This window comes from Chenopodium album, chromosome 13, assembly GCF_948465745.1.
Source record: "Chenopodium album chromosome 13, dcCheAlbu1.1, whole genome shotgun sequence".
Taxonomy (NCBI): Eukaryota; Viridiplantae; Streptophyta; class Magnoliopsida; order Caryophyllales; family Amaranthaceae; genus Chenopodium; species Chenopodium album.
Genome location: NC_137846.1, coordinates 8,621,582 through 8,743,477, shown reverse-complemented (window position 1 = coordinate 8,743,477; position 121,896 = coordinate 8,621,582). Strand labels below are relative to the sequence as shown.

General features: G+C 34.7%; 5 protein-coding genes and 1 long non-coding RNA gene across 8 annotated transcripts; 4 read left to right on the top strand and 2 right to left on the bottom strand.

The window, feature by feature from the left end:
- Window positions 1-8,583: 8,583 nt before the first annotated feature.
- On the top strand, window positions 8,584-15,626 carry LOC145576220 (putative linoleate 9S-lipoxygenase 5). Its single transcript, XM_081634001.1, has 10 exons — window positions 8,584-8,910; window positions 11,909-12,198; window positions 12,283-12,523; window positions 12,899-13,240; window positions 13,326-13,411; window positions 13,575-13,682; window positions 13,770-14,074; window positions 14,197-14,460; window positions 14,588-15,107; window positions 15,195-15,626. The coding sequence occupies exons 1-10, from the start codon at window positions 8,706-8,708 to the stop codon at window positions 15,426-15,428; spliced, it is 2,595 nt and encodes an 864-aa protein (XP_081490127.1). The 5' UTR covers window positions 8,584-8,705; the 3' UTR covers window positions 15,429-15,626.
- A 6,742-nt stretch (window positions 15,627-22,368) lies between these two features.
- LOC145575160 (uncharacterized) lies at window positions 22,369-23,413 on the bottom strand. Its single transcript, XM_081633066.1, has 2 exons — window positions 22,569-23,413; window positions 22,369-22,507 (listed from the first exon to the last, which is right to left on the bottom strand). The coding sequence occupies exons 1-2, from the start codon at window positions 23,411-23,413 to the stop codon at window positions 22,369-22,371; spliced, it is 984 nt and encodes a 327-aa protein (XP_081489192.1).
- A 1,651-nt stretch (window positions 23,414-25,064) lies between these two features.
- Window positions 25,065-43,035, top strand: LOC145574520 (DNA polymerase zeta catalytic subunit-like). Of its 2 annotated transcripts, XM_081632331.1 has the most exons (23): window positions 25,065-25,294; window positions 25,448-25,530; window positions 26,114-26,175; window positions 27,024-27,069; window positions 27,170-27,282; window positions 27,951-27,993; window positions 28,493-28,561; window positions 29,586-29,726; window positions 30,118-30,289; window positions 30,367-30,458; window positions 30,552-30,926; window positions 31,270-32,476; window positions 32,824-33,042; window positions 33,245-33,555; window positions 34,664-34,806; window positions 35,031-35,622; window positions 35,996-36,142; window positions 36,313-36,588; window positions 38,089-38,196; window positions 38,687-38,892; window positions 40,588-40,891; window positions 41,307-41,924; window positions 42,436-43,035. In XM_081632331.1, exons 1-23 carry the CDS (start codon window positions 25,177-25,179, stop codon window positions 42,607-42,609), a joined length of 5,619 nt encoding a protein of 1,872 aa, XP_081488457.1. In that variant the 5' UTR covers window positions 25,065-25,176; the 3' UTR covers window positions 42,610-43,035. The 2 variants fall into 2 exon arrangements, with proteins under 2 accessions (XP_081488457.1, XP_081488456.1); XM_081632330.1 differs by lacking the exons at window positions 25,065-25,294; window positions 25,448-25,530; window positions 26,114-26,175; ... (2 more) ...; window positions 27,951-27,993; window positions 28,493-28,561 and having other exon boundaries at window positions 29,118-29,726; window positions 30,122-30,289.
- A 906-nt stretch (window positions 43,036-43,941) lies between these two features.
- Window positions 43,942-50,604, top strand: LOC145574521 (uncharacterized). Its single transcript, XM_081632332.1, has 5 exons — window positions 43,942-44,684; window positions 45,657-45,774; window positions 46,261-46,613; window positions 47,642-47,740; window positions 48,385-50,604. The coding sequence occupies exons 1-5, from the start codon at window positions 44,020-44,022 to the stop codon at window positions 49,913-49,915; spliced, it is 2,766 nt and encodes a 921-aa protein (XP_081488458.1). The 5' UTR covers window positions 43,942-44,019; the 3' UTR covers window positions 49,916-50,604.
- Window positions 50,605-74,611: 24,007 nt separating this feature from the next.
- Window positions 74,612-91,859, bottom strand: LOC145574517 (protein ALWAYS EARLY 2-like). Of its 2 annotated transcripts, none has more exons than XM_081632328.1 (19): window positions 91,721-91,859; window positions 91,069-91,167; window positions 89,882-89,980; window positions 89,468-89,530; window positions 87,348-87,425; window positions 86,719-86,887; window positions 86,349-86,590; window positions 85,893-86,238; window positions 84,613-84,690; window positions 83,022-83,152; window positions 82,887-82,940; window positions 81,175-81,477; window positions 80,894-81,072; window positions 80,526-80,808; window positions 79,224-79,424; window positions 78,140-78,301; window positions 77,095-77,286; window positions 75,719-75,988; window positions 74,612-75,091 (listed from the first exon to the last, which is right to left on the bottom strand). In XM_081632328.1, the coding sequence occupies exons 2-19, from the start codon at window positions 91,159-91,161 to the stop codon at window positions 74,927-74,929; spliced, it is 3,108 nt and encodes a 1,035-aa protein (XP_081488454.1). In that variant the 5' UTR covers window positions 91,162-91,167; window positions 91,721-91,859; the 3' UTR covers window positions 74,612-74,926. The 2 variants fall into 2 exon arrangements, with proteins under 2 accessions (XP_081488454.1, XP_081488455.1); XM_081632329.1 differs by having other exon boundaries at window positions 86,352-86,590.
- A 14,402-nt stretch (window positions 91,860-106,261) lies between these two features.
- LOC145576218 (uncharacterized) lies at window positions 106,262-109,182 on the top strand. The gene is made up of 3 exons (XR_014098340.1): window positions 106,262-106,386; window positions 108,210-108,359; window positions 108,988-109,182. It is a non-coding gene; the product is annotated as an uncharacterized LOC145576218 (long non-coding RNA).
- The last annotated feature ends 12,714 nt before the right edge of the window (window positions 109,183-121,896 follow it).

Below are 121,896 nucleotides of genomic sequence, written 5' to 3'. Positions count from 1 at the left end.
TTATGTGAAGTGGCCACACCATGTGGCTAGCCACATAAGACTTTGTGTACCGGCATTTGTCACTGTTCCTTCCGTATGACTTGGCACCACTTGAGCACTATGTGCATTTGTACTTAATTCTCCCATAGAATGTAAATCCTAAATAGTTGCACATTAAGACTTTAATCACACACTAATTGTTGTTGATTTCTTGGATGCTAATTTTCTAGATTCAATACCAATAAAACAATTATACATAGTACTCCAAAATATTTACATAGTTATTATTTTATTTTATTTTTGACATGTAAAGTAAAATGAATAATAAAAACTAGCCCCCATTAATCTTAAATTTATTACTCCGTATTATATTTTTATTCACTTATAAATATTGTTAAACACAAACCTTTTAAATTTAGTTTTTATCAAACTTACAAAGTGATCTGAGCATCGTCCGGGCCAATAACTAGTTTGTCTTTAAAAAAAATAAAATAAAATAAAATAAAAGCCACAATACATAAAGAGAAACAATCAATTTTATCAAAGAAAAATTTCACCATGATAACACCTTCAAATATTCAAGTTAACCTCAATCAAATCAATTTATAATGTGACATTGGATTCAAAGTTTATGATCGATGCATTAAAGAATTTAAAATTCATAATGATTGTATTTTTAGAAACTATACATTGTACAATTTTAACCTTCTAAACAAATTAGCCTTTTGTAATTTTGCATAAATTCAAATGGAATAAATTTTCATCATGATAACACCTTCAAATATTTAACACGTTGATGAAGATTTCATCTAAATCATTTTTTTTTTTTTAATTTAATTCTCTTTGAAGTTGCATATACGAAGTAGCTTGCATTGAAATCCTTACTCTAATATAATTAATTCTACTTTTCCTAGCTTAACTTGTTACATTTGGATACGGAGTGAGTATGGTTCATATTTTACTTGGTCGAAAAACCCAAGTCTTGATGCCAATGTTGGCCCGTAAACCCTTTCTCAAGTCCTAACATTTTTTATCTACGAAAGGAGTCTAACCCTACTACTCCTGTAACTTGTGATACGTATTCAAACCATATTGATAATAATCGATCCATACTACTCAATCTATTCTAGCATCACATCACATAGTTGGACTTGGGAAAGTTGCCATCAATCAAATTATGGTTGTCATCAATAAATGCAGAAATTCGTCAATGCTCGACAACCTACCAAATCAAGGAAAGTAGAAATTGCTTCAAATTCTAAACTCTAAATTATAATGTTATCTTACAAGCCATGTTATAATGAAATTGGTATGATAGTGTTATATATAGTGGTGAACATGACATAATAATATGTATCCTTTCAAATCTTACCAATTAATTCAATGGACCTTTAATTTGGTGAAAGACCATATCTTAATTGTTAGCTGACTTAAGTCTAGTGAAAAAGCTTCGTGGTTTTTTCTAAACCTTTCATTTGACAAATTATATGGAGATAAACGTTTTTCAGTGGTAGCCATCGTAGGCCCGTCCCGTGACTAGCATCACATTTTGTTGCTTCTTTTGTGTAGCGTAAGATTGAATGATTTGATAGGCTAATTAATTATGGTATGGTTTTGATTGAATGAATGTTACAAGTACCCTTGTCCTTTTATGAGATAAACTATAATTTGTCTATACAATATCAAGTACTGTATTGTTTTCTACGTCTTATATTCATTTATTTTATCATCAATTTAGATACCATAAGTAAGATTTCATAAATTCATATAAAATAAAAATTTATATATTCAAATATGATTAGATAAGGATTTATATTTTGTTTTATATAATAGCAAAAAAAAAAAAAAAAAAAAAAAAAGCTCAAAGTTATGATAAGATCGAGTTTATCATGTCAAAATTATAGAACAAAGGAAGTAACTTGTATCCATGTGGTATGAGTAAAGACTATAAGACTTACTGTCTGTTTGGTAGCCATCTATAAACTGTGGCAATGAAAATGAATTTTTAAGTGTGAATTAATTAGGAAGAAAATTAACATTGGAAACCTAGGTAATGCAATATCAACCTCACGCATGTGTTATCTTCAGTTTTTATATTATCAGTCATTACCACTTGGAAAAGGTTTTATTTGGGAATGAAACTTTAGAGTACATTAGCATTGTCATTGAGGCCCTGTTTGGCTGGGTTGAAAACCTTTTCCAAGAAATAATTTTCCTTATTTTACATTGTTTGGTTTGGGCCAAATATGAAAAGAAAATTTTGGGCTGAAAATTATTTTCCTTTATACAAGAAATAGTTTTCCCCCAAATTAGAAAGAAAGCCATGTTTTCCACTCTCCTTCTATCTTTCCCCTTCTTCTTAAGCTGCAAACTCAAGTAGATCTTCTCACTCGATCTCTTACTGTAAATTGGTAATGTTCTCTCTCTTCTTGACTTAATTATTACTCTAAGGTTTAATTTGGTTTAAAATCTGATTATGTTAGGGTATTTTTTGCCCATATTTTGATTATTTTAGGGTGTTTTTGCACAAAAATTATTAAATACATCAATTTGAAATTACTTTCTTTCTTTTTTTTTTTTTATGTGATTAATTTTTTAAAGATGATTATAGATCGGGAATTTGTTGTTAGATGCAATCTACTTGCTGCAAATTTTATTTTTATTCGTATATTTACATGTTTCTATCATGCCCACAAAGTGTTTGATAAATTGCTTCTTTTAATATTAGTTTTATTTTGTTTAAATTGGAAAATTGTTTTACATATAACCAAACAAGAGAAAGTGCGTAGGAAATTACAGTTTCTAATGGAAAAGGTTTTTCATGGAAAATCATTTTCCATTAAAAACATTTCATACCCAACCAAATAGGGCCTGAAATGAACCTTGATTATCCTTATAAATTTACATACAAATTCATTCTCATTATCATCATTTATAGTCATTTAAGAAATAAAACATTATGATTCATTTCAAGATGGTGGTGTTTTGTTGGAGGGCTACGAGATAATAATGGTGAGAAGCGAATCAAAAGAAAGAGATAGTGAGCAAAATCTGAACGATAAACTAGATTAGATAATTAAAGCCACTCTAATTTATGTACGTCTTTATAACGAAAATTAACAAATGAACCATATTAGATTATTAGGATTCATTTCAAGATGGTGGCTGGTGTTTTGTTGGAGCCTTGGAGGGCTACGAGATAATAATAGTGGGAAGGTAATCAAAATAAAGAGAAAGTGAGCAAAATGTAAACTAGATTAGATAATTAAAGTCATCTAATTTATGTACGTCTTTATAACGGAAATTAACAAGTGTTACGTCAAATATCGCAAATCAAAATTGAAAGGGCAAAAAAGGTAAGGGATCCTTATCTTAAAAGAGTGACTTAAACATAATAAAACCATACCTTAAAAGGCAGATGATTCAACCCTCTACGGGAAGAAATAATCCCTCCATGAAAGGAAGTTACTATAAACACGCCATGCATAGTATTGCATTTGCATACGTTAGTTGCACTTTCTTTTTCGAATATTCAATTCCCACAACTTTTGTCGGCAACTCCATGATCCTTTCTCATCATTTCTCTATGATGAGGTGGGAAATCTGCTTTTTGTACTTTTTATTTTTTTTTATTTACTTACTTATTTGAGGTGTATTTTAATTAGTACTACATACATGTTTTATTAACGATTTTTAAATTCTAATCGTGTACAATAATAATGCTAAAAGATGACCAAATTTAATGATTGTAATTTTGTTTATGTTAAGCATTTTTGTAATATGGTGCTCATATGACCTAGTGGCAAGGTAGGACACTAGTGGAAATTCTGATTCTCTAGCTGAATTGGTTCGCTGAGATTCGATCTCAAAAGTATCCTTGAATTGGTGTAATTGGACTTGATTTAATAGTATAACTAATTTTTAGTCCGAGCAATGCCACGGGCCATTACGTGGGGTTGTTTACTAATATATGTTTTAATTTATGACTCAATTTCCTTGTAATTAAATTTGCTAGTTATATTGTTACTCGCTACATATTAACATTTTGTATTCAAATAATGACATAAATTATTGCATAGCTTAGTGGTAAGAGACACGCAATTCTACTTCAAAATATATTAGAAATCCCAACATATCATCTACTTCAAAATATTTTTGCAATTTTTAATCATATTCACCATAATAAAGATATCAAAAAGCTAATTCTATTACGTTTTTTGATTTAAAAAAAAAAGCTACTCTGTAGTAGCTAATTTACTATAATAAACCACTAATTTATTTAACGGGAATTAATTGTATAAGCAATTTATTGAGTGATGAGCCGCTAATTGAGTTAGTAATTTACTATTGTTAGCTCGTGAGAAAAAAATCCAACTTACATGTCTATGTGGACCGTAAATAGAAAAATACAAGATAAAGCAACATATTTATGAATTTAGGACTTGTTCTCTTCAGCTTAATTTCAATTCTTCAGTTCAGCTCAGCTCAATTCAGTAAATCAAAACAGACCCTTAGTTGAGGAAGTTTGTGCCAAAAATTACCCTAATCATGAATGACCATGACAATTTTCCATTGATGCTCAATATATAATTGAAAATTTATGACAAAAACTACACAAATTGATCGATTGGTGTAATTAATGCGTAATTTTTCTCATCTCTTTTTACTTTTCTCAGTACGTATGTACTCTCTATAGCATTTTAAATGCAATTCTTTTTTTTTTTTTTTGGGAACATTTTTAAGTGCAATTCTTAATCAAGGCATCACTTTTCCAATAAGCTAAGGCATCATTTATAATTTTTCAGTTAAATTTATTCATTCAATTTCCCAAAAATAAAAAGATCTAGAAAGCAACGATTCTCACAATGATAATGCAACATCGCTTTCTAGGCAAAATGTAGAGGAAACTCCAATCTTCAACTACAATGATCAATCATGTTAAAAGCAAAATATGTTTTGACTGTTTGTAGTCTCTTTCTTTACTCGGCTTTTCCTTTACTAGATATTAGCGACGTGGAAAGGTAATAAACAAAACTACAAATTTACGATTTCTTCTGTTGGTAAGTAAGGTACTATTTCCTCTGTCCATAAACAAATTTCCTGTTTATTTTTAGGGCATAAAAACCTTCTTCAAAGCAATATAAAAACCTTTTTATTACTTAAAATTTTCTTTAAAGAAATAAAAACTATTCAAACCATATGATGTAGATGTTTTCAAATAACTCGTTCTCTTTCATACTTTTTATATCTATTTTTCTACTAAAATTTTTCAATATGGACGTCTAAATCTAGTGGAAAAATTATTTGAATAGTGAGAAATAAACACTAACAATTTCTTCATAGAAGAGCAGATTTTTTTTCTTCACAAATTTAGATGTGGATAAAATTATTTTTATTAATTAAGTGTAATATTGTATGTATCACTTTGACTTAGACTGTGTTTTGTATCATTTCTACCAATTTTTTTAATAGCTTGGATAACCATACCGAATGTTTTGTATGTTCTGATACAAATATATTAGACGGATATTGACTATTGAATACAAACTATGTTCATTATAATTATGTAATGGATGAAAATAAAAACATGGAGGAAGTAAAAAAAAAGTTAAAGGAAATAAGCTTTTTTAAATTAGATGTTGAAAACTAAGTCAAATGGATGGCGACAATTATGTACCTTCTTTCAGCATTTATTTCATATGCATAAGTAATAATTAATTAAACGAACAACTACTGTATGTAGTTTGTTTATTACTTATACATGTGATATACACTAATTTTACCCGACTCAGAGCAATATATTACTATCTATAACTATAACTAAAGAAAAAACTGCTTACATCACCTGTGTACACATGTCATTTATCATTAAAAAAATTCCCTCCAATTTACTTATGACATCATCATTTTTTTTTCTTCCTATTTTTATCTTTCGAAATTCAAAATTGGAAAAAATAATTCTTAAAAATAAATAAAAGTGAACATCAATTAATCAAAAACATATTAATGATTTTTCTCTTTTCAAAATCCCTCATTTTGTGATTAATTATTTTACACTCTCTTATTGATTTTTTTTTTATTCTAATTAAATTGTGCATCGCACGAGTACTAATCTAGTATAATATATAACTAGTTAATCAAAAATTTAAAACAACCATTTAGTCAAAACAGTTTGAATATGATCTTAGCGAACAATTAACAATCAATTCAATTACCTACCCAGTAATAAACAAACAAGGTCAATATAACAATATTATAATTACATAGATAGATTATCTTGAAAGTTTGAATCACTAATTCCTCCCTTTGTTCTTCTTTCTCTCTTTAATTTTTTTTTTTCTTACATTCGTAGGTTTATGATATGATATTTGACTGTTTAATCTCAACTCTATCATGAGCCCCATAGTAATTTTTTATTTATTTTGCACTTAGCTTTATTTATGTCTTTAATTGTTTGTTTTGTAGTAGAATGTTTTACACCCTTCTTAGAAAGATTCTTTTTCTTTATCTTTATCTCAAAAATGGATTTGGCCTTGGGTAATTCAACAAGTTTTTAAAACAAAAAGAACTTACAAAAATCACTTAAAGGTCGAAAGTTGCACTTAAAATGAAAAATTTCATATATTATAATTAATTATTACGTTCTCCTCTAATCTGTGGCCACGTTGATAGGAGCACTTTATATACTCGTACACCTTCAATTGGCCATCAAGCAAAGCACATGACATAATAATTTATCATAAACAAAGTAATGCATGCAATATTGCAATGTGTCCCTCCAAATAAATAAATAATTATTATAATACGGAGTATATAATAATAGTGCAACTAGATTAATTCCGTGCGATGCACGGTTTTATAATAAGAATTGAATTATACACTTTTAACACATATTTTAAATATGAATATACAATTTTTAAAAGTGCATAATTTTAAAATTTAAATAACTACTTCTTCTGTTTTCCTAATAAATTTTTGATTAAATATGAATATACAATTTTTAAAAGTGCATAATTTTCATATTTAATTAGGAAATTTGAATTAAATTATATTATTTTATATTATTAACTATTGTTAACAAATCATAAATAACTAAATAACATAATATCTAGAAAACCCAAAATTTAAAAATTAATGGAATTTAGTTTTCAAAGCAAAATAGGGTAGCTTGTAAAGGAAAAATATGACATCATCCATGTATTTTGGAGGGAAAAAATAAAATAAGAAAGTGACACGTAGGCAGTGATGACATCAACGGTTGTTATTTTAGAATATAATCAATAACATAATACTAAATAAGACACCAAGAATAACACGTGTCACTTCTTGGTGCTGTTTTTTCCCTCCAAAAATATTTTCTTTATTTATTTATTTTTTTTTTATTCAATTCCTCAAAAAAAAAAAAATTAAAAAAAACACTTTTTTATATAATTGTGATTGACTTCCTTAATACTAAATCATATAATTGTAATATTTACTTCCTAAAAAAAATTCACATATTTTCCATATCTATTATTTTATTAAATATTATTTTGTATTTTTACTTTTTGACTCGGAACGTAATTCTAGATATAAATTAAGATTCAAACCCTTCAAAAATTTCATTTAAAGATACGAAGATTATTTTTTGGTAGATTTTGAATAAACATTATAATTCGTTATAAAATTTTGTAAAAACCGTGCGTGGCACGGGATTTAATCTAGTATAGAGATATAGATGTGCCTAGCATCTAAAATATGTCACATGAATTCACTATTTAAATAAAAGTTTGATTACTTAAAAAAATTTATATTAGGTTCAATTCTAAATATAATTGGTACATCCTCCATATCATAATACAGAAAAGAAGTTGACGATGATACAAGAAAGAGGCCGGAGAACAAGACATTAGTGAAGACAAAGAGGTCCTAAAGGGATCGGAGAGAAGCATTATTGAAAGGGAAGAGTATGGTAGGCTTGTCACAAGAAAGTAAATATGAAGTATGAAAAAAAAAACCTATTGAAACTAAAATGAATATATAAATAAAAAAAAATGTCAAATGGTTTAGGTCCAAGTATGTATATATATATATATATATATATATATATATATATATTTATAATTTGTCCCAAGTGTATTCAAGTGTAGTTATATCATATACAATCATGTCCAAATGTCTAATTAATACGGAATTATGAATACAACAATTAGGTCCTGTTCTTTTCGGCTTGTGAGCAAAGTAGAGCTGAATAGATGTCAATATACGGAACAGATTTCAACAGAACATATTAGACCACAACAGTCAACAACTCAAAAGAATAGGGCCTTAAATGATGGCCTATCAATCCTCGTGAAAACCAACACCAAATAAAACTATCTCAAAAAGACAATAAATTGCATAATTATTACTCGTACATAGGAAGTATGTAACAAATTAAAAAAAAAAAAAAAAAAATGGGCATACGTAACAATCTACATCATCTTAAACTGCATGCACTGCCGTGGTAAGGTCATTCATATTAATCACATTTTCTCCATATCAATAAATCTAGGCACCTACTTTTTCCCTTATAAATACCCCTTCATTATATGTATAGTTTTTATTTCTTTCGTTTGAAAAACCCACCACCTTTCCAAAGTCATTCAAACAACCATATATTTATAAATTTACCATTCATATATGCATATTAACCAGAAAATAAATTAAAACCCATATTCCAAAATAACAAATATTAAAGCCAAAAAATGTTTCATAATATTATAGATGCTATTTCAGGAGATAGTAGTAGTAGTAGCAAGAACAAGAAGCACATAAATGGAAGAGTAATTTTGATGAAGAAGAATGTGTTGGATTTCAATGATTTTAATGCATCAATTCTTGATAGATTTGATGAATTGCTTGGTAAAAAGGTGTCATTTCAACTTGTTAGCTCTGTTAATGCCGACCCTGGTAATTTTTACTGTTACTCACACTTTTTTTTTTCTTTAAATTTATGCAATATTATTGTTTATACAAATTTTTTTTATTATAAGTGTTTATATACTTTATTATAATTATTATGATTATTTATTCAATGATTTTCAATCATTAAGGTGGTGTTTTTAACGTAGTTGTTTTTAAATGAGATTTAATAAAAATGTGAATTTCATTTTATATTTTAATTCTATAGCATTTGGGAGTTTCAAAATTCAAATAGGTCACATTTCCCAGTAAAAAATAGCTGCCACTATGTATATACGTATACAGCTACAGATTTATCAAGTATTACTAAAATCGATTAACAATGAGTCAAAATATGTGTTCACCTTTAGGATATTCATCTACAGTAGTACTATCGACTAGCTTAGTTGGATAAATGTTTAAAACTTAAAAATGAATAAGGTCGGACAGTATTGAATTTCAATTCATAGATCGAATCCCGTCTTTTATACTCATTCCTTCCTTAGTTCCTTATATACCAATATAGCATGTTTGCGAGCTTTAACTTTTTTTTTTTTTTTTTTTGTGCCTTTTTAAAGTTTAATGATACTTTTTCCATTTTTAAATATATGATCTACTTTTCTGTTTTGGCCGTTTTTAAATACTTGCTCCATTTTCTTATTTGCAATGATTTTACAATATTTAATTCATTTCTGTACCTAGTGAACCCAACTTAAATCATAATATTAATTTCATACTCTCTCCTCCAATTCTCTCAATTACCTTTGCTTTTTACAATTTTTTATTGTTCCACCTATTCCACTACCTCTATATTTTATTACTTTCTCCAATTTTTCCTAAAACTCCGCACATGGAAAAATGAAGCAAGTATTTAAAAATGGAGGGAGTAATTTAGATTTATAACTTCGTAAACCAAGTGTACGTTGGGTTTTGCTTTAAAAGATATAAAATTGCAAGAGTACTTTATAAGAAGGAAAATGCTATACATAGCCCTTAGACTATATATAAGCATTAAATTTACACTTAAAAATCGTAAAAAACTAAGAAATCATAAAAATATAAACACTAATTACACTAATTTATAGGTGTTTTTTGTCATAAATTCCTAATTTTATACAAAACTTACAAAAACGAATGAAGGATTTCATACTTCCTCCGCTATTAATATTGTAGTAATGGACTTTTTGCATTATTTATCGCTTTTGTTTGACCATATAATATGAATTATGCGTTAACCAAAATATAGTCATGTGAAATCTTGTTAGATTCGTCTTATAAAGTACTTTTACAATATTAACTTTTTATAATTTTTACTCTTACACAATTATAGATATTTAGCATATAAAATGTGTTTTGGGATGTATAATTTGATCCTTGTTGTAATAATAATAGAACGGAGAAAGTATATGTTAAGCTTATTAATATTTGGTCTTTTTGTTTAAATTTGTCCGTCATTTATTTGAATTTTACTTTATTTTTTTCATATATATGTCAAGTTTTCAATTTCGCGAAGTAGTAAACCAACTACTTCGTATTTCGTATACCTTAGTCCGTCACTAGTGGTCTAGAGGATTTATTTTTGCGATTATTATTTGCAATAAATCAAGATAGGAAGAGAGGAAGTCAAAAATAGGGTAGTATGTAGGAAACAATTGAGAACTATTAAAGCTAGGAAAGTGAAAATCAAACCCAAAAGTCAAAAAAATGTAAAAGTTTAAATTACGTACGAAGTATAACAATAATCGACTAATGTGGAAAGTGTAAAGAACAAGTATGAATGTAGGTGTAATATTCTAATCATATTGCATGTACATGATCTTAATTTCTTTGTAAAAAAAAAATGATCTTAATTTAAAAATGAAGAAAACATCTAGTACAAACTTTCACACATCATATGATTAAGTGATTAACAACTCATCCATACTTTGTCCTTGCTTAATCAATCTATCCTATCCATTTGAAAATAAGAAGTGTTTTCTAATTAAAGTTAAGTAAAAAAAATTACAAGTAATTTGTTTTTAATTTGACAAGTAATATTGCTTTAAACTATTATACAATGGTTAAACAATTGATTCTACAACCCCTTCACAGAGAAGGGGAAATTGAGAATTAATTTTGAAAATAAATACTCCGTAATAGTTTTATTTATTTTTTTTATTAGTTTAGATGTGTATTGTACCACATGACATATACAACAGTTATATATGTATTTTTTTTTTTTTGGTACATAATGTGCATATATACATCACATTGTTTATCAACATACTATATGGAATTGAGGAATAACTATTGGAGTCTTAACTTAATTAACTGTATTTCTTATATGCAATTATAAGTAAAATACCAACAAAGTGATGGTGAGTTGGTGATAGCAACAACAATAGCAAAAAGTTATAACAATAGCGACAGGAATTAGCAATAGCAACAGGCATTGCATTAGAACTAGCACTAGCACTTGCACTTCTGCACTAGCACTAGCGGTCTAGCACTAGCACTAGAAATAGCAACAAACAATAATAGGGGTACGTTGTACGTAGTGCAATATCAAATCAGCAATTGGTGATGTAAAATCACATTATCAAGTGAACTCAACATAGCCTTAATTTGGTTACGAACTTACAATTTCCTCCCTCGAGAAGGAGAGGGCAGGGGGTAAGGAGACTAAAACCCGAATCCACTTAGATGTAAGGGAAATGCCTTGCCAGTTACAGTCCCAGTAAAATATAAGAGTTAACCTTATAAAAAAAATAAAGGGAATCACTTTGTAAACCTTATATCTAATTACACAATTATAGTTTAGAGACTTGTAAGTTCCTCTTACTGACTCTTTTTTTTCTCCGTTGTATAAAGAGCCAATAAGGACAATGATGTAAATGAGATAAGGTCCTGAGAGTTTTGGGTCAATCTCTTAAGACTTAAACCAAATATGCTAGTTGACACTTAGTAATGACAATCATGCTTTGAATCATTAATATATTTATCTTAGCGAGTTATGGTGTAATTGCAGGCAATGAATCGAAAGGGAAACTTGGAAAGCCTTCATATCTAGGAGATTGGCTCAAAAATTTCACTGGTTTAACACCCGGGGATTCAGCATTTAATATTACTTTCGATTGGGATGAGGACATTGGCGTTCCTGGTGCAGTAATCATAAAGAATGAACATCACAGTCAATTTTACCTTAAGTCTGTCACCTTAGAAGACATTCCTGATTGTGGTAAAATCAACTTCGTGTGTAACTCGTGGATCTACCCAACTAATCGTTACAAGAAGGACCGTATTATTTTCAGCAATAAGGTGGTAGTATATTCTTTATATTCATCCAAAGTATTGATATATCTGATGTATGTACAATGTGATGTTACAAATGTGGTATGACAGACGTACCTACCTGATGAAACACCTGCACCTTTAAGCAAGTATCGAGAAGAAGAGCTGGAGTTATTGAGAGGAACCGGGGAAGGAAAGCTAGAGGAATGGGATCGCGTTTATGACTATGCATACTACAATGATCTAGGAGATCCGGATAAAGGTCCCAAGTATGCTCGTCCTGTACTTGGAGGATCTGCTGAATATCCTTATCCTCGGAGGGGAAGAACAGGCCGTCCCCCAACAAAGACAGGTAAGATTTTAAGGACTTTAGATAGAAAATTCCGAGTTTTACTTCAACCTCAGAAAAATAGTTCATCTACTGCACTCACCCTCAGTTTTAAATTAATCAGAACAATCTTACCCCTTATATTATACTAATGTACTTGCAAAACACGGTGCAAGAAGAGTAATCTTGTCGTCTCTTAAGAGTCATATCTTATTGATTATACCTACACAGTAGATTATTGCAGACTGATCACATGAACATGTGAAATAAGAACTAGATTTGTGTAACTGACATAAACAAGAGGTGTAGTGGTTTCAGATGAACTTGATTATTTTCTTATCTAATGCAACTTGAGATATGTGGCTTCCGAAGCTAAATAATATCTGTATGACTCGGCAGATCCTAGAACTGAGAGTAGACTTCCACTTCTGAAGGGTTTAGATGTATATGTTCCAAGAGATGAGAAATTCGGACACATAAAGATGTCTGATTTCCTGGGTTACGCGCTTAAGTCCTTGTCCCAGGACTTTGCTGTTGGTCTCGAGTCTATATTTGACAAGGATCGAAATGAGTTTAATAGTTTCCAAGATGAATTGGATCTGTATGAAGGAGGAATTAAGCTACCACAGGGTGAACTAGTTGAGAAGTTAAAGGATAGCATCCCATTTGAATTACTAAAAGCTTTCCTTCAAACTGATGGTGCTCCACTTCTAAAATTTCCAATGCCTGATGTAATCAAAGGTATGTATCCGAATGCAATACTCATATATTTCTGATGTTAAACATGGAATGATCATTTGTTTAATGGACTCTGCCCTGATCACAGAGGATAAGTCATCTTGGAGGACTGACGAAGAATTTGCAAGAGAAATGTTAGCTGGCGTAAATCCTCTAGCCATTCGACGTCTTGAGGTGAGAAATAATTTGGTTCTTCCAAAAACAGTTCACATGTCTTAAGATAATTTGGTTAATGTATCAATCTTGTTACGTATCATATGGAGAGGTAAATCTAATTATGGATCAAAAGTTCGGTTTTATGCTAAATCAAACATGCTGTCAATGTCCTATTCTGCAGGTCTTTCCTCCTGTTAGTAAGCTTGATCCCAAAATATATGGAAACCAAAACAGTTCAATCACTGAAGAAAACATTCAGAAGAACCTTGGTGGATTATGTGTAGATGAGGTAAAAAATTTCAGCACAACTTTTTCGTTGTTGTAAAGTCTCACAATGATTTCAATGTATAACCAAAGTTGTGTTTGATTGACATAGGCAATTAAGAAAAACAAGCTATTTATTCTAGATCACCACGACACTATGATGCCATTTGTAAGGCGAATAAACTCCACATCTTCAAAGATCTATGCCACCAGAACAGTTCTGTTCTTACAAAATGACGGTACTCTGAAGCCTTTAGCTATCGAGTTGAGTCTACCACATCCTGAAGGTGATAAATTGGGTGCCATTAGTAAGGTGTTTACACCTGCTCATGACGGTGTTGAAGGTTCTCTTTGGCAGCTTGCCAAAGCTTATGTTTCTGTTAATGATTCTGGCCACCATCAACTCGTCAGCCACTGGTACTAGTTCTGTGACTTCTGTCACAAAGAATCTAAAATTTTCACTTTGGCATGCATATGTAACTATGTGTTCACTAGTCATCAAGGAATGTATTGACAATTAATTTTTTGGCCTACTGCAGGATGCTAACTCATGCAGTGATCGAACCCTTTGTGATCGCATCAAATAGACAACTGAGTGTGCTTCATCCAATCCACAGACTTCTACACCCTCATTTCCGTTATACTATGGACATAAACGCAATAGCAAGACAAATACTTCTTAATGCTGAAGGACTCCTTGAGAAAACCGTATTCCCTAGACAGTATTCCATGGAGCTGTCATCAGCCGTGTATAAGAGCTGGGTTTTTACTGAGCAAGCCGTTCCTAATGATCTTGTTAAAAGGTTAAATTATGTGCTTACAAAAAAATCTTTTAACCAAACTTTTGTACATGCTTTGTTTAATATTGTACTAAATTTTGAGTAAACAATATGTTTTACTGACATTGTATTCAATACTTTTATTGATCAGGGGGGTTGCTGTGAAAGACTCACATAGCCCTCACGGCTACAAACTACTAATAGAGGACTACCCATACGCCGTTGATGCGCTAGACATCTGGTCAGCAATTGAGACATGGGTGAAAGAATATTGCTCATTCTACTACAACTCCGATGACATGATCTGCAAAGACAGAGAACTACAGTCATGGTGGAAAGAAATTCGAGAAAAAGGCCATGGTGATAAGAAGGATGAGAAATGGTGGCCAGCTATGAAGACACTTAATGAACTTACACAAACTTGCACCACCATTATATGGATTGCTTCAGCCCTCCATGCAGCAGTCAATTTCGGGCAGTACCCTTATGCCGGGTACCACCCAAATCGCCCAACTGTCAGTCGGAGGCTCATGCCAGAGCCAAACACTCCAGAGTATGAAGAGCTTGAGAAAAAACCTGACAGTGTATTTCTAAAGACAATTTCAAACAAGTTCCAAAGTGTATTGGGGATTTCGCTTATAGAGCTTTTATCTCGACATCCTACTGATGAGGTATTGTTGGAAACTCGTTTATGTCAATCATGTAGTTTTTGTTCTTTGATACATTTACAAGTATTTTCTTCTGTTTTTTTCAAACAGATCTATCTTGGGCAAAGAGAGACTAAAGAATGGACTGCAGATACCAAACCATTAGAAGCATTTGAGAAATTCGGGAAAACTTTGGAGGAAATCGAAGACAAGATTGTAGAAAGGAACAAAGATGAGAAACAGAAGAATCGAGTTGGTCCAGTGAAGATGCCATACACATTGCTTTATCCTACGAGCGATGCAGGACTCACTGGCAGGGGAATTCCTAACAGTACATCAGTCTGAAGTATGTGAACTGGATTTATTTGATCTCAAGCATGTAGCTTGACATTTGTGTACAGCTGAATTACTATCTTATTACTAAGAAGCATGCAAAGATTCATTATTGTAAAATTATGTCACACCATTTAGTACAACTGTACAAGAGTTTAAGGAAACTAAACTACTATACTATTGTGGGTTTTTATGTGTATTTTTTTGTGTTTTTATGGAACGTTATTATTAGTCTAGTAGATTGAAATGTTTTAAGCTTCTCATTTCAACATATGTTGCAAGAGTATTGAAGAGTATGAAGCTCAATAGCCACAATTTGATTCCATATCAACCTTTTATCTATACTGCTGTATAAAGAGAAAGGGCCTTTTGGATGATAAATTTGTCTTTTCCCAAAATGCCCTTCTCAATTTACAAAATTACTTATTCATTAATTAATACTTTTTTTAAAAAAAAAAATCATTCATAAATACTCAAAAAAAAAAAAATATCTATTCTTTCAAATAAAAAAAAAACTAAACTAAAAACTAAGGGTTTGTTTGACATTATTTTTGGTTTTCAGTTTCCTGTTTTTTTGAAAACCAAAAACAGGAAACAAGAAAAAAGTGTTTCCACTTTTCTGTTGTCAGTTTTCAAAATTATCATAATTTTAATAAAGTTTAAATAATTTTTTATTTATTATGGGGCATATATCATATACTTTTAAAAAACAAAAAACCAAAAAACAGAAAAACCACAACAATGCCAAACGAACCCTAACTACCCACAACCTAGAATTATTATCACTAAAAACAAACCAAAATTATCTACTTTTCATAAATAAAAAAAAAAAATGTAACTAACCACAAACCACATTTACTTTTTTTTTTATTGAAAAAAATCACTTTAAATTTTGTTGGAAAATAACTATATCATGATTTTATTAAAAAAAAAAAAAGGAAAATTAATACCAATATACTTCCCTCAAAAAAATCTACATTACAAAGAAAAAAAAAAAAACCTTAAAATTTATTAAAAAATATAAAAGGAAAAATTATACATCTATCTAATCTATATACGTACTATTACCGTAGATGTTTAATCTATAGTTTTCAATTTTTTATATAAAAACTCAACGATCAACAATATTTTTTAAGGTTAATTGAGGTACACAAAGTGGAGTAGATGTCCTATTGACAAATTTTTTTTTCGTTCTTAAATTTAAAGTTTATATAAGTATTGATTTTCGAAAAAATCCACAATAACAATATTATGAGTAAATTAATAAATTTCCTATATATAAAGTAAAAGGGGGTTTTGGGTAGAGCTGTCAATTTGGGTATTCAAGTTGGGTTCGGGTCGGGTCAAATCAGGTTTCGGGTTGAATTAGGATCAAGTTATGTCGAGTCAATCTAGCCTCAGATCATTTTCAGGTTCAGGTCGAATCAATTTCGATTTAGATTATTCCGGGTCGTTAACATTTTCGGGTATAGGTCGGGTTCGATTCAAGTCAAATTCAAATCGGGTTCAATTTCAGGTTCGGGTTGTGTTGAGTCGGGTTTGGGTGGGTTAATAGATGGTACATTCGGGTTCCGGTAGGGTTGGGTTAGATAATTATTTTTTTTCCCTCGGTGTTAAATCTACAGCTCCATGTTCGCGCTTCATCGGTGGAAAAAGTCAGTGAGGTTTGGTCGAGTGAATTCAGTGAAGAGCCTTCAACCGAGGGAGATACCTGTCTATTTTGGACACAAGTTGTTCCTGATACTCCAGATCGGGAAGTTTGTGACAGCCCTGAACCTGATTTCTTTGAATTGAAGCACCGTCAAACCCCTAGATTAGGGACTGTGACCGAGTCTCCTAAGGCACCGGAGATTAGTGATCCTCCCTTGGTGGGACTGGTAAGTGAGGCTGGCTCTAGTAAGGTCATTGAAGAACCTAAGGCAACGACAATTGGTAAGAAAAGGATGAGGTCTTATCTTACAAATGATGATTATTTTGACATTCTGCATGCTTATTTTCCTGTAATTGAGCGTTGGATGCTACCTACGGATGACTATGATGACTGAGTACTCAGGTAATCACCATGTAATGACTAATTGTTGTGTTGTTGATGTTTATGTAGTTAAAAATATTAGCGGTATGTGGTAATGTTATATTTTTGCTTAAGGTGGCTCATTGGGATTTATTTTTTGGGCAGTATGGGTTTGGCTAGGTGTGAACTTTTTGGGGGGTATGTAAATTGGTGGGTAGTAACATTGACTTGTGTTATATTCTGCTACTGTATTTTGTGTAATCTTTGCCAGATGAAATGGTTTGATGAGCAGAACTAATATTATTATGACATTATTAACATTTGATGTGTGTTGTGTTTTTTTTTTTTTTTTTTTTTTTTTTTTATGGATTATCATTTGATTAACAATAAATAATCAAATTTGTAATTGAAGAGTTAACAACAATATTAAATCATGTAGTAAATTGAAGTTGCTAAATTAGTAACATTAGGCTGAAGAAGTTATAAAATTGATCAAGATAAGCATATTCATACATAAAGGTGACAAATTTCCAACTGTTCTAATAGCAAAAGATATGCTTATACATACACTAAGCTCACAACTTCTTACCCTTCTAATTACAAAAGATTGACACCAAGGTCACACTTCATAGTTGGCTAACACATCTGCCAAAAACTTATACATGTGTTAGCTATGATTACCATTTACATAGTTAATGTACTAATTACAAAAAACATCTTGGAATGTTGATCTAGAAAAACATCAGTTCAAAATATTGATTCACTTACTTACAAAAGTCAAATAGCGTAATCTTCTGTGTATGTCATGTTAAGCTTCCAAAAGTGGTGAAATTCTGTAATTTCAACCTTCTGCTGTAAATGTGGGCATGGGCCGTGCCGGCACGACGTCGGCACGGCACGGCACGGCGGCCCACCAGTGGGCCGTGGGCCGTGCCGTGAACACAAATTTCGGAAAATGGCACGGGCACGGCAGGCGGCACGGTACCCGGCACGGCACGGCCCGTGCCTAGCCGTTGGAAGTAGCCGTTTTCCAACAGCTCTAAAACGGCTATAAAACGGCCATTTTTCCCACCCAAAATCCCTATAAATACCTCATTTCTTCCTCCAAAATTTTCACAATTCATCAACTCATCTCTTCTCTCTTATTCTCTAATTCCTACAATCTTACTCTCTTTCTCTTTTGTGCAAAGAAAAAAAAAAATTCCTACTCTCTTATAAATTTTACATTTTTACTTTTATTAGTCTACTACCAAAATTATAAAAAAAAAATAAATAAATAAATTAAAAAAAATCTTATATTTACACTCAGGAAATTATAAATTTGGGAAAGCAATTGAAGCGTCATTGTAAGATCTAACTCAACTTTATTTTAATTTGTTATTGTTATTATTATTATTATTATTATTATTATTATTATTATTATTATTATTATTATTATTATTATTATTATTATTATTGTTGTTGTTGTTGTTGTTATTGTTGTTATTGTTTTCTTGGAAGTTGGAACAACTTAATTATATAAAAACTACTTTCTATTTTTATTGTGGATAATTTAGATTGTTAGTGAAATCTGTCTAAGGCGGGACTTGGGCTCTGAACAACGTCGTTCCTAACCTCTTCTACTTGGGATCTCATTAACCTAAGTAATCTACTATTATTATAATTATTTTTGAAAACTTAATTTATATAAAAACTACTTACTAATTCTTATTGCTATCGTTATTATTATTGTTGTCAATTGTTATTATTATTGTTATTGTTAATTTGTTATTTGTATTATTATTGTTGTTGTTATTATTATTAAATATCATGGCATCAAACCCGAACACTTCCTCCTCCTCTAGAAAAGCCAAGTCAAAACGTAGGGAATCACCAAACCCAAACACTTCAATGCCCCCCTTAACACCTTTCCCTCCCCTAACATGCCCTTTCACTCCCCTAACATGTCCTTTCCAAACACTTCCACCCCTTTCTTTCATCCCCAAACCACGGGAGGGCACGAACAAATGGATGATATGGCTCCTTGGACTATGCCTAGTTCGGGATTTCAACAAACCCATTTCTCACCTCATTTATACGGATCACAACATGAATTTTCTATTCCTAGTAACCAAGGTAGCCAAACACAAGCCTCCGGGTCGAGTGAACAATCCACCCAAATGCCTAACACCCAAAATCCTAACATATTAGAGTGGTGTACCGAAGAGGAATTTGCTCAAACCAACCGAAAGAGTGAAGTTTGGGCACATTATCAATTGAGTAAAAATGGAACCAAAGCCCGGTGTCGGACTTGTAGTAAAATTTTCTCGGCCGATACCAAGGGAGGGACGGGACACCTTAGTAGACATTCAAAAAGATGTGGTGGACCATCTAATGATCCAACCCAACCCAAAATTTCTCATTTCCATCCACAAGGCTTCATTTATAGTTATGAAAGAGATAGGGATGAATTTGGGAGAATGATTGTACATGCCGAACAACCTTTTCTTTTCACCGAAAATGATGCCTTTAACAACTAAATTAACCGAGCACTACAACCCAAATACAAAAAAATCTCCCGAAAAACCGTTCGATCTGCTGCCATGAAGAATTATCAAGAGTATAAATTGAAATTAGTAAATGAATTGGCTAACCTTCCTAGTAGAGTTTCTTTAACTGCCGATACATGGGATAGTGGATACGGACTTCACTATTTATGTGTTACTTGTCATTAGTTGGATAATGATTGGTTGTTACAAAAACGCATCATTCATTTTAAAATGCTTGAATACAATCATACCGGTCTTAACATTTCTCATCATTTAATGGAAGTCATTGATGCATATAGTCTTAGGGATAAAATCATGTCTATGACTTTCGATAATGCAACTTCTATGACATATAGTGCGAATTTGGTTAAACCCCAATTGACCGATTTAGTATTAGATGGAGAAGCACTTCATATTAGATGTATTTGTCATGTTCTTAACTTGTGTGTGAAGGATGGAACACAAGCAATTGGTCCATTTTATCACAAAATAAGGAATGCTATTATGTCTATTAATAGCTCCAACTTGAGATATCAAAAATGGAAAGGTTTTTGCAGGCACCAAAGGAGAAAGATTATAAAAATAGCACCGAATTGTCCAACTAGGTGGAACTCCACCTATGAAATGTTGAGTCGGACAATTGAGTACAAGGTTGATTTAACACTTTTTTATAATATGAAATTTCCACAATGTGCTTTACTAGAAGATGATTGGGCTAATTGTGAAAAATATATGCTGTTTTTACAATTACTATATAGTATGACACATTGTTTTTCTTCTGTATATAATCCTTGTTCCCATTCTTTTCTTAGCAATGCATGTTTACTTGCACAACTTTTTGCCGAACATCGATCACAATATGAATATCATGGATATCTTCCATCTATGGAGGAAAAATGGCGTAAATATTACACTGATATTCCTATGATTTATATTTTTGCTTCTATTTTAGATCCTAGGCAAAAATATGATGGCACTTTTTTATTAATTGATATTTATTATAGTAACATGAATTTGGAAGATGATGTTGAAACTTTTAAAAATAAGGTGACTAATGAGTTTTTCTCATTATATAGAGTTTATGAAACTAAATATGGAACCGAGTCTTGATTTTCCCCTTCTCAAACATCCAAAAACGTAAGTAAACGGGCCAAAGGTTTATTTGCACAAGCTACTAACATGATGTCCAAGTTTTCAGGTACGGAATCATCATCAACTAGGAGACACACAAAGCGATGTTTCGGAGTTGCAAATGTACCTAAGTTACGACTTCATGAAAGGCATGGACGATGAAGAGAAGTTTGGCCTCGACATCCTTGATTGGTGGAAATCACAAACCATGAAACATCCAATTTTGTCGGTAATGGCTCGTGATATTTTTGCTATCCAAGTCTCCTCCGTTGCCTCCGAAAGAGCTTTTAGTGCGTCGGGACGGGTTTTAGACGATAGAAGAACAAGACTAAAACCCGAAACACTTGAAATGTGTGTTTGCTTCAAGGATTGGTTGGATGCCGAAACTCGTTCTCAAGATCGTACTTATGCACAAAACGACGACGACGATGAAGGAACGTCGACTTCTTTTAGTTCTCATACTTCTCAATCAACTCAATTGGCCGATGACCTTGAACCACAAGAAGATGAAGACGAAGACGAAGACGAAGACGAAGACGAAGACGAACAATAATAATTACATTATGACATATTTACATTATATACTATTGTACAATTTTTGTATTATCGAACTTCGTATTCTGTATAATAAATGAAGTTACTCACCAAATATTGTACGATTTTTAATTATCATTAATTATTTGTATTATCGATTTATCGTACCGGCTACCGGCATATAATAAACTAAGTTATTCTTCAATTTTTTGTGTTTTCGAATTATCGCACTCGTAATTTTTTTTTTTATTATATGCATTGTTGTTTTTTGCTAAATTAATAAAATTGTTTTTATTTGTTTATATAAACTTAAACATAATTAGATAAATAATTTATATAACCTTAATTAAAATAAAGTTGTTCAAAACAAAATATATTAACATTAACATAAACATAAATTAATCACATTATTTATATAAAATTAAGTTGTACTAAAAAATATATATATATATCGCTTTTTATTTACATTTATTATTAATAAAAAAAAAAGTGGCACAGTTTGGCCCGCGGCCCGGCACGGCACGTGGGCTGTGCCGTGGGCTGGGGTGTGCCAAAATACGGCACGGCCCGCCGCGGCACGACATGGCCCGTTGCCCATGTTTATTCTGCTGCCTGTAAAGCTTCTAAGCAATCTTGCACTATTTCAGGGGGTGGGGAAATGACTTTAGGAAGGATGCCCATTCGATCAAGTGCTGCTTTGCCAATATGCTTCAGTTGATAATTATTGTTTCCCATGACTTTCATGGTTTCAGTCATAGCTAATTGCAAACTCAAAAACACTATGTTCCCTTTTTATCGGACAAAATGCATTAAATGCTTCTTTTACACTTCGAACAAGAGCACCATAAGTCTTAGGGGATGTCTGGTCTTTTAAGGACTGAATTGCACTAAAAAAAGCCTAAATCAAGAACATTGAAGTCAGGGCTGTTTGGTGGTTGAAAAACTAACCTTATGTCTCGATTTGTTGCTTGTGTTGCTGCACAAAACTCTGGGTCATCATTGCTGATGTGTGGTTTTGCATTGTCTTGTTGAATATATATTGGCCCCTGATCATTTGCTGGCCACTTCTCCATGATGGCTGGCAACAACTTTGATATAAGCATATTCCTGTAAGCATCCTTAGTGACTGATTGCACTGGTTTCAGTTCTGGGGTTCCTGGTCTATTTTTACTTCGTCGCATGGCTGGAACCCACCTAACAAAGGGGAAAATACCTAGCAACCCATCAAATATGCACTCCCTTGATTCATTAAAACGTGGTCTTGCAACCGAGGCTAAAAACACGACCTTCGCAATGAATCTTTTATTTTTGCACGTTCTGTGTGGTCGTCGTTCTGTGGGAAGCAAGTACACCTTTTGATTTCCTTTTGTCATGTAAAACCATTTTTCATCAATATGGATAGTGTTGTACATGTCTTGGAATTCGGGGCTTTCATCAAATGTGTTTTCTTTGATGGCTTGTAAGGCAAATTTCATGCGTGCCTTTTTGTTTTCCTCTGTTAATAGAGGCTTCAGTACACTGCTGTGAGGTACAATGATTTTTGCCTTGATGAGCTTCCAAACTGTTGATGGTGCTATATTGAGTGCCAAAGTTAGTGCTCTTATGTTCCTCCTTTTGTGGTAAGGAATATCTTTAATCTTGCTTAGATCAATGCTTACCTTTTTCCTCCCACGGTTGGATTTTTGGCACTTCACATCGATGGGTTGCCCATTATCAAATTGGTGCTTTGCAACTGCCCATATTCTTTGTATTGTGGACCTGTAGCATTGCAATGTTGCTGCTGCTTGTTTCATTGCACCTTTTCGAACGTTGCCCTTTTCCGTTCATTGGGTAAGTAACCACTCTGCCACCCATACTCTCTGTTCCAAAGTGAGTATTTTCCTTGAAATAATACACATCTTGCATGCACTTAGAAGAAGCCACAAAACATAGAGGATCGAAGCGACTAATTTTGTCACTCTCCCTTGTGTGTTATGAGGCTCAAAAGATGGCAAGGTTGATTGTGTTAATTGGATAATAAATCCACACAACTCCCACACAAGAATTGAGGAGGCAACAATAAGCTGCTCTTCTTGCTGGGTGTGTTATGTGGATAATTATCCACCAACCTCTGTGATGATATTGATATGAGAGGTTGCTTAAAAAAAAAAATTAAACAAAGAAATATTTCCCCACTCCCACCCCCCCCCCCCCCCCCTAATTAATTTCTGTTTTTGCTGTGTTTTTTTTTTTTTGGTTTTGTTTTGTTTTCAGGAATGGCAAATAAGGTTGGTGGATCACATTAAAGAGCCTTAAATAGGAGAAACAAATGAAGAAGTAGGAGGCAAATTTTTGGGCACATTTAAAATTTTAGGCTGAAAATTTTGGCTGAAATTTTGGTGCTGTAATTAAATTGTTGAGTTAAATTTTGGATGAAATTTTGTTCAATTGTAATCTGAATTTTGGTTTTGCCGCCAACAATTTGGTAGGAAAGTAAAAGGATGCCTTTTTTGCTTAACTGTACATCACTCACTCCCCACCCCCCCGCAAAAGAGCTGATCCCCAGCATATTAAATAACATTTCTTTTTTCTTTCTCTTTCCATTGTTTATAATAAAATATTCTCAATCTTTATTAAACTAATACCAGAAATTGAGTTGCCTAAAACTCCGTGCATCTTCAACTGATGCATATAAAAAAAACGGAGGGAGTACGTATTTCAAAAAAAATAAAGTTCAAATAAACCGATAAAAGGTTAATAAGTGCAACTCAAGTTTATTTTTAACCTAACATAAGTTTTGATAAGTTAGTGTTATGTTAATGAAATGCACCATAAAAATTTCCATGACATTTGAAAAGGACTCTTAATATGGAGGATGCGAAACAACAAAATTTTATTACCGATAAGAAGAAAATGATGTTTAAATTTTTATAGCTAAATTTGTCCATTGACGTAGTCTAATGACGTCTTCAAATAGTGTGTCAAAAAGATTTGTTGCAAATATAAAACGTTATTTTTTCAGTGTGGTTGGCCATACCGCGTAGCTGAGGTTACTTATTCAGGGGTTATTCAGTTGGTCAAGGGTTACTTATTTTGGAGTTACTTAATTGGTTAGTGCGCTTTTTGTGTGAGAGTAACCCTTCAGCTGATCGAGTAACCCTTGAATAAGTAACCCTGATCGACCGAGTAATTCCGAATAAGTAACCCGTGACTGATCAAGTAACCCTTGACCGACCAAGTAATCCCTGGGTAAGTAACCCCGACCACACGATATGACAAGCTACATATGAAAATTTGTGATACTACCTCCGGTTCTTATTACTCGTAACAAATAAATATTTTATGTCTCACAAATAATACCCCTATATTGCGATTAATATGAAACGGAGGTTCTATAAAAACGGAGGTTCTATTAAATCGTAACTACCCTCCTCTTGAAACTTCTCAAGCACGACGTATAAAAACCCTAAACCCCGCGCCAAATGAACCCAATCCTCCTAATTTCCCCGAAATTCAAAATCAGTTAATCAGTTACCATTAATAGAAAGAGGAGAGAGAAAGTGAGTGAAGAACCGCCATGGAAGAACCTTCATCGCAGGGAGATTCCAAGGTTTTCAGCGTTCGAATCGTTTCGATTGATCATTACATGGCTCCTCCAATTCCAGATTTCGACATTTCTTACAGCAGCTTCCAAGGTTCTCTACTATTTCATCTTTTCGGAATTCAATGATTTTTATCTTCCCAAAACCCTAAATCGATTATAATTTAGGAGTGTTGAATTAGTCGACGAATTTCTAGGGTTTCAGCTGAGAATTCTGTGTTTATTTTTACTTCTATTGTATTTTCAGGTGGAGGTGTGAAGGAAGTGCCTGTTATAAGAATCTTTGGCTCCACTCCTGCTGGTCAGAAAGCTTGTGTGCATGTTCATCGAGTAAGATTTTGTAAATTTTTATTAATATTAATTCTATTTGTATGTAATTCTCTTGAATTAGCTCAATTTGGGGGTTATTCAGTTTTTTGGTGTTCTTGATTTTCAGTTCAATGTGGTTAAATTTTCCAACAACTAATGTTTATACAACACTTTTTAAACTTAGTTTCTGTTTGTAATTTATAAAATATTAACTGTATGTAGGTTTTATGCTAACTATTCTTGTAAGTTACTATCTTTGGATATAAAAAGTCCTTATTTGATATTTAATTAATCACAAAATGATTTAGGGTTTATAACAGGTTATATTTTCATCTTTATGGTGTTATTAACAAGAAAACAGTGTGAGAGAAGTTAATTAAGTATTTAAAATTATTTATGGATAAAAAAAGGTATTGGATTTTATTTTGTTTTTCTAAATGAGTTTATTTTTAAGTGAATTTTGGTGGAATAGGATAAATTGGTAAGCTTCCATTCTGTGCTGGATAATTTTATTGACTTTTAAACTGTATTCTATACTATTTTTATTGCTAACTTTCAAAGGTCCATCTAATTATGGTATGCTGGCACTTGATTTATCTTGTAGGCTTTACCATATTTATACGTGCCCTGCTCAGATATACCACTTCATCTAAATCCAGAAGGCTTGCCTTTTTTTTTTTCTTTTTTTTTTGTTGATTTTAACTTTTGGATATTTATTGTACTTCGTTGGAAATGTCATGTTTTCCTTTCTCCAAAAAAAAAAAAAAAAAAAAAGAAAAATGTCATGTTTCATAAGTTAACTGGATGTGATTTTTTGTCACTTATCCTCCTTCCACTTTCATATGAAGGATGCTATAATTGCTATTATATACTTGAAGCACCTTAGTCTATATTGCTCTTTTAGGCACGTGCTTATACTTTCCACCGTCGTATTTTTTGTTGGATAGTGGGTAATGTACTTTGTCAATAAATTTTTCACATGTTTTCATTGGAAAATTATCAGTTTCCCTTGGAGTAATCTTTATATTGTTGGGTAACTAGTTGAGGAAATTTGTTCAATAAGTCAAGCTGGAAAATTGTCAATTTATATGGCTCTCCAAACGAAAATGATTGTTGATTTCTGTTGTATCTTATGTTTAATGAGAAGGGAAACGATCAAATATGTGATATGGTTTTGGGTCATTGGAAGACAACGTGTCCCCGAAGTTTTAATTCAGTCTTAATTTACGAAAATAAAATTTTCAGGGTACCTAAGCAAAACTATCCTAACCTTGAAAGAATTAGAGCAAGCTTTGCCAAACTTTTATGTTTCACTTGTTTTTACTTTAAATTGGTTTTTGTACCAAAATTGATTGTTTTAGTTGCTTTTACTTTAAATTTGATTGAAGCGGTGAGTTGCTGCTAAAGTTTGTTGTTTTGTATAGTCTCTAGTAAAATCCTGTCTGAAAGAATTGTTTAGAATCTAGGCATGTCTATGTCAAAGGTGTGATTGGGTTGTTTGTAAATACAGGTAGTGTTTATGAGAATGCCATATCTTTTGCTGTTGAGAAGGCTTTGAAGGTATGTTAAGTTTTAAGCATTGTTTGAAAATTTATTATCTTTGCACATTATTGTGTTTCGTCAGCTGCTGATAAAATTTGAATACTTTGGATTCGTGAAGCTCAAGGGCAATGCTGGTACAAAAAGGCAGCATGTGCATAGTTGCAATGTAGTCCGTGCAAAGAAATTTTATGGTTACCATTCATCAGAGGAGCTATTTGTAAAGCTAAATCTGTATCCTTTTTAACATTGCATCTTTTTAAATCTAGGAATGAGCACCTTTTAATATTTTGACCCTTGCATGACATGGAAAGCTAAATTTCAGAATTATTTTTCCTCCATTCTTTGTTAATTGCTACATTTCCCAATTTTAGAAGTTAATATTAACTGCTACATACCCATTTTTGGCTATTTGTTCTCTCTATCTCTCTCCTCATCCATGTTCCCTCTTTTTATCACTCTATCTTTCTCCTATATTTTGCTTTTAATGCGTGTGACACCTATACATGTAGGCATGTAGCAATTTTTAGAGAGCGAAGGAAGCATCTTTTTATTTTAATGTCTTAGGGTTTACCTGTTTACTTAAAGTTTGACATAAAATTGATTGATTAACATACTGTTTGCTCACCCTTGCATTTAAGATAAGTCAGTGATTAATTGCTGTATATTCAAAGTTTAAGAAGTAAGAAGGCTAAACATATGTGATATAACACTTTATGTCATCTTTTGCCTTGACAAGTTGGCTTCATTGTTAGTTTTCTGAGTTGTAATTGGACTAAAACTTCGCGATGTGATGAGTCTCATGACTTCAATCATTAACAGGTTGCTGAAAGTTATGCTCTTGTGCTTTGCATACATATATTTTTTTTCTTCCTTTCTTTGTTGTCCTTGATTGGTGAAAGATATCATCCCCATGATGTCTCTCGCGCTGCTAATCTTCTGCTGGTATGTGTTTTTTTTTTGGCCACTATTGGTTGAAAACATAAATTTAATAACCAAAGTCTTGCTGAAATCTTCATCTTTCTGTAGACTGCTTTTTGGCCTGGCCATTTTACCCTAAAGGGAAACTTTTAGCTATCATCTTCATTCAGTACTTGTAAAAAGATTAAGTTGTATTGCACAAACTGTTATTTTAATCTTTTGGTTTTGTCTGAAAAAGTTTAACTTCAGGATTTTGCAATCTTCAGTGGAATTCCAATGTAGTCGGTTCTGTTCCTTTGAATTATAGATTAGACTATACTAAAGTTCTTGGATTATTTGTGTGTTTCAAGAAATTATCGTTAATATTATGGTGAGCTTACTTTAGCATTAACTGCTTCACTATCAAAGTATCAAGTTGACCAAATTGTTAGCCTTTAACAGCTTTTGTTCTTGGTGGTTGAGTATTGTGTGTGTTTACTCGAAATGACTGTATTCTTACTGTTACAGAAAATATGTTTTGCAGAGCGGTGTTGTCTTTGAGAAGTGTCTACAGCCCTATGAATCACATATTCCCTTCCTTCTGCAATTTCTGGTACTAATAGCAACTTGAAGTGAAGTTCAAATTTCTAGAATTAAGAAAAATTCCATGTCTTAATGCTATATCTGTGGCTACTCTTCTCAATACATTGCTATCCATATACATGCTGCAATTATGTAGAGTAGTCTTGCTTGACCTCTTTTGCTCATTCCTATGTTATACGATTTGATTTGATTGGCTCAGTCGGTTAGTCCTCTTTATATGTTGTGAGCTGATGGTAGGTCTCAACTCTCAAGAATTGGGAGTTTTAAATTGGATAGGTGGGTATAGTTGGTCTCATCTTACTTTAAAGTAGACATTTTCTTTTTCTCAGAAAGAGTGAGCAGCAATTGTTCATTTTAGTTGTGACTGTTACGAACTTAGGACAGTGAAACACTGATCTGATATGTAGGAAAAAGCTGTTTGGTTTTGGAAAAATGTTTATGATGCTTTTTTAAAAATGAGAAACTCTAGTCCTCTATTTGCGATGGAAGCTTATTTCACAAGAAAGAAAGAGTTCAGTGATAGGTCAGATATGTTTGACTAGCTTTTTGACATTTCAGATTTTCAGATGTACCATAAGGACGTTTGTGGCAGATGCCAACCAATTTTTATGGTTAATGATTGGGGTATATGACTAGCAGGGCATTAGTTATTTATTTAATTTTTGTTTGAGAAAATTTCGCTTTTGAGAAAAGAGTTGTTAGTAGAGTATATCTGGTCTTCTGTAGAGGCTTTGAAATTGAGATCAAGTTTGTATTGAATTATTGGATTTGCTAGGCAGTACCTTTTAGATTTGATTTTGAATAGAATGGAAGACATTTCTGGTGTTTAAATGAATGTAATGTTACACTTTTTTTTATTTTTATTTATTTTTTATTTTTTTTTATTACAGGACAGCTTTTTTGAATGGGTGTTTAAACTATAAACACTTATCAAATTCTAATCTTTTTTTGGGCTTATTTTTGGGTGTTTATGCCCTCGTACTTTTCTGATTTTGCTGTCTTCACTTATATTATTTGTTATTAAAATGCATTAGGTTGACTACAACTTATATGGCATGGGCCATATGCATGTTTCAAAAATGAAGTTTCGTCATCCAGTGCCTGGTGATCTCCGTGTTGAGAATGCTGATCATTCTAATCCAGAAACTTTTGTTGGCAAGTCTTCTTGTTCTCAGGTCATGTGACTGCCTTACCGAGTTACTGATCTATGATTATTACTCCCTCCGTCCCCAAAAGTTCGACCCTTTTATCCTAATTTTAGTCCCAAAATGATCGACCCATTTGCATTAAAATACCCACCAATTTACAACAATATTTGTGTAAAATTAGCTTCCCCATATAAAATTTTGTTTTTTTAATGTATTTTTAATACTTTCTCTCTCTACTTTTTTACAAACTCCATGTAAATTTATTTTTCCAATATACCTTTACTTCTTTTTATTTAACTTTCTTAATACCCGCGAAATCAACCCAAAAGGGTCGTTCTTTCGGGGACGGAGGGAGTATTACATATTCATATATTGTTTCTCGTATCTGAAACACTAAAATGGGAATCCTTTTCACTAGGCAGATGTGGCTTCTAGTTCACATTCATTGCCACTAGTTTGGAGGTCTTTAACAATTCCAGATGAATGGATGTGGCAATATCCTTCCATACGTGGTGCTTCATCAACTCCTGTCAACAATTTTGTAAGTCGTCAAAGCATTTGTGAACTTGAGGGGGATTCCACTGTAGAAGGTATGCTGTTATTTATACCCTGCCTTCAGGTTTCTTCCCCCTGTTTCAGTTTGAATTCTCACCATATATTTTTACAGACATTTTGAATCAGCAGTTGAAAATGTATACATCCCTCTCACAAACTCGTTCAGATGTGAGAATGGTTCAGTCGCTTGTTCCTATATGGGAGGTTTGGTTTTATCCCAGCAATATATTACTCACTGTTAATGACATGTAGTATGGACTGTTCTGTTATTTACTGTTTTTTTCACATAACTCATAGGAAGAGTTTGAAAGGAGTGGAGTTCATGATGCAGAAATACTGGCTGATCCTGGTCGGCCACCTCCTCAAGATGTTTTGAAAACCTTGTCAAAAGGTGTCGAGTACATGGACAACCTTAAGGGTTTGTATAGCAAATTAGAAAGCAATTTGTTAGATAGATCTGAAGATGTGAATTCTATGGTGCCAACACAGTGTCCAATAGAAGAGGAGAGTATAATGGGAACAAGAAACCAAAACTCAAATGAGCTAGTATTGAGGTCCTCTGAAGATGTAAATATCAAGCATTGTGTGACACCAAAGCAATCAGTGCCTGCTGACGCTATAGGTGCATTATTGGGAAAATCAGTTGAAATTGATAAATTGGATATTCTTCAGGTGATGGAAAGAGTTGATACAAAAGTACTGAAATTCTCTGCCTTTTTTCTCCTCCTTGCTGTCTTGCAGTAATTGGATTCTTTGAAAGTTTAAAACTGCCCTAGTTTGAATATCAACTTTCAAGAAAGTACCATTTTATTTTGTTTTTTACCTGTTCCCATGCCTTTTTGGTTTCATTGTTGGTGTAGAATGACCTGAAATATTTCTTAATCTAATCCCTTGATGATGATGCGTAAAAGTTGTAATTATGGAAATTGTATTTAACTTAAAGTGCTTCTTCGCCTTTGTTGTTTCCTTGCTCGGATTACCCCTTCTCTTAACATGTTCAATTTGTATGATTCAGGGTACAGATTCAGAGGATGTAGCATTATTGAAGTGGCTAGCTTCCTCACAGGCTGCAGTAGATATGAACTCAGATGACGAACTTCACCAGGAGACCATTCTAAATCCCCTGTTGCCAGCAGCAACCATTGATAAAGTGTTGGAGATAGCTAATACAGATTATGAGAATGAATCTCAGCAAGAGTGTCAGGATATACTTGATTCAATTGTAGATGTGTTAAATTCTGATGATAAAAAAGGAAAAAGAACTTCTATTGGTCAAGATTTATCTGGCTCAAAAATTCCACAGTTCGATGGTGCTGGAAATGATCATCAATTTACTCCTGCTGCTAGTTTACCTGAACAAATAGACACTGAATCAGCGTCTTCCAAGCATCATACATTTCCCCATTGCAGCTCTAGCTTTGATGACAAACAAAAAAAACCCAAATTACAGTTTGGTCACGAATTAACTCCTGCTGCTAATTTACCTGAGAAAATGGACACTGAATCAGTGTCTTCCAAGTGCCACACTTTTCCCCATAGCAGTTCTAGCTTTGATGACAAGCAAAAAAAGTCCAAATTACAATTTGGTCCTCTACCTTTCTCTGAAGGCCAACAATTTACTACCAATATACATTCTGATCCTTTAACTAAGAATGCAGATGGCAGTGGCTGCTATGTAGTTGACTCAAGAACACAACACAGCGGTTCTGTACGAGACTTGATGAGGAAAAAGCGAAGCTTCCGAGTTGGATCATCCAGTTCAGAAAAAAGTGTGGAAGAAGGTTTTGTAAAGGAAAATAATGTATTCTATCCGAGGAAATTGGAATTTCATACAGAGCCATCAGAAGAACAAAATTTGATGGCTGCTGAATTTTCTCCTTCTAGTCATATGCAGATAGGCAAACAAACAAAAGTGTGTGAAGTTATACAATCTGCTACTGATTGTCTTGTTGGAAAAGAGAAGCGAGGTATTGCAAACTCATCTGTAGCTGATCCAGAAGTTGTCAAAATTGACTCTGTAGAACAACATGCGTCTGTGAGTCCACCATTTGCATTTGGCCACATGGATGAGACAGAGTCCGTAGGATATATCAGCATGACTTTCCACAAGAAACCTCCGTTAGCTAGCTGGAAAATTGGCACATCTGAAAATTCAGCATCAATACCTGTTTCCTCTCGTTGGTGTTCTGTCAAAGATGACAGTGACGATGAAGGAACATCAGGTTCATTTTTTATTTTATGTGTTCTTAATTATTGTATAATTGTCCATTTGGAAACTAAACCAATTGTTAGAAAGTTTTGTCATTGTTCTCAAGTTAATGCAAAGGTTAGGGATTTTTTCTCTTAGATTATGGTCTTCTCTTCTGCTCATCACCTCCTTTTTTATAATCTTTCTTTTTTTTTTTTTTTTTTTTTTTTTTTTTTTTTTTTTTTTTTGCTTCTGCTATCTCATCAAGATGTTCATTGTTACATTGAATACACTCCATTATCAGGATGCTAATTTAGATTTAATTTGCTTATGTTATTGACTATTGTTGTCTTATCTTACATGCTTTTCTCTCTCTTGCAGTGCAGGGTGGAGTTCCAGAAGATGTTCACCCATTTTTTACTGACTCCACTAAAAGTGTCTCCCAGGAATCACATGGTTTTGGTGACTTCTGTCAGGATTCTCTCATAGGAGTTCCTACTCATTATTATAATGATGGCTCTTATGCTTATTTATTGACCCCAGCAGTTTCACCTCCATCAGTTGATTCTGTTTTTAAATGGCTAGCGCTTGAAGAAAAAGGTACAGCTAGCAAATGTCTTATTTCCTTATTCTATCTGGAAAGAGTTTTATAAATGATTTTTTTTTGTAATTCATAATGATTAGATTTGCCCTTTTGAGGGATGTGAGCTGTTTTAGCAGCTAAGTTACAGTTTGATGTTGATGCTTAGGTCTCTAGCATCTTTTGCTCATCACTGATTTGTGCTTAAAAATTATCTTCCAGAACGTACACTTGCAAATCCCTTACCTGATGGTTCCTCTGAATTAACACTTTTGGAGCCCATGAATAATCAGCTAGATGGTGAAAATCATAGAAATTTAGGTATGGAAGGAGTTCCAATGAAAGATGAGCTTGCCTCATGCCTTGATAAAGGGAGTTCTTTGAAAGAAAAAAATTTGACAAAGCAATCACAAGACATCTCTCAGATCTCAGGACCCAGTGGGCAGTCAAAGCCTACTCCTCTCAGTCAAATCGGCTTTAGAGACCCTGCCAGTGTTGGCGCTGGCCAACAACTGACACTGTTGAGTATAGAGGTGAGGTATACTAGATATCCACTTACATATGTTTCTTGAGGGGATGTGCCCTCAAAATTGTCAGATGAGATGTTATTTATTCGTCACCCCCCCCCCCCCCCCCCCCCCCCAAAAAAAAAAAAAGTTTCTATCCAACATATTTTTTATTGTCAAGGTGTGGTAGAATTACAATTACATTTGTATTCTTGGTTTATTGAATTCAATCAATCCTTCAAAATATCTGCCTGCCTTGTGTTTTGCTTGTTGACTGACATGCAAGGAATGCATGGGATCCGTAATACTTGACTGACTGAGTGACTTGGCATTGGTACCCATTATCCCTGCAAAATAACTTCTTTTTAGAAAAAACTATAATGGGAATATTTCCCATATTGCTTGAAGACTGGCAGATGCAAGATAAAATTGTCACCCATTGTACCTAATTTGTTGAACTTTTGCACCTCCTATGTATTGCTTGTATGCGTCTGCTTTTTTATGGGAAACATATGGTCAAATAAAAGTACTCCCTCTGTCCCGAATTAGTATCTGTTTAGGCCAATGGCATACAACCTGAGCTAATATTTGCTCATGAAATTAGAATGTAATGCTTGTGCTTTTGGACGTATGTAAAATAAGTTTTCATGTGGCTGTGTTTCTTGTGTGGTTGTTCTTTTTTTTTTTTTTTTTTTTTTTAAAAAAAATATTCACGGCTGGTGTTATAATGGTGCTTAAAAACTGTGCTTTGTTGTATTAAAGTTAAGTGTATAAGTGCTATCAGCTATTCAGCTGTCATGGTATAGCACATACTCAGGCTAATGTTTGTGATTATGTGCTTATCATCAGGCTGGTGTTTTGTGATTATACTAGCATTACTTTAAGAGTTGCATTTGCAGATGCATTTTTGATATCGTAATGTCATTGCAAAGTATATAAGTACCAATATTGTCAGCCTCCTAGTTTCTTGAGTCTGTCATTACCTTCTTGGTTAGTAATGCTGTGGGTTTTTGTTGTTTTTTTTTATTATTCTTTTTGTCAGGCAAATTTAAATTTTTTTCTGGCATGGATATGTGGTCTTAGTTATAAATATATTTTGTGAGATGGTTTTGATTGAATGTAGATATTGATACAGGTCCAAGCAGAATCCAGGGGAGATCTTCGTCCTGATCCACGGCATGATAGTATAAATATTATTGTTATAGCAGTCCAAAATGATAGAAGTCCATCTGTCGACATCTATGCACTTCTGCGTGGTTCAACTGAAGGCTGTGGAAGGTATCAATGCTAAAAGTTTTAAGTTCCTTCATGTTGTGCCCTTTGTTAAATTTTTATTTTGCCTTTATTTTTTAAAAATATTTTTATGTGACCGCTAAACATTAAAGTATGAAGTATAAAGTTTCTGGAACTTGTTAAGAAATGCCTTTTCTTCTTTTTCTCATTTGTTTTAGTTGTGGCAATTACATAGGATTCTGAATAAGTGCTACTTTTATGTGCTGCAGAAACTTGGATGGAATATCAGGATGCAGGATGCTTGTTTATCCTGAAGAGAGGGATTTGCTTGACAAATTTATAAGTATAACATGCTCAATTGATCCAGATATCTTAATTGGATGGGACGTCCAAGGCAACTCACTTGGATTTTTAGCTGAAAGGGCTTCTCACTTAGGTCTTAGCTTGATTAACAAGATCTCTCGTACACCAGCAGAAAGAAAGGCAGTCAACAGAGACCTGGATACTTCTGACAAGGGAACTGCTGCAGCTGTATCTTCTGATTCTCTGATGTCTGATACTGTTCTTGATGATAATACTATAATTGAGGATGAATGGGGTAGGACCCATGCAAGCGGTGTCCATGTAACTGGAAGAATAGTCCTCAATGTTTGGAGACTCGTGCGTAGTGAAGTTAAATTAAATATGTATTCCCTAGAGGCTGTGACAGAAGCTGTTTTGAGACGAAAAGTTCCGTCGATTCATTGGAAGATATTGAACAAATGGTTCTCAAGTGGTCCTGGGAAAGCAAGATTCCGTTGCATTGAGTATTTTGTGGAGAGGGTAAAGTTGAACTTTGATATTGTAAACCAGCTTGATATGGTAAGTGCTGCTTTTAGTAGCTCTATTCATAAAGGTCTCATTTTGTTTTCCATGCATCATCTGCCTCTTAGTGTTATTGGATTTGTCTTGCTTGTTTACTGTGATTTGATTCCCCTTAATTTGCAATTTAAGTATTCCCTTTGGTTTTGGGCTTTCGGCATTCTTATAACATTGTAATTTATTTTTTTATTCTAATTATAATTTTATGACCATTCTTGGAGACATCATGCTTCTAATAAGGAAACCAATTATATTCTTCTTTGAAGGCAATACATTTTTATATAAGGCTGATCTCTGCCAAGAATTATACCTTTTCCCTTCAATTGCTATCTTTGTTTTCTTTACTATCAATTGAGACTTGCTTCTTCTGTAGATAAACCGCACATCAGAGCTAGCTCGTGTTTTTGGAATCGACTTTTTCTCTGTTTTGTCTCGTGGCTCTCAGTATCGTGTTGAATCCATGCTTGTAAGATCGGCTCATACACAGAACTATGTCCTTATTTCTCCAGGGTATCAACAGGTTTGGCTTTCTTTCTTCTGTTTTTTTTTTTTTTTTTCCTTCCTCTTATGTCACAGTAATATTTATGACTATATGTCTTACTGTACTCAAACAATTCGCGCTTTTATCTTCCGGTGCTCATGCTGCTTGTCTGTGTTGCATTGACCTATATTTTAACCTTGTATTATTAGGTAGCCTCTCAACCTGCAATGGAGTGCATACCTCTTGTAATGGAGCCAGAGTCTGGTTTCTACTCAGATCCAGTTGTTGTTTTGGATTTTCAGTCACTCTATCCATCCATGATTATTGCATACAACCTTTGCTTTTCTACCTGCCTTGGCAATGTTGTCCCATCAAAAGCCGATTGCCTTGGGGTCAGCTCATACTCCCCAGATTTGCAAATTTTGAAGGATTTAAATCAACAGATACTGGTTACCCCTAATGGTGTAATGTATGTGCCCTCTGAGGTAAATTTTAATCTTCTACTGACTTGTGAGCTGTGCTTTTAGATCTGCAGTTTGCATAAAAGGATATGATATATAAAGGAATAGAGGATTGCTTCTGAAGTTTGAATTGCTGCTGCACTTTGCACATGAACATTCTTTTTGTTCTTTTACACAAGCTTGCTCTGAATTGCTTTTTTTTTTTTCCTTAATTTTTTTTTTAAAAATAAAATAAATTATTTTTTGATCTAATATGCCATGCCTCTCTATACCTTAGTAGTTTCCATGTATCTCCTTATTTGAATATTATGTTACCTGCTTGGCTGCTTGTTCTCTTGAACTTCCTTACATACTCCCTCCATTTTATATTAATTGCAACAGTTGGAATTACATAAAGTTTTAGGAAAATTATATGGTGGGGAACAAAGTGTGAGTTTTATAATATATATAGTTGGGCCTTGTTCTTCAAACTTTATTTTTGCTGAAATGAGATTATTTTTTTTAGAGAATTTACATAATTTTTGCCAAAATTACGTAGTAAATAATTTTACTAAACTTAAATTATTGTTATCGATCAAAACTTACTTTTACTGGTTCAGAATTAGATTTTAATAAAGTACACATTGTGACGAATCTAACAAGATCCTATGTGATTGTTCTTCTTTAAGTATAAATCACGAAATGTAATTGAAGTTGAGTATGTTAATAGTTTACACTATTGAAATGTTGCAAGTAGAAAAAGAGAGGAAGTATTATAGTATAGTTTAAGAAGTACAGATATACCCTTTTATGTTTTGAATTGATCTCTAATAATCATATTGCCTTTCTTTCTTATGCTTCACTTCTTTCTTATGCATCACTTCTTTGAGACATTATTACCTATCCTTTTAGAGAAGGCTTTTTCCATAGTTTGGTGCTGGTTTATAATCAGTCACTCTAACTTTTTGCATCGTCGATGTCTCCATCGCTTCTTCACTGTTCACTAATCAGTCATAATTACTCCCCTATTCTACCAGAGTAATGATGTTTAACTTTCATCAATTTGTTGATGCATGTGTTCTTGTCCTAATCTCCAATGAGATGATGTTTTTTCTATTAGATGTTGGTAGGGAATTCTATGTATCACTTATTATCTGATCATCCTATGAGTTTTTCATAAATTTTGTACTTAATTCTAGTTATGTATAAGAGTTTATTTTATGTCCAGTTCAGTTAACACTGTTTAGGATTTTTGTAGTTGTTAATGGCATTCTTAGTCCTGTATTTGCCTTAACATATTATAGCTTATGAAATCTGGTTATCTGGTAAACAATGTATTCTTAAAAGACATTATGAGTAATCCACCAAAGATGACAATTTAAATTGTAGCCTCTAATTCTGATCTAGTATCTATATATAGCTTTATTATGCTTTCGTTTATCTTGAAAGAAGAGGGAAGGTTCTGTGCATGCACTTTTCCCTGCATCCGCTATTTATCTTCTTACTTTGTTTACTATTGTGACTCCATTGTACCACTCTAAGTAGGTGCGTAAAGGAATTCTACCTCGGCTGTTGGAAGAAATTTTATCAACTAGGGTTATGGTGAAGCAAGCAATGAAGTCATTGGCACCTTCACAGCAAGTTCTTCAGAGGGTATTACTTCCAAGACTTAAAACCTTTTGCATGTATTTTAAAATGTGAGAAAAGATTTCTTGTGGCTCTGAGAAGTGTTTAATCAAAATTGAGTGGTATTTGCTTTTATTTAATTAATTATACCAATTACCAACATCCTCTTAGATTAGTTTCCTTTTTCAATTAAAAATCAGGCCAAATCCCATATCCTATCCATTGGCTATTCTCAAACTGATTGACAGCTTTATTTGACTTTGAGCAACCCTTTGCAACTCTACTATCAAGCATGGAAATTGTGGCTGCCTGATATTGAATTCAATGAATGAATGTAGCTTTGTACAGAAGCTATCTATATACTTCTTAGCTACAAAGCTTACTGGAACTGCTAATATGTATGTTTGGGTTGGGCTAGGATGTTGTAATTGTTGTGTTTGGATTATTTTTCTTTTAATGAACATGTTTGTAAGAAAGAAGAATTATGCTGATTTTTTTTTTTCATCCTTTATTACAGATATTTAATGCCAGACAGCTTGCATTAAAGCTAATAGCTAATGTAACTTACGGATACACAGCTGCTGGATTTAGTGGTCGCATGCCTTGTGCAGAGCTGGCAGACAGCATTGTTCAGTGTGGTCGTAAAACACTTGAACATGCTATCTTATTTGTCAACAAACATGATCAATGGAATGCTAGGGTTCTGTATGGTGATACTGACAGGTAAGTGAAAATATCTACATTATTTGTTCTTACTGTCCTGAAGGCTGAAACTATGTTTTCTATGAGAAGTGAGAGCTCAAAAGTGGAGTGATCTTTGTTTTAACCACACCATAGTTTTCAGATGTTCTGCAGACAATGCACCATATGAATGAGTTGGCTTGAAATTCTTTTTTTAAGCCTCTTGAAATTCTTTTTTTAAGTCTCTTGAAATTACATTCAGAGTCTATGCCCTCTTAACAATCATTTCTTACTACTACTGTACTACACATAATATTTCTTCAAAAACATTCTTGACATGGCAATGTTTAATATCCCAACTTGAGTGTTTGTCTGTGCTTACCTTTTCTCTCACTATTTTAATTGGATCTTCCCAGAGCAAAAGAAGGTGGTTGGTAGTTGACTGACGCTTTGGGTTTCTTAAGTTGTCATTTTTTTCGTAGACATGGGTATGAGTTTTGGGTGCAGGTCAAGTATGTAACACATCAAATTAGATTTAAACGCAGAAATTATGTCCTAAAATAGGACAGTGGTGTGGGGACACTGTATAAATGAAATGTTTTAATGTGTGTAGAAAACTTTCTGCGTGATTTCAATGTACAGATACATATACATACATTTTAGCCTGACTTGATAGTTAAATCTTATTGAAATGCTTATCTGAATTCTGAAGCCTCTTTTATTTTTATTTTTTATTTTTTTATTTATTTATTTTTTTTGGTGCAAATGAGGGGCTAGGCCCCATTGTGAAGCCTATTTTTGAGCATATATCACGCACATTCTTCTTTTCCTTCTATTTATACAGTTTCTATTGTGAATATGTGGTTCAATATGATTGAAGTGTCTGAGTGACCATTGGAGTATCGGGTAAGACTTCCATACCCTTGTCAAGAGTGTTCAGTGTCCAACAAGGGTATGGAAGTCCAAATGAAGAGTTTAAGACAGACAAAATCTTGAATTGAAACCCCTCAACTCTACTCCAAAATAGCAGACAGCCCATAAAACATACAACATCAATAACACTCACTGCAAAGTATCTAACCTACTACTCTTCAATACTTTAACTATCTTCCCTATAACGTCTCGAATTCTGAGCTTGACAGTATTACTGACATCCTTGAAAGCTGCAGCAACCATTGCAAACTTGAACTCCTACAGTATTACTCACATTCTGCATTTAATACAGAGCAGCTGCTAATCTGTTATAGCAGCCAAAGCAACCTTCTTCTTGAACACTGACAATCTACTCCAAACGTATGCAAAATTAACTGGAGGAGTGGTGATCAGCCAAACCTTCACATCCTGATGACACTGCCTTCCAAAACTAAATTTAAATTTATTAAAAAAAATAAAAATAAAATAAAAAAAGTCACACTGGAAATTAAAATATCTCACGAGGCAGTATCACATGCCTTCTTTACACAAAATTTCCTTGACTTGCTATCTGTTTTGCATGACCGACGAGGCAACCAATCTATTTCTGGATAAATGCCTTCTTTTATTTCCATGTTGTGTGAAAGAATTTTCCTTATTTGGGAAATTTTCTCTAACACGTCAAATTGTACTGTCTTTTGGCAGTTCAGTTATGTTGTTACTATTTTAGCTTTTGCATTCCTCACTGTTATTAGTTGAGGGTAATTGCTGATTCCTTTCTACTTTTGTTTATATATCCTGCAAACACTGCTTTGTTTTTTGCAGTATGTTTGTTCTTCTTAAAGGGCGCACTTTAAAAGAGGCTTTTCGAATTGGAAATGAGATAGCTTCCACAATTACAGCAATGAATCCAAATCCTGTCAAATTGAAGATGGAGAAGGTCTACCAGACCTGCTTTCTTCTTACTAAAAAGCGATATGTAGGATACAGTTATGAGAGCCTCAGTCAACCAGCACCTATGTTTGATGCTAAAGGCATTGAGACAGTTCGTAGAGACACTTGTCCTGCTGTTGCAAAGACCTTGGAGAAGTCGTTGAGAATGTTTTTTGAATGCCAGGACATTTCCAAGGTAAAATACTGGGTAGTTGGAGTCACATTTTTTTAATTGGAAATTGGTTCTGAACTTCTGATCATGTTTTCGTGTTCTATATTTTTAATAAGAAGCAAAGGTTGGGATCACTCTTTCTACAAATATGGTCATATCAGTCATGTATAGTCAATGCTTGTTATTTTCCGTAAATTCAATTGAGGAGATTGCTAAACATATCGTCTGCCACTTTGAAGCTGGCTTACCCTGAAGAAAGGATTTAAAGAACATTTTTTTTACTGAGAAGTTTTCTGTCTGATTTTTCAAGGATAGGAATTTCCTCTTGATGATTGAGTGTTCTGTCTGACCTACTCCCACATGATACCAGCATTGCATTCATGACTTGTACCTTTTAAAATTAATGTCACCGTGCTGCGCTCTATCTGGTTGTTTGCAGGTTAAAGCTTATCTTCAGCGCCAATGGTCCAGAATCCTTTCAGGAAGGATTTCAATTCAAGATTTTGTCTTTGCAAAAGAGGTCCGATTGGGGACTTACAGCACAAGGGCTTCATCATCACTGCCTCCAGCAGCAATTGTTGCTTCTAAAGCAATGAGAGTTGATCCAAGAGCTGAACCTCGATATGCTGAGCGTATCCTTTATGTTGTTGTCCATGGAGAACCAGGTGCTCGATTGGTTGACATGGTTGTTGACCCACAGGAACTATTGTCTATGGAGTCTCCCTATAGACTGAATGATTTGTATTACATCACAAAGCAGATAATACCAGCTTTACAGCGGGTATTTGGGCTTATAGGTGCTGATTTAAGGCAGTGGTTTCAGGATATGCCACGGCCTGTTAGGGATGCTCCTGCAAAGCAACACTTCAGTGCTGTAAATTCTCTCCGAGCTAGAATTGATTATTACTATTCCTCAAAACATTGTGTACTCTGCGGAGAACTTGTCCAAACAGCTAATTATTTTTGTGAAAAATGTTCCAATAAGGGCCCTGTTACCGTTGCAGCTATGACTGGAAGAACTTTAAAATTGGAGAGAGATATCCAACACCTTGTTGCTGTGAGTATCATACCCCCCCCCCCCCCCCCCCTCTCTCTCTCTCTCTCTCTCTCTCTCACACTTGCAATTTCTTATACCTAACGTGTTCCCTTATGTTAAAGCCATATACTGTCATCATTCACCTAAGAATGACAACATTTTTTTCAAGTAAAGATGAGAGAAAGTTTCATCCACTCTGTATTACCCATCTACCCTTATCTGCACCACTCGTATCCGCTCCATAAAGTAAAGGAGTTATGGTGTTTAGGTTAGTAAAACTGTACAAAAGTGGAAATGTCGCAGAATTTTTAAAGTAAAAATTTTAGGCAAGTGCAATTTTAGGGAAACAGAGGAAGTAAATCATAGTAAAGTAGTTGAGTGGTGATCTATTGGTTCCTTTGTTCCTTCACCTATATTGAAGAATTTCTTGTCAAAACCTGCCTTTGCCTGCTGTTGTGCTCTTTAATTTTGGGCTCAAAGTTGTGATATTCTCTGCTATGAAATGACTAATTATGTGATTTTCCTTCTATAGATTTGTCGGCATTGTGGTGGTGGAGATTGGCTGGTGGAAAGTGGCGTCAAGTGTACTTCTCTAGCATGCTCGGTATATTATGAGAGGCGGAAAGTTCAGAAAGAACTGCGGGCTTTCTCTGGTATTGCTACTGAAGCAGGTTTTTATCCTAAGTGTATGGTGGAGTGGTTCTGAAAGTTTTCATCATTTTCCTATAAAGAAATCGCAAGGTGATTATAGGATAGGTGAGGTTTTGGTAGGAATTCTTTTTTTGTTTTTTTCTCCTGCCCTCTTCAACTAAATGTGAATATGTATTTTTTTTCTACTCGTATAATGCAGTGTACGGATGCAGATGTATACGGATATTATGGCCATATATTTTGTACAGATTAATCTGTAGTGTGTAGGAACATCTCTTCGTTTGTATATACAGAATTAGAAGCCAGGCAAATTTACTGCTGTTTGTTGTATCTCTTGTTCAATGTAAATTTGTAACAGTGGAAGTGTTTATATTTTGTTCAATCTATTGCTCTTCTATGTTGATTTACTTCGAATTCGTTTTTGAATTAGACTGCTTGCATGTCCCATGATTTGGCTAGCTGAGAAAAATGGAAGAATGGAATATTTGACTAGGTAAGTCGGGTAAGTGTGAGTTTACATATGGTTAAACCCCCATGTACCGACCTCTCCTAAGCAGAATGTATATGACCTAATAATATACATGTAGTTTATTTTTTGTTTTTTTAGTTGACATATTTTTCTTTTCATGGTTGCCAATTCTTAATTTCAAATTTTCAACCATCTGCATATCTCTAATTGTCATTTTGTCAACCATTTGCATATTGAACTTGTATAAATTAAGATAAATTTTAACAAGATTTCTAGTGAAATATTGGGAAATTCTTTTGAATTACATGTTAATAATTTTTTTATTACCTCTTAAAACCACATTGCATATCCTTATCCTAAATTGATATATTAACGAGAAAACTAGACATGTACTGATTTGGTAGCCTGGGCTAGCACGAAAGCCGGTTAGGCACAACATGAAAATGATTTGACTCGACACCAACCTGTCACAAGCCTAGCACGACATGAAAAGCACGTCGGTAGGTCATGTGCCGTGCTTGGACATCATTCACAAAATGTGGCAAAAACTCGACACGAAGAGAACAAGTCACCCTAATGTTGACCGGTTTATTTTTGACTAATTTAGCAATAATATAAAATTTATGTAGGAGGCATGTTGGTACGACACGACACAACACAATACATGTACAGAATCGTGCATGGACTCCGGGTTAAAAGATCAGCACCAAAATGACTATTTCCTGATCAGTCTAAGCACGATTCTTATGCGGATACTGATTTATAAATCGCTAATACAGAGGATGGAAAAGAGTCAAAGACCCTCCACCCTCTAACACTAAGGCCCAACATAACTAACCAAGACACCGATATCTCCCTTAACCTCTTCTTCTTCAAAAGTCTACTACCAATAATAATCATTCAATATTCACACTTCTACAGCTTAGAAAGTTAGGGGTTTATGGAGGGTTTTACAGCTTTAACTCACCTCTAACAACAACACTTCTTCCTCCATTAATGGCGCCTTCTTCTTTCTCTCTCCTCCTCCGCCACCACCACCATTATCACCGCCGTCATTTTCTCTCTCCTCTCATCCGACACTTCTCTTACTCCCCACCATCTCACTCCAACACTAGTACCACTTCCTCGGACCCACCAAAACCCTCCTCTCTTACTTCCCGGTTAAGCTTCATCTTCGACAAAATCGACGAAATCGAGAAGGAGCGCGGTGAGAAAGATGATGCTCTTCAACGAATTCGAGCTTGGCGGGAATCCAAGAAGAAGCTCAAGCAATCTGATGATGATGGTGGTGGTGTGAATAATGTCGGAAATGAGAAATTAGGGTTAGGGTTTAGTGATTCCGGTGCTAATGGGGGTGAAGAAATGAGGGGTTTTGATGTTGCGGAGAGTGGAGGGGTGGAGGAGGTGAAGAAGGTGGGATTGATGAAGAAAGAGATTGAATTGGCGCACCCGTGGCCGGAATGGGTTGCGTTGATGGAGAGATTGGTGCAGCAGAATTACTTTGATCATAGGAGGAAAGATGAGGATCAAATGATTGAGTGTTTGGGTTCGGTTGATGTTTCTGGGTTTGCTGAAGAAGAGGGGTTTGATTTTACTAGGGATTGGAGGACTGTTCATGCTGCAATTGTTAATTTCGGAAAAGATCGGTTCGATATTTTGAGGTAGTTGTTCATTGCTCTACTTGTTCTTGATCATCTTATTAACCTCCCTTGCCCACCCAATAACTTATAGAGAGGAAATGTTTTAATCTAATTGCTTGTTTGATTTTTCCTATGATTATTTTGGTTATAATAGAAAATTAGAGATGAAGAGAGTGATTTAGAAAAGAAAGTTGCATTTTGGTCCTTTGTTTTGCTGAGTAGGAACTTAGAGGATTAGTCTTTGTAGTTAGTTGATTGCTAGAAATGGTTTTGATGCTATCAATGGATTATTTAAGAATGGAGAATGGAAACTTGAACAAAATCGAATTGTTTAATTATAGTGGGAAACTAGGAATTTGGAGTGGAAGGAATAGCACAATGTGGTGGAGGGGTGAAATGGTTTTGCTGTTGTGAATTGACTGTCTAAAGAGGGTTTACCTTGGTGGACATGTAGAATAGTTTCATCGATAATGATAACAATGTGGATTTATATGACCTCACTGAGAAATTGTAAGGGAGGATTGAACTTTAGTTTGTTCAGACTGCAGAGGATTGAGCGTTAATGAGTTTCATTTGTTTTAGAGAGTTGGTTGATTACTTGATTAGATTAGGCATCAGTTTTCACATAGTTAATGTACTAGTTATTTTTGGTGAGTATAAGGTGACAATGTGACAACATTGTATTCCCTTGGAACTTTACATTTTTGGGAGGTGAATAAAGTTTTATTGCTCCATGCTGGCGTCAGTTTTATTTTTAGAACTCAGACCCTATTTCTTTCATGTCAGACTGATATTCCTTCTCACTTTCTCAGTATTAGTCTTCTTGTGTAGATTTTGGTCACAGATTTTCTTGTATTGTTCTTTTGGTCATTTTTTAAAATCATCCATTACTATCTTGCAATGGGTCTTAGCTGGCAGTTTGTTTTATATAGTAATATTATGGACTTCTCCCTTGAGTCATTTTATTCTTTTTAAACTGGGAATTAATTTCAGGTCATTGTCGAGACAGGATATTCAATCATTTGTCGGGTTTGGATGTCCCAGTGCAGACAAAAAGGTGGTTTTTTCTGCAAAACTGTTGAGGAAACATGCTCATCTTGATGAAGGAGATGTAAGTGTTGCTTCACTTGTAGCTAAGTCATAGCCTCTCCATACTTCAATGAATTGACTGCTTTGGGAGGTTTGCAGTTACCTCTCTGATTCTCATATAAACCTTTGGGAGGTTTACAGTTGAAGTTTGTATCCAGGGTTGATGTCTTTTTCTTTCATTCAACTTGTGATTGCCTGATTGGATACAGGTTTTAAGTTATATTGCTTGATACTTAAAACTGTGTAAATGTTAGTATTTTAACCTCCCCAAACCCTACTGTTGCAAGTTCTAACAGGGCTCTTAATGTATTTCTTTGATCCCTTGACAATATTGATTTTGTTTGTCTTATAAGCTGAGAGGCTTGCAAAATGCCATTTTTTGGAGTTTACTATGTGCTTTCACCATCAAACTCAAGCTTGATGAGAAGAAGAATATATATATTTCACTAATTTTTGTACTTTTTGTCTCTATAGTGTGTTTATATCAATGGTTTTTGTGTGCATTCAGGTTTGCAGTTCCTGCAATTTGAGAACCAAATGTGAAAGGGCGTATTTGGTTACAAATAAGGAAGATGAGGCAAGGACGATTGATGTGATGCGTGTCTTATTAACTTATGGCTTTGATCCTATAAATGGATCAGTTGAAAACAAATCTTTGTTGAAGCACAAATCTGTGAAAGCAGTAGTCCGTAAATTGCTTCATGAGGTTGTCAGGTTAAGTGCAGTGCCAATAGATCCCAATCTCCCTCCTCCAGTGATCAAGAAGCGTCCACCGAAGGTGAAGCAGCCACCACCTCCACCCAAGAGACGAGTGGGACGTGATGACATTGAGATGAAAAAGGGGGACTGGTTATGTCCAAAGTATGTCTCTCTTCACATATAGATTGAATTCTTTATTGCTTGATTATGTTCTGTGTGTTAAAGGGGTTTTGTTTACTCGATTGTATGTTTGTATCAGTTTATATATCATTATCTATCCTTGTGTCTTGGACTTGTGAAGATTACTGTCACTTTGATGATTCTACATCCTAGATCCTACCATGATTTATTTCTAGGAATGTGGTCTTCAAAAAGTAGACCCTTGCTCTTATATCAATTTCCCTTTGATATTTGGGAATTGCTCTATATACTCCCTTTCCGGTTTGGGTGTTTCAAAAAGTTCGACTCGCCTTCACTTTATTTTATTTTGGCAAGCCACTATTACTACCTTACCCCTTCTTACTCCACACTATATACTCCCTCTGTTTTTGTTTTTAAATGCATCACTTGAGATTTTACACTATTCATGCATCAGTTCTCAGTACACCTTTTCCCCACTAGCCCACTGTGTTACTTTATCCACTTTTTTCTTAAACCCACCCACCATCTATTTATCTCTCTTAGTTTGTCCACCTTTTTATTACACCCACTCATTATTCCTGACTTTCCTAGAAAAAAGTGTATGATGAATGCGTTGAATTTTCTTGAATGGAGGTGTAGGTCAGTAGGTGTATATAAGTTGTTCTTACAACAAGAGGAGTAGAATTTCTTAGATAATGATTTGTTTGTTGGTTGGTTTGGTCAAAGTGTGAGAAAAAAGGTATGGCTCAAAAATGATGAGGCTTGGGGTAAAAAATGGGTATAGGACTTTTCTGAGGTAAATGATGAATAATTTGGCTATTTGTCTGCTATGTTTTTGGCTGCATGACGCAGTAATTTACAGATAGTTTTTAGAATTGCTTGAATTTCCAATCTTGTAAAGGGGATTCTGAGATTTTGTTGAGATAGACTTAGCATCCTCCACAGTGTATATTGTTTTTTACCATTTTCTTTTCTTTCTTTCTTCTTTTTTTTTTTTTTTTTTTTTTTTTTTTTTTTGATCTGTTAATTGTGGTAGTTGCTGACTGCAGGTGCAATTTCATGAATTTTGCAAAGAATAATGTTTGCCTGCAATGTGATGCGAAGCGTCCCAAGAGGCAGCTGCTGCCAGGAGAATGGGAATGCCCCCAGTGAGTTCCTTCCCTATATTGGCTTTTTGGGTCCTATATTTGATGACTTCTAGTAATAGTGACATGGATTTATTGCTATTGATTTTAATTCTTTTTCTCCTCCTTTACTCCCATGAAGTAATCTGCCTCAAGCTAATGAGACAAGTAATTACTTTATCATGTTCTGAATCCATCCTCCAGGTTGTCCTCAGCTTAGTCTTCTCCTCCCCTCCAATGTTAGAGGCCCTGTAGTTCTTTAGAGATTTATAAAATAAAATCAAATTTATTGTGTTAGAGACCCAGGCCAAGAATTCTCTATAATACCCCCCCCCCCCTTTCCCCTCAAAAAGAAGAAAAAAAAAAAAAAAACACTCAATGTTATTGAAAATTAGACAAAGAATAATGGAATATCCTGTAATTAGATGTCTACAAACTCTACATCAATTCTTGGTTAACAACTCTCAATTTTACTTGTTAAGGGACACCAACTACAGCATCTACAATCTGTATATTTGTTGATTGAAAATTTGTGATCCGATTCTCAGAAGAGTAGTCAATCTTCTGCTCGGCAATTGTACCTTTGTCTTCTTATTCCTTGATCCCTTTGAATGTATGTTAATTAGTTCTCTGACACTGTTGTGTAAACTACAACTATCTGTTGGCAGATGCAACTTTCTGAACTACAGAAGAAATATGACTTGTTTCAACTGCGAACATAAGCGGCCACCTGATGAATACATGGAGAATCAGATGCAAAGCAGGCCGCAGAGACCAGTTACAAGAATGGAAAGAGCTCCGGATAGGGAACAACTTTCCAATGCCTGGAACTTTGACTTTGATGATGATGAATCAGATGGGGCAGATGTTGCAGCTTTTGAGTATGCAGATGCTCGTGCAATGAATGAAGATCATCATCTGGATAATCCACCGGAAAATGGTAACTTCAATAGGCCTCAGGACAACCAATATGGGTTCAGCAGAACCCCAAGGTTTCAGGAGAAAGAGCCTCCAATGCCTGTGCAAGCAAAACATAGTACTGGCTTTGATGATTTTGACGATGAGGACGATGACATTGATAGCTATGAAGTAGATAATCAAAACAGAAATCAGAACCGGGAAGCTTCACCTCTTCGCTTTTCTGATGTGGAAAATGAAGGCTATTCCGATGCTGAAGAAGATGACATTCCAGGATTTAGCAGACCAAGATCTAGTTCCTATTCCAAGTCATCCAAGTCTTTCAATCAACAAGGATCTGTATCTGATTCAGGGGATGATATAGATTTTGATTCAGATAAGGACCTTCCAGTTCACCCTAAGTGGAAATCAAGTCACGTTGCTGATTCTGGTCGTAGAAATAAAGCTTCGCATAACTCATCAAAAAGAATGAGTTTTGACTCTGATGAAGATGATGATAAGCTTGCTTTTGGGAGCGATGATGATATTGAAGAAAGATTCCCATCTAGACAGCGTAGGGAGAGCCATTATGACTCTGATGAGAGCGGCCTCGAACACGGTGAGAATTATAACCAAACCAGAAACCGTAGTGGGTTTAATGGAAGTTTTGAAAAGGGCAATGACTTTGATCATGACTATGGTAGATCTTCTCGAGGCTCTCGTGGTAGTCACAGGGACTCATTTGAAAATGTACGTGGGAATTCGAGTATGAGGGGAGGATTCCGTGGTAGACAAAGGGATTCGTTTGAGAGTTCAAGTATGAGGGGAGGCTCTCGTAGACAGAGGGATTCAGTTGATGATGAATGTGGAGGTTCGAGTATGAGGGGAGGCTCTCGTGGTAGACAGAGAGATTCGTTTGACAGTGAACATGGGGGTTCAAGTATGAGGGGAGGCTCTCGTGGTAGACAGAGGGATTCGTTTGACAGTGGACGTGGGGGTTCGAGTATGAGGGGAAGCTCTCGTGGTGGACGGAGGGGTTCGTTTGACAGTGAACGTGGGGGTTCGAGTATGAGGGGAGGCCCTGGTGGTAGTCGGAGGGATTCATTTGATAATGAACGTGGGGGTTCAAGAATGAGGGGAGGCTATCGTGATAGTCAGAGGGGCTCATTTGACAATGGACGTGGAAGCGGGAGACAGAGGTCTAAAACATCTGCAGGACATGGAAGACAGAGGTCTAATGAGTCAGATAACGATTGGTCAGATCATGATAGACCCTCCAGGCCGCGGAGAAATGCTAGATGATAACCCTGAGTGTACATGGATCATCTCTGTTGTTGGTTCTCTCAGTATCTTGAATTTGATACTAGAATCCATGGTTTTTTGATATATCAGGTTGATAATCTTCAGTTCTGACAGAAAATTCAATGCTTTCATATATTCATTGTGTCTGAATATGAGCTAGTTATATCATAGAGTTGTGAAAATTATAAGCGTGGCTGGAACTGCTCTCTGTTCGACAAAAAGGAAGAAAAACAGAAGTGAGGGATTCCTCATCTATTGCAGCATTCTTGTGGGCGCATGTGAGCTAATGTGATAGCATAGCTTAGGATAAAAATTAAGGAGTGCACGGTGCATAGGATCCTTGTGTTCATATGTCACACTTTGGGTTGATAAATTACTCTGCGGTTTCAAGCTCCAACATACACCTGATAATCTGTGTATCTGTTGCATTTTTTGTGCTGCCTGCAGAGTGTAAATGAATGATGGATGGACCTTGGGCTACAGTCACTACACCCAAAAAAAAAAAGTACTCAGCTTCATTAGTTATGTTTGATATTCTTCATTGTTACAAGTTTTGCGAAACATTTTCCTATGTTATAGAGCATTGTTAGAATGACAAGCCAAGCAGATTATGTGAGAAACATTAAAGTTTTAGTACTTCATTGGTCAAACCAAGTACATTATGTTACAATGACCATCCAAGCTGATTACGTGAGAATCAAAATTGGTCAAACTTATTAAAGTCATGATAATTTTGAAACTGACGACACTTTGTAAAAACCAATTTTATGGTGTCCTATTTTTTTATGTTTTTGGGCTTTGCGTATAATTTAGGAAATTTTGACATTTGCTATCAGGGAAAACACATGTCTTCACATATGCTACCGATTTAAAGTTTTTTTTACTTTGGAAGTGAGGGTGGCTGGAAGGAGGGGAAAAGGGAAGGGGGTGGGCTTGCCGGCGGCAGCCGCTAGAGCGGGGAGGGGCAGCATTGATGGGGGATAGGAAGGTGGCTGGAAGGTGCCTCAACGGTGGTTGGGCCTCACTAACGGAAATGGTAACGGTATAAGGCATTGGGTAGTAGCAAAGTTAAAAAAAAAAAAAAAAAAAACTTTAAACCGGTAGCAAATGTGAAGATAGGTGTTTTTCCTGGTAGCAAATGTCAAAATTTCCTATAATTTACTTCATTGGACTATCATATTTTCATGACAAAATTTCAATCTCTTATTCTATTCAAAATTTCAATTCTTCTTCATTTACCATATGCATTGAAAAAATCAAAATACAAGATATTCAAAATCAAAGATCGACCTCCTCTTTACCCTACGTACAAGTTAGTTGAAACCATGCATATATAAATACAAATAACCTATGCATGTATTAAATAAATTTCTCATGCTTTTTGTTACATAATCTCATACATATACGAAATACATAACAAGCCTACATTATATTACATTACATTATTACAAACCAAGCTTCAAAAGATGAGTCTTACTTATAATAAGATCATTAAATCGTTGATGATCTTGATTTTGTTTCTGAGCTTTATCTTTCTTATGGAGTCTGTAAACGGTAGGTTGCTAAACCACAACGTTGACAGTAACGTTGTGGAAAACAAATGGAAACAAGAGGAGGCTACTCTTGTGATATCGGATGTCAAGCCTAAAAATCGACCTTCAAGGCCATCATCTTCGAGTAGTAGAAGTTATATCCCTATACCTGGAAGTCATTGAGCGTCCCTACTTCTAAATTAAGCTTATGAGCTACTATTGCAATAACAGAAGATAAGATGAGGAAAAAAAAATGTTAATTTTATAAGTGGTTCTATAAAATAACTATTTTAATCTTGTATTCATTTATTTGTTTGCTATAAATGCATATATGATATAGATTGTACTGTAACTATTGTTAGTTTACTATATATAACATTCATGTATAGCTAGCTTGATTATTAATCGTTGCACTTGTTTACTTTAAAAATTATTGTAATAATAAATAAGTATTTGAGGAATTGTAATTGTCTTATACATTATTATTATTATATTAAGTGCTTTAAAAATGACGATTTCTTTATTTTTTCCTTCGTATTATCATCTAAAAGAAAACAAGCGAGCATAGTCAACAAACTTACGTGTGTCAATAATGGATACCAACTTCATATTTGTCATATCTAAGGGGTATGTATACCTTTCAACCTTTAGGTTGGGGATTCAATTCTCACTAGAGACACTTTGAGGGTGGGGATCCTTTATCCTTACCCTCACTCTCCTAAAGTGTCTAATCTGTAAATACCTTTTTTGTATAGCATTTTCCTTTTTTTTTTTTTAATTTTTTTAATAATTTAATTCATATAAGCCGAAGACGGAACTATTCAATTGAGCTAGATTACCAATGGAATGATGCATTAATTACTTTTCAAAATATAATAACTAGCACAAATTATATTTCAAGATAACTAAATTACACTAGCACAAAATAATTATTTATTTATTTATTTATTATTATTATTATTATTTTTTTTTCTGGGATAGGGATATGCGTATATGCTTAGCTCTTAACATTATATACTACCTTCGTTACATATTATTTGCAACGATTAGACATTTTTCCTCTCTACTTTATGTCAAATCGTTGTAAATAATGTGTAACGGAGATAGTACTTATATCTAAAATCAATATTAAGTAACGATTATACATTAAGAACTCCACGTGAACTTGTTCCAAAGGAAATCAAACATTTGTATTTATGAATTTTAAAAATCAAATGGAAATAAAAGATCAAGATCACATGCATCGATCTTGAATTATTTATATAGTATTACACTAGGCTAAATCCCGTGCCATGTACGGTAATTTTTAATACTTAATACTTATCATTAGTTTAACATTATTATTTAATTATAAAAAATTATACCTAATTGCAAAATAGGATGAAAGTTCTTTAGTTACAAAATTTTTTTTTAAAAATTTATCACACTAACAGAGAGAATAATATATGCATGACTAATAAAAATAACTATGAATTTCATTACAAAGTTATAGATGGCTAACTATTATTGCATAATATTGTTTAAAAAAAAATAATATCTTTGTTTGAATGTGTACAAATGGAATATACTTATCAAATAGGAAATGTAATATTATTGTATTTTGTATTAAAAACTTCTCTAAAAAGCTTTGACCAAAAAGATAAAAATAAAAAACAATTAAAAAAAAATACTTTTGGAGGGAAATTTTTTAACCAGGAGATGACATATGTCATTTCTGATTTCGCCTTTAGTATAAAGTTATGGATACGTAACATAATAATAAAAGGAAATAAAGTGTAACAATATCATCTAAATACGTAATCCAATCAATTAAATCGAGAACAACTGTTTAATTAATTCCAAGTCTTGAATACCATCGTTGACGCGTCACAGCAACAGCAGTACTCAACTTGAGGAACATACATCATAGCGGGAGCGGGTTGTAGGACGTACAGTTGTGAAGCCAAAACAGCAGTAGGCGACGGTTCAAATTGGTAGACACTACTTGAATAATATTGACTTTGACTTTGACTTTGACTTTGACTTTGGTTGACTTTATTATTCGAATTTGAAGGTGGTAAGTCGAGTACAGGAATCCAATCGTAATCAGGGTACGCATACGTACTTCGACTTTCTTGGTTAGGACGGTAACAATTCGTGTCGGCCGGGGTCGATTTAGGAGAGGAAGACTCCATTGATGGTGTAGAGGTAGACATTGTTGTTGTTACGAAGGTAGGTTGATGGGTCAATATTAGAAGAGTTTAAGGAGAGAAATTAAGGAGTGAATGAAAATTAAATTGTGGACAAAAATAATGAAAGTGAGGGGGTTTTTATAAGGTTTTTTAGTCGGTGTAATTTCCTTTCATTTAAGGATTGAATAAGTTTTTGGTATTTATTGTAGCTCAAGTTCAATTCTTTCCTAAATTTTGGCATTATTGCTTCTGGATTATTCTGATATTAGTGGTAATTATTGTTATGGATTATGTAATTTGTTGGGACAAAATATTTTCCAAAAATATTATTATCTTCATTTTATCATTACAGTAACTAATTAAAATTATACAACTATCAGTACTTATTTTTTTAAAAAAAAATAATAATAAAAGGTAATAATTAAAAATCTATGGACACAAATCACAAAATAGGTTTTTTTTTCCTCCATGATAAAGATTTTTTTATTTTTTTTATTTATTAATTTATTAATTTTTTATTTTTTTATTATTTTTTATTATTTTTTATGTGAAGCAATGAATAAGAATATTTTAGTGTTTCTAAATTAATCTCTAAAGCTAAATATCTTGACCGATGTCTAAAAAAAAAAAAGATAAATATCTTGATTGATTTCGAAAAAAAAAAAAAAAAAAAAAACTAAATATCTTAATGATCTCCTAAAAAAAAGCTAAATATCTTATCTCAATTGATTGATATTTTATAAGGACAAAAAATCTAGTTTTGTACATGAAACAAAAATATTATTATACGATGAAATACTGGAGTCTAAGGGATTTACAAGTATTTTAAACGCATGTATGCAATATTAGAGTTAGAGTTTGAATAGAATACATGCAAACTCTTAAAAATTTATCTTATTGTATTACTTAATAATATCAATCTGTAGAGTCCTAAGTTAATAAAATCACTGCTTAACACACTATATAAAGCCCTTTATACCTCAGCTTCAAAATCACACAAATTAACCTTCAAATCCTTTGAATAAACAAAACAAAAACCAAAACACAAAAAAAGAAAAAGCCCTACAACAACATGAAGACAATCATATTAATTGGTTTACTAGCTCTTTTCATAGGAGGAACCTTTGCCCAAGAAGTGCAACCGGAGGCGTTTCTACACCCGCGCCTACACCCTCACCCACACCCACACCCACACCCGCTCCCTCACCCTAACCTTAAGCCACCTCACCCCCGCCGCATGTTCCCCGGATGGATGGGGGCATTGCCACCGTTGGCCGATTTGCCACCGTTGCCTCCATTGCCTGCTGGCATTGATTGCAAGAATGAAGTCGGAAATTATCTTATTAATCATCCTCAAGGCTCATTGAGTGATGAATGTTGTTCGTTACTCGAAAACGACCCAAGTCCCTTAATCAAGAGTATCTATAACCAAGCGTGTTCCGGTGGTGCTGCATCTCCTCCTAGCGCATAAGAAGTTATTAATACGTAATTAGCATGCAATAGTTTTATTATTATGTTTTTATATTACGCGATAATAGTCATTAGGAACTTTAGATTAAAATAAATGTGGTAATCACATATTTAAATCAGGGCCGTAGCATAGCCAGGGCAGGTGGGGAGACCGCCCTGGGCCCCCGAACCAAAAGCCCAACTTCTGTTTAAGAAAAGGCCCCAAAATAATTAGTATAAAAAAAATAAAAAAAAAGAAAAAAAAAAGAAAAACTAAGGAAGAAGCGTGAGTTTCAGAAATTCAATCTCCATATTTTTCGCTGTTCAACCTTCTTCCTCCCTAATTTTTCTCCCAAAATATTCACTTTCCTAAGTGAATTTGATTTACCCAAAAAAAAAAAACTGCCATAAATTTAATTTTATCCCCTTTTTTTTGGTAAATTTATTTTTCAATATGTATCTCAATCCAATTTTCGGTCAGATTAATCCCTTCTTCTACATAATTATGATAAACGGTAATTTTATCCTTCAATTTTCAAAGGAAATTTATCTATTTATATATAATTCTCTTTGTAAACTCTACTTTATTCATCTAAATCTTTTCTTTCTATTAAGTTTTCATCTGTACAATTGGGGGAAAAATATTAAGTCATTGATTGGTGTTGTCTACTTGTCTGGTTGAATTGGTTGTTTAACTCAATTAATTGTGCTAATTGGCTAATTGCTTCGACTCGTTTGACGAGAGCTACGGCCTACGAGTTCATCATTCAATGCTACGGAGTACCGGAGTAGTTTGCTAAGGTAATTTCTTATCTAACTTTTTAATTTTGTACTTTTTCATTCTTAAATCATAATGTAATTATGTAATTTTATTTTTATTTGGTTAATTTTACTAATTTTTTTTGTTTCAATTGTTTTGTATTTTTCAGATTTGATTACTTGAAATGACATTTGTTTGGAGTGCAAATTGAGCGTACTAAGTCTTTTGTTCAATTGCTTCAATAATCAAGTGTTTTTGTTCTATTCTATACTTATTAATTTATTATTGGTTTTGTTTGAAAGAATGTTGCCTAGAAAATATTTATCTGGTAATGATAAGAGGAAAAAAAAAACGGACAGAAGAGTTAAGAGAATCTCTTAAGGGTTCCATTGACAAATTTTTTACTAAAGTAGTACAAGTAGAAGAGTCTTCTAATGAATTGGGTGAAGATGAAAATCATGAACAATTCAATGAGAATATAAATAATGAAAATATTGATAATGAGGCAAATGAGCCTAATGAGGATGTTGATGCAGATGATCTTTTTTCTGAATTGAAAGTGTTACAAATGACTTTGCCAAATAATTTGATGTCAGCATCTGAAATCCTTGAGTTTGTCAAAGCTGCAGATTGTTATCCAAATGTTTCTATTGCCTATCGAATCCTTTTAACTATGCCGGTGACAGTTGCTTCTGCTGAAAGAAGTTTTTCAAAGTTAAAGTTACTAAAAACCTACTTGAGATCTTCAATGTCACAAGAAAGGTTGAAGGTTTAGCTACTTTATGTATTGAAAAAAATATGTTAGAACATATCAATGTAGAAACTATTATTAGTGACTTTGCTTCTAGAAAGGCTCGTAGAAATATTTTCATATGAACGCTTAGGCTTTGATTTCAATGTTTTATCTATAGGAAATTTGATGTTATTAAAGATTATTATACGTAATAAAATATGTATTTTTTTGCCCACCCAAATTTTATTTTATTTTAAAATTCTATATGTGAATTAGGTCCCCAATTTTTGTCTTCGCCCCGGGCCACCAAAATTTCTGAAACGGCCCTGATTTAAATAAATACTGATAGTTCTCCTCAGGGAAATAAACAGTTTGTTTTTGTAGTTATGATATCATTAATTAAGTTTATGTACTATGAAAGTTTATTTTAGTTAGACTTATTATTATTTATGGGTTGTCTTTGCAATTTATATATATTTATTTAATTTTGGCCATTTAATTTAGGAAAAATGTTATACATTGCCCTTAGGCTACATATAAACATTAAATACACACTAGAAAATCGCATAAAGTTGAGAAATTATAAAAATATAAACACTAATTACACTAATTTACGCGTGTTTTTGTCATGAATTCCTAATTTTATACAATTTTTAAGATTATATTTAATGCTTATAGCCCTTATGGGTACATATAGCATTACCCTTAATTTATTTGTATTCTACGCAAAAATTTGTTGTTAATATACAATATATGCTTGTGTCAGGTTATATAATACGGAATAATTATAATATTATTATTACAAGTATAACATATTAGCCAATACTCAAACCAACAGCTTAAGTCAATCAGTTAAAAAAAAAAATCGATCAACTCAACCCAAAAAGTTTTACAATGCAATTCTTTGCACGAAAAAATAAAATAAAATAATTTAAGTTAGGGGGCGTTTGGTTCACATAACTAAGGTATAAGGTATGGGTTTAGAATGATTTAAAATCATACCTTATGTTTGTTTTATGATTTTAAGAGTTTCAAACCCATACCTCAAACCCCCAAGGTATGGGGTTTAGAAACCTTGGGAGGGAGGTGGGTTTGACTCATTCCCTTACTTTTAGGTATCAAATAAAAGAAAAAAATTGCATTCCATAAGCATACCAAACATATAGTATTAAGAATCAAGTTCCAAACCCATACCACTATGGTTTCATTCCTGATTCCAACCCCATACCAGTTTGCGAACCAAACACCCCCTTATTATTAAACATAAGGTACGATGAATTTAGGGCCGAATCCATACTCGGATCCAAGGTATGATGAATTTATGGCCGAAATCTACTGCAAACAGATCAGTGTCACAAGACTCACAACTTTTTCTTTTACTGTTTTTTAATAAGGTACTAATTTAAGCCACCATTGATTTAATTTGATCTAACAATTTGACCATGAAACCGTATTACATTGCCCATAGTCCATGGATTGTTAAAACGAAGATATCAATTGGCTTAACATTTCTTTAAAACATCAAAATTAAAATCCGAGTTCATTCATTCTTTAATGCATACATATACACTTCGTATAACACTGTTTCTTTATAACAATATTAAAATAATAATAATAATAAATTAAAAAAAATAAAAAATATATTAAGGTTAAACGGGAGCATACTACTAGACCTGGCAAATGGGTCATTCGGGTCGGGTCATTTCGGGTCGGGTCAAGTTCGGGTCAAAAGGTTATCGGGTCATGTTCGGGTCGGGTCGGGTCATTCGGGTTTCGGGTTGCTTTCGGGTCGACTGATAATCGGGTCGGGTCGGGTATCGGGTCAACACTTCGGGTCGGGTCAGTTTGGGTCGGGTCAATTTTCGGGTCAGGTCAGTTCGGGTCGAGTCAATTTTCGGGTCCAATTTTCAGGTCAACTTCGGGTCGGGTCAACTTTGAGTCGGGTCAATGCATTGGGTTAAATTCAACTCAATATATATATTTATTTATTTTTTGACGAAAAACTCACTACATTTATTAAAGCTACTTTTTTCATGGAATATAGTAATTGTTTGACTTTTATTGACCCTTTTTTTTTTTTTGTGTTTAGATTGAGAATCAATTTCAGAATCTCCTGAAACTAAGAAGGATGCTCTAACTAATTGAGTTATACGACTTATACCTCATAATTAGGTTTTTCTTGTTCAAGTTTTTTCAAACGAAGCTCATAATAAGGTTTTTCTTATTCAAGGTAATTTGATCTCAAATTCAAACTTGATAGGATTAGATTAAACTTTTTCTGGGCTACTTAATAGCTCAGTCTCCGACTCTCTGGTTTAAATTACTTCATAGGATGTCTCATCACTATTAGCATATAATGAATTATGAATTATTGTAGTTATGCAACTATGCTTGTATCTATCTACCAGTCTACTATCCAATTAAAGAACTCAAGATCCTACATGACTATATTTTTCATTACATATAAAACACAAAATACGGTCAAAGAGAAGTGTGTAAATAAAGTCAAAACGTGTCAACTAAAAAAAACGGAGGTATTATTAATTAAGTGAAATATTCTCATATTCAGATGTAAGATTACGGACTTAAAAGTGAAAATTCAAGAGGGAAACAAAATAAAACTTTTAACTTGGTTAAAATTGTGGGAAATTCTTCCCCCTAAATGGCTAAAACTCCAAAAGTATTTCATTATGAGGATAAGAGGTAAATTATGAGCGGGAATACTCCCTCCAAATTTCCATAAGTAAAAGGTAAAGTGACTAAATTCTAAAATAAAGAAAAACAAAAATAAAAGTAAAAAAATAGGAAGATAAAAAAAATCCTTTAGCTTAAATAGATTTGGGTCAATTAATTTAATTTAATTTAATTGCGGTTTTTTTCTATTTTGTTTTGCTAAGGTCAAGTCTTTAACTTAAATAGATTCTGGTCATTTAAGGTATAAGATAATTTTGGTTTAGGTCACTCTGGGTTTTGAGTCTATTTGGGTCAATTAATTCAAGTTAAAGGTCAAGTCAACTTCGGGTCTCGGGTCGCTTCGGGTCTCGGGTCAACTTCGGGTCAGGTCGTTTCGGGTCTCGGGTCAACTTCGGGTCGGATCATCTCGGGTCGGGTCGTTTCGAGTTAGGTCATTTCGGGTTTCGGGTCAAGGTCGGGTCAGTTCCACTTTGGGTCGGGTTGATTCGGGTTTTGGGTCAATTTCGAGTCACTGATTTCGGGTCGATTTCGGGTTATGGGTCGGGTCATCGGGTCTGGGTCGGGTCATCGGGTCTGGGTCAGGATTGCCGGGTCTACATACTACTAATTGATCACCATGATAATGGTGTTAGGGCACTTTTTATTTCTGATTAAACTGATCCACTGCATAAATTATAATATGTTAGATGTATTGATCATTTTAAGGAGTTTATTTGGGTAGATTAATATTTTTAAAATTTTGATGAGCATTTTCAATCCAACTTCCCGATTACCTTGTTTATAATAGGACAGTTTTCAAATGGCTACAATAAAATTGCGGCCATTGTAACTGAGTAAATCACAACCCTTCAATTAATAAAATTCATCATATTCATCCATTTGTTGACTTTAAAATACAATTTATCAACACAAAAAAAAAATAAATAAAAAAATAAATAAATACTAGAGGATTTGGTCGAAGGATATGGAATTTATAATTTATCTTACTAGATGTTTTCATTTTTTTTTCAATGTGAATTGACTGATTTCTGGAAAACTAGAGACAAATTTCAAAACTTTTTATCATCTTCTTCGTTTTTTCCTCCCTTTTTCTGGTTTTCTTTGATGAAGGATGATTTATTTTTTGATAAATTTGATGAAAGAATTATGGACCTTGCAATATATAATGCGGTAGACAGGTTTATTGTTAATAAACTATAATTTAATGGAGATGGGACAATCATTTGAACTTAGAAATTGCAAGATCGAATATGCATCAATGGCAAAGTTCAGAATTTTTGTTTTAGTAACTGTTTTTTTTTTTTTTAAATCATAATCAAGAAAACTGTTTTTTATTATTATTTTTCATTTCTTATTAAAAATTAAAGTCAATTGGATGAATGGACAAGATTAAACATTAAAAAATATAGGGCCAAGATTAAAACTAACTACAATAGCTACAATTTTATTGTAGCCATTGAATAGTCTTCTTTATTAAATATTCAATAATCATTTTTTTATTTGTCAAAAATTGTACTCCATATAAATGCATAATTCCCAAAAAAGATTCTAGCTTTCCTATTTTTTTTCTATTTTATAATTAAGATTATTTTAGAATTTTTTTTTTTTTTTGAAAGGAATTATTTTAGAATTTCTATCTATACTTTATATACTAAAGTAATCCCCGTAATTATCTCCTAAGTACATGTGTCATCACCATATAAAAAAAAAAACCGCCAAAATATTTTTTTTTTAATTGATATATTTTTGTTACTATGTCTAAAGGAGAAGTTTTTGCCTTATATTTAGGGAGTGATATCCAACAATAATAATTAAAATAAAATTAAAAAATATAGTGGTATTGCATAAAATGTTATGTAAAATTATAAAATACTATTTAGGATATCATCAAAATGGTTTTTTTTTTTTTTTTTTTTTTTTTTTTTTTGGCTATCAACCAGAACAACATAAATAGTGAGTACTTTTTTTTATTAAGAAAAGAGTAGCTTTTATATTAAGAATACTAAAATCTTAATAATTCTTTCATCTCACATTAATTGCAATGTAATTTAGACATTGAGATTAATCTTATGATATATCACACTATTTATTGTACTTTTTTTTTTTTTTTTTTTTTTTTTTTTTTTTTTTGTACATCTAATGATTTGTTTTGTATAATTTCTAATAAACAAATCAATAAACCTATACTAAAGGCGAAATCAAGAATGACACTTGTCATTTCCTGGTTAAAAATTTTTCCGCCTTTTTTTTCCTTTCCTTTTTTGTTTTTTGACAATATATTTAATTTAATCCAATTATATTCAATTAAATTTTTAACATATATTCTATATACTAGGAAACTTTTAGTTACAAAAATACTAACATTGATTAAAAATAATGTATTGGAATATATTCTTTTCCAAATTGTTATAATATTATCAATAATAAACCTATACTAAAGGCGAAACCAGGAATGACACTTGTCATTTCCTGGTTAAAAATTTTCTCGCCTTTTTTTTCCTTTCCTTTTTAGTTTTTTGACAACATATTTAATTTAATCTAATTATATTCAATTAAATTTTTAACATATATTCTATATACTAGGAAACTTTTAGTTACAAAAATACTAACATTGATTAAAAATAATGTATTGGAATATATTCTTTTCCAAATTGTTATAATATTATCAATATCAATTTTTTTTCTCCAACTTTTATCATTTGATAATATAATTTATTTTAATTAAAAAAGGAAAAATCATTTTGGTAGCATACTTTGTGTTAATCTTAAAATTATACGTAACATTTATAAGAACAAAATAACTTTATACACAACATATATTGGAAAATTATTTAATTATTCTAAACATTTATGTGATTATTTAAGAAAATAAAAACCCCTACTACTCACTAAAGATATATTTTAAAAGTTGATTATTGAATACTAATTATCCTAAACTAAAATGAACTCAACTAAATTTTCATATTATGTCGATCAAAGTGTGTCAACAATTTAAGGACAAATGTATATGAGTTCGTATATGGGTACTAACCTAAACTAATATTTTAATTTTCTTATATAAAACCTTATAGCTTTTAAGTTTCTATTACTATATTTATTTATTTATACAATCCAATTCAATAACCTTTTGTATTTAGTATTGGTATAAACTAATTAAAATTCAAGTTATTTTGTTACAAATAATTTATTTGGATAAATTGTCATTGAATCAACACCATTATTTATTGTTTATTTGTTGTAAAATTTAATTATGACCGTGCATGGCACGGGACTTAGGGTCTGTTCACATTTATTTAATTTCAGTTCAGTTCAGCTCTAATCAGTTCAGTTCAGCTCCAATCAGTTCAGTTCAGTTCAACTCTTAATTTTCCTCTCTCATAAAATATTCATTTCAGCTCAATTCAGTTCAGTTTCGCTCCAATCAGTTCAATTCAGTTCAGTTTAGCTCCAATCAGTTCAGTTCAGTTCAGCTCAGTTCAGTAAATGTGAACAGGCCCTTAACCTAGTAATAAAATATTATTGTAAAACCGTGCATAGCACGGGTTTTGAACTAGTACTTCTCTAAACCGAAATATCTTAATAATATTTTTAAGAGATTAATTCTGGAATCCAGCTATTATTTAGGTGTGAATGCATAAAAAAAATCGGACTTAAAGATGGAATAAAACAACGAATTCTAAAATTTATCTTTTTCTCTGTTCATTTATTTATTCACAATAGACAATACAGCTTCTCCTTAAAATCTATATAAACCCCTTTAAACCCTAAGAAAATAAACCAAAAACCCTAGAAAAACATGAAAGGGAAAAGATATATATCTATCGGTTTAATAGCTCTTTTTTTAGGAAAAACCTTTGCCCTAGAAGTGGAAGGTGAAAGGTTCTTAATCCCAACCCCTCACCGTAAACTCTACCCTCAGCGTTACCTTAAGCCACCTCGCCACCGCCTCGTGATCCACCTAAGGGAATGATAGAGTATAAAACATATTCCTAGGCCTCAACCATGAGCTTCATCGCCTCCTTTGCCTGATTTAACTCCATTGTTCGCCAGGCCGTTGGCTCAGGCGTGTCATTAACCAGGTTTCCTGAGTGCTGAATATAATGTTGCTCCATATTTTTGAAAACCCGAGTTCTTAAGTCAAGATTATCTACAACCAAGCATGTTCCGGTGGTGCTGCACCTCTCCTAGTGCTTAAGAAATGATGTTAGTATGAAATTAGCATGCAATAGGTTTATTTTATTTTTACAATATAGTGCATTAGTGCTATAATAGTAGTCATACTTACGAGTTAAAGAAGAAAAAATAAATCACTGTGATCAACTGATGATATGATCATTTAGTGTAATAGCGTTGGTAATTTTCTCTAAGCATGTTACGATTGTTAACAATTCAGGATTAATAAAGTTTACTTTTTTTTTTTACATGAAGAATTATTTCATTAATAATTATCTATACGGCATTGATATATAATATAGATTTCTAAAAACCACAGAAAAAGCTTAAATTTTGCAATTAAAATCATAACTTTACTATATTTTTGCACAACTCATACTCCACCGCTTCAAATTTGATGCGACTATGTTTCTATTATACATAGAGTTGACGACAACACTCACTCATCAAATTAAAGGTTTGTTTAGCTAGGGTCGGAAATAAATTTAATTTTTAAAGAAATTAAATTAGACTATTTCTGACCTAAGTGGCCAAACTAAAAATTAGACTATTTTTTACCTAAGTGGCCAAATTAACTGAAACCCTGTACTAGAAGAAGATAAAAGAAGATCGAGATATTAAGGGAGAAGAGGAGGCGAGGAAGAATAGATTTTACTTAGAAGAATAGATTTTACTTAGGTTTAAAATTTATCTTTTTTCCATGCTTTTTTTTTTTTTTTTTTTTATTATTATACATACGTCATACGCAATAATTTAAATTTTTGTAACAAATAATTTTCATCATACAGCAATTTTATTTGACATAAAAGTGCCTTTTTTTTGGTGTTTAGAGAACTACAATTCTCTTTAACATTGGCCTAAAATTGGAACCCCTAAATTATGACGAGGTAGCTAGTACTAGTAATTCGTAATGGACCTAACGGATATGTTAAATCAGAGACATGCAAACATAAACAATATAATCTCACATTAGTAATTTCTACTAGCTCTGTTAAAATATTAATTAGTTGTAACTTTGAGATATTATTTATGAGATATAAAATATTTCAAAGATGCAAACATAACTAATACTCCGTATAAAATACTATGTAATCAACCGAACTTCTTTTCTCCCTTAATCTCTATTCTCTTCTAGCATTTTAGTTTTCTAGATTATTTGGGCCGAAAATAGTCTAATTTTTTCATAAATAAGACTCCGACACTTTCACTTCAGTTTTTTTTTATTATATTATTTTTTATTACAAATACTTCGGTTTATTTTGTTTTTCACTTTGTAGGTCTTGTCATCAACTCTATAAGATATCAAAAATTACTTCTCGAGTTGAGCTTGAAGCGCTGGATTATTAGATGTCTTATGATTAATTATTAATGAAATTGTTATTCCCTGTCAAACAAAAAAAAGTTCTATGATCGTAGAGTATTAATTCGGGATGCTATTTCCATTTTAATTTTTTAAAGAGCAAATAATTAATAATTTACATACTAATGTTCAAAAAAAAAAAAAAAAAAAAATCCATTAAATTTTTTTACTTAATTCAGATAAGCCGCTGACGGAACTATTCAATTGATGTGATAAATTATCAATGGAATGATAGATACATTAATTACTTATTAAAATTATAATCACTATCACAAATATTATTTCAAGATGGTCAATACTTGTAAAATTTCAAGTTTGAATATGCATGTTTAACATTATACATACCCCAAATACTAAAGACTCCACTTGAATTTGTTACAAAATAAAATTAATCATACGAATATATATTTATGAAACATAATCAAACGTACATAAAATTAAACATCAAGATCAAATCAATCTTGAATTACTTATAATAGTACTACTACATACGTAACTAATTAAAACCATAATACAAGAAAATAAACTCTAACAATAATATCATCTAACATACGTACATAATCAAATCAATTAAATCGAGGACAAGTCTTTAATCTCAAGTCATGGATACCATCCTTGACGCGTCACAACAGCAGCAGTACGAGTACTCAACTCGAGGAATAAACATCATAGTAGGAGCGGGTTGAAGGACGTAGAGTTGTGAAGCTAAAACAGCAGTAGGCGACGGTTGAACTTGGTAGACATAACTCGAGTAATACTGATGATGAGGAACAGGAAACCCTTGATATATTGGTTGACCGTAACTAGGGTAATGTTGAGGGAAATATTGAGTTTGGTTGGCGTTAGAGTTTTCTTGAGTTTGGTTTGAAGGTGGTAAGTCGAGTACAGGAATCCAATCGTAATCAGGGTACGCATACGTGCTTCGATTTTCTTGGCTAGGACGGTAACAATTCGTGTCGGCCGGGGTTGATTTGGGAGAGGAAGACTCCATTGATGGTGTAGAGGTAGACATTGTTGTTGTTACGAAGGTTGGTTGATGGACTAATAATAGGAGAGTTTAAGGAGCGAAATTAAGGAGTGAAAATAAAATTGTGGACTAAAATTATGAAAGTGAGGGGGGGTTTTATAAGGTTTTTTTTGTCGGTGTAATTTCCTTGGATTTTAAGGATTGAATTAGTTTTTGTATTTCGTGTAACTCAAGTTCTTTCCTAAATTTTGGCATGTTAGTTTGTAGAATATTCTGAAATCTGAATCATTAGTAATACGTAGTAATTGTTATGGATGTAAGAGTGATATGCTAAAATAGGTAGGTTTTTAAAGATAAAATTTTGTTAAGAAAGAGGGTTCTTATTGTAGGGAATATTTCAAGCATTACGATAACCCCAAACTTGAACCCCACTGTGATCATACACTAAAGTACGGTGGCGTTCCAAAGGGAAAGACAAAGAGCAAAAAGAGTCGCCAACAAGTTTTAAGAACTTGTAAACCCAAAAGACAATCCAAAAGGACCATTAACTACTCCATAAGGTCTTGAACCAAACAGGGTCCGGGGATGAGGGTACGAATCCAATTTACAAAAGAAAGGACCCGCCCTATAAAATAGGCCTCTACTTTGTTCTGCTCGTATTCATGCGCGCTTTTCGAATAACATAAAAACATTATATTAATCCTAACCTGTTTATCTATGTTGGTTGAATATTAATGGACAAATAAACTATTATTGGCGATCACTTGAGTTAAAATCATATTAGCCTAAACAAAATTATTAATTATCTTATTAAGCGTGATTTCAAGTACAAATTCCCTTTAACAAGCATAAAAGGTGTGATCAAGCAATAACAATAAAATATATCAAGCAACATAATAATAAATCAATAACAATAATGATCATAATAAAAATAATTATAATCATGAAAAGGCATAATAAAGCTTAATAATAATAGCAAGATCCTAGGTATGATACTAACAAGATTAATAACAAATCCTAGCATGTCACTAAGCAATAAAGATCAAAGCTTTAAACCTAACATGGTACTAACATGATATTAGAAAAAAGTAAAGGCACCCTAAACATGATACTAGAAAGCATAAAATAACATCCTAACATGATACTAGAAAGCATTAAATACCATCCTAACATGATACTAGGAATCATAAAACAATAATAAACATGCTTTCTATATTGAAAGAGAGTAATAAGATTACATACTTTGAAGCCTCGTATCTCTTTCTAATAACAAAATACACGAGTTAGTAAACTTCAATGAAAATAATAAAGAATAATTAAATAATTAAATTAAAATCAAATTAAATAAAGTTTTGACTAGTTTTGGACCAAACCCTCAGAAATTATCAACCTTGCACGTCTAGGGCGAAGGCAACTTCGAACTTGGCTAAGAGATTCTAAGATCTTGTGAATGCGGAATATTGTGTGAAAAAGCTAGTTTAGAAAAAGAGGGAGAAAGAAAGCATATATTGCTCAAGAGGGAGAATAGAGAGAATTAAGGAAGAATTGATGAGAGTTGATGAAAGTTGATAGAGAGAGTTGATGAAAGTTGATGAAAGTTTATTAGAGAATTGGGAGAATTGATGAATACAAAAGGGGAGATAAGACCTTTATTTATAAGAAAAAAGAGGGTCGAAGAATTAAGAAAAGAAATCCGAATTCAAATCGAAATAAAACTCGTAGACAGCAGTTTTTACGAATTTTGTTTTTATCATATCTTTTGATCCAGAAGTTCAAATAAGTCATATAATATGTCGTTGGAAAGCTCTTGAAGTCTACTTTTTAATGCAATTGGAATCACATTAAAATCTTTTGTAGATAAAAATATATGGCCGAAATAGTAGGACGGTGTCAGTTTTGGATAGAGTTTCGTATATCTTTAATATCTTTTTCGTTATAGCTCGGATTTAATATTATAATATATCATTGGAAAGATAATTTCAAGATCTATCCAACCATATAAAATTTGAATAAAAAATATGAGGCACAAAAATAATATCTGACTATCTTTGAACATCTTTAAATCCGAATAGAATTAGGAAAGTTTTAAAAAAGGAAAGTTTATATTCAAATCAAATTCTATGATCTTATCTTTTCAAAAAAGGATAATTAAGATATTTTAGAAACTTATAGAAGATTCTAATCAATCCTAAATAGTTTAGGAATAGGATTAAACCTTTGGACCCTCCTCATGATCATTGGGCCGTAGGTAAAATCCGGTTTGGGCCCAGTTTAGTATTTTGGCCATAACTTCCTCATTATTCATCGGATTTGGGCTTATAATATATCGTTGGAAAGGTCTTTTAAAGCCCCATCCAAATACACTATTATTGGACCCTTATCATGGACCAAAATAAACTGAAATGGACGTTTTTATAAAATAGAAATGGTTTTCGAAAACAGAAAGAAGGATTTTAATAAAAACTAACCGCAACACTTGACTTTTCACACTTTCACCTCATTCGATTATGGTTCGACGCAAAAGGTATTCATCACTGGGTTTGGTTTTGGGGAGACACAAATGGGTGTCTACACTTATGAACTTCGTGTAGTTTTAAGGTTATATTTCTATTATTATTATTATTATTATTATTATTATTATTATTATTATTATTATTATTATTATTATTATTATTATTATTATTATTATTATTATTATTATTATTATTATTATTATTATTATTATTATTATTATTATTATTATTATTATTATTATTATTATTATTATTATTATAACAAAACCTACAGAGTCAATCAATTTACAAGAAATTGGTAGGGAGCCGAGATACAATCTGGGCCCCCACCCCTCTAGTTATAGCGAACCCGATCCTACTGAAGATGTGAGCAGCTGCACGAGCACCAATATCCTGAGACTTAGCGAACGCCTGAACCCGCTTCAGCAACGCAATAGCATCCTTGTCTAATTCCCCTAATGAAGAAAAGGAGAAAGGAAGAAAACCATAGCCAATAGCCCTACAACGTGCCCCATACTTGTCCCGCTTTCGCTGAGCCGTCGCCGACACAACACGACCAGGAACGAAGTCAGACAACCCCGAATATGTCAAAGGAGAAGACCTCGTCAAGTCGACACATACATCACGACCTCTATCTCAGGAATAAAGCAACACATCTGCTGGTCGTAGCGCCCCCTTGTTCCCACTAGTCAACCCAACGTTAACCTCCTTTCGAGCAGAAATCCCAGACCGAAAACAAATATCAACAAGGGTGTCACGAACAACGTTGTGCCGATGTTTAATACCTACTATCCCAGCACAAGATACTGCATGATCCCCATAAATATCTCCATCAAAAACCCTTGAGCAAGTAGAACACGGTGCTGAAACGGAGAACAAAGGAACACCCAATCGATAGCAAAGAACACTACGGTAAGTCTTACCATTCATAGTCTGACCTAAACCCGATATTGGGACCGTTCGCAACCAGGCCGAAGAGTGATTCCCCTATTGGGACTTCCATAAGGCAACCTGACGCGGAGATAAGGAGAAAGTGGAATCCACAGATGCAGTGACCTTCGTGAAATATATATCTGCCAATTTTTTCATGAGTCTGGGGGCAGCGATCTCACTAGGGTTACTCAAAAGGTCAGTCTCCACAGTCCTGTTAAAAAGACTAAGAGCACCATCAAAGGCCGATCCCGGACCAACAATACCAGAATCGCGAAGAAGCGTAGCCTGAAGACCAGAAGACTGGAGACGCGACGCAAGGAAAGCGTAATGCCGAACATCACCCGCCGAATAGACACCCAAACCACCATAAGAAAAAGGTAAGGTGGCAAGTCGCCATTGCCAATCACCAAAACCAGGCCCCGAAGCAGTTACAATACGTTCCAAAGAAGCTCGAAGGGCCACGTCAAATGAAACCTGCGCCGTTTCAAAAAGACGAGGAGGACAAGTGCGCATAGCAAAGTAGAGTTTTGAAACCCCAGTACACGCACGAAGAAGTAACAACTCGCATTGGGGATCATCGAGCTTAGAAACAGCATCCATTAGCACAATGGTCTTCGACACTCTCTGCGAAACAAGCTCACCACAGAAAGAGGAATCAGCACTGACAGGACCACCCAACAACTTAACACCATACACAGGACGACCAATATCTGGAGGAAAGACACCGACGAGACGGCTACGAGGGTCCTTCGAGGGCCAGAATACTTCCGTTTTCTCAACGTTGACATGGAGTCCGAGACGAGGTCCCTCCGCCAAAATCAACTCCAAAACTTTCCCTACCACTAAGGTATCACCAATAATAGTACCATCATCTAAATACCAAGCTTGCAAACATAAGCCAAAAGAATCCCTGATTTGGCACACTAACGGGTGAAGAACCAAAGCAAAAAGCAAAGGACCTAGAGGATCACCTTGTTGCACCCCCTGACATGACCATAAGATATGCTCCCCGTAAAACAACCTGGCCTGAGTAGAGTAACAGAATTCAACCCAACGAGAGAGAGAAGGACAACGAAGACGAACCTCACGCAACAATGCCGACCGGTCTACCAAATTAAAGGCATTCTGGAAATCCACTAACAACATGGAGAGGCCAACATCACCACCACGCGCCTCAACCAAACGATTAACTGCATGAAGAATAGCCTCACCACCCGCCGGCACCCCAACACCAAACTGAAGACCTCCTAGATAACTTCCCAGATGCGGACCAATCAAAGCAGCACCAACCTTTGAAACCAGACGCCTCCAAACAGTACCCACAGCAATAGGCCGAATACCACCACTAGGCTTAACAAGTGGCGTAAGCGGAGCACTCGCAATGTATTCTCCCAACACAGCAGGACATTTCCCAGTGAGAAAAAGATTAACCACTTGAGTAATAGAGTCCACCAACTCATCCGAAATAGCAACTGCAGCACCACTCAAACAATCCATAAGGTGTTGAGCACGCAAGCCGTCTCTACCGCATGACGTACCTCGCGGAAAACCCCTAATCTGATCCAAAACAACAGCAGGAGTAGCAATAAGGTGTTGATCAACGGGAATATCCGGGAAGATAGGAGCCGGAAAGGAAGGGTGCTTAGCTTGTAAATCAGCAAGAGTAGCGTCATTGTAAGGGGCAAGACCAGAAGACGAAAGAACCCTAACCGCAGCAGTGTAATTATTATTATTATTATTATTATTATTATTATTATTAAATAAACATAAAGTGAAACTAAGGGTCTATTCACATTTACTGAACTGAGCTAAACTGAACTGAATTGAACTGATTGGAGCTTAACTGAACTGAACTGATTGGAGCTGAACTGAACTGAACTGAATAGAGCTGAAATGAATAGTTTATAAGAGAAGGAAATTAGGAGCTGAACTGAACTGAATTGAACTGATTGGAGCTGAACTGAACTGAACTGAGTTGAAATTAAGCTGAAGTGAACAGACCCTAATTTTTCTCTTTCTCCAATGTGGAATACTCATAAGTGGACTATAATAGGATTCAACAGATGACAAAGCCTTTTTTACAACGGGTGTACGTTAATTTATTGTAAAACAGGTTAAAGTTATGTTAAAATTCCTTAAAGTTACCCTTTATACTGCAAAAATTATTATTTTTCTATCAATAAATTTTATCTTACAAAAGATTTATAATGCATTAGATTAATCATATTAGTCTTTGTAGTATGTAATCATGTATCTATAAGAAATTACACATTAAAATAAAATTCAAACCAACGACAAATTAAAAGTTACCCAATAAGCTAATGGTTAAAGTTACCACAAAAATAGTTAAAGTTACGTTCAAATTGACCGTTTTACAATAAAATTAATGTACACTCATTGTACACAAGACTTTGTTTTCAACATATTGTTACTTGTTAGTTTAGTATAAATAAATGTAAAGCTAGATTATTACAATAATCGTTGCACTTGTTTACATTGAAATGCATATCAATAATAAGGGTATGTTCTGATTGACTGAACTGAATTGAACTGAACTTATTGGAGCTTAACTGAACTGAATATATTATGAGAGAAGAAAATTAAGATAAGAAATGAGCTGAACTGAACTGAATTTATTGGAGCTAAATTGAACTGAAAATAAGCTTAAGAGAACATGCCCGAAATGATTATTTCTTTTCACCAAATAAAAAAAATAAATGAGTATTTCAGAACTGTAATTGTCTTAGATTAATATAATATTCCCTCAAAAAAAATATTATAATATTAATAATCCATGCATGAATTTGTTCCAAAGAAAATAAGATATCGATCAAGCACAAACATTTAAAAAAATAAGATGTACAATAAAAATTATTAAATTATTAATTTAATAGCTAGAATTATTGTAGCTTGAGAAGATGATGTTGCATGACAGGCTATTAAAAGAATTAACCAACCATTGTAGTTCCTCTTAGGTGCATGTGTTGGTTGGAGTAAATAAAGATAGTGTGGCTAATTATGTGGAGTTTGTTTTGATCAGTTAGGCGTAGTGGATTAAGCTTAAGTGGAGTAGTGGTTTCCTTATCCTTAGCTTGTTTAAAAGGTTGGATGTACGGCCCTGTTCTTTTGAGCTTCTGGCAGAGCAAAGCAGATTTCAGCAGAGCAGAGCAGGGCAGATTTCAGCAAAGCAGAGCAGAGCAAAGCAGAGCCGAGCAGAGCAGAGCAGATTTCATTATTATTATTATTATTTTTATTATTATCATTATTATTATTATTATTACTAATATTGTTATTATTATTATTATTATTATTATTATTACTACTACTACTACTACTACTACTACTACTACTACTAATACTATAATAATAATTGTAATGCTTTATTATTGTTATTAAATATTAAATATCATTATTATTATTATGATGATTATTATGATTATTATTATTATTATTATTATTATTATTATTATTATTACTACTACTACAACTACTACTACTACTACTACTACTACTACTACTATTATTACTATTATTATAATCATTAAATTTTATTATTAAAAATTAATTATTATTAATAATATTAATATTATTAAATATTAATTATATTATTATTAAATATTAATTATATTATTATTATTAAATATTAATTATATTATTATTATTAAATATTAATTATATTATTATTAAATATTAATTATATTATTATTAAATATTAATTATTATTATTATTAAATATTAATTATATTATTATTATTAAATATTAATTATATTATTATTATTAAATATTAATTATATACTTCCTCCGTTTTCTTTTACTTGCAACACACCTTTTAAGCACGCAGGTTTAGGAGATGATTAGTGAGGGTAAACGAGGGATTTTATCAATATAATTTTTACACGAAAATTAGAATAGAGCTAAGTATCATTTGTAAAAATTATAATGAAATATTTGTCCATTTACATTACATAAACCAGAGCTCAAAACACGTGCCACAAGGCTGTGTTGCAAGTAAAATAAAACGGAGGAAGTATTATTATTAATAAATATTAATTATTAATAAATATTATTTATTATTAATAAATATTATTTATTTATTTATTATTATTAAATATTAATTATTATTATCATTAAGTATTAATTATTTATTATTATTTTTATTAAATATACATTATTATTATAATAATTCAATATTAAGTATTAATTTTAAGCAGAGCAGAGCAGGGCAGAGCAGAGCAGAGCAAAGCAAAGCAAATTTCAGCAGAGCAGAGCAAAGCAGAGCAGATTTCAGCAGAGCAAAGCAGAGCAGAGCAGCTCTAAAGAACGGGGCCGTAACAAAGCAATAATATATTAAGCGTTCTTTATTAGTTTTGCTCATTCATCTTATTCTTTCTTTCCCTTCTCTCTTCTCTATCTATCTATTCAATTCGTTAAATACTTCTGCTCACAACATTTGACCAAAATGAAATAAGGAATCATATGTATATTTTTTATTTATTTAACATAATCAGACTAGCATAAAAGATCAAGATTAAATCAATCTTGAATTATTTATATATAATAGTACTACATACATACGTAACCAAATAAAAACACAATAAAAGGAAATAAAGTGTAACAATATCATCTAAATACGTAATCCAATCAATTAAATCGAGAACAACTGTTTAATTAATTCCAAGTCTTGAATACCATCGTTGACGCGTCACAGCAACAGCAGTACTCAACTTGAGGAACATACATCATAGCGGGAGCGGGTTGTAGGACGTACAGTTGTGAAGCCAAAACAGCAGTAGGCGACGGTTCAAATTGGTAGACACTACTTGAATAATATTGACTTTGACTTTGACTTTGACTTTGACTTTGGTTGACTTTATTATTCGAATTTGAAGGTGGTAAGTCGAGTACAGGAATCCAATCGTAATCAGGGTACGCATACGTACTTCGACTTTCTTGGTTAGGACGGTAACAATTCGTGTCGGTTGGGGTCGATGTAGGAGAGGAAGACTCCATTGATGGTGTAGAGGTAGACATTGTTAGTTGTTGTTACGTTCGTTGGCTTATGTTTCAATGAAGGAGAGTTTAAGGCAAGAAATTGAGGAGTTAAAATTGTGGACAAAAATAATTAAAGTTATCTTGAGGGGGTTTATATGAAGTTTTTTTTTTTTGGTCGGTGTAATTATTTCCTTGGATTTTAAGGATTGAATTAGTTTTGGTATTTCTTGTAGCTCAAGTTCTATTCTTTCCTAAATTTTGGCATGATTGCTTCTGGATTATTCTGATTTATTCAGTATGAATGTATGATGGAGTGTAGGCTGTGTAGAAGTTCTGAAGTATACTTGTATAGATCAAGATGAAAGTATTCAATGAAGGTAAACAAGGTTAGATTTTAAAAGCAATCCCAAAATATTTGAAGACCTCAAGCTTCTGAGAACATCTCAGATAACTCTGAAAATTTCACAAAACGCCTAAATTATTACATAATCCAAGCTGTGAAATTAGATTCACATCGATTTATTATTGTGAAGGAACCCATCCATAAATAATTTTTACATCACAATAGTTGGTCCGGCGGAAAATTCCTTCCTATCATTCCTAGTTATATGAATCGGTAAATATCTACTTTGAATAATCTATCTTAGGGTTAGCAAACTACAAAAATTATAGAGGATATCTCATGGTTTTTATGTACAAGCCCACCTGAAGAAACAGGTGCAGATATATACTGTTATGTTGGTACAAGCGCTAATATCTGGGTCTTAATTCTTCCCATGCACATTTGTATCTCCCTGTAAATTGAGAGGTTTTGCGGGCAGCATGGATGCAAACCTGTCACAGCATCATCTAATATCTGCGCGACCTCTGCAGGTGGATATTGTCGCTCAGTGCAAGTCTGCAAGTTGTTAAAAGAAATGGTCAGTGATGTACCATGAAATAACGTATCATAGACATTTAACTTACAACATGCAGAAATCATAAAGCAGCAAAAATTGACTAGAGGACGAAGAAACATTTAAACCACACAATTTATGTCTAGGTAACAAAATTTAAATCAAGATGGTGATCCTTTCAAGGATTAAAATTCATGGACCCCCCCCCCCCCCAATGGTACCAATTAGCAACAGCATCGATATTTTGCAAAATGATTCAGTTCAAGTTTTATAAAATCAACAAGTACCCCTCCAGCCATAAAAAATTAAAGACAGCCGGAATTCCACCAGAATACAGAAAGTAAAAAGGCCAGGCAACTGTTTCTTTAAAAAAAGAAAAGAAGAAAAAAAGAGTTAAATAGTCTCTTGAGAAAAAAAAAAAAAAGTTGCCAGATAGGGGCAGTAACAAGTCCAAACAAGACATGGAAACAGGGATTGGTACTAGAATCGAAAACAATTTTAAGTAAAAAAAAAAAAAATTTAACAACAATACTGGGATGATCCATTTCGAACAAGTGGTGAGGCAGCAAATCATAGAACAATCGCGAACCAAACAAAATAACATCAGTTTCATAATTATTGAAAAATACCTGTATCATAAGCAAAGTAGCAACACATGATGTAATAAGGTCAGAAGGGATCTGAAGATCATTTGACACAGAATGATCAGTTGGTTGCTCAGTAAAAGCATCACATGACAGAGGGGCCTCGGAAGCACAGGAAGTAAGTGGGTTCTGATGAGGCAAACTTCCTCGAACTGCATTTGAAGATGGTATCGCACGCTCACTTTTGCCACTGGCATCCAAAGCCTCCCTAATTCTTCCAAATGCATCTTCACCTTCTTTCATAATAGAGATTGCCTGAAATAATAATCAAGAGTATTTTATTAACTGCTAGTTACCATGAACAGTATGCAAGTTGATCTTTGCCACAATAATAATCACCATGTTCATGTCAGATTTCTCCACTATAACCTCCCCAGGCCAATTACTATGTCATGATAATGAGCTAACCAGTGTAAAAAAAAAAAAATGGACAAGGCTAAGGTCCTCAATTCCCTGGTGCCATGGAACCCAGATATTGCATTGAGAGAAAAAAATCATGGACTTCAAGAGATAGTCACTAATCAATTATAGCTTTTCAAAGCAGAAGATGCCCAATAAACAGAGTAGTAACATTTAATCTGAATTTTATGACATCGACAAAAAGTGAAAAACAGTGTGGTGCAGAGGTACAATAGCCATGAACAATAAAAAAGTTAATACAGCAGGCCTACCGACAAAACTTCATCATATTATAACTTCATACAAATCTCTTTGTTACTAAGAGGACTTTATAAGAATTTTTTTTCCTGAAACAATCAAATGCTTATCCACATTTTCTTCCTCCTATTAGATAAGTAATATCTTTGATTCTGCATAGTTATTACTACTATTGCAAGGAATGAAAGGTGATACTGTAATATCCATGCAGTTTACATAGCAGAAATGGGGGGGGGGGGGGGGGCATAATTATCTATGCAAATTAAAACAGTTCGTTCAGGAATCTGGGTGCAACACACTGAGTTTAACTTTAGTTCCAGCCCATGAGAACTCAAGTAGAAATAAACAGAGTTTGAGGAGAAAATTTTCTCATGAATAAGTGTGCATCTTCTTATTATATTCTTTCTGATTCTGCTTAGTCCTTATCTTGATGTTTTAATGCCTTTAGACCACAATAATTTTGGATCACACGGGAAGCAACAGCGAAGATTGATATGGGGCCATGAAAAATGGGGAAAAGCACCTTCTTCTTACAAGTTAACTAGCTACTAAAATCATTTCTCTTAAAATCCAAAAAAATAAAAAATCAAGTGGGAATCCTTAATCAGTTAATCGTAGACTGTTATATGACCAAAAAAAACAACCACTACAAAAGAGAGTAAGGTGGCATATGAAACTACAGCAATTTCAGGTCCATTCTGTACCTTTGTAGCAGTATCTACCATTTTTTGCGCCTTATCTTTAGATCCTTCAACAATTTCTGCCACATTGGATGCAGTTTCTTGACAACTGATTCCAGAATTGTTTAAAGATGGCATATTTTCATTTAAACCAACTGATTCTGTTGTGGGATGTGGACAAGAAGGCAGACTTTCTGAGCAACTCTGAACAAACACCTGTAGAAGAAATTACAAAGTCAAATTAATTTGATCCTTTAAAAAAAAAAAAAAAAAAACGTTAAAAAAAAATTAAAAAAAATAAATCAAAACACGCAGTTGATATGGCTGAAAAAGGCTAAGAAGGCGAGCACAAAATCTCACTACATGACCAAATATTCCAAAAACCATAATCATATTCTGTCATACAAATCTATGGTTGAGATTAATGGATCTCAATATCTCAAAATGTTTCTGCACAGTTTTCTAATATTATTACATTAAAAACTATTAGTAACACACATTCTCGGTTTGTTTCCTGAAAGGTTGATAAACAGCAGCAAATAACTAAAGAGAGGAAGAAAAAATCTTTGAAAGTTGCAGGAAGAAAACTAAATGACTTCTATCTCATTGTATATGTACAAGGGTAAAAAGAAAACAAACATAAGCAGTCAAGGTGTGTGTGTGTTTACTACACAATATAATATAGCACAGATACTGAACAAAACTGAGTGCGAAATTAGATGAATTTCCAATTCTTAATGAATCATAATACAGATACTACAAGCAAAAGAACAAAGTTTATACAAACCAGAAGATTCTTCTTGCATGACAATCATTCAACAATAAAGTTAGAATTTAAAATTGTATCAAGTGCGGACACCACAGCTCAAAATCAAATCTATTACTATAGTTCATTGGAACTTTATTTTGATGGTTCATCAGCAAAAAATTCTCCAAACAAAACAGAGACCATGATCAACAGCCAGAAGGCCTGAACTAGTTACATCCTCCCATAAACTTCTAACAATTACTTGGAATAATTATATTATACTCTAATATCATTCAATGATATCTTCAGCAGAAAGCATACCTTTTGATCTAGACCCCCAGTCAACCCAGGAATAAATCGCATATGACCTTCCTGCAGGTGCAGCTGAGCCATATTGTAAGATTTATTTTGGGTTGCTGATGGTATCTGGAAACTTCCACTGCCTACTACCTTAGCATATGCACTCAGACAAGCTGGCTTAGCCTGCAAAATTACAAATGTCCAACAAATCAGGATAGAGGTCCAATGTAGGATCACCGGGCTGTAAACCCAACCCAAGAACATCCCAACCAACCCAGAGTGAACTGAATCATAATTCAATCAGCACTGACAAACCAGCACAGCATAACCCAAACCCGATCCAACAAGAGTCACAAGACCCAATCCACACACCCAATTTGACATCTTTAGCAGGTAGGGCCAAAGGACAATGCCCTCATTTTTATCATATCGCATTCACTCTGTTGGTACCTATTAACCCCGATGCCCCATAAAAGGTTCAGGCCCAAGGCAAGGGTGGGGTAAAGATAACTAAGATTCATATAACCTTACACTGGCGATTACAAATTGATTGTTCCTTATAGATTGCATATCCTAAATGCAGCAACCAATTATTCAAAATTAGTAAAAAAAAACTGAATCCCAACTTCCCTGAAAAAAATGATCATGGGTTGGTTCACAATGATATGATAGTATTAGAGTATAATAATTTACTTCTCCATTAAATGTAGACAAATTAAATCAAAATGAGAAAAACAGTGCCATAGTCCCATACTCTCCTTTTAAGGAAAAGATAGCCATCCCCCACAAGAACTAAGGCAATCTAACTCCACATGTAAATGGGGTACCAACCCATCATCAAATTATTATTATAATTATATACAACTGAAGCTAAGCCTTAAATTCAAGGCTTGAAAATGAATTGTGCATTTGTGCACCAAGCTCAAGCTAACTCATATTATCATCCCCCAATCCTAGGCTGAACAAAAAAATCAATGGCGTAAAGATCAGTTTTCTTTTACATCCCTCAGAGGCTCTTTACAAACAAAATGATCCTCAATCAAGAGACCACATAAGAACAACATCACAGTAATATTTTTTTTTTCTCAAAAAAGTTGCAAATTACCTTCATATCGGCTGCAACTGATGGGCTGAATGAAGGAACTCTTATATGGTGATTGACATTTTTATTGTACTCCTCTAAAGCGGAAAAATTTGCTCCGTTGATTTTTGGAACTTGTACGCAGCGGTAATCAAATAGCATATTCTGCCTCTTCAAATCTTCAGGCATATTCTCCAACAGGTTCAAAGGCATGCAATCAATATCCTGTTTCAGAGATTAAAAAAATTGAAAATACCAAAAAAATAAATAAATAAATAAATTGAAAAAAAAAAAAAAAACACTAAATGGCTTAATTAACTAATCTGCACAAAGTATAAAAAAATATATAAATCATTCGTGCCCTATCATTTATAGTATTTCATCACAGAAATATTCTATATCATGGGAAAGAATGCCCATAACATATTACAATTGACTACTAAGAAATTCAATTACTGAAAACAATTAGTCGTTCGGCATGGGATAATATTGGTCACCTAAATTATAAACGGGATAAGAGTTACAAGTACCAGGGAATATTGTCACAATTACAGCTAATAGTAATTCTTTCTGGAATGACCTAAGAACCAAAAAACAAAAAAAGGTAACATCCTTTTGGAGATATTGGAAAATTATCCTTAATAAATTTTCAAAATGGCCCCATTAGTAGGGGCATCATATTGACATGACTTAGCTGAGCATATTTAGTCCAAATTTAATTTAGGAGAAATAAGTGTAATATTTCATTAAATGCAGAACCTTCAAATCATAACATCATGAGATAACTACAGAAATTTATTCTATACTCTTAACATTACAATCTCTAAATTAAAGGAAGCCAAAGAATCAACCACCATCCCCTAAGCTGGATAATTGATATCTAGTTTCAAGCGGCAACAAGGCAGAGGGAACAAAAGGGGTTATTGCCCATGAAGCTTTTATTACCCAAACTGAAGCCCCCCTTAAGGAGCATACTCATAAATTTAACAAATAAATTCACAGGAAAAGGATCGACATAATCTTTTTCTTCATGATTTCTATTCTTCTCTTCTTCCCTGCAATTACTCTTACTCCGTCTCATTGGAAACCTTGCAATTATGAATTCACATGTATCACTTTTCATCCCTCTCTAAAGAAAATTGCAAAAAATAAATAGTGTTTAGCTGACAGCAAGACGTCTTTACATTTTGTACACACCATGCTCTAAGTATGACCCTTCAAGACAAGATTCTGGAAGTATGGCCTTAAAAGACATGAGCAACTTGAGCTATAGGCATCAAGACATTTCAGCAAGCAAGAAAGACTGTAAGGGAAATTAGAAAATACCATGACGAGTTCAACCCCCAAATCCGGATGATGAAACTGGACCATGCAGTTGTCACGATCAACTGTCAAGACACTGCCATTATGACATTCTCTTGTTTTTGGATGAATAGCAACTACTTTTTGTCCAACATACAGTGGACAAGCTAAATCTGTTGGAAGTCCTTCCCCAAGGCCAGCCCGAAGGTTAGCATATTGAGTCCTAACAGATTCACGATATTGATTAAGTTTCTTCCTCTCTTCCTGTAGAAAACGCTCAGAGAATCTCCGAGGTTTACCAAGGGAACTGCAATCATATATATTTCAGTCAAACTTAACAGCCCTTCCTCTCAAGAGAGAGAAACTTTTCACAGTAACAATAAAAAATTTACCTTCTAATAACACCCAATTCAAAACGAGTAAGTCTTGGAATATGTCCCAATCCAACATGATCTAGGTACTCCACAAATTCCCTCTTAGCAAACCAAGGATAATCAATGGCACTGTAAAACCACTCATACACACACCATCTGCGTACTTCATGCCAGGAAAGACAATGCAAAAGCTTTCCCTACAATTTAAGTTGTTCAAGATAGAAAAATAAGCATAGGCTATATAATTGAGAAGAAAGAAGAATCCTGAGTCAATTATTGTTGGAAATAAGCAAACTGACCTTCACATCCTGCAATCTATCATGAGGTACAGACAAGCTATCACTAGAACAACTCAGAGTATAATTTTTGTCCTTTAGAAGGAATGTTCTGTCTCGTTTTCGTCTACGTTTCCTTCCTGTAGGGTTAACAACCTGGCTAGCATGGTGAACATGTGCACTAGACACTGCAACTTCTGCCTCTCCTGTATGAGGGTCATTGCTAGAAGACACGTCTGGAGACCTAACCAATGATTTACAATTTTTGGAAACAACAGAGATCTGTCCACTACTATTTCCAGACTTCACATCCTCATCAGCCACACTCTACAAGACAGTAATTTAGCAGTAATAAAACTTAAGGTCAAATAGCTACAAGAAATAAGCACAAAACAGGCCATAGATATCTCATAGAGTCATAGCTAACTCATCCTCCTAAACAAATTGTCAAAAGCAAGCCTCACCAAGTTGCAATGTTAAAATAAAATTTTAAAAAACAGTCAATCCAACCAAACAAACAAGTCAAGAACCATTGAGGAATCCAAAATACAAAATCAACATTAAAACCACAGGATCACTTATGCCGCTAGAAGTTAGCAATCGCCAACTAAAACTGCCAACGAAAAAATTTTCAGACAATCTATTGGTTTATTTTTCCCATATAAAAGAATCCATCACTTGTGGAAGTAACATATTTTGCACCATGTAACCTTTACCTTGGTTCATTTATCTATTACAATAGTCAGTGAGCTATAAAGATAGAAAGTCTATTGATAACCAACAAAGAGCTAATCCTAATTCATTAACTGTAGCTCAGTTGTTCCAGTCATCTTCTGCTTCCTCAAATCAATAGCCCAGAGATAAGCAGCTGGGGAAATGCACACCCAATCTTGTTGACACAATGAACCTAGACTCCTAGAGGACATGAAGAAAACCTAATTCGAATTCTCAGAAATCTAAGCACAAACAAGAAACCTATGCTTTTCACTTCACAGTCCATTGATGATTTCTACACTGGTCAGCACCCACATTAATTACTCCCTCCGTCCTATAATATAGAGACTATTTCATTTTACACATTCTGAAAGATGTACATTTGACTATCAATACCTTTAGAATCACATTAACCAAAATTATAAATAGCTGAGATTATAAAAGTTGATAGTATGTTTATTGTATGTATTAATGAGAATTTTTAGTCAAAGTTGTAAAAGTTTGACTATAAATATGAAAATAGGCACCCTATTCTGTGATGAAGGGAGTATTCACAAGCATGTTCATGATATACTATATCTGAATATCCTATGAGCCATGCACTGGAAGACTGCTAAAAGTGAGATTTTAACAGATAAATATTAAGCTGAAAAATACATGTGCTTAACATTCCAACCACTAATTCATGATTATATCCCCTTGACTCAAACAAAATGCCAGCCAAAAGATGCACATCCAAAGATTAAGTCGAATGAGGAGGTGAAAAGAAAAGAAAAGATTATGTCTGCTTGCCTCTTTTCTGATTTCAATATAAATTTAAACATGAGAAAATTATAAGGCAAAACTAAATCAACTAAGAATAATTACAGGTATGAAAAAAATTTCATTATGCTGAAACCATTGCAGGAATACAGACACGTATCAAATTAAACTGAACAAACAAGGTGAGAAAACTATCACATAAATCACAGTAGCATCAAAGAATTCACACAGAAAAGTGTTGAGAGTAATTAATTTCCTACCTCATCTTCTGTGGGCTTTTTAGAAAAATCATTGGGAAATTCAGCCTTTGGCACCTGCGACGCATCCAAGATAGTAAATGTTTAAAAGACAATTAGATGAACAAAAAGAAAAAAAAAATGCAGCTGGATCGTTACCTTTAAAGCTTGGGACTTCCGTTTCTTCTTGAACTCAACACTGGCCTTCTCATCACTTAATGCAATATTGGAACAAGCAACCCTATTAACTACAGTTTCCCGAACAAGTACAGAATCTCCAGCATCCTCAGCTTCAAAGACAGTATATTGTAAAAGAAATGATCAGTAATTAAGCCAAAATTCAGCAATACAGCATTACAGGGTTCCAAATAAATATCGACAAGATTGTCAGATAGAAAACATCCGTGCTCTGTTAACTGGAAAATTTCCTTGCATATATCTTCTATAAACTACACATCACCAAAAATACTGAGAAACGTATACAGTGGCCTAAACCCGAAGGCAGAGAGCATGATCATGACAGAAACATTCACCATGGCTTAAATCCGAAGAAAAATAATACAAACATGAGTTACATGACAGCAAGGTTCACAAAGCCATGAAAGTGCTGTACCAAAGACATTTGAAATTCAGAACTACTGTCAACACATGTATTAACCAATTAGAAAACTTTAATTTCAAAATTACAATCCAAATATATATGTATATGATTTGTAGATTATGGACAGAATCACACAGTCTGACCTTAACAGAAACCCACATATTAATAAAACTTACTTGCATCTGCATTGCAAAATTATCAAATGTACAGTCACTTATATAGTTATATAGATGAATATAGAGCCATATACCAAAGGCCAAAAACATCAGACCCTGTCATTGATCTTCTGAGAAAGTTGAGATTTTAGGTATAACTTCAAATGCAAAAATAGAAATATACCCCTTAGATAACAGCTTATAATTTATTTCATGCCCTAAACAATTAACTAGGGCATTACAAGAAACATCGAAATAATTTTAATAACGAACAAATGCATTTAAAAAAATCATATGCTCGGAGGCCAGTCACTATGGAATATAAAAGAGCTTAACTGCAACTGAAAATGAGGGAGGGGGGGGGGGGGGGGGAACCTTTTTCTATGAAAATATATTACATCAAACCAAACACACTCTTAGAGAAGATTAAGTCATGAATTAAATGTATAATTGCTAACTTCATGTAATGACCCGGGGCATTGGCTAAAAATAAATCTTGACATAGAAAGATTACATAGAAGTAAAACAATCAGATAAAAATCTCTATATACATGTAACAAGATACACCAGGCAATGTAATTTACATTTACAGCTACAATTATGAGAATTTAAATTTTTTAACAGCAAACAAGGCAGAGGATAGAACAAGTAAAAATCTTTATTAAAAAAATAAAAAATAAAAAACAGCAGAGAATTAAAAACCTACGACAACATTCCAGATACAATACTAAAGAATTGATGAGATGAAAGTAAAAGGACAAGAAAAGAGGGCTCAAGAAGCTGCAGAAAGAAAATCAACATAAATGTGTTGCCCCCAAAAATGCTCCCCAAGCCATTTTCATATATTGGTTAGAGTAAATTTTAAAATAAATAAAAAAACAGAACATAGAAAAGGAACAGATGTAAGCTATAGATGGTATCTGCGTTCTGTGCCACAGCTAAGAACGCAATCATAATATCAGGATTCAGCAGAAAAGGGAGAAAGACGGTTTACCAGGTTCTGCAGCAATAAATGGCATCATTGAGGACATTTCAGCCAAAGTCTGCAACGCATCACAAGCTGCAAGTTCATCTGCCAAGCAACAGATATGCATTATACCACCAAAGTATATTATGATAAGATGGTAAAATGGGTGTGCCAAATTGGCAAAAAGTAGAACTGGGTAGAACACAACCAGAAAATTAAAAAAAAAATGAGGGAGAGAGAGAGAGAACACAAATTACACACTATATACTACACTAAGGGTGTGCTCTATTCACCTAATTTTCACTTATCTGAACTTACTAAAACATATTTTAGTTGTAATTTGTACATGGTAATCCTTATTTCCTGAACTAAACTTATCGGAACTTATTACACCTGAAATAAGTGACAATAAGGTGAACAGAACAGCCCTAACAATGGGTAAAGCAAAAAAAAAAAAAAAAAAAAAAAAAAAAAACACATAGGAAATACTCCCTATATATATAATGTTTCATTTAACAACAACAAATTTAAGCTTACTATTTTAAACAACAGGCCCCCGATTTTTACTCTCACAACATAAATAAATAACTACTGGAGTAGTTAACTATATTGTTATGTAAATAATGTTTTCTAGTTACATTATATTTTGCTGGCAGTGACCCATGTATTATTCTACACAAATACTTTTAATAATTGTGTTGCTCAATAGAGGTCATATTCTTCATTAGTGTAACTGAGGTTTGTGGGTACTTAAATGTATTCAGCCACCAATTTAGGGAAAACGAGATATCATCTTATATAAGCTTCAGTGGAAATAAGGGGTGTAAGGAACTGTAATGGTCAGCAAATGTTGGCCTCCATAAATATTAAAGAAAACTTTATGTATACTAAAGTCTGGTGGGTACTTGGATGTTTTCAGCCACCATTTTGAGGCTAATGTAGATAAGAAATAAGGGTTGTAAGGTGCTTTAATGGTCAACAAATATTGGCTATCACAAATACAAGACTGAAGGCTGGAGAAATGAGAAGTGGTTTTAGCTTCTTTTTTAATCTCAAGTTCAATGCTCATGAGGTTTTACGTAAAATTTTATGCCATCTTAAAAAGCAAGGATGCATGGAACACAGTTGCTTCTGCCTTCCCAACTACTATAGCGTAGCTGGTCCTTCCCTCTGTCAAATCTGTTTCCTACGTAAACCAATTTTTCTGCATCCCCAACAATCAAAAAACGCTTTTTTATTTCTCTACCCCAGACTTAAAGAAGGAAAAATAGGAGAGATATAAAACAATATAACAAGAGCATAGCTACCTTCAAAGGTCAGTTTCTTGCCTCTACTTTGGCCCTCAGAAGTTGATCTGCAAATATCGGCACTTTTTCCATCAGAACCAATTCTTCCTGGTCCTTTATCAGCATACTTGTAAGCTTCTCTAATATTATCAAATAACGTAGTTTCGGAGTGCTGAACTTCCTCTTTCTTTCCTTTCTTTCCTTTCTTCCCTTTCTTGTACTCAGCTAAAGCAGATTTACCTATATCCACTCTATCCCTGGCCCAATTTTCAGTTTTGGCCTCATTGTAGCCCAAGCTGCATTCTTTAAAATCTCTGTCTGCTGCAAATCCACCATTCCTGACCTTCAGAACAGGAGATCGTGACATCTGGAACACAAACGTAAAAAAGTAAAAACAATTAAACACCTTGCATGAAACTGAAAGATATCTTTAGAAACCTCTAAAACCATTGGGCCAGAGACTAGCCATAAACATACCACCTCTTCTATAGCTGAGACTTGTGAAGTCCTTGCACATTCATTTTTTCTGTACATTGTTTGTGAGCTGTGTGGGGAATTTAGATTGCACCATGCTTCTTTCGGCCTTAAATCCCCATATGGAACACCATTGTCATTTGCAATCTTCCCCGACACTCGAGACTTCTTATTTGGATGAATGTCCAAGCATGAAACAGGTACACGAGGTGTCCTTTTTCTTACAGGGAAATTCAGCTGGATACCTGAAGGTTTGAGTAAGATCAAAGCTCAATGCAACTTGGTTATGCAATCAAACCTATAAAACCAAACTAAAACTTCACACGATACATGTCACATTGAAACAAGATTATTATTAGCAAGAGGACAATACCATCACCACGATTTTTTAGCAAGAATAAGCAGCCATCATTTGAGCCTGTAGACTGAAGCTTAGAATCATCTCTAAAAGTGTCAAGCAAACCCTTTGCTTTAGTACTTTTCTGAATCTTTCGAGCCATTACCTCAGGCCCCTTAATCTCCTTTTCACTGCCACTTCCATCCTACCAATATGATGAAATCAATTTAATGATCACAAGGAAGAATGTGTATTACCAAAAAAAAAAAAAAAAAAAAAAAAACTGTAAACTCTTATCGTGATCACAACAAATAAATTAGAAGAGCAACAAGCAAAAGCAGACAATAATCTCTACAATGAGAAAATATCCAATTTACACTTCTTAATCAGAAATTAAGACCTATAAATTATAAAACTAATCACAGCACTTGACTGATCACACAAAGAACGGATAAAATGCACATTAATTTTTCAGCAACTAAATTTGTCACTAATACCATTATCTAAAAGAAATAAGCACCACTCATCTCAAGGCAGATCATAGTCACCTCTCAGGAGAATTAATATATAAATAGGACTTTCCTACAGGATTCAGTTAGAATTGGGTAAGAAAATAATTTTATAGAGCAACCAAAAGATCCATCAAGAGTCAGCTAAGATCTTACCAGGACATTATAGTGATCAGTCATCATTGCTATGAGTCCAGCCACAGAAGCTGTGCCTTCTGGTAGAGATAAGTATGCCTGAAGAGCAAGAGCAAGAGCAAGTAGATGTTTATAAGTAATGCTTCCAACAATCAAAATGTTTCTACAATAATATGAAAATAAAAAAACTAGAGCACCGAAGGTACAGAGAAATAATCAAATCAAAGCAAAAGTCAAGAGTAACAATTCACTCATTATATCATCTTACCTCTACTTCCTGCTAATATATGTTGCTTGCACATCTTTTCATTTAACAAACTTTAACAGTCAACAAAAACGAAAAAAAAGCCATTCCACTGCACTGACCCCCCATAGATATTAAAATATTTCATCATGTACTCAGTTTTAAACCCACATGCCTTGCCATATACTTAATATAAATTCTTGGTATCATGTCAAGTACCCGGAATTGACACTTAATAATCAGGCATTAACATGAAAATAATTACTTCTACGAAGGAAAGTAATATCCTCAAAAAACCAAATATAAGGAAATTGGCTAATTCTAACCCTAGGACATATAGACATGAATTTGTATGACAGTTAATTATATCTAAGTTCATGTAGCATAGATTACATGGCCTAGCAAGGATAGTGGGGGTTAAAACTCTTAAGAGCATATTCTCATCTTCAATTTTCAAGATACCAACTTTTCAAAGGTAAGTAATACAAGTAACTCATTTTTAAATGTCCACAAATAAAAAGTGTACTGTCAAAGGAACCTCTATATGGAGGAGTTAACAAACACATATTTCAAAAACACAAGGTTCTTAAGTTTACAATAACACATAAACAATTACTCAATGAAGCAAGAGAGAAATTAATTGTGACGAGTTCTCAAAATATCAAATATTCCTAACTTTCACATCTTGGCATGCTTTACAGTTGACATTTTCACTAGGTTCAAAATCCAATTTGTCCCGAGATACAAGGCAAAATCCCAAAATTCTAGCATTTCACCACTAAATAAATCAGTACTTGCCTTACCACGATTTGAGCCAAGCAAAAGAAACTTATCAATACATTAATACAGTAAATAATCTACGGTGCATTGTTTCCGTCCTTATGACTTATCACATACTATAATATGACGTATCAATCACTGTAATATTTATATATCGGTGATTCGCATTGATTTTGAGATATGACAGCTCCTTACAACTTAGAGACAGCTACTCTCTCCTCCACGACAAATAAATTCATGATCTATTGATTCAAACAAAATTAAATTGATTGATAACATTAGGTTTCTTTATTGACAATGACCATCCCATATTAGATTCACTCTCTACAGAAATTACTCTTGCACTAGTATCAACTACAAATTAGGATATAATAGATGTTATAAACAAAACAACTAACAGAACAAACCCTAGTTTCAAAGAAATCAGTCATCCCAGCATCAGGGCAGAAATCAGTCATACGACTCATACCTAGTGCAGCCCATGCAGCCGCACACAGCCCAATTCTGATTGGGGTCTCAAGTCAATATATAATTACTAATTTACTATGTACTGCAATAAATATACATACATACTAAACGTGGCTTAGTGGTTTAGTGTTTATAGATACATAGTAGATGTTGGGGGTTCTACTCCCATTAATCGCTTATTTTCGCCATTTACTTTAAAAAAAAACAATTAATGCCAATTTAATTTGCTACTAAACTTTTCCTTTTTTCAACAGCAATTAATGCATTTTGTAAACTGCCATAGTAAATCACTAATGCCTTAATATTTCACATCTGATAATTACAACATTAATATATTTGTTCCTTTAAGGGAGGGAAAAAAACAACAATTTATTCTTGTTTTTTTTTATAAAAATTAGTCGGAAGAAGATAATATTCATTTGCCAAATTTTATACTCCTTATTTGCACAGGGCCTCCAAAAAGGTTGTGATGGCCCTAGACGGCATAGAAAACAGAATACTCACATATCAAATCATGTACATTCTTTACTTTTGAGGGGTGTAAGAAAATATGTTTTGAGGGGCAAAAATACTGAAATACAGAAAACTTATTCCTCACTAAAGCTAAGTTAAAGTCGTTGACTTTCAAAGATTTAAGAGCAATGCTTACTCGGTTCATATTGTACAATGCTTCAACCATATCTATAGACCTAGAACGCACAACAGTGGCAACCTGAAATTCACCATGAGCAAGATAAATAAATTAGAAGGGGAAAAAGGTGATGGCATGAAAAGGAAGATATAAGTTGCAAGTACAATAAGAGTTAGTAAGGGGAAGAGTAAATCATTCAATATCATAAATCTAGAAAGAGAGCACCCAATGACCAATAATTAGGAATCTGGGTCCCACCACACTTATAGCTTTTTTATTTGGTATAGTTATATTAATGAGCTAATTAGCCTAAGAAACTGATACAGATGCATGCACGGTATTGTTTATGAATTCATCACAGCAAGCTCACAAGAAGGTACCACAATGACAATTTAAAAGTATGATTCAGGCAGCATTGGCAAATACCCTTACCTTCTTCCAGTCTTGGCCATGCTTCCGATAAGCTTCATAAAAACGCTCAATTTCATGTTTACTCCATTGAGGTCCGAGCATATCAGATAACTTCCGCTTCTAAATAAGAAAATATAAAATTGCTACGTCAAACCTCTAAAACTTTCCCCACTAAATCCACACAACAAGCATACATAAATCTAGAAAATATAACTCTGATAAGAAACATAAAATATGAGATCTGCAGGCAATCCTTTAGTTTACAAATCAAAAAGACGGCCAATGACCATATCAAAAGCTAAGAGAAAAGTATGCTTCGTATAAAACAAAACAAAAAAACAAACAAACACCAGAAATATTTATTAAAATTCAATCACCCAAAAAGAAGAGTAAAGGTAAGAGCTCGGAAGCCTCAGATAAAAAGGTATAAATCAGAGGTGGTACATCAGCGTCTTACTAAAAACTGTTCCTCACATTTTCTATGCTCTAAACAGTAAAGACATTAGCATGCGACAATTCAGTATATTGCCTAGTAGAATATACAGATAGCGAAATGTATCAACAGACCAATACAGAATACCAACAATTTTCTATTTGCAAATGACCAAATTAAAATCTGCGAACAAGTAAAATGCTTATTCAATACTGTTAAAATACGGTAACAATAATGAGTCCCAAATGATTTTGTAATGAAATGTCAGTTCAGACTCATGGACTCATGGTTATGCAACATTGCAACTCTATCCCCTAAAAAGTACCTCAACATATGACTAAAATGAGACAATATCTTAGGATGGTCCATCATTAACCGGAAAAATATAATCAAAAGCAACTCACAAAACTCATCAAGTTGTTACACAGAATGAAAGTCATATGATACTTTGATCACGAAACAAACCACCAAATAATCCGACTACGTAGAAACCATACATTTCTCACCAACCAAACCATGGTAATGAACCCTTAAACCCCTATATAGGTTAATAAAATCAAACCCACACCATTTTTCGCCACAGGTTTAACCGACTATTCGACAAAATATAATTTATAGTACCCAACTGTTCAAAGATCAATAACATACCTAAATTGCAACAAAAATAAGTCACACTAACAACAACAAATAAACAAGAAAACAACCTACTCATTGTCAAATTATTATCATTATAAATAATATTTTCTTACAAAAATAAGAATGATAAAAACCTCACCTTTTGTTTGGATTTTTCATCTTTACTTGGAGATGAATCACTAGCAGAAGTAATTACTCTATTTACACTTCTCGACTTCTTTACTGGCGCCATCTTTCACTAAAAAAAATTTTAAAAAAATAAAAATTATTAATTAGCAAGCCCTAATCATCGGATAAGTCGAATCAAAAGATTAACAAGGTTTTTTTAAAAATAATAATAATACCACCAAAATTTAACCAGAATTTGCATTATCAAGATCCAATTCAAAAAAAAAAAAAAAAATCACTTATCAAATTGAATTAAATAACCTCAAAACACCAAACAATTAAGTAAAAAGAAGATCAAAATTTCAAATAATCGTAATTCATAAAACCAAATTTCAAAAAAAAAAAAAAAAAAAAAAAAAAAAAAAAAGGAGAATGAGGAGAGATAAAACAAAAATCACATTCAACCACCAAATGAACAAAAGAAAAAATTCAAAAAAAAATCGAAAATAAAAAAGTAAACACAAACAACAAAAATTGCTATCGACAAAAGAAAAGAAACACAAACAAAATTTTGAAAAAAGGGGGAAATGCTGAAAATTTAAGAAAATCAACAATGTAAAACCCTAGAAAAAATTGAAAAGATCAGCAATCAGAAGTGGCAACAAATTACAGAATTACATTACCTTAGATTATAAAAAGGAATTGAAGAAAAATGAGGAATATGAAATTGAGATGAAGCGTAAGAGTGAAGGAGGAGAGAGAAAACGGCAGAAGAAGAGAGAGAAAAAGAAGACGACGAAGACTCAAAAAAAGAGAAGAGAGTGAAAGGGGGGCCGTTGCCGCGAAAAACTTAAATGTCATGAGAATATTTTATTTTTTTATTTGTTTAAAAAAAGAAGGTTTTTTTTTTTTTTTTTTTTTTTTTTTTTTTTTGTGCACCTTTTTCGTCGTATATGTTGTTGGGTTTTTTGGGGGTTTTTTTGGGGTTTAGCGGTGGAAGGGTTTGAATTGTTAAGGTGATGGAACACAGCGGGTTTGTTTGGGGGAGTTTATAAACGTTTGTGAAAAGTTGAAAGATAAGTGCTTGTTTGGTTTACGCGAAAGTAAAATCTTACATAATTTTGGATATTATGCGAATTTAATTATCAAATTTTGTCAAAAAAAATCTATTTTTCATATCTTCTTTGGTTGGTTTTAGATTCGGTAATTTATTTTCCATATTGGGTAGGAAATGGAAATTCCCATATGTGAAGTACTTTGATTTTCCCATTTTGGTATTTTTTTCATGTCAACCAAACAACAAACTGTTATACAAATACATATAATTAATAAAGTTTGAGAGGTTTTTCCTCTAGGTTTCTCCTTGAGAGGGTGTTTTTCCTAGCTTTTTGCTAGAGTTTTTTCAGCTTTTTTAGGGTTTTTCCTTATCCCTTCTCCCTTTTTCCTCCTTCATCCTTTGCTCCTTGATCTCCATTATAATTATTGGTAGAGGCTACCATTAGTTCCTCAATCAGTGGTAAGCCTCAAAATCCATTTTTAATCGCTTATAATAATAGATCATATCCTTATGATGGTCTTGATCAGTGTAGATGATTTCCTTTTTGTCATCGATAGTTCTAATTTTTTGGTGGTGGTTCGTGCGGCGTTGAATAAGTTGTCAGGTCAACGACTACGATTAATTGAATCGGGTTTTGTTCAATTCAAAAACTATCAAAAATCGCAAGGCCCCCTTGTAGAAAAAGGCTTCAAAGGACGGCGATTCAAGAGACAAGTGTATTCATTAATGTCGATTCTCACTCGCGATCGTAGTTCTACAGAATTAGAATTGTTATTCGATTCAATTTTCATTGTATTTATCATTTCTGATCTATTTTGTAGATGTCGTATGGCTTCTTATTAATGAATTGATCTTCCCTTCAACAAAAAAAAAAAAAAAAAAAAAAAAAAAAAAAAAAAAACCAAACCTCTTATACAAATTGATGGTTCAATTTCCTCGTTTTTAATGTGCAACCTAACGAGCATGTAAAAGTATTCCTTCGTTATTCTGACTTTTTATACAAAATACAAAATACATACATGTAAAATTATTATTGTTTCGAGTAAAACAATGGGACCTTCGGTAAGGTCCTTCTGAGGTGGCTGAAGACTGGGCTCGGTCCAAATGGTGTTGGGCCGAGGGTTTCCTGCACAACAAACACACGTAAACTAGCCTCGAGGGTTGTGCCGAGGAAGGCCCCTCCGATGCCGAAGTCAGTAAGTGTGAAGAGGGAAATAGCTATGCAAGAGTATTAATTGCTTGAGGCTATATGTGAATGAATAATAAATGGTACAATTGATGGCTTTTACACCTTTGCATAAATGGAAGAATGGGCCTAAGCCAAATGGACTTGCCACATGGACTTGGACCTTGACTTGACTTTGACTTGGCATGAATTAGAGAGTTGAACCTTGGACCTTGGGCTTAGAATTGAATCATTTATGGACTAGGCCCAATTAGATGAATTGGACCCAAACAACTTGCCCCCCAGACCCGATTTGGAAGAATGACGGGTCGGGTTTTAATTAATCAAAAAATGGAGGGAAGTAAATGATTTAATTAATCCAAAAAATTTGAATTTAAACTGCAATTAATGAAGTAACGGCAGTTTGGATGGATAATGGAGGAAGTTGGACGGATAATGGGCAGTTAATTTGGAGGGAACATGTTTAACGGTTACTTAGTGAGGGATTTAAGAGAAATTAAGTGCACTGACCCCTAGAATTCCCATTTCTGGAAACATAAGGCCGGATTTCGCACTCTCTCTCCTCACTTCTTCACAAATTCGCACTGCAACTCACGCAAACCCACTGATTTCGATTCAAAACTTCACCAAATTCTCAAAATTTAAGCTTTGAAATTGAAATTCGCTGCTCCGAACTTGTAGATCGGCAAATTTGCTTCAGATTAAGGTAATTTTCTTTGATTTTCTTTCGATTTTTCTCGAATTTGGAAGCACTCCCCTTTTTCTCGATTTCTCTTTTGAAACTCCGACATGGCTAGAGGAAGAGCGCGTCAACCCCGACAACCCAGGCAAACTCGGCATCCAAGGGACCGAGTTGACAGTTGGAATGGGGAAAGAGTAGGGCCCGACCCGAAAGAGGGTCTCCGGGCAGTCCCTTTATCTTCGGCGCCTCCCCGAGGAACGGGAAAGGTGAGCGTTTCTGGGCAGGAGGAAGCTTTAGCCGCCGCACCTTGGGACTTGCACCCTGGGTTTAATGAATGGTAGAATGTCGAAGCCATCTCGGTTATGATGGGGAATGTCCCTTAATCTTGGTGGGTCAGGAACGCTAAAGCCTACCATTTTGCCGAACAGATTGAGCTGTACTACGGCATTCTCGAGGTGGATGGGTATTGGTGCTGAATGCCCACTGCAACAGACAGGATTCATCGTCCACCTCCTGGATACGTGGGGGTGTACACTAGGCAATTACAGTATGGGCTCCGATTCCCCCTGAATCTCTTCGTCAGAGATCTGCTGAGAAAGTATAGGATCTCCCTATGCCAGTTGACGCCTGTCAGCATCCGAAGGGTGATGACGTATCTTTGGGTGTGCCGGTTCTTCGGTCTTGAGCCGAACCTGCACTGTTTTAAGAAGCTGCATAAGCTTGTGCCGAATACCCAGAGTAGGTATGGTCACCATGGCTCTGGCTGGTAACAGATTGAGAGTCATCCACAATATTTAACGATGTGGCCGAACGACTCTTCCGACAAAGACTGGAGAGGCCAATGGATCTGAGTTAGGGCACCTGCAGATCCTGACCATCCCTATTTCTTCGGCGCTCCTCGCTATCTCTCCGAACCTGACCCAGACTGTAATACCCCGTATTTTTATACGTATTTTCCTAATTAATTAATTAATTATTATTTTCTAAAAAGGGTATTTTAGTAATTTAACTTGCTATTTAAATCTTGGAGCCAAAACAATATTTGAATTTTGGCGCCAAAAGTATTTTAAAAACAAATTATTATTTTGGATAAGATTTATTATCCATTTATCCTATTTTTTAAAAATCGGATTATTTATATATTTTGGATATTTTAATTAAGGCAAAAGCTATATTTTACTATTATTTTAATAAGTCCGAAAATCCCAATTATTTGGCTAATAAATTTCGGATTTTCCCTATGTGAAAATCTGATTTTTATTAGTTAAATTATTTGGTGAATATTTGGTATTTTATTATTTAATTATTTATTACAATAAATATTGTAATACCCCTCATGATTGCTTTTAAAAGGAGTTTGATATACTACTCATATCAACAAGATGCATTTTCCTTTTAGGGAGCTCATATGCTAAGAATACTCCATAGTTAAGCGTGCTTGGCTGGGAGAAGTCTTGGGATGGGTGACCTCCTGGGAAGTTTTCCCGGGGTGCGCATGAGTGAGGACAAAATGCGCCGAAAGGACTTGTGTTGGTCTGTGGGGACAGTTGTTGGCCCTCGATGCCCATTTCGTGACAATAGGCCCCTCCCTAATTTGTTTGGGGTCGGGGTGTTACAAATATTATTTAAACAATTATTTTAAATCCTTAAAACTAGCAAAATAATTTCCTAAAGTACTAAATAGGAGGGCCGAAAATATGAGCTTAGGAAAACTCAAAAATTTCGGCCATCCCATGTAGATTTTGGGAAAAATATTTTGGTAATTTGTATTTTTAATTATCTCCTTAAAATCTCCTATTTTCCTTAAATCTAATTCTCCATCTTTTTAATATCCAATCATTATATTTTCTTGCCATCCATTCTTCTTAATTATTCCCCAAGTAATTCCAATTTCCTTAATATTTTTCATGACAAACATACCTTCCATATTCAATTATACACAATCTCTTCAATATCAAACTTTCCTTAAATCTTTACTCACTTCTCCAAGTAATCCCTTAAACCCTACTTACCATAATTCTTCCTACATTTTCCTACCATAATTCATGATCATACTAGCCTATAAATACCCTTTCAATTCATGTTCAAACCTCACACAAAATTCTCATAATTCTCTCTCAAATTCTCTAAGCAATTCCTCATTCTTTTCTTTCCTTGCGCCACCACCACCACCGCACATCACCTCCACTCCGCCCGCCACCTGCCGCCGCCCTCCAACCTCCGGCACCACCTGCTGCCGCCAACACCTCCCCTCTCTTCTCCTTGGTTTCTTATCTTTCTTCTCCTTTTTCTCTTATTCAATTATTATTATTATTATGGGAGATTAATATAAAATTATTATGAGTAGTTTTAATTATATAAAATCAGATTTTTATGATGTTTATATTGTTTTAATTTAAAAGGTTCATGTACATATAGTTGGGGGGTTTTTAATTTCATTGTTGTGATTATTTGTTTAACCTTACATTAATTAAGGTTATATTTATTTGTAGGGTGTGTTTGATCAAGCTACTTGAGAGTTCTTTTGAAGTATTTTTGGCTAAGCGAGGATCAAGGTACGTTAGGTGGCTAGATACCTTGAAAGTGATCGATTTGAATGAACATGTTTGAATGATTTATGTTGCTTGAATTAAATTGACTTGATTAGGATTTATGAAATAAAAGTATGTTTAAAGGATTTGTTTTAATAATTAAATTGGAGTATTGATTTTTATAACATGTTTGATTAATTAATTTATTATTCATGTTTTAAAAGGATTGGTTTTGAAAGCATGTTGGATTTATAAAAAAAAGGGGAGTTTGAATTATTATTATTTAAAGGTTGGAATTATTGGATTTAAAGAGGATTTATTTAATCATTGAATTAAATTTATTATTTATGCTTTATAAGCATGATAGTAATCCCACTATGCGGATTTGGTATAATGATAAGGTCTTGGACTTTGTATGACCGGGTCTTTCCTCAAGAATAGCCTTGTCACATAAGGAGACTAGCTTGGGGGGTGTGCACACTTGGGAGAGGAATCGGTTAAATTGGTTTAATTGGTTTTAAAATAATTGGAATTGGTTTTTATTGATTATTGGGATTTGAATATTGAGAATTGGTTTTGAATCATGAGTTTGGAATTATTGGATTAATTATTGGAATCGATTTCAAAAGCATGTTTGCAAATAATTGAGTTTAATTATCTTACACTTACCGTACTTAGCATATTTTGCTAACCGTACTTCTTATTTGTTTTGGTTCGCCCTGTTTACCGTAATGGTAAGCAGTGTTGCTTATTTTCAGGTTGAAATCCATAATTTATGCATTGGAGTCCCGGGATTGGTTTCACTAAATTAGGAATCTTGGTCTTTGTATTTATTTTTGAGTACTCATAACATTGGTTTCTATTTATAGTTATTATTAATAAAGAAGAGTTTTGAAGTTTTCGCTGCAAAGTATTGTTTGTTAGTAAGTTGAGTAGCCTTGCGTAATCACGCGGCGGTAATACGCCTAGGTCTATCTCTACGGTATAATTATACGTATTATACTAGTATTTTCGTAGAGGGAGATTTGGGGGTGTTACACAGACATGCAGGACTTGGGTCCCGAAGAGCCTGATGCTGCTAGCCATCCCGGTTATCAACAAGTGTTTCTCTTCGGGAAGAAGGAAAATCCCTGAGGGACTGCCGGCTGAAGCATATTCCGAAGAACTGGCTTCCAGACTCCTACTATGCCTTCCAAGAGAACATGCTGGCGGTTGTCGGCCTCAGCCGAAAGTTTCGAGATGGTAAGCACCTTCGGCTGGGGCCGAGGACTTGCATTTTTTCTTTTTCTTTTTATTTTGCATTTACTTCAGCGCTTCTCAGCGTCTGTTTCATTGCTTTATTAGTCTTTAATTAGTCAAATTAATTAATTAATTAGACAAAGTCCTTTTTAGTCATTAATTGGTTTATTTAGACTTAAACACAAGTCAAACAAACGGTTAGCACATATAGGGTGTGCACAAGAAAAGAATGCACAAATAGTTCAAATAGTCACAATATGATGCAATGAGTTTGCAACCTAACCATGGCTCTAGTTCTCTAAAGTTCAAGGATATGGGTTAGTCAAAGAGGGTCCATGGTTATGAGTTCGGATGCACCGCGCAGAAGCCTTACCTTTGGAAGGGTTGGCGCGAGTGGATGGGACCCCGAAAGTTAAAAAACTTGTTTCCACGGTTTGGTGGATTCACAAACTCGGATGTACCCGTCGTTGCCAGGAGCGTTCGATTGGGTAGATGGAGCGTGAACCCCCAGAGGATTATGTCCATACGTAGAACACATATGGGTTTCAGAAAAGTGAGAAAAACTCAATCAGGAAGTAGAATCGAGCCAACAGTGCTAGAAATGGTCAAAACAAGAAGGCAGAGTTCTGGCTCGGTATTGGAAGAACTTGGCGCCAGACTACAGGGACTGTCGCCGCAAAAGTACCCCTGTCGCCAGGCGACAGAAGCACTTTACAGGTGACAAGCTCTGTTTTCTACGCGCTAGTTCCTACATGCCTCAGCAGGTATCTACGTTCTTAGAATTTTTCAGATTTCGCAGTATTATTTCGATTCTAATTGTGAAAGATATTTCTCAAATTTCCTACATGTAAAAATCCTATGTTTTTGACTCATTTCGGATGGTCTATCCAATGAGGACCTTTTTTTATGCATATGACAATAATGCTAATCAAAATTACGCACATGAAATATTTAGAACTTTTCGAGTCTCATCCACTCATTCTAAATCATTGCCAAAATAAATTTCAGGAATTAAAATAGAAATCCTCCCCAGTGGAGTCGCCAAAAACTGTAGGGAATATTTCAAGCATTACCCCAAACTTGAACCCCACTGTAATCATACACTTAATCATGGTGGCGTCCAAAGGGAAGGAAGCTAGAGCAAAAGAGTCGCCAACAAGTTTTAGGAACTTGTAAACCGTTCACAAGGTGAAGATTACACCCCTTAACGATCCATGAGACCGTCAACTCCAAAAGGTCTTGAACCAAATAGGGTTCGGGGATGAAGGTACAAATCCAACCTAAAAAAGATTGAACCTGCCCTAAATAGGCCTTTACTTTATTCTTCTCGTATTCATGTGCGCTTTCTGACTAACATGCAATCAATAGGTTAACCCTAAACCTGTTTATCTATGTTACTTGAATTTAATGCACAAGCAAAACTATTATTAGTGATCACTTGAATTATAATCATATTAGCCTAAACAAGATTATTAATTATCTTATTAAGCATGATTACAAGTACAAATTCCCTTTAAACATGCATTAAAGGCGTGATCAAGCAACAACAATAAATAAGCATCAAGCAACATATATATCACAATAATCATAACAATTATAATCATGTTAACGCTAAAGCATATAATAGCAAGATCCTAGGCATGATACTAACGAGATTAATAACAAACCCTAACATGTCACTAAGCAATAAAGATCAAAGCTTTAGCCCTAACATGATACTAACATGATATTGATATGATATTAGAAAGCATAGGAAGCACCCTAAACATGATACTAGAAAACAATAATAACATCCTAACATGATGCTAGGAATTAAACAAATAAAAACATGCTTTCCACAAGAATAGAGCAATAAGATTACATACTTTGATGCCTCGTACCTCTTTCTAATAACAAAATACACGCGTTAGTAACTTCAAGGAAAATATAAATCAAACAATCAAATTAAATAATTGAAATAAAGAGATTTGGGACCAAACCCTCAGAAATTATAACCTTTCACGTCTAGGGCGAAGGCAACTTCGAACTTGGCTAGGTGTTTCTAGATCTCGTGTATGCGGAATATTGTTTGTGAAAAGCTAGAGAGAGATGAGAGAATAGATGATTGATGAGAATTGATTGTAGATTGTAGATTGTGAATAAATAAAAACGGAGGTTCAAGACCCTATTTATAAGAAAACAGTCCGGAAATAAGTAGAATTTGATAAGGAATAAAACTCCACGCCGTCGCTGCAAAACCGACCTTGTCGCGTGGCGACAGGCCTGTCCTTTGGCGACAGCCTGGATTCCTACGCGCTTTCAAACACGGAGTCCACTTATCAATCAAAATTGATTTGTAAAGTCCGTATGAAAATTAAAATCGTATTTTTTATAAAATAATATTTTATTCCAAATAAAACTTATCAAAATATAATTATTAATTCTAATTCTATTAGGACTAAAGAGAACCTTCTAGAGAATTCTAGAAGACTATAATTAATTCTAATAACTCTAGGAATAATAATTAACATTGGGCCCTCCCCTAGATCATTGGGCCGCATGTAAAGATCAAACTGGGCCCAGTTTAGTATTTTGGCCACAACTTCCTCATTACTCATCGGAATTGGGCTTATAATATATCGTTGGAAAGCTATTTGAATGCCCCATCCAAATACACTATTATTGGACCCTAGTCGTGGACCAAACTAAACTGGATTGGTTGTTTTCATAAAATAGAGTTGTTTTTCGAAAACAGAAAGAAAGAATTTTTAATAAAAACTAACCGCAACACCTGACCTTTCACACTTTCACCTTATTCGATTATGATTCGACGCAAAAGGTATTCATCACCGGGCTTGGTTTTGGGGAGACACAAATGGGTGTCTACACCAATGGTTGCTGATGCAGGTACTCCTTTACTTTTGCAATTTCAGCTCTTCAGTTCAGTTTTTTTTTTTTTTTTTTTTTTTTACTGACTTGTGCCCTGGTTGCCAGGTCGTGCACAATTAGACTCTCACTGTAGAGCTGATAGACTCACTCTAGAACAAGCTGGAGATTGCCTAGGCCGAGGCAAAGCTGGCTGAGATGAAGATCAAGGCAGCTGAAGAGAAGCAAGCCGAGGCTGAAAAATATGAGAAGCAGGGTGCTGAGGCCCTCCAGAACTTCTGCAATGCTATGCAGAATGAAGTCCTCCCCACTATTCTTGAAGGTGAAAAGCTCATCAACGAGTATGGGGCCGTCGACATCCCCAGCTTCTTTTGTCGAATTTTATGCTTTGAACTTGCTTGATTATGCTTATGCATTGCCTTGGGAGTGTTTTGAGACTTGTTTGACTCAATTTGGTGAAGAAATGAGCGATTCACCATTGTTGGACCTCTTGAGGTCGTAAAGAACAATGTGATCCGTTCTTTGTGTTTTTACTAATTCTTCTTGTACAATCTGTCACAATATTTGTCATAGTATTGCAAAAAATTGTTTGGTTGTTCGAAAATGCTGATTATGCTTAAATTGAATTTGTGCTCTGTTTTAGTACTACGTACTCCATTTTTCGCGAACATAGTATCATGCGGCTAGGCGAACCTTAGATACTGTAGAACCTTAATCTTTATAGCATGGTTAGGCAACGCGGCTCTGGTTCTCAATCGAGGGACACACGGTGGGAGGACGAGCCTGTCAGCGAGGGTGAGGACCCCTCTACTAGACTTGGACCTTTTTCAGAGTGGGATGAGCACACTATTTTCTTTTCTCCCGAGCACCATATTTCTGAGCGAGTGCCACGTGGGCTGATCAGTGGGAGAACTCACAGTCACGGTTCTGGCAACAACGTCATTGGTACGCTATATAAAGCGTACTTCAGCAGAGACGAGGCGTTGCGACAGCTGTGGGAGTCCTGTGGGTTGACTCCCCTCTTTCGGGCTATTCAGGCCATGTACTCCTATGATGGGGGTAACCTTGTCGACCGAGCTTTGGTGGAGTTCTTTTGGGACACCACCAACACTTTTCACTTTCCCTGGGGTGAGATGACGGTCACTCCTGCCGACTTCAGTCTCATCACAGGTTTGGAGTTTCGTTCGTCTCTAATGCCATTTGACATTAATATTACTGTCTACTCACCGATGGTTTCGGAGTTATTGGGTCCGATTGCTGTTCGGGCCCGTGCCGAGGCTCAGCCAGGACAGCTTAGTTCCCGGTGCATTCGCTGTTCCCCCTTGGTAGCGGCTTTTGAGGATGATGCGACCACTCTCGAGCAGCGGGTGCGCATCTTTGTTCTTATTTTGCTGTCAGGGACCTTTTCTCCTGACAAGGGTAGTCGAGTGCTCCTCTACTACATAAGAGCTGTTCGCGACCTTCACCTGGTCGGGACGTATGACTGGGCCAGCTTGGCCTATGCCGACTTTCTTCTGAGCCTGCGACGTTCCTGCCGTCACAGGGCTTTGTCTGGAGAGGTCGCACTTTCTAATTTCTGGAGGGTCGTAGAGGTATATTTCTATCCTTTTGAAATTAGCTCTAGACTTGTGCAAGCATTTGTTGACTTTTCCTGATCTATGTAGATTTGGTTCTACGAGTACTTCCCCCCGCTTGAGCTGGTGAGACCTTCACCTCGCGAGCTTCCCGTCGGCGCTGGTTGGGGAGGTCGCACTGGCCAGGTTGAGACTGCACGTATTCGAGATTTGATCCTCTCGGTAGATTCTCGTGAACACTTGTTTTTTTTTATATTACTCTTTTGAGTGCATTTATCTTACATAGCTGTTTTGTAGGAGCCTGACGTGGTATACCGACCATGGGCTGATTTGGTTATACCTGCGCTGGCCGCGCGGTATACTACCGAGCGTCGTTATTTTCAGGGGACGTATGACGCTACAGTGTATCTTGGCGAGAGAGTAGCTATTCAGCACTCCTCGGATGTTTTCGTCGTCCCCATTTGCCCGCCTCAACATATGTTTCACGAGGCGTTGATGCGTGACTGCGCGAGTCGGTTGTCTCCTGGCACTCCCTGGCGGTCTCATGTCCATTTGGAGCAGAGTTACGAGGATGACTTGCTGCCTTTGCTAGCGCCGACCCCTGTTTTGTCTGAGGAGGTAGCGGTATGCTTAGTTTTTATTTTTCTTTAGGTAGCCCCCAAGTGAATTATGATCATTTGAATTTTATCAGGCTGGGCCTAGGGAGTTCGTCCCTCCGAGGATGTCTATCTATTACCAGGGTACGTTCGGACCGATCGAGGAGATGATTCCTCCAGCCCCCGAGGATCAACGTTTTGTGGAGCGATCCATTCCTCGTCACCAGACTCGGGTGAGCTCATCTATTTTCTTGCCTTGGTATTTGTTCTGTATTATTACTGACTTTATTCCTTTTGACAGTTTTCTCGTGAGGTGGTGACAGCTATGGCGAGGTGTATAGACGCCTTTCGCAGCCAGCTCGTGAGGTTACGGAACCGAGCTACCTGTCAGAGGAACGACGTTGAGGAGGTATCTCTCTTGTCTTTCTTTTGTATCACCTTTCATTATATTCTTTACTTGGTATCTAACTTGATTTACCTTTGCAGGGACAGCCTATTCCTTCACCTCGCACTCGGTCGAGACCCGAGGCTAGGAGAGAACCGAGTAGATCTGGTTCAAGGAGTCGCCGCACTTCTGACAGCGGCCGAGGTGGCCGGTCTGAGGTTACTCCAAACGAGGGCTCGACTTCTTCACCTAAGGATGTCTTTGCTGGGCCGACGGGCTAAGGAGGCGTGACATCTGCTCCTTCGATGGGTGGTGGGACGTACGAGGTTGGCTCGTCGTCACAGCAGCCCTTGCAACCTCAGCCGTTGTCGATTGGTGAGCCTGGGTAGACTGCCCCTGAGTTGAGGTTTCCACCGACTGGTGGGTCAGGAGATGGTGAGGGGCATACACCCCGGACTATAGCGTTCTTTGATATGATGGACGTACCTCATCATTTACGGCCTCCGGCACCATAGTTTGTACCTGTGCTTATTTATTTATTTTGACTTCATAGGACTTTGTCTTTTGTATTATATGACTCACATATTGTATATACAAACTTTTTATATTAAGCCTCTTTTATCTTTGCATTTTATTTTTCATTTTATGTGCATGTGAGTGTGTGCAATTGTGACTTAATTTTTGCGTCGGAAATTTTCGTCATTTTTATTATCAATGGAGGGTATCCGACTTTCTCCCCCAAAAAGAAAAAAATGAAAAATAAAATGATTTCGACTAAAATAAGCCTAAGCTCAATTTAATCAAAAAGAAAAAGGCAACATGGAATGGATTTGTATATAGGGGTATTGAATAACGGGGTGTAAAATCAAAGTCGAATCGAAGTCAGAAAAACGCGGTTTGCATAACGCGTAATTGTCGTTGACTCAGACGCGTTGTCGCCACGTGTATCCTTTTGTCGCCAGGCGACAAGATTTGTCGCCACGCGACAGACTTATTTTTCCAAATCCTTGCAGAATCCGAAATCTGCCAGAAATTTTTTTATAAATAGCCCCCAAATCTGACGATTTCTCAAAAATTAGTCATGGCTTTAATTAAGAAGAGTTTTTGTGATTTCACTCGTGAGTGGTGTCGTTCTTTAACTACTAAGGAGAGAAAGAACTTGACTTTTTCCATATGGGGGGTATTAATGGCATAAAGGGGGTAGATCTTGATATAGACTTCATTCATACCGCCTTAGAATATTGGGATTCTAATACTCATTGCTTTAGATTAGGGTATGATGAAATTTGCCCTTTGCCAGAAGAGTTTGGTGCCATTCTAGGCTTTCCTTCATTAAATCTTGTGGTAATGCCTACGGTGAGTGAGTATTATTACAAAGATTATGAGCTTTTCCTTGACCTTAGGGGTAAAGATATAAAAAACATAGTGCATGGTAATAATGTTGATTTAAAATAATTTGCACGTTTTTATTTTGATAGACCACGCTCTGAATCTTTTCATGTCTATAGGAGAAGAGCTTTCCTCTTTTGCATGCTTAGCCAATATTTTCTTACTACTGGTAAAAATAATGATGGTCAAGCAATTATAATATCTGTGCTAGAACAAATCGAATCTGGGAGAAATCCCATGCCATTAATCGTTGGAGAGACTATGCTTAGTCTTGATGAATTGAAAAAGAATCCAGAAGCACCTCTTCGAGGCTCCCCAATTTTATTCTTAATTACAGAAATTAAAAATAATATTCTTAATTACAGAAATTAAAAATATATTTTTGTATAGAAATACTGATTATGTGCATTGATTTTTACAGATGTGGCTCATGGAGAGACTAGAATTGATTAGTCCTCCTGATAATATTGACAAATATACCCCCAATTGCTTTGTTTGGCGAAAGAAGCGTTTCTCCTTGAAGATGGGTCGCCGAGAGTGGGGCAAAGTTTTTGCCTGTTGTGACTTCTCCATTAAATAGGTCATTCCCTGGTGGAAGCTTGAAAAGATGATTGGTTGTAATGCCCAACCCTTTTGCCGTTTTCCTAGTTTGTCAAAATAGACCTTTTATTATCCCCGTAGAGTAAAGAGGCAATATGGGATTGCGCAAATTGTTCCTACGGGAGATCTTCGTCGCCCTTATGAATTCCCGGTTTCACAAGAAGTTGAAATATTTGACAAGTATTGGTGTGGTAGGCCTCTATGGGAAGTGATTACCCAAAAGGTTCCACCTTCTTTGTCCATTGATGTGAAGCAGTGGTTGACTGGTAGATCTCAAAAGGACCAAACCAAAGTAGAGAAGACCAATGTGAAGACTCGCCTTGGTGACAAGAAATTTCCTGTTAAGAAACGCCTAGGTGAAAGAGTTGAGTTTAAGACTCCTGTGTTGCCTAAGAAGAAGAGTGCTAATAAAGACAAAGGGAAAAGAAAGGTGGACTCTACAGAAAAGAAGGTTTGGGTAGAGAAAAAGCATGGAGTTTTAGCTGTGGGAGAGACTATCCATACTAAAATCGAATGTAGAGCCTTTAATGGATGTCTCTTAGCAAAAGTAATGGATGAAGAGGAAGCTTCTGACAAGAATTGGAAAAGGAGTAAGAAAGAAAAGAAAGATTAGAGCATTGCTTTTCCTTCAATTTATTAGACAATTTTAAGTTAATTTTAATTTTTTAAGCTTTATTTAAATTCCATCAATGATGTAATTCTTTTATTTATTAATCACTACACCAAAAACTAGATTAGAGATCGCAAAATATAGAACGGTTATCAAAGGTAGGCGTTCTCCGGAAGAATATAGATCGTCTTTATATAAGAGACGTTCTGTATGTTAATACATATGGAACGGTTAGGATAGTTAACCGTTCTCTATTTCTTTTTACTCAAATAATTAAAAAAATAATTATTTATTATAGATGATATAGAACGGTCATCTTGACAACCGTTTTATATTGTATTATTAACTCTTTTTTTTTAAACAAATTAGGATGAAATTGTATACGTACCGAGTAATAATTTACCCAAATTATCTAAGGCGGCTAAATGGGAAAGTGAAGCGCACTTCTCTTTCACTTTCACTAGAATACTAAAGCAAAAAATACGTGAAACCTCTTTCTCACTCATTCATCAGCCAAAAAAAAAAAAAAAAAAAGTGAAACCTCCATTAAACCTCCATATCAAAACCTTCATCAGCCGCTTACAGTGCCGCTCCACCGCCGCTCCACGTCTGCAGCACCGCACCAGTAAATTGAGGTAGGCTCGATGATTTTTTTTTTTGTGGTTCGAATTTTTCTTCTCAAAGAGTAATTGGATTCTGATAATTGTCAATCTAATTGCATGCATCATTCAAATTATGAAGGAAATAGAAGTGAATTCGTAGTTTTCATCTATTAAAGTAATTTGCAATTCGAATTTTAGGTGATTGAAAAACATTTCACAGTTATAGTTTTAGGGATAACTGCCAAATTATTGCAGTAAGTTCAATCAAATTACCCTTAATTTTGTCGAATTTTCTTTAATTTCAATTGTAATCAAAATTAATTTAGCCAAATTAATCTTACCTAAGTTCAATTTAGATCCTTAATCAGATTAAAAAAAAAAAAAGGAACAAAGAGAGAGGTCATCCTTGCAAAGCATGCTAGGGGAGAGTGTAATTTGATGTACTAGTTGTGTAATTTGGAATGGAATGGAATCACAATAAAGTGCCAATTGGGGAAATAGATGTATCTTTTCATCATACATTGGTGTAGTTGTTCATGAAAGAATGAATATCAATTATTGAGACTGGGAGGAAGTTCCGAAAGAAGTTATTGATGACCTCTTTAAATTCATTACGGTAAGATTAAAGGCTTTTTGATTAGTTCCATGATCATGAGTTAGAGGTGTAGTCCAGCAATGTTGGACTCCCTTTATATGCAAGAACTGATGTTGTGTTAATGATGCTGGACCCTTGTTACATATGCTTCAGAGCATGCCTAATACATACATACATGAAAATAAAACGTCGATACTCATGAGTCGTGGCAGATTTGGCAGTGGCATCTATTTTATCCCAAATGAAACATGAATAATTACCATAGGAAAAAGGCATAATTTTCAATTTTATTGTACTCTTTTATGTTTAACTCATATGCCTATGTTTTAACACTTTCCTTAAGTAATAATCAAGCTGCAGTGAAGTTAATAGAAAAAAAATATGAATGGTAACAAGTAGTGATTATATAAGAAATAATAATCAAGCTGTTAATAAAATACAAGTACTTAATTTATGCTAGGGATTTTGAACTAGATTATATGTGATGAGGTTTGTGCAAACCAAATAGTCTTTAGCAGGTGCTGCATCAGCCCAACTTTGTTTTGACTGTCCTGTATTGTATCCTTCATTAATCACTCTGTCCCACATAATTGTCTGTTTTTTTTCTTTTTATTAATGCAAATTGTAATTAATTAATATTGGAGATTTAACCAATTAGGCTATGGAACAATGGTTTGATGGTAATGAGGAAAAAAATTGATGGGTGAGGCTAATACATTGAGACTAGAGTCAAGTTTATTCTTCTCAAAATATTGAATTTCATGGGTGAGGCTAATACATAGAGACTAGAGTCAAAATACAATAGACTTTGGAATTATTGAATTTCATGGGCGAGGCTTATATGTAAAGAAGTACAGGAGGATATTGTGCATACGCATGCTGGGAACAAGCAGCAGGCTGCAGTTTGCTCTGTTGTCCAGTGTTGTGATAGGTGGGAACTGAAGGCTGCTGAAGCTAAAGCAAAGCTATCTGGTGGGGTTTACAGCTTGCTAGAGAGGCTGGGCTGATGAAAATAATCATTGATGAAATTCTAGTTCGTTCCATTTCATCATTGATGATATTATTGATGTAGCTAATTCTGATTTATTTATATAATTTCTGCCTTGATGGGGTTCCTAAAAAAAAAAAAAATCAAGATTGCAGTGTGGCTTCCAGAGAATGATCAAGCCTCATAAAAGCTTGTTTATTCGAATTCAGGTATTGTTTTGATATATGAATTTCGGTATTGTTATATCTGATATCTTTTATTTGAATTTTGTAGAGAGGATTTATAGTGCCGGAAGAACGTAGAAATTATGTATTAGGGAGAGCTTCAATCCGTTGGAGAGCTTTCAAGGCCAGATTAAGAAAGGATTGGATGTACGACACCAAGGGAGTAAATCCAAATGTGATTATCAAATGCCTATACGAGGTAACGTGTGTATTTGATAGTTGCAGCTTTAATGTATCAGTGGTAGTATATGATGAGGTGATATAGAGGATTCTCATCCTCTGTTTTTTTTTTGGTTTTTTCAAAGGGATTTTCTCATAAGTGGGAGTGGGACACCCATTTTTTGGCTTCATTTTCGTAGCTTTAATGTATCAGTGGCAGTAGATGTGCACTTTAAATCAATAAAGATATTGATTGTATCAGTGGCAGTAGATATATTTAGCTAATTGCTTATTTTTTTAACTAGTAGAGTTTGGTTATATTAAATAGAAGAACTTGTTTCTTAATGCTAAGCTAGTTAACACGAATAGTAGTGCTCAAGGGAATTCAATTATAACTGTAATGATATTGATGGCACATAAAGAGATCAAATTGTTATTATTATTTGAAATTTGTTACTTTGCTATTGCTATCATGACTTCATGAGATATTGTGCAAATGCTTGCAAGATCTGTTACTCTTGCTTGTTTGGTTGTGCCTTGTTCGCAACTTCGAATGTATACCTATATTGTTGACTGAGGCTTATTTGTTATCGATGCCCCACAATGACACTCTATTTTGAACTAATATATTATTAACTAATATGTATGTATTTTACATTGTTTTGTAGTATATTAAGCAAGTTGCTCATACATATTCTCAACAAATGATTGACGAGCTTAGGGAAAGGTGGATTTCATATGTTACCGGATACCATCAACCAAATGACGACGACGATGATTTATGTGAATTGTAGATCAATATGGTATTGGTATATTTTGGGGCATCAGTTTTTTTTTAAATCAACATTAACTAGAAAGGTTTTTGATATTTAACTCACGTATTTGTTTTTATAGAACAAATTTTGTATGAATGATTCAATTTAATTGTGGTTGGATGTTTAAAATTATATATATGAAGTATATTTTGATGGCTTTTGTCGTATCTGGAAATATTTTTGTTAATTTCATTATATAGAAAGTTATATTTCACGTACAGGTTCTTAGATTTTTTTTACAAAGAAATGTGAAGATTTTCTTACAGGATATATAAATTTACAAGATATAAAACAGTTAAACAGGAATACAGGTCTAAAATGAAATACAAAAATAATTCAGATTATTAAAATACAGGAATAATACGGTATAAAATACGTAAAGGGGTAATTCGAATAATTAAATACATATGGCTGGATTTATTTTTTTTAAAAAAAATAATTAGAGAACTGTTATCTAACTTAACCGTTCTCTATTGTAATGCAATATAGAACGGTTAAGTGGCCTAAACCGTTCTGTATTCCTTCCTTAGTGTACGAATTTAAGAAGGGAAAAGAGAACGGTTGTGACTAACAACCGTTCTCTATTTGTTATTATATAAAACGCCTATACGACCCGTTCTCTATACTTTATACATCGCTTAGCAGAAGAACGCCCCTAAGGCGATCTATAAAGCTTATTCTAACAGTTCTCTAAGGCCTTTTTTGTAGTAGTGAATGCAATTTCAGCTTTTTAATTAAATTAACTTTACATTTGTTCATTTAAAGCAGTGAAAACAACTTAAAATATTTTTTCTGAAATAATTTCTTCAAGTACAGGAGTCAAAAAAATTTCCAGAATGCACCAAACTTGTTCAGATGTTCGCAGAAAATTGGCGCCGCTCATAGGAGTCTGTCGCCAGACTTTTCATCTTGTCGCCTGGCGACACACTTGTCGTTTGGCGACAATTTTTTTTTTGGCGCTTATGTTTTTGTCGATGCTGGGACGCGAGATTCTTGATAATTAAAGCGGCCGCACCCTTTAAAGGGTTGCCTACGTATCCTTTCTTAAGGAATTAGGCCAAACGTAGCTATCTTGAGTGTCTTACTCAAGCAATTATGGGTAGTACTTCTTAAGTTGGTCAAGATTGGTCATGTTTGAGAATTCATTGCCATCCATGTTAGTTAATTGAGCTGCACCTCCTGACAAGATTGTTTTGACAATGTATGATCCGGACCATTTGGGCCTGAATTTGCCTCTTGGATCCAAAACATTTTTCCTTAGTGCTTTTAGTACCAAGTCTCTAACCTTGATGTTTCTTGTCTTGACCTTCTTGTTGAAGTGTCTAGCCATACGAGTTTGGTAGCATTGGGTATCATGTAGAGCTTCTAGTCGTTTTTCATCAAGTAGAATTAACTCTTCATACCGTGCTCTAGTCCATTCAACTTCATCGAGTTTACTTTCTAACGCAATGCGTAGAGAAGGTATTTCTAGCTCTACAGGGTGTATGGCATCCATTCCATAGACTAGGGCGAATGGCGTGTTTCCTGTTGACGTTCGAATTGACGTGCGATAACCCCAAAGTGCAAAATGGAGTTTGTTAGGCCAATCCTTATAATTTTCTGTCATTTTCTCGATAATAGTTTTTAAATTTTTATTAGCTGCCTCAACTGCTCCATTTGTTTGAGGTCTATAAGGGGAAGAATGGTAATGTTGAATACCATACTTTTGTAACAATTCTTCACATTCGGCTTCAAAGTGAGTTCCATTGTCACTTATCATCTCATGTGGGACTCCGTATCGACAAATTATGTTCCTTTCGATAAAGAGTGCTACATGTTTTACAGTGAGTTTAACATATGATTGTGCTTCGACCCACTTTGTGAAGTAATCGATTGCTACCAAGATGTACTCATGGCCTCCTGTTCCAGGAGGTGTGATTTTTTCGATTATATCGATTCCCCATGTTGAGAATGGCCATGGTGAGGTGTAGGTATAGAGAAGAGATGGAGGAATATGTTGCAAATTTGCATAAATTTGGCATTTAGGGCATCTTTTTACATATTGATGACAATCCCTATTCATGGTAGTCCAATAATATCCTTCTCGCATTATCTTTTGGGCTAGCATTTTGCCATTAACATGCGTTCCACATACTCCTTCGTGGACTATTCTCATAGTTCTTTGAGCGTCTTTCTTTCCTACACATAATAGGGCTCGACCTTTAGGTACCCTTTTGTGTAGCTCATCATTTATGAGTACGTATTGGGAAGCCAAAAGTCTTAAAACTCGTTTTGCTCTTTTGTCAGCATGAGGAAGGTATTCTCCTTTGGTGACATAATTGAGTATGTCGGTATACCATGGTTCTTCTTCTTCTTCTTCTTCTTGGATTGTTTCATCATCCTCTATAGCTTGAATGTATGCTGGTTTGTGTCTTTTCTCTATAATTAGAGGCATTTGCTCAATTTCCTTAGGAATCCTAACCATTGAGGCTAGTCTTGCCAAGGCATCGGCAAATTGGTTTTCTTCTCTAGGTAGATATGTGTATTCTACCTTTTCCAGTTGATCGGTGAGAGTTTCGAGATAGGTTTGGTAAGGGGCTAAGCTTTCACTCCTTACTTTCCATCTTTTGGAGATTTGGTTGATGATCAAAGAAGAATCTCCGAATATTCGAAGTTTCTTTACACCCAATGCTAAAGCTGTTTCGAGGCCTACCATGCATGCTTCATATTCTGCAGCGTTGTTGGTAACGTCGAAATCCAACTTTATTGAGATTGGAACATGCTCCTCTTTAGGTGATACTAGTAGGACTCCTATGCCACATCCCTTTTGGTTCGAGGCTCCATTAAAGTATAAAGTCCAAGTATCATCTTCCGTGACCATTAAGTCTTCATCTGGAAATTCATTGTCGTGTATTGGTGTCGAATCTTCTATCGGAAAGTCCTCTAAGAAGTCCGAGACTACAGATCCTTTGATAGCCTTTTGAGGCATGAATCTTACATCAAACTGGGCTAGGTTGACTATCCACCTTGAGATGCGTCCGTTAAGCGTGGATTTCTCGAATAAGTACTTGAGAGGATCCATTCATGATACTACAAAGACTGTGTGAACAAGCATGTAGTGTCTTAACTTGGTTGCGGCCCACACCAATGCGAGGCACAATTTCTCAAGTGGTGTATAGCGTGCTTCATATTCGAGCATCTTTTTGCTTAGGTAGTAAATGGCGTTTTCTTTTCCTTCTACCTCTTGTGCGAGCATAGCTCCCATTGTTTCTTTGGTGACTGTTAAGTACAACCTTAGAGGGATTCCTGGAAGCGTTGGGGCTAATACGGGAGGATTGGTGAGATAGGCTTTAATCTTCTCAAAGGCTTTTTGACATTCGTCGTCCCATATTACTGGCACGTTTTTCTTAAGCTTCTTGAATATCGGTTCACATATTGTTGTTAGCTTAGATATGAACCTACTTATATATTGCAACCGGCCAATAAATCCTCGAATTTGCTTCTCGGTTTTGGGCGGTGGCATTGACATGATTGCTTTGATCTTGGTTGGGTCTATCTCTATTCCTCTAGAGCTTATGACATATCCCAAGAGTTTGCCTGAGGTTACTCCAAAAGCACACTTGGATGGATTCAACCTCATATTGTATTTTCTTAGCCTCTCGAAGAATTTTCTTAAGGCCACTTGATGTCCTGGACGGTCTTTAGATTTCACAATCATGTCGTCCACATATACTTCGACTTCTTTGTGCATCATGTCATGGAGTAGGGCAGTTGCTGCTTGTTGGTAAGTGGCACCCGCGTTTTTTAACCCGAATGGCATTACCGTGTAACAGTAAGTACCCCAAGGTGTTATGAATGTTGTCTTCTCCATGTTTTCTTCGGCCATGAGAATGTGGTTGTACCCTGCGTATCCATCCATAAATGAGAGAAGTGCGTGATTTGCTGTATTATCTACCAAAATATCGATGTGTGGTAAAGGGAAGTCGTCCTTTGGACTTGCCTTATTTAGATCTTGATAGTCGACACACATTCGAACCCTACCATCCTTTTTTGGAACTGGGACTACATTTGCAACCCATTCGGGGTATTTGGATACCCTGATAAAACCTGCAGTTATTTACTTTTGTACTTCTTCTTTTATTTTAAGAGCCACGTCGGGTTTCATTCGACGCAACTTTTGTTTTACAGGTTTCATCCCTGGGATTAGTGGTATAGTGTACTGAGCTATTTCTCTATTAATGCCTGGCATATCTTCATATGACCAAGCTAATACATCGATGAATTCTTTAAGTAGATTCATTAAATCGGTTCTTTCATCTTTGTTTAGCAAGAGTCCGATTTTAACTTCTCTTTTAATGGTTGGATCTTTTGAGATATCAACCGTTTCAGTGTCCTCAATTATTGGTGTCTTATTTTCAAGTGTTTCCATTGCTTTAATAATTTCTTTGTCATTTTCATTGTTAGTTAAGCAATACTCGTCATCTTGAGTTAAAGAAAGACACGAGGAATAAGGGGAAGAAGACATATTATTAAACTCAGAAATCATTATATCAAATAAAGAAATGTCCGTTGGGACTTGATTGCTAACTATCCTAGGAGTAGAGGGAGGTGCTACAACTAGAGATTTAGAGGACTCGATAGGGGAAGACTCTGACTCAGACGATTCTTCAAACATTGGCCCTTGTCCTGTAGTTATTGAGATCTTCTTTTCGCTTGCGGTAGTCACCTTTACTGTCTTGCGCCATCCGCGCACTAAATCCTCTGCTGGAGTTATCCTCTATATATCTTGGCTCATTCTTTTCTTGCCCAAAGAGAAGTCCCATGACATTATAGTCAAAGCATGGGGGTGCTTTTTCTTTATAGATATGAGTTGGGATCTCATCTAGAAAGCAACAATCCAGAAATATTTCGAACCCAGGTTGTCTTATGCCGTTTACAACAAAGGGTTCTGGAAATTCGTAACATGGATAATCTTCTCCCTCTCTTATGAATTGTCCATTTAAAGTAAGAGGGTATTGATCCATTGGGATTGCTTTCTTTTGTGCGCGAGCATTTCTGCGTGCTTTTGATTTTTCCTGGGCTCGCTTTAGATCTTCGAGAGTCGGTTCAAAACCAAGTCCGAAAGTATCTAATTTAGGGAGGCCACGTAGTCCCATCTGTTTTGCTATCCCTTTCTTATTTCCTAGAGTCATTCCAGGGAAGTGTCCTTGTTTTCTCAGGATAGCATTGGTTATCATGTTGGAGTGGAGGTCGTAGCGAAGAGGGGTCCTTTCATATTTCTCGATTAAGGAGACCTCTTCATTAAAGCCCCACAGATCTTCGTCATTCTCATCGTGCTCCACATTGATTAGTGGGTTTTCTACTGTTTTGATCCTCATAGGTGAAGCATCGATTGTAATTGGTACTCCTCCAACTATGGCTTTCACTTGTTGGTGAAGAGATGAAGGGATGGCCTTGAGGTCATGAAGCGAAGGGCGTCCCAACAGTAAGTTGAACGAGGCCTTAATATCTACCACTTGGAATGTGGTGGCATGTTCAATTACTCCCGTCGTTATATTAATAGTAATTGTGCCTAATGCTTGGCGACGTGAGTTATCGTAGGCTCTTATTCCTTGTGTTGATGGAGATAAATGTTCATCTCTTATCCCCAACATCCTCGCAGTTCTAAGTGGGCAAACGTTAATTGCCGATCCATTATCTACAAGAGTTATGGGGACGTTCATTTTCTTGCAAATTACTGTGAGGTTGAGAGCTTTGTTGTGCTTGTCACCTTCCGGTGGTAGATCTTTGTCGGAAAGAGTGATCAAATTAGTAGGACTTGGGAGATCACTCGTGAGGAAGTTAGCCAACCCCTCAAGAGTGGTGTCTGATTCTATCCCTACTTTAGCTAAGGCATCCATGACCGCAACTCTATGTTCTCGGGATGTAGCTAGAAGTTTCCATACGTTCATTTCGACCTTAGTCTTTTTTAATTGTTTGACAACATCGTTGTCTTCTATGATTGGTATGGGAACTTGCTGAGTAGTGGGAATAGGTTGTGTAGTAATGGGAGGTTGCATTCTCCCGGATCTTATGAGGACATCTATGGGTGAATCCTCTTCATCCCAAATGTCGCTTACTGGATATATTGTCGAGAGTGGAGTTTCTTCGACGTCCTTGAGGTAGACATCCTCGTCATCACTATCCCAAACCCCATTAATGGTAGCATCTCGTTCTTGTGGGATTTGAACTAGTTTCTTGTTATCAATCAATATTTGGACCAAGTCTTTGAACTTGAAACAATTTTCTATAGTATGTCCTCCCGATTGATGATATGGACAGTAGTACCTGTCTATCCTTTTTAGTGATTCAAATGGTCTCAGTTCGAGAGGTTGAATTTTACCATTCTCGGAGAGCATTTTGAACATATTTGCATAAGAAGTCCCAATTGGAGTGTATGGCCTATTGCTCTTTTTGGGTGTGTCAATTACTTGGAGGGAGAATGATTTCTTCTCTTTAGGTAGAGGTCTACTTTTGAGTAGTTCGTTTCGTTCCTTTACAACCTCCATGGCCTCGCGTAATTGTTCTCTTGCTTCCAATACAACCTGAATAAGAATACACACTTCTTGTTTAGTCGCAGGTTCTTGTCCACAAGGAAAATGATCTTCGGCATCCTCGAAGATTTCCTCCTCTTCTTCAATAGCTTGGACAGGTTTGATGAGGTTCAAAGGGTCAACCTGATTTTCCTCATCGGAAATAGCCAAGGAATCCGACAGTGGTGCATTATTGATACTTGGCTTCTTGCTTGCAGGGGGCAATGGAAGTTTGTTGTTATCGATTAAATCTTGGATTGGTTCCTTTAACTTCCAACAATTTTCTGTGAGATGGCCCCTACCCTGATGATACTTGCAATGTGCATTGGGGTTCCAGCTAGCCGTTCTCTTTTTGACAGGTGGATCCCCAAACGGTCCTATGGGAGTTATAAAACCTTTTGCATGTAAGCGATCGAATGCGGTGTCATAACTCATACCAATAGGAGTAAAGTCCCTCCTAAATGGTTTCTTTTGTCCTTGATTATTCATAGTGAGGACTTCATTCAAATTAAAGGTGCTAACATTATTTCAGTGGGTGGTTTTGGAAGAAGAAGGATTGTCATTCTTCTTGCCTTTCCAGCCACTATTAGAGTTAATGTTGTTAGCAGCTTTTTTTTTTTAGCTAGGTCGTCTTCAATATTGATACCAATGTCATAGACGGCCTTGAAAGTGTGCAAGTTATTTTGGTATTTGAGATGCTTAGAATATTTTTCTTGGAGATTCTTGATGAACATTCTTACAGATTCTTTCTCACTAGGCACCTCAACCATCTTTGTAGAAGTTTCCCTCCATTTATTAAAGAAAGAAGTAAAGCCTTCATTCTCTTTCTGCTTAAGTATTTCAAGTTCCCTATGATCAGTTTCAACTTGAATATTGCATTTATATCTATCAATGAAAGCGTTTACAATTGACTCCCAACTAGAGGATTTCTCGTTATCAAGAGAAAAGTACCATTGCTGACAAACGGTTTCTAAAGATAGAGAAAACACAGAATGAAAAGCTTTTTTGTCTATTCCCTTAATATTCATTACAGTTTCAAAAGCTCTTAAATGAAAATAAGGGTTATCCATTGCTTTGAATTTCGGGATGTCGTTGGCATTGAACTTTTGCGGAAGAAGATACTTGTCCATCGAGACCCCTTATGAGCTAATGCCTTGAAATCTATAGTCATTGGATAATCTGCTCAAACTTTCCTGGATGAGCTCCATCTGTTGTTGTCTCGTAGGGTCATTGATTTGAAGAGTCAGATTCTTCAACATTTCAGCCATGTTAGCCACCTGTCCCTTGAGTTCGTTGACTTCTTCCTGACTTGCCATTATCTTCTTAGCTTTCCTTTTTCAACCGATTGGCTTATCAAAAAGTGAGATTTAAACGAAAGTATTGTCCTTGATTAAACGCCCTTCCTTTCTTAACCACGCGATGTAGATTAAACCATATTTGTTTTAATGACTTGACTCAGGTTGACTTTGATTTTATGGCTAAAAAAAAAATAGGGTGCATATTTTTGGGAATGGGTTCAAACAAGTGGTTTAATTGGAGGATTAATATCCGACTTACCCCCCTAATAAAATGACGGAAAACATGCATTCAAGACTCTCTAGACATGGTCAAGGTGTGACATACATGTTAAGTGTGTGCTTTATAAGTGAGTGCAAGTGATATGCTTTGACCCTTGTGTATGACCATGGGACTAAGTGCCTAGACTCAATTAAGGACTTAAACATGGCTAAAGCCATTAACAAATTGGTTAAACCGATTAGCAGACTTGTTAATTAGACTCGTCGTGATGACTCGAGTAAGAATCTGGACTGTCGCCGGAACAACAGAACTGTCGCCACAGTTTGAAGCTTGTCGCCAAACGACAAATCTGTCGCCAGGCGATAAACAGTAAACTGCGGCGCCACAGCCCAAACTCCTGTGCCATTGCTGGAACATTAATCTGGGATTGTTTCCAGTAAGTTTACTCTAAGGGGACATGCCTACAGTCGTACTAAGTCAAATTGATTGCTTTATTAGTCTTTAATTAGTCAAATTAATTAGACAAAGTCCTTTTTAGTCATTAATTGGTTTATTTAGACTTAAACACAAGTCAAACAAACGGTTAGCACATATAGGGTATGCACAAGCAAAGAATGCACAAATAGTTCAAATAGTCACAATATGATGCAATGAGTTTGCAACCTAACCATGGCTCTAGTTCTCTAAAGTTCAAGGATATGGGTTAGTCAAAGAGGGTCCATGGTTATGAGTCCGGATGCACCGCGCAGAAGCCTTACCTTTGGAAGGGTTGGCGCGAGTGGATGGGACCCCGAAAGTTAAAAAACTTGTTTCCACGGTTTGGTGGATTCACAAACTCGGATGTACCCGTCGTTGCCAGGAGCGTTCGATTGGGTAGATGGAGCGTGAACCCCCAGAGGATTATGTCCATACGTAGAACACATATGGGTTTCAGAAAAGTGAGAAAAACTCAATCAGGAAGTAGAATCGAGCCAACAGTGCTAGAAATGGTCAAAACAAGAAGGCAGATTTCTGGCTCGGTATTGGAAGAACTTGGCGCCAGACTACAGGGACTGTCGCCGCAAAAGTACCCCTGTCGCCAGGCGACAGTACTGTCGCCAGGCGACAGAAGCACTTTACAGGCGACAAGCTCTGTTTTCTAGGCGCTAGTTCCTACATGCCTCAGAAGGTATCTACGTTCTTAGAATTTTCCAGATTTCGCAGTATTATTTCGATTCTAGTTGTGAAAGATATTTCTCAAATTTCCTACGTGTAAAAATCCTATGTTTTTGACTCATTTCGGATGGTCTATCCAATGAGGACCTTTTTTATGCATATGACAATAATGCTAATCAAAATTACGCACATGAAATATTTAGAACTTTTCGAGTCTCATCTACTCATTCTAAATCATTGCCAAAATAAATTTCAGGAATTAAAATAGAAATCCTCCCCAGTGGAGTCGCCAAAAACTGTAGGGAATATTTCAAGCATTACCCCAAACTTGAACCCCACTGTGATCATACACTTAATCATGGAGGTGTCCAAAGGGAAGGAAGCTAGAGCAAAAAAGTCGCTAACAAGTTTTAGGAACTTGTAAACCGTTCACAAGGTGAAGATTACACCCCTTAATGATCCATGAGACCGTCAACTCCAAAAGGTCTTGAACCAAATAGGGTTCGGGGATGAAGGTACAAATCCAACCTAAAAAAGATTGAACCTGCCCTAAATAGGCCTTTACTTTATTCTTCTCGTATTCATGTGCGCTTTCTGACTAACATGCAATCAATAGGTTAACCCTAAACCCGTTTATCTATGTTGGTTGAATTTAATGCACAAGCAAAACTATTATTGGCGATCACTTGAATTATAATCATATTAGCCTAAACAAGATTATTAATTATCTTATTAAGCGTGATTACAAGTACAAATTCCCTTTAAACATGCATAAAAGGCGTGATCAAGCAACAACAATAAATAAGCATCAAGCAACATAATAATCACAATAATCATAACAATTATAATCATGTTAACGATAAAGCATAATAATAGCAAGATCCTAGGCATGATACTAACGAGATTAATAACAAAACCTAGCATGTCACTAAGCAATAAAGATCAAAGCTTTAGCCCTAACACGATACTAACATGATATTGATATGATATTAGAAAGCATAGGAAGCACCCTAAACATGATACTAGAAAGCAATAATAACATCCTAACATGATGCTAGGAATTAAACAAATAAATACATGCTTTCCACAAGAATAGAGCAATAAGATTACATACTTTGATGCCTCGTACCTCTTTCTAATAACAAAATACACGCGTTAGTAACTTCAAGGAAAATATAAATCAAACAATCAAATTAAATAATTGAAATAAAGAGATTTGGGACCAAACCCTCAGAAATTATAACCTTTCACGTCTAGGGCGAAGGCAACTTCGAACTTGGCTAGGTGTTTCTAGATCTCGTGTATGCGGAATATTGTTTGTGAAAAGCTAGAGAGAGATGAGAGAATAGATGATTGATGAGAATTGATTGTAGATTGTGAATAAATAAAAACGGAGGTTCAAGACCCTATTTATAAGAAAACAGTCCGGAAATAAGTAGAATTTGATAAGGAATAAAACTCCACGCCGTCGCTGCAAAACTGACCTTGTCGCGTGGCGACAGGCCTGTCCTTTGGCGACAGCCTGGATTCCTACGCGCTTTCAAACACGAAGTCCACTTATCAATCAAAATTGATTTGTAAAGTCCGTATGAAAATTAAAATCGTATTTTTCATAAAATAATATTTTATTCCAAATAAAACTTATCAAAATATAATTATTAATTCTATTAGGACTAAAGAGAACCTTCTAGAGAATTCTAGAAGACTATAATTAATTTTAATAACTCTAGGAATAATAATTAACATTGGGCCCTCCCCTAGATCATTGGGCCGCATGTAAAGATCAAACCGGGCCCAGTTTAGTACTTTGGCCACAACTTCCTCATTACTCATCGGAATTGGGCTTATAATATTTCGTTGGAAAGCTCTTTGCAAGCCCCATCCAACTACACTATTATTGGACCCTCGTCGTGGACCAAACTAAACTGGATTGGCTGTTTTCATAAAATAGAGTTGTTTTTCGAAAACAGAAAGAAAGAACTTTTAATAAAAACTAACCGCAACACCTGACCTTTCACACTTTCACCTCATTCGATTATGATTCGACACAAAAGGTATTCATCACCGGGTTTGGTTTTGGGGAGACACAAATGGGTGTCTACACTAACGGTTGCTGATGCAGGTACTCCTTTACTTTTGCAATTTCAGCTCTTCAGTTCAGTTTTTTTTTTTTTTTTTTTTTTTTTTTTTTTTTTTTTTTTACTGACTTGTGCCCTGGTTGCCAGGTCGTGCACAATCAGACTCTCACTGTAGAGCTGATAGACTCACTCTAGAACAAGCTAGAGATTGCCAGACTAAGGCAAAGCTGGTTTAGATGAAGATCAAAGCAGCCGAAGGGAAGCAAGCTAAGGCCGAAAAATATGAGAAGCAGGCTGCTAAGGCCCTCCAGAACTTCTGCAATGCTATGCAGAATGAAGTCCTCCCCACTGTTCTTGAAGGTGAAAAGCTCATCAACGAGTATGGGGCCGTTGACATCCCCAGCTTCAGAGCCGGCATTGAGCGCCGAATAGTTGAGGAGGTCGGCACAAGGGTGTCCAGCCAAACTAAAGAGTTGTGACAGAGGATAGAGGTGCTGGAGGCCCAGGCAAAGAATGCCGATGAGGCAATGAAGGCCAAGGATGCTCAGATCTCCGTGGCCAAGACCGCTGCTGAAGCCCAAAGTCAGAGGCTGCAAGAACTGACTGACCAGCTGAAGGCTAACGAAGAGGATCTGTCTCGGGCTGAGACTTCTATTGGCTTGGTCTGAAACCAGTTGAACAACACCAACAAAGCAGCCAATAGGGTTCAGCTGTAGCTAGACGAGGCCAAGGAGAAGCTGGAGGAACAGCAAGAGACCTCCCAGAAAAATTTGGAGGAGGTCAAGAAGAAGCTGGCCGATGCTGAGGCTCAGCTGGCTACCAAGGTTTACTCTAAGGCTGAGTTTGCAAAGGCCTTCAGCAACGGGTACAAGGTGGCCCGAAGGTTGGCCCTCCACGCTGCTCCTGAACTGGACTGGTACCAATGCGAGATTTGAGCTGAAGATCCCAAGGATCCTCATATGCAGTTCGCCAGTCAAGCTGAGATAGATCTTGAGATCCGTCTCAAAGATGAGGAGATGGAGGAGGACGCTGAAGCAGAAGAAGCTGAAAACAGAGAGAAAGAAGCTCAAGCTCAAGCTCAGCCCGCTTCTTCAGTTGCCGGAACTGATGCTACCAAGGAGCCCAGCGTCTCTGATCAGCCTGATCCTTCAGCTAAAGCCTAGGGACTCGGGCAGTCGTCTTCAGAATCTTGCGGATCAACCTGTGCTTAACTTCTGACTTGCCGCTTCTGAATTTTTTGCCTTTGTTTTTGCTTCAGCTTGCCTAAGTGTACAAAAACTTTAATTTTTGTCTTGTACGCATTTCGACAGCTGTAATTTTCCGCTTGTGGGCGGCTGCCGATGCTTTTATTATGCTTTGGAACATTTCAACTTTGTAGTTCGTCATCCGAACTTGTTTCTCATTAATCTGATGTTTTTCCTTCCATTGCTTTGCTTTAAACTTGCGCATTAACCTGATTT

Excerpts from the sequence above, each read along its gene's own strand:
- LOC145576220 (XM_081634001.1), top strand. The coding sequence starts at position 8,706 with ATGTTTCATAATATTATAGATGCTATTTCAGGAGATAGTAGTAGTAGT. Across the intron at positions 8,911-11,908 it reads CTCTGTTAATGCCGACCCTG|GCAATGAATCGAAAGGGAAA; the intron begins GTAATTTTTACT and ends GTGTAATTGCAG. Across the intron at positions 13,241-13,325 it reads AATGCCTGATGTAATCAAAG|AGGATAAGTCATCTTGGAGG; the intron begins GTATGTATCCGA and ends CCCTGATCACAG.
- LOC145575160 (XM_081633066.1), bottom strand. The coding sequence starts at position 23,413 with ATGAAACAAGCAGCAGCAACATTGCAATGCTACAGGTCCACAATACAA. Across the intron at positions 22,508-22,568 it reads GCAACAAATCGAGACATAAG|TGCAATTCAGTCCTTAAAAG; the intron begins GTTAGTTTTTCA and ends GGCTTTTTTTAG.
- LOC145574520 (XM_081632331.1), top strand. The coding sequence starts at position 25,177 with ATGGAAGAACCTTCATCGCAGGGAGATTCCAAGGTTTTCAGCGTTCGA. Across the intron at positions 34,807-35,030 it reads TCAACTGAAGGCTGTGGAAG|AAACTTGGATGGAATATCAG; the intron begins GTATCAATGCTA and ends TATGTGCTGCAG. Across the intron at positions 36,589-38,088 it reads TAATGTATGTGCCCTCTGAG|GTGCGTAAAGGAATTCTACC; the intron begins GTAAATTTTAAT and ends CACTCTAAGTAG.
- LOC145574521 (XM_081632332.1), top strand. The coding sequence starts at position 44,020 with ATGGCGCCTTCTTCTTTCTCTCTCCTCCTCCGCCACCACCACCATTAT. Across the intron at positions 44,685-45,656 it reads GATCGGTTCGATATTTTGAG|GTCATTGTCGAGACAGGATA; the intron begins GTAGTTGTTCAT and ends AATTAATTTCAG. Across the intron at positions 47,741-48,384 it reads GGAGAATGGGAATGCCCCCA|ATGCAACTTTCTGAACTACA; the intron begins GTGAGTTCCTTC and ends ATCTGTTGGCAG.
- LOC145574517 (XM_081632328.1), bottom strand. The coding sequence starts at position 91,161 with ATGGCGCCAGTAAAGAAGTCGAGAAGTGTAAATAGAGTAATTACTTCT. Across the intron at positions 81,478-82,886 it reads AAAAGCCCACAGAAGATGAG|AGTGTGGCTGATGAGGATGT; the intron begins GTAGGAAATTAA and ends ACTGTCTTGTAG. Across the intron at positions 79,425-80,525 it reads TGGGGGTTGAACTCGTCATG|GATATTGATTGCATGCCTTT; the intron begins GTATTTTCTAAT and ends TCTCTGAAACAG.